Genomic DNA, 144,179 nt, shown 5'->3' with positions numbered 1-144,179 from the left:
AAAACTCACAGAGAAGAGAAGAGACGAGGAGGGTCTCTTAATGAGTGTTTTGTCTATTGTCATAAACCCCTTCTATCCACGTAGATAAGTGGAGACTATTCTTGTAAATCTGCAGATTTGCTGTACTATTTGTTTTAGAGGCAAGAGGGTATAGGCACAAGTAGAGAAGAGAGAAGACTGGCCAGTCATTATGGGCATTAAATTAATTAAGGGAATGAAGGGAGAGAGGCCTTCAGAAAATGCCCAGCGCAAGATGAGCGCTAGAGAATATATGAACCGAAGGTGCGGTTCTGCCTATACTGAGCCCCTAGATAAATGGGTAGAATGGACAAAGGGAACAGCTAAACCTTTAAAATCTGAAGGGACTTTTGATTTAAAAGTATGGCAAACTTTTCTGCACGATTATGGCCCACTACTGTGCAGTGAAGGAACGTGGAGAATAGCTTGCACATGGGAGACAGAAGCTAAAGTAGCAAATCAAACTGGCTTGACGGAGATATTTAATAAAAGTACTGCCCAAATTTACTACGTTTGGCCAGAAGACTCTGTAGAGGAGGACCCCCCACCTTATGTGGCTGCCAGTTTGGCTTTAAGGGGACCACGCACAAAAGCAAAAGAATTAGATTACATGGAACACACAAAAGATGAGCTATGCAATATAGTAGAGAGCAGAGGTTTAACAGCCCCATATCAACCTACAAAGAGGGATTTGGCTCGTATCCTAGAAACAGATGATTGGCATAAATCAAAAGGCACATATGCAAACCTGGATCTCTCTGAACTTAAGGCTTTGGCCAGAGAAAGAGAGATAGAGTCTGAACTTCCAGAGCAAACCATAATTTCCAAATTGTGGCAGCAAGATGAAGAGAGAAGGAAGGGAGATGCCAGCCCTTCTGCCCCTGGCATAGAGAAATCTGTTGCAGTTTATCCTGTCAGAACCCAATTAGTTTTTGAAGGTGATGCTGTTGACAGTAAGTCTCAAATTAAATGGCATGTACCTTTTAGTCCCCAAGATATGAGAGCCATATTAGAAGGATTGGGAGATCCTAGAAAGAATCCAATTGGGTTTGCAAACAAACTTAGCGCTGCACAGGAAGCATATGAGGCTTCTGCTACTGACATTCATCAGCTTCTTATTAAAGCAGTGGGAAGCAACATGTCTGGCTATATACTTAAAGAATGTGGTGTAGACGTCAAAAATCTAGGTAAGATGGTTAGTGGACGGGAGGTTTGTGAGAAATTGAAGGAAAAATTGCCCCAAATATATGGACAAACCAGACATGCTGAATTTATGAATGCTAAGCAAGGGAAAGAGGAAGCAGCAGGGGCTTATTGGAGGCGGTTAAGTGAGATGGCTGAGGAAGCAGGCATTAAAATAGAGGAAGAGAAGGCGGGAGAAACTGCAAGTCCATCTACACAACTGGTGAAACAAAGGTTTCTTGATGGTTTAATACCCCAGTTGAAAGAAAAGTTGTTCACAGCAAGGCCTGAGGCAGGCAATATGTCTATTCGAGACGTCCTGCCTATCCTGTTGTCCATAGAAAACAGGATTAACCAAAAAGACAGCAAACCCAAGGTAATGTACATGGGGAAGCAGAGAGGAAAAGGAAGAGGAAGAGGCAAAGGCAATTTCAGAAATCATGGCAATCGGGGACCAATTATATGCTACAATTGTGATGGGGAAGGACACATAGCCAAATTCTGCCATCTTCCTGACCGTAGACTAGAAAAGAGCTTAGAGGCCCCTCATGCTGATCCCAGTTCTCTGCCAAAAGCAGTGGATCAGGCATAGGAAAATGGCATGCCAGTATCAATCATGTTAAATAGGGGAGACAATGGTCCCGAGGCCAGAGTAAAAGTATTTTTACAAGAACTCCCCTATCCTGGAGGAGAAACAGAATTAACCTGTTTAATTGATACTGGTGCAAGCCGAAGTGTTTTTAATATAGAGGACTTACCTCCAGGATTATTATCTACAAATGTTATCTCTGGTGTTGGCCTAACCGGGACCTCTACTGATTTGGTTGAGTCCAAGCCACTTAAACTTAGGCTAGGACAGCAAACAGAAATTGTCACTAAAGTGTTAGTTTCAGACACAGTTCCTACCAATCTTTTGGGAGCTGACATTTTGAACCAAATTCTAGCAAACATGGACTACACTCCTACAGGAGTCCAAGTGGTCAGTAGTCTATCAGGAGAAGTTTTAAATTCTGCCTGTGGAGTATTTTTAATCCAAGACTCCACTCTGCCATTTCCACCAGAATTGAAAGTGATTCCCACTGAATTATGGGCCACCAGCAAATATGATGTAGGTCTGCTGGATTGCACCCCAGTCATGATAAAAATTAAACCAGGAGCCCATCTCCCACAGATTAAACAGTACCCACTGAGTATTGCTCAGACTGAGGGGATAAAGGATCAAATCACTCAACTGAAAGCAGCAGGGGTTGTTGTACCAATTAAGTCCCAGGTCAATACACCCCTGTTCCCAATTGCAAAGAAGCCAGACAAGAAGGGTGGGCAGGTGACATATCGCATGGTGCATGATTTGAGAGCCATTAACAATATAATAGAGGCAGATACCCCGATCGTGCCCAACCCCCGCACTTTACTAAGTGGAATACCTGCCTCCAGCACCTGCTTTACAGTGATTGATCTTGCAAATGCTTTCTTTTGGTGCCCCTGCACCCAGATTGCTGGCACCTTTTTTCATTTACCCGTGATGTCCAAAAGTTAGTAAAGATAAGCTACAATACTGCCAAGAGAAAGTGATCTTCCTGGGTCACTGCATTTCACATGGAATCCGTCACCTAACCCCAGATCGAGTTAAAACTCTACAAAACTTTGAAAAGCCAAAAAATGTACGGCAACTACGTGCCTTCCTGGGGTTAGTGGGATATTGTAGGGGCTGGATTCCAAATGCATCAGAACTTATGGCTCCTCTATATGAGGCTACCACTAGAAACCCTTTCAAACTCACATGGGACAATGAATTGCAGATGAAGGAGCTTATTAAAATTTTGTCTGAAGCTCCCGCCATTGGACTTCCTGACTATACTAAGACTTTCTCGTTGTTCTGTCATGAAGTCAATGGATTTGCTGCAGGTGTACTCACCCAGCTACATGGAGACAAACAGAGGCCTGTGATGTATGTATCAGCCTCATTAGACCCTGTCATCAAAGGCTCCCCCAGTTGTATGCGAGCCATAGCAGCCTGCATTTTGCTGCTAGACAAAGTAACGGAGCTTGTACTAGATTCTGCTCTGATCCTGTATGTGCCACATGCAGTACAGGAAATCATGAATCAAGTAAATACTAGACATGTGTCTGCCAGTAGATTTGACAAGTACCAGTCTGCTCTTTTTGCTCCATCGAATTTAACAATCAAACGATGTGTTACTTTAAATCCGGCTACTCTTCTTCCTATAATTGATGAGGAAGATGCAACAAATGGTACTGATGTAGAACCTGAGAGTTTTTCTCATGATTTTATGGCTCTTATGGAGGTAGAAAGGGCCTCTGTCACACCAGCAAAAGATGAGCCCTTATCAGATTGTGACACACACTTATTCGTAGATGGTTCCAGATTTTGCACTGATGATGGTCAGCCACACACAGGGTTTGCTGTAACCACTACAGACACCATTTTACATCAGGAAGCACTGAAACCCCAGATGTCAGCACAGGAAGCGGAGTTGTATGCTGTAGTCAAAGCATGTCATCTCCTAGAGAATCAATGGGGAAATGTTTACACTGACAGCAGATATGCATTTGGAATAGCCCACGATTTTGGGCCTATCTGGAAAGCACGGCACTTTCTGACTAGTGCAGGGAAGCCAGTGAGACATGCAAAACTCATAGAGCGGCTATTTGAGGCCTTTCAGAAACCAGCAGAAGTTGCCATCTTGAAGGTAAAAGGGCATGCAAGGGGAAGTGACATGACAGCCAGAGGAAATGCCTTAGCGGACCAAGCGGCAAAGGATGCTGCCCTTATGGCATTTGGAGTCACATCCACTGTAGGGGTCGCCCAGGTAGCGGGGACAGATTCCCCTCATCAAGAGCAGTGGGATGTAGAAACTCTAATTCAGTTGCAGAACCAGGCCCCTGATGAAGAGAAGGATAAGTGGATCAAATGTAATGCTACCCAAAATCAGCAGGGCCTGTGGAGCGCTGACAACAGGTGGTGTCTACCCAGGAGTTTGTACCCAGTTTTAGCACAGCTGGCACATGGCGTCAGTCATCTTGCTAAGGGCGCGATGGTGGCACTTACTGACTGCTATTGGATAGCACCTGGATTTAGTGCATTTGCAGCCAGGTTTTGTGCTTCATGTCTCACTTGTGCTCTGTACAATGAAGGGAGGCCTGTTCATGTTCCCCAAAGGCATTCTCCAAAGCCAGATTTCCCTTTCCAAAGAATTCAAATAGACTACATTCAAATGCCCAGAATAGGCACCTATGAGTTTGCTTTAGTGTGTGTTGACATGTTTTCAGGTTGGCCCGAGAGCTGGCCAGTAGCCAAAGCAAATGCAAAAACAACAGCAAAGAAAATTTTGAATGAAATAGTTTGTAGATATGGAGTTCCTGAAACTATTGAGAGTGACAGAGGAACCCATTTTACTGGGGAAGTAATGAAAGAGGTAATGGAAGCACTTCACATACAGCAAGCTTTCCATACACCTTATCATCCACAAAGTAGTGGTAAAGTTGAGAGACTTAATGGAATTTTGAAAAACAGATGTGCAAAAATTAAAGCAGATACAGGAAAAGGATGGGTGGAAGCTTTGCCATTAGCCCTATATTCTGTAAGAACTACCCCTAAACAACCACATGGGCTGTCCCCCTATGAGATTTTATTTGGAGGGCCACCCAAAACAGGGCTATATTTTCCCCAACAGTTGCAGGCTTCTCACTCTAATCTGTTAGAATATGTTCAGATTTTGCAAAGAACATTGAATAAAATACATGAAGGTGTTTATAAATCTATCCCCGACCCAGATTCTGTTTCAGGTATTCACAGAATCCAACCAGGTGACTGGGTGGTGGTCAAGCGACACGTCAGAAAGCCACTAGAACCAAAATTTGACGGACCACATTTGGTGCTTTTGACAACCGGTTCTGCTGTCAAGTTGGAAGGAAAGCCCACCTGGATTCACGCCAGTCACTGCAAGAAAATCCTGAAGTGATGATATCCTTTGAAAAAAAGATAATGTTTCTTTTCTTTTTGTTGTTTGTGAGAACTGAGACATGGAAAAATAACCCTTTCATCCAAATGTTAAAATTGTATGCAACCCATAGCAACGCTAGTAACTGCTGGGTGTGTTCTCATTTACATCCCCAAACAGGAACAATACCCATGATAGCAATGCCTCTCAATTTCACTGATCTAAACAGGACCAGAATAAATGGCTCAGCTTAAAAAAGTAGTATTAGAGCACAGATTAACGCTAAATTATCTCACTGCAGCTCAAGGTGGGATGTGTAAGATATTTCACACTGACTGTTGTATATACATTTCTGATAATGAGGACATTATTAAAGGGCATCTTGCGAAGATAAGAGAACTACAGAATAAGGCCAGAGATATTGCTAAAGATGGATGGAACCCCTTTCAGGGTTTAGGAGGTTTTGGTGATTTTTTATATGGCATAGCAACATGGTTACAGAAACTAGGCGCTTACATTGTGATGTTTCTATTTCTCATGTTTGTTATTTACTTCCTCATCAGGCTATGCCTCTGTGTGACTACCCGCTGTACCAACAAATGTACCACCAGCCCTGATGAACCCATTATTGTGAGAAAGCTAGGAGAGAGCTGAACAGGACGCCGTCTCTCTGCGCCAATGTAACAGGAGTTACCAGCAATCGGCTGAACGTAACGCGGAGAAGAATGGTGTCAAATAAACAAAAGGGGGGAAATGACATGGACATTCATTGTACTGTTCATTTAAGCACAAGAGAATACATTTTGTTCTCACTGTTGAAATGTGTTCTGTAACCTTCACCTAACACACAGACACTTCTCCTACTAAACGCTCTCTACTCCCCCCTCCCTTTTCAAGGTTTAACTTTTGCAATTGTTCTATTCGCTAGTTTTTAATAATATATTTCTATTTGTTAGCTTTTAATAACATATTGCTATTTGTTACTTTTTAATAACATCTCACACCACCCCTTTCTTATCTATGTATAAAATAACATGTAATAATAAATTTTTCACTGAACGGACATTTTAAACACAGTGATTGAGTCCTGTGAATCTGTTCCTGCAGCTGCAGTATTAACTTTGTTTTAGAGTCCCAATCAGAAATCAGTCATATCACCCCTTAATGACTGATGAAATAGGTACTGCTATTCAGTCCTTTGCCAGTAATAAGATGCCAGGGTTAGACGGATTTACCATAGAATGGTATATGCAGTATAGAGAGCTACTGATTCCACATCTACTCGGGGTATACAACTATGCCCTAAAGACAGGACAGCTACCGCTCTCTATGTCTGAGGCACTAATTGTTCTTATCCCCAAACCTCATAAGGACCATCTTCTCTGCAAATCCTACCGACCGATCTCCCTAATTAACTCGGATATAAAAATTTTAGCCCAAAGATTGAATACGGTTATCACTACTATCATTGGTGCGGATCAGACAGGATTTATCCCTGGAAGATCTACTTCAATTAATCTGCGACAACTCTTTACCAACATGCAGGCCACTCATGACTCTATGGGCTCCAGGGCTGCCCATAAGGCCTTTGATTCCATCGAATGGCCATACCTACAGGAAGTCTTAACAAAATTTGGTTTTGGTAACACATTTATTAAGTGGATTAAATTATTATACCACAAACCTACAGCTAGATTGAGAGTAAACACAACTATCTCTGACCCATTCCCGATACACAGAGGCACCAGACAGGGGCGCTCTCTGTTGCCACTACTATTTGCGCTGGCGATAGAGCCACTGGCAGCGCTGATCAGGTCTAGTGGGGCAGTAGTGGGATTGACGGTTGGGGGCCTGGAAGAAAAGGTGTCCTTATATGCGGATGACATGCTGATATATTTGGCGGACCCCCAATCATCACTCCCTACTCTGCTAGATCTTATTAGGCGCTTTGGGCACTTTTCTGGCTTCCAGGTAAACTAGGACAAATCCCTATTGTTTATGCTAGACCAGTTTACTCCCATTACACTACCACCTTCATGCCCATTGTGGATTGTTTATACCTTTCGCTACCTAGGTATTGAGATACAGCGGCCTATCTCCTCATACCTCAAAATTAATTTAGATCCACTCATCAGTAGAAGTAACTCCCCAACTCCCCACTCATCAGTAGAAGTAACTCCCTCAAAATTAATTTAGATCCACTCATCAGTAGAGTAACTCCCCAATGTACATTCCCAAAAGCAAATTCAAAGAAATTGACACGATTCTGACTAAATTCATTTGGGGGGGAGGAGTACCCAGGATAGCAAAAGACACGCCACAACTACCAATCTTGGAGGGGGGACTGGCACTCCCCTGCTTCCAAACCTATTATGTAGCCTCACAATTGGCCCATGCCCACTGGTGGTTCTACCCCGAGGAAAGCAAGGCAGCTACAGCATTGGAAGCAGCCATCCTCACCTCCTATGAATCTCTCCAGAATCTAGTATACCACCTATCCACTAGGAGATGGGAGGGTACAAAGGTTCTATCTATGACCCTATGGATATTCAAGCTTTCAAAACTACTATCGTCCACTACACACACTACATATTTACCCAACGCTCCCCTATGGGGCAACCCGGGCCTACCAGAATTTTTCCGCAGAACGGATGGTGGGTTCTGGTTCAAGAGAGGGGTTAGATTGATTTCCCATTTATTTATAGTAAATAATTTTCCATCCTTTGTTGACTTTTGCAGGGATTATGGCCTTCCTCCTACGGCCTATTTCCAATATTTACAGATACACCATACTGTTGCGACACAATTTGGCTTTCGAAACATCGATATCCAACCCTCCCCGCTCGAAAGTCTATTAACTGACCCGCGTTACGCTAAACTTGTTTCCACATATTACAAAACTCTTCTTCACACCACGACAACTAGGATTAGCACCACTGAAACTAAATGGCGTTCTGACATACCGGAGCTAACGAAAGACATTTGACAGGAAGTGCTCCCCCTCCAGGTATCGTCAGTCTTATCCTCCCGAGATAAATTCATCCAAACTAAAATACTATACAGGTCCTACTTTACTCCTTGTCTACTTTATAGGTTAAAGAGATTACCCTCTGCAACATGTTTCTGATGTGGCATGGCATGGCACTTTTTTCCATTAAATGTGGAAATGCCCACAGATTAGGAAATTCTGCTCAGGGGTTACGGCACTTATCAGCTCCCTCACTCAATTGGCTAACATCTGTAACCCCTTGAGATGCCTATTAGGATATATAGATGATGAAGAGATATATAAGAATGTACAAACCTTTCTATGAATTGTCCTGTTTTATGCAAGGAAAACGATAACTATGCATTGAAAATCCCAATTCTCACCTACTATAGCCTTTTGGCTCAATATCGTCAATCAAGCTATACCTCTATACAAACTAACATAGGAGGCCAGAGGATGCCGAAAAAAATTTCATAAGATTTGGAATCCTTGGGCTAGCTCTGATCGCATGATACCACCTGCCCCTTGAGTTCTCAAAAAATAATAATCTCTGTTGTCATACAGGAATTTAGAAGGTAACAATGAAGATCCTTTATTGATCTATACTTACTAACTGGATACCATATAAATGTATTTTATTGATGATTGAGCAATGTTTGCTCCAATAAAGCAACATATGTGTTGATGTATTTGTTTGTATGTAAACAATAAAAAAATGATACCCCTTTAAAAAAAAAAAATTATTGGACGGATCAAACAGACAATACTATACAATCGGTCATTCATTTAAAGGAAGAAAAGCTTTAACTGGTTGGGAATATTGTCCATAGTGCTGGCCCTATGTGTTCCTGGGGCCTCTTTCTCTCTTTCTTTCTTTCTTTCTTTCTTTCTTTCTTTCTTTCTTTCTTTCTTTCTTTCTTTCTTTCTTTCTTTCTTTCTTTCTTTCTTTCTTTTTCTTTTTTTTAACTTAACCACTTCAAGACGAAGCCTATTTTTGAAACTTGTTGCTTACAAGTTAAAATCAGTATTTGTTGCTAGAAAATTACTTACTTACTTACATTACCCCTAAATGTTATATATATTGTTTTTGGCAGAGACTCTGGAGAATAAAATGGTGATTGCTGCAATATTTTGAGTCATACTGTATTTGCGCAGCAGTCTTTCAAACGCAATTTAAAAAAAAAAAATACACTTCACTGAATGAATTAAAAAAGAACTAAACGGTAAAGTTAGCCCAATTTTTTTTGTATGTTGTATAAGATGATATTACGCAGAGTAAGTACATACCTAACGTTACGCTTTTTAAATTGCATGCACTAGTGGAATGGCGACAAACGACGGTACTTGAGAACCTCTATAGGCGACGTTTTAAAAAATTTTAGCGGTTATCTGTTTAGAGCTATAGAGGAGGCTTTTTGTTAGAATTATTGCTCTTGCTCTAATGATCGCAGCGATACCTCACATGTGTGATTTAAACACTGTTTACATTTGCAGGCGTGACTTATGCACGCAGGGACGGGATCGCTTTAAATAATTTTTTTTTTCTTATTTATTTCCTTTTTTTTCAGTTTTACACTGTCCCTTTAAAAACAAAAAAATTCTGATCACTTTTATTGTTGTCACAAGCAATGTAAACCTCCCTTGTGACAATAATGGAGTTTAAAAGACCCCAAACCCCTCCTCTGTACTTCAAAATATTCAAAACTCCAAAATCCGCATTTTTAAATACTTTTGATTTCTTTTTAAATCGGCCCTGTTACTACATCAGAGACCCGATCAAAGCCGATTCCGGCTTTGTTCGGGTCTCCAGCGGATGTTTCGGCTGGAGACCCGGGCGGAGCAGCGGAAGGTGACAGGAGGACAGGGGGGGGGGGGGGCATCCCCTCCTGCTGCATGTGATAATGGCCGAGCAGTCATTAGTCACATCAGTTGTTATCACATGGAAGCCGACCATCCGTTATACCGTACCGGAGTGATGCCTTTAGCTGCAGGCATCACTCTGGTACAACCACTTTCTCAAAATGACATATATGTACATGATTTGGTGGCAAATGTGCCCTCTCTCCAAAGATTCCAGTCCTACAGACTGGCCTCTCCATAAAAAATCGCATCAAATAAAGATTTTAGTTTAGACAGTTTTGGTGAAATACTAGGTGCATATTTGAGAATGAGTGCACGGACAGAGATTTTAGAAAACACAGACCAATCATTCATTAAAGCTGGAGGCAAAACAGAGGTTGAAAAAAGGGCAATGGTTTGCTAGAGATGAATATAAAGAGATGATTTCTTTAGGGTTATAGTGGTTGATGTCTCGCTGGAGATGAATATAAAGGAATGATTTCTTTAGGGTTGAAGTGATTAATGCATGCATATAAAGAGAAAATACCAGATGAGAGGGAGAGGATGAAGCTTTCAGTAAGGAAAAAGATTTATCACTATATCATGATATGACTTAATAACATGAGAAATATTATGGATTTTTTTCTTTGGAGAACATTTTAATCGTTGCCATTCTTAAAGTATTGTGAGAAGCTAAAAACGAAAAAATCCTGAATAGTAAGTATGTTTCCCACAGACTTTCTGCAACATGTTGTGCAGTCCCGAGGAGACAGTAAATATTCTGGACAGCTCTACTGGGACTCAGACAACCAGGTGTCCTGAAATGGTTAAGGTGAAGCACTGCTGGCTTCCATCATCCAATCATGTGCAAGCAAAAACGCAGTTTTTTTTTTTATTTTCTTTGCACATGATTTGGTATTCTTTGCAAAGTGAAGTTTCACCATGTTCACTAAGCTCTGGGGAAAATTCCTTTGCAGAGTGCAACTTCAATTGCAAGGTGAACAATGCATTTGCCTTTGTTAAGCTGATTATAACTGTACAAACAGGGGCTCACAAGAGCAATGTTACTGCAACCTAATAAGGACACTAGGTAGTAGTGCAGCACAGTCTCTATAGGGTTCTGTAGCTACAGAGGCTCAGGTCTTCCATAGAAGTTGCACACTATTGGGCCCCTACCTTGCTGTCTGCATGCCATAACTGTGAAGCAATGTACTCTTGACTGCAGATCACATACCCAGCCACCTCTGCCTCATCTGGTGTGGGCTCTCAGAGCTGCAATGAGTGGGAAAATGATATTCCCTGAACACGTTCAGGATAACAGGGGCTTTCAGGAACCAAAAGGATTGTGGAAAACCAAGGGTTTGTGGGAAGAGGAAGAAGCCCACACCTTAGGTAAGCATGGTGAGTCAGGAGACACTCTGCTACAACTTAATCAGGCGCCACAAGTCAAGAAATTAGCTGAATTGGTAACAGTTCATAATATAGGTTGTCACCTCTCAAGCACTGCCGAAGCATACTAAACAGCATCTAGCAGAGAAAGTAACACTCTGTGTTTAGAGAACGCCCTTGAAAAGCCACAAATAGGCTCACTTCAGCCCACTGCTTCCTACAAATCACCTAAAATGTAAAAAGGAAATTTGCAAATGTCTAAATCACTAGCACCAGCCTGTAAAAATAGGAAGTAAACGCTTATCTTTCTGGCAGTCAGTGTCCCAAAATGTCACTGTTTTGTAGGTCTGTGGCTGCCACTGATATTCAACACTTCTGCATATTTATCAAGTACAGTGGCGGCTGGTGTTTTTTTTGCAGGGGGCGGCAAATAACCCCCCCCCCCGAGCAGCTGGCGGCACCTTTCCCACCCGCTGTCTGCCGGTCGGTCCGGCACTTACCTCATCTAGGTGGCGGGCATCGACAGCTGGAAGCGCCACTCTTTTCCATCTCGACAGCTTCCACCCTGCGTCTCCTCCCCTTTCTAGGCATCCAATACGATCACCTGTCCTTTCAGGCAATCAGGTGATGGATCTCAAGACCCGCTTTCTGATTGGCTGGGAGGAGGTTCAGTGTTACAAATATTCATTAGCTATTGTAACACACCTGGGTGGGCTCGTTCGCATTCTCTGTGCCCGAGCCCACCCTATTTTGAAGCCTGTTAGAGCCTCTGGCTCTTATTAGATGCTTCAAAAAAACACTCCCCCTGTTGGAAATCATGCATGCGGTGTCCTTCATAGGGACCGGACACATGGATAGGGGAATGATGCCCATGCACCCTTAATGAACAGGTCACCCCTCATAAAATACCACCTGTAAGAGGGATGGGACAGGCGTAACTGGTAATGGTAGTGGTAAACCATGCACAGGACAGGGACAGCCAGGAATAACCCAAGCATGTCCTGCAATTTTATTAAGCAAGGCAACAAACAGAGTTTTAATGCAGGAGGGCTTTGTACAGCGAGTTCATTACATAAAACAAACAAAACATCTGCTGGCCTGGGCCACTAACCAAACTCATGTCAGTTCCTCACTAATATGATGGGTTATTCAAAATAAACAGGCAGATCTTGTGCCTTTTTAATGTTCCTTCTGCAGTCAGCCTTTTCACCCAGCAGCAGGTACACACAGCAGCAAGAGAGAGAAAGAGCCCTAAACCTAAAGTCAGGTACACACGTACTGAATATCCTGAAAATTCCTGTTGAACCAGCCAACTTTGGGTGTGTGTATTTCTCTCTGTTCAACAGAAGCTGGTCTAACAATGTGCTTTTGTCAAACAGTCCTCCTGGAAATACAGTATTCTATCAGCACTTGCAGCCAATAGCTGTATTGCTGATTTATGTATTCTGGTGGTGGGAGGGCTGCTGTCAGAATACAATAGCACAGCAAGGAAGATCTCTGCATCCACATTGCTTATACGGATGTGGTGATCTGTCAATTGTAGGTGAACCTAAGTGACACATATACACTGTTCACAATCCTGGCAGTCAGTTTCTTCCTTTTTAGATTGTAAGCTCTAATGAGCAGGGCCCTCTGATTCCTCTTATACCAAATTGCAATGTAACTGTAATGTCTGCCTTTATTTTGTTAAGCGCTGTGCAAACTGTTGGCACTATATAAAACCTGTATAATAATAATAATAATATATACATATACCAAAACCCACATAATACAAGCATGTTTCTGAAGCAAACAAAAGAGGAGATAAGAACTCTTTTCTAAAGCTGACCCTTTCTAATCTTTAAAAATCTTGATAGGTGAATCCTGGTTTGCAGTTGTGGCAAAGGAGCCCACCCTCACACTCCCAGAAATCCAAATTCTAAAGATCCAAATCCAGGATCTAAACTCATTTTCCCTTGACCTCTATCGCTGAGCAAATTGCTAAACATTTGAGGCAAATACAGTTCATCCAATTCCAACCTCTGGGCCCGCTGCTTGTCATTATATAAATTATATACAGAGTCATAGTTAAAGCTTATAGACGCCGATGCAAAAGTTGACCTGGGGCCCCACCACTACCACCTGCTGTTTCCACCACACGCCAAAATACTAATTGACTAAGGAGTTATTTTAGACCTTAATTTACATGTTGAGAGGGCAATTCAAAAGATTTTGGAGAAACTGTCCACATTTTGATATACCTCTCCAATTGTTTTGAATACGCAGGATCAGGGGTTGGCACCCTTTGAGAGGTGGAGATCTCCCTGAACAACATCAAAGAGATCAAAGATTACTGGGGTTTGGCACACTTTTTGTTTTTAAGTACTTAACTAGCAAGGCCTTACTAAATAGTAAGGAAACTTACGCTTTACTACTAGTGTCAGTGTAAAAATATAAACTTAGCCTACATTAAAAGTGGACAGTGTCAGTCAGTAGAGCAGTAGAGCAGTAAGCAAAAGATTGCTGCTCCAATCTCTCAAATCCGTATCAAGACACCCGCCCTAATGGAACTCACAGGTGCTGGCTCTGCACAAGCTTGAGGAAAGAAAAAAATCCTGGACGGCCGCACACCATAGAAGGCATCTTTTTTGATATGAAGAAATAAAATCCAAATGCAGTCACCTCATGTACAGGGAGGAACAGGAAAGATAGCTAACATGTTTCACGCCCCATCATGGCGCTTATTCATAGCTATGAATAAGTGCCATGATGGGGCGTGAAACATGTTAGCTATCTTTCCTGTTCCTCCCTGTACATGAGGTGACTGCATTTGGATTTTATTTCTTCATATCAAAAAAGATGCCTTCTATGGTGTGCAGCCGTCAAGGATTTTTTTCTTTCCTCAGTAGAGCAGTAGATAGTGTCAGTAAAGCAGTGGACATGTCAGTAGAGTGGTGGACAGTGTCAGTATGGCAGTGGACTTTGTCAGTAGGGCAGCAGACGGGCTCAATAGAGCAGTGGATAGTGTTAGTAGGGCAGTGCCTGGTGTCAGTAGTTTTTCATTTTTGTTATTCTATTTTTTACAATTTTATTCTTTTTTTTTACAATTAAATTGAAATTTGAAATATTTTAGCAGCCCTGTTGGGTGGCTTTGATGAATTATCAAGGGTCCAAACAGAGCCCTGATGTCTCACTTTTGAGATAGAGAAAAGAAATTGAGGCCACAACGCTCAATCTCCATCTCTGCAGCTTCAACTGCACAGAATAAATGTACAGGAATAGCTCTGTACAGAGCTTTCCGTTCATTCACAAACTGTAGCAAAGGAAACACAGTTACAGTGTGAATTAACACAGTTAGTGATCAGTACCGATCACTTAGTTTTCTTTCAGCAGAAAACAACAAAAAAAGTCTGGTGCCAGGAAGCACTTTTTTGTGGATTGCCATTGACTGTTTTCTTCCAGCAGAGGACGGGGCCTGCTAAAAAAATTTTTACCTTTCCTCCCCTGCTCTCCATTCATGAAACATCCTTTACAGAAGCTGGCAGGAGAGGAGGGGGTGCCAGTAACGCTGTGGCAGGAGGGGGGGGGGGGTCAGGGGAGCAAACAGGGGGCCCAGCAAGCAGAGATGAGTAACCTGGACAGGAAGGGTGGCATATACAGGAACAGATCTCCTCCATTTTGCAGCCCCTGAATGCTGGCAGGAGGGAGAGAAGCAATTGCAGGAGGAAGATGGAGGGGATCGGTTTCTGTATGTGCCACCCCCGCCGCCTCTCTTGTCTAGGTTGAAAACAAATGTGGCAGGGAGACAGCACAGGCCCCCTGGAGTATGGGGCCGGGTCGCAATTACAACCCTTGATGCAATTCCAGTGATTACATATATATAAAAATATATATATAATATATATATTATAATTCCTATTATTTATACTATATTCCTTCTCCTCCTAGAAATGTGATCACTGTCGAGCTCCGCAGCAACACAGCTAAACAGGATTGCAGCTGCAAATCACCTGGGACACTCCACCTCTTCTCCAGTATGGCGAGTAGGAACTTGATACTGTGGGGTTGGTTTACTAAAGGCAAATGGACTGCGCACTTTGCAAAATGCAGTTGCACACTGTGAGAGCAGTTGCTCCAGAGCTAAGTAAATGAGCAGGAACGCTGCTGACTTCCACCATCCAATAACCTTCCAGCAAAAATGCTGTTTTTTTTATTTTCCTTGCATGTGATTGGGTATTCTTTGCAAAGTGAAGCTTTATCTCCTTTACTAAGCTCTGGAGCAACTGCACTTGCAAAGTGCACAGTCTATTTGCCTTTAGTAAATCAACCCCACAGTCACAGAATTTAAAACAAAAATTAAACCATTATAGTTTAACTCTGATTTATTTAAACTGAACATACCCCCTTACATTACATTACTATACAGTGCAATTACATTACAGTATGCAAGACTAATGCATATCTAATAAACACTAATAACTAATAAAACTTAAAACCTTGTAAAGTATACATTATACATGATCTCACATAAATTAAAATATGATAAATCATATGGATATTTCATGCCTCATATATTGCACTCTAACTGACACTTAGGGGTTGATTTACTAAAGGCAAAAAGACTGCACTTTGGAAAGTGCAGTTGCACACTGCAAGAGCAGTTGCTCCAGAGCTTAGTAAATGAGCAGAAGCTCTGCTGCCTTTTATCAACCAATCATGTGCAAGCAAAAATGCTGTTTTTTTTATTTTCCTTGCACGTGATTGGGTATTCTTTGGAAAGAGAAGCTTTACCTCATTTACTAAGCTCTGGAGCAGCTGCACTTGCAGAGTACAATTGCACTTGCCTCTATTGGCCTTTAGTAAATCAACCCCTTAGTATTTCCAGGTGGTGTTCCATCCAAACACCGACCAGGTCTAAACTTGTTTAGCCTCTAAAATCAAACAGAATCTAAATTTACTTTCCAAATGTTTCTAATGCAACGTGCACACGGTCAGACTTTTTGACCGGACTGGTCCGACGGACTTTCTGACGGACTTTTGACAGACTTCCGTCTGACTTTTTTTACGAATGGACTTGCCTACACACGACCAGACTACGGACGGCTTTGCCTACACACAACCGGACTTTCCGGCGGACCTATTTACCGGCGGAGTTGCCCTCAACATGGGGGGGTGGTTGCTTTGGGGGAGGGGGGAGCCCTGCGGGCCCCCCACCCCAAAGACCCTTGTCCCCATGTTGATGAGGACAAAGGCCTCTTTCTGACAACCCTGGCCGTTGTTTGTTGGGGTCTGTGGGCGGGGGGGGCTTATCGAAATCCGGGAGCCCCCTTTTAATAAGGGGGCCCCCAGATCCCGGCTCCCCACCCTATGTGAATGAGTATGGGGTACATCGTACACCTACCCATTCACCTAGGGAAAAAGTGTCAATAAAAAAAACACACTAGACAGGTTTTTAAAGCAATTTATTAGATAGCTCCGGGGGTCTTCTTCCGACTTCGGGGGTCTCTCCGGCCTCTTGTCCCGATGTCCGGCAGGCTTCAAATCTAAAGTCCGTCGGATTTCCGACCGAAACGGTTCGTCGGAAGTCCGATGCAGACCACACACGGTCGGATTGTCCGCCGGATTCGGTCCATCGGACCAGTCAGGTCGGAAAGTCCGCCCGTGTGTACATGGCATTAGTGTTCTGAATAAAACCATTCAAGTCTATATCTATATTCATCCCATACAGTTCCAGTGTATTTAATCTGTAAATCCAGAATTTTTCCCTTCTTGACACTTCCCTCTTCAATTTTTTTTCAACCACTATATTTTCATTTCATATTTTTATCCTTTAGGGTCTGCAGTCTGACTAATTTTTAATAGCAACAAAATATGATTCTATTTTTTTGTTTTTCAATATTACAGATGTGTTCATTGATTCAACCTCTCAATCTACGAGTAATGCACCCAAAATAAATTTGTCCACACAGCCACTCTAAAGCATGTATCACATACAATATCTATTTTCACATGCAATTAATTGTTTAGTTTTTACTTTTCTTCTGTTTTTGAATCCTACTAATGTAGTTTTTCTTAAATATATCTTCCGCTTACATCCTTTACATTGGTTACATCTGTAAAAAACTTTTATATTCTTCTTAGCTCCTTTAGGTTCTTCAGGTTATTTAATAACCCCCAAAGAAATAATACCTGTGAAATTGGGGACCCTTGCAAAGGTAAACACAGGGAAATTAGATATACAGTATGCTTCTCTAAAACAGTGTCTATCCTTAGTACATTCCATTGTCTCTGAAATAAATGTTTTATTTGTCTATGCAACATACCAAAACTTGTAATAAAAGCATATTTTATGCTGTTATTTTGTCTTACACTTTTCTCAACTTTCTTTAATATTTCCTCCCTATCTGTTTTCATCATTGTACTGTATGTTTTATTTCTTCAATATCCTGTTTTTTGTAAGTTTTTGTTTTAACATTTACAATTGTTTATAACACTCCTCAATTTCTGTGCAGTTCCATCTGATTCTAAGCATCTGTCTTTTCGGAATATTTGCTAACCACTTCGGGTGATGTCCATTACTCATGGGTATATGAACTTTTCTATCTGTCTCCTTACAGTAATCCCTCATGCAAGTACTGTACAATCTCTTCTCTTGTATGATTCGAGGTCCAAAAATTGTATGCATTGTTTAAGTGCTCCATAAACTAAACTAAATAAGTTTCCTTTCCATAACTGAAAGTAATTGTCTATGATTCTAACCCAAACTGTTAGACATCTATGCATATAAGAAAAATATACTCCCTCTCCCATTATGCCATAAATAAATTTGCCATGCTTAGTGACATTTTTGCATTTATGGCACTTCAATTTTTCTGTTAAAAAAGTGACCAGAAATAGCTATGATTGAGAGAAAAATAAATAAACAATAAATCCTAATAATAACAATAATAAACAATCCAAAATAAATTGTATGTGTTTAGTGGATAACTGATTCTTTCCTTAAAAAAAAAGACTCTACTACTTACCCTTACTGTGTGGAATAATAGTGTACAGTGAAGTGACATCCTCTGTGAATAAACATCCTACACTCATCTCCAAGCCTCTTTTCACTAAAAGCTGCTGTAGTTATTTTTTGTACTTCAAAGTGGATTCAGAGAATAATATCCTCCATACTGATTTTTCCTCATATTAACTACTCCCCCCCCCCTTCCTTTACCAGCTGGTCTAATGTCAAAATTATATTGATTTATATTTATATTAATGCCTTTGTATGTATTTTGTTTATTATTCAGTAAAGTGATGCAAAAATCACAGGAAGCAGATTTTACCTAACAAGTCAACTTAACGTTAGTTGAATTCTTATTAGTTAGTATGTGTTACTGCACTTTATTAAAGTCACACTGTCATTGCAATCTTATACAGTAGTGAAGTAGGAGTTAGTGAATGAAACAACAGTGGGTACCAGGCATCTGATACACCCAGAAGCTGAAGGTCGATGTCAGATGCTAAAGATCCTCAGTCAATATAACTTTTCAAGGCAGTGAAGATATGCATTATATCTAGGAGAGAATTGCTTTACATCATAAAATAGACCCATGCTTAAAGTGCTATTAGCAAATAGCATATATATATCATATATAACCCCTCCCACTCCCATCATGCTTCCCCTTTATTTCCAAGTGTCCAATGAGGCTGGATGTTTTTTCTCTTTGGAAAATACATTTTTTCTTTGTCCTTTTATCAAGAAGTGATTTCTTCAATAAGATTTATCATTATGCTGCTAAGCTGGGCTTGCTTCAATGCTATGTAAGATACACTAATATTTGATGCTGACTTGGAGGCCATACATGGACCTCAGCAGACCAAAGATTGCAGGGCCAGCCTGTAACATGACCTTCAGGCACTGGGCTCTGCTTGCAGTGCTCCCCAGACACCTTATGTACTGGTTTGCTAGCCGCAGAGCACTTAACAGGTCCAAATCACATCACAGCCTCTGGTGTGTACCAGTCTCTGAAGGCTTACTCTGTGAGTATGCCCACGTATGGGGAAAACATCTTCTGGAATATGACTTTCAAACACTGGGCTCTGCATGTATCTCAGTGCTGTGCTTGTCAGCAGCAGTGCACTCTCCAGGTACACCATTGAGGTAAGTGTCTAAGGACCTTGTCCTTTATTTTTTGAGTGCAGCCTACTATTCAGTGCCACTATTTTTTTCCTTCTTCCATTGGTTTTCGAGGAAAGGCTTAGCACACCACTGGATTTTAAGTGCTGTGTCACTAACACCTGTGTTGCATGTAGGATCTACACTCCCTGTTAACTGCAAAGGGCTCTTCCCTTCCAGATCTCTGTACTCTTCAATGCTGAGTGAACCTCTAAATGCTGTTATAACCTATACAAAGTAACACATAGAGGGGCGGAGAGACGCAAAGAAACAACACGGTTGCCATGGCAATGCATTTCAGAGGCGTGGAGGCCATGCCTACAAAAAATGTTGTTGTGGCAAGCGCAACATGTCTCTGCATCTCTCCGCCCCCTCTGTGTTATGGTCTTCTGGCTACGGAGTGCGGCACCAGCTGGACCAAGCACATGCACAGTGGCTTCCGTAGCTTGTAGCTGTCAGCAGGCTCCATTGGGAATTTTCAGTTTACCAGGACCTTGTAGCGGCCATCGAGGAGAGTTGTGGTTGATGGAGACATGCTCATTATCATTTGGAACTATGTGAGTGCATTCTTAATAGGTTTTTTAACATTGATTCTAATAAATTGGATTACACTAGGATGGTTGTGATCTCCTCTCTTTTTTATGTTACTATTCAACTTTAGAGCTTTAGAACAACATGATGCAAGTGTGATCCAATCACGGTCTTATTCATTTATGGTAAGAATGGCAGGTTGCAGCAAAGGGAACATTTTATTTGAAATTTCCTACAGTGTCACACATGCACAATCCTTATCCCTTCTCAGCCTTTAGCTCACAACAAAGTATTTTTCCACTGCTAACTCTGATTGATACGCTTGTGGATTCTCCAGTCTCCTAATTCTGCCTGCCTTTAATGTTCTGGTCACCTCCACCTGCCTTGATTTGTGAGGATGCAAAGCTTGCCTCTCTTGGGTCTGTTGCTTTATGCGTTATCTGGTGCAACATACTGTATTACTTAAACAATCCTGCTGCAGCGGGAAACGTTGTCCCATAAGTCTCCTACTGTTTCAGGGAACAGATCATTGGTATCCTTGGAAGGATGTGATGCCTGTATTTTAGGTCCTGTGCCTTTTTTCCCATAGGGCTGTCCTCATAGCAACTTCTATAGCTCTGCTGTCAGTGTCTAAAACCTACACTGTATCTAACAGGTTTTTTATAGCCACTGTAGATTTTTGTTCTCATCATTGTCTATAATTCTGATTGAGAGCATTTGTAGTATGCTTCTACTGAGACTTCTACTGAGTTTTTTTATGCGATACAGAATGCCTCTGACATACACACATGTGTTCCTATTTTAATGCCCGTTTGGATCCCTTGGAAAATTATTCATTTTTGGTTTTGAATGCTCAGCCTTCTCAGTGTAACTCCTACTCTAGACCCTACAATTGTGTATCTTGTTCAGTTGCCCTTCCCTTTCTGGTGTCACTGCATCTCATTGTGCTTAGTCCTGGATTGTTTAGGTTCCCCACACCCTGGGACCCTGGGACCCTTGTTTTCCATGTTCATAGAAACTTGTTTTCGAGAATACAAGCATTAAAGAAACAGAAAAGCTTCTATACATACTACGGATGATGGCAATGATAAATCTCCCCCTTTCTTATTTATTATATAAGGGGTGTGTTATTTTGGAAGATTATAGCACATCTTGCAATTCTTAATTATCCTCTGCTCTGTCTCTTTCTCAATCTCTCGATCTACAAGGCCAACAACACTCAGTTCCTGCTATTTCCTTCCTAAATGAGAAATTGAGTACACTGAGCCATCAAGAAGCTCTGGACTATTCTATGACACTGACTATTATATCCACCCTTCTTCAGCTTTTTTATCTGGTTTCATCTATGTGGAACTCTTTGCAGACCTTCTTTAAGTCAGCCAATTCCTACATATGTGCACTTCATGGGAGATGAGGATCCTGTCCTCTGCAACTTGACTCTTGCCTCCTAAAGTATTTCTCCTTATTTATTTGGTCTACTGACTCTCTTATCAGAAGTATCCTTGAGTTTAATTCCTTATATGGCTTCCTGAGTCAATGGGAAGTTCCTTATGGTTGTTGTTTTGATCTGAGCTCCTCTACACTGCGTGCCATTCTCACCAAGAATGTTTGACTCCCTTTGCTACAATGGGTGAAATTCTTCCCCAGTTGATAGCCCTTCTGTATGACCTTGAGGGTTTTCTTACGTGTGTCCCCCTTCTTCCTAATGAGAAAGCATACTTCTAGAGTCCATTGGTCATTTTATTTTGTTACCCTACTATGGTTCCCTATGGAGATAGGGCAATCTCAAAGGCCCCTTGTGGGACCTGTGTAGAGTTTTTTTTCTTCCAATATTTTAGCTGTAATCCTTTGAGGAAGATTCCCTAGTTTTCCCTACACATATGCTCCTCAGAAGAAGACCTCATCTCTTTTGGGTATCTCCTGAAAGATTCTGAAATCACACTGTTATTCCTGCCTAACTCCTTTTTACATGAGAGTTGTTGATTTTCCCTACCCTCCCCCTATGAAAATCTCCTGGGTAGTACTATTGAAAGTTTTTCTTCCTTGTTTAGGATTATCCTAATAAGCCCTGGCAGCGCTCTACCTGAACATTGTCTGTCTAAACATCCCTGTTCTGTCCTATCTTCCTTTACTTAATGTCAAGGTGTAGGCTTGCTAGGCTTACCTTGGTGGTTTACAAATGATAATGTACTATTGGACAAATTTTCTAGTTTCATTTTTTGACCACCTTGCTTTTTGGTCGATTTATCCCACCTTTCAGGTGTTGTACTGTTCCACCTTTTCTTTTTGGTGCACTGTTTTTTTTTGTTTGAGGTCCATAGTTCTTAAATGCAGTTTCCCTCTTTGAAGTATTTCCTGACCTGATCTGTAGCTCCAAGTTTCCTATTGAAAATCCTGTTTTGAACCTGTTTCGATCTGCCAGAAATGCACTCAGTCGTATTCTGGGCTGACAAAGCACAGCATTTTTGTGGATCATGTGTAGTCAGCTCTCCCAATGTCTTTTGAGAAAATACTGTCACTCTCAGATCTCTACAACCTAAAGGCTAACCATTCTGTAGTCAAGGATAAGCGCTAGAAGGGTTATTTGGGATAACTCAGGAAGTGTGTCGAGAACACAAGGCAGCTCTGAATTTTTGACAAGATTAACACTTATGCCACGTACAGATGATCAGACATTCCGACAACAAAATCCTGGATTTATTTCCGATGGATGTTGGCTCACACTTGTCTTGCATACACATGGTCGCACAAATGTCAGAAATTCAGATCACCAAGAACGCGCTGACGTACAACAAGTACAACAGGACTAGAAAAAGGAACTTTAATACCAAGTGCGCCACCCTTTGTGCTCCTTCTGCTAATCTCGTGTTAGTAGAAGTTTGGTGAGAGACGATTCGCACTTTTCAGCCTCATGCTTTTCAGTCCGTTACTGCTCTTCAGTTTGTGCTTGTGGGTTCGTATCTGTTTTTCAGTGCGTGTAGTCAGTTTTTATCTGGTTTTCAGTGCATTCTTGTTGACTCGTTTCTGATTTTCAGCTCGCTCTTCTCAGGCCTTTCTGATTTTCAGTGCGTTCTGTTAGTTCGTTCTGACCAGCCAAATGTTTTGAAGCCATGTTGCGGGTACGTACTCATCGTAGAGTTTGTGCTATGCGGGGGCTTGGTGTTGGGGTTCTTACTTTGACCCAAGCCCAGTCCATGAACAGGGGGAGGAGGAGATCATGGACCAAAAATTGGTTGCTCCAGCGTGACTTATTCTCACACATGTCTTTGTTGCGCGAGATCCAGGAGAATAATCCTGATGGTTTCAGGAATTATCTCCAGATGACGGACCCCGTGTTTCACCATTTGCAGGCTTTGCTGTCCCTTTATATTACAAAGCAGGACACCTGCATGCGGCAAGCCATCACTCCTGAACAGAGGCTAGTTGCCACGTTGCGGTACTTGGCGATGGGGAGAAGTCTGCAGGACATCAAGTTCTCGACTGGGATCTCCCCCCAGGCTCTGGGAATCATTATTCCAGAGACCTGTTTCTGCTATCATTCAGGTCCTGCAGAAGGACTATATTATGGTAAGTTTTATCCTTTAACATCACATTGTATGTATTTAATGTTTGCTAATCTATTGTATTTATTTCATCATTCCATTCCATAATTACCATGGTTGTAATATGCTGTGAATGTCCTCTTTGTCCTCATGCATGCTGGAAGCTTTTACTGCTCATTTTTGTGTCCTTCATGCATATTTGCCTTCACTAACCTCCCCAGCATGCTATCCTGGGCCCATACACACCTAGCCTAGTCACTTAAGAATGTACTTTGTCAGCTCCATTGTAGTGCTTACCCTAAAAACCCCCTAAAATGTGCACAAATGTTATTGTTGTCCTTAAATTCAGGCATAGTGCCAGAGACTCATTTGGAACCCTCCCTCCCTCCAACCGCTAAGTCAACCGATACCAATCCTCTATCTGCTGACTTTGCAAAACCCATACACACTATACCTACCTCTTTTGTGGTCCGATTTATGGATGAATTCACCAAAGCATGAAAGGGCCTGCCTGAATACTTTCAAATGGTACTGTTTAAAGTTTTCTTCTCCTATTATCTTGATAGGTAATTGCAGAATGTAAAAATGTTCTTCAATTTGTACTGTGTGTATTCATATTTTTGTATTATGACACTTCTTACCTGTCCAGTGGGCTGCCAATAGTGTAAGTAAGGAGGGGCTGGCCAAAGTAATACACATTGAGGGTTATTTACGAAAGGCAAATCCACTTTGCACTGCAAGTGCACTTGAAAGTGCAGTCGCTCTAAATCTAAGAGGTAGATCTGAAATGAGTGGAAGCTCTGCTGATTTTATCATACAATCATGTGCAAGCTAAAATGCTGTTTTTTATTTTCCTTGCATGTCCCCCTTGGATCTAGAGTGACTTTTCTTCCAAGTGCACTTGAAGTTCAAAGTGGATTTTCCTTTTGTAAATAACTCCCATTATGCATGCATTCAGCTCTCAATGAAGTGGAGACAGTTACCTGTCCAAAACATACTCCCCCCTAAAATTTTTACAATGGTCCATCAGAGGGAGTGAGGAATATGATAAGTGGACCTTATATTTTTGAATTTAAATACTCCTTAAAATCAATGTTATACTGATGTTAGCCAAGAATGTGTGTGTCTAATCTGCTTGCAATGTTATGTGCAAAAGTACAAATTTTTTCTTCTTGTTTCACTCCACAGTTTCCTTCAACGTCACAGGAATGGCAGACTGTGGCTTCCCAATTTGCCCAGTGGTGGGACTTTCCCAACTGCGGAGGGGCAAGGGGCACATCGACCACCCCCCAACTCGGGGTCATACTATTATAATTACAAGGGGTTTAATAGTATAGTGATGTTGGCGGTGGTGTCGGCGACATACGAGTTTTTGTATGTGGACGTGGGGAAGAATGGCCGGATGTCGGATGGTTGAGTCATCGCCCAGACCGAGTTCTACGGACAGCTCCAGAGTGGTGGCTTGGCCACCTCCGGAAGACAACGTGGCTGGTCTACCGTTAGTCTTTTTGTCGCTGATGAAGCGTTTGGGCTTGGTGAACACCCGATGCAGCCATTCCCCATGAGGACCCTCACCCCGGACCAGAGGGTTTTTAACTGCCGGCTGGCCAGAGCCAGAAGAGTGGTGGAGAATGCTTTTGGGATAAAGGCCAGCCGGTTCCGCCTATTCCTGATGCCAATCAACATGGCGGAATATAAACTAAACCATATAATACTTGCATGCTGTATTCTACCCAACTTTCTAAGGAGAAATGCTATGACTTATGTGGCCTCAGTTGGGCCCGAGGCCAGATTTCAAGAACAAACAACCCTGATGGCACTTGAAGCTGGCCGTCCTGGCTTGCCCCCCCAAAGCACCCCCTAGGTCCATCAAAAATATATGGAATACTTTGCAGGTAGGGGGGCCATTGATATGCCAGCAAATGCTTGAGAAACATTTTTAAAATACATTTTTATTTTAAACTGAAATAATATTTCATTTGATTTACTGTGTGTGTTTCTTTTAGCTGTCTCCGGTTCTCCAATGGGCTTTTCTTTTGGACATTTTCTTCAATAGTGCAAACGTAATTTATTTGATACGTGAGGTGACAATCTCTTCTTCAGCTAACTATTATGTTGTGGGTCTGCTACACACACACCTTGTTTTTGTTTTAATGTATGTAATTCTCAGCACCATGTAATTTTCAGCACCATGAATTATTAATTTTTTTGAGTTCCAAAAATGGCCTAATTGGGGCAAATTTTAGAGCACTGTGGGGGTTATTTACTAAAGGCAAATCCACTTTGCACTACAGGTGCACTGCAAGTGCACTTGAAAGTGCACTGAAACTGCACTGAAAGTGCACTTGTAGTGAAAAGTGGATTTGCCTTTAGTAAATAACCCCCATTGTCACTGTAAACACCAACTTACTCCAAAAACTGGTATTGAGCATTGAAAGAAGAAGCCACACATTGTTGAGTAGAAAACATTTTACTCAAAGCACATTCACATGTGCGTTAGAAAAGGGTTTTTGAACAAACCAACATATGTGTTGTATAACATTTTTAGGTTTGACAGTACAAATAACCTTTTTTGGGTTAATAAACAGGCATGTTTAAAACCATAAAACATACACAATTCAGGAACTTGCAAAGTTCAACTTTGACAAAGTGAAGGCAATATCACACATTAGTATGTCCAAACTGTGTTGATATCGGCTTCATCAGATGGGGTGATGTCACCCCTGTAAAAGCCAAATTTTGAAGATGCACACAAATTGGGAGTCAAAATGTGGATTTCCCTCCTGATCCCATGCCTAATGTCAACATATGCTAGCTCCCATCATGGGGGATCAATGGACGTGTTTTGGGGGTGCAACCCCTTCCTCTCATCTACTTTAGTTGTGTGAAGGGGTTGCACCCACAAAACGCGTACATTGATATCTCGTGATGGCAGATCACATGTTGACACACTGTGTGCATCTTCAAAATTTGGCTTTTAAAATACTTTAAAACTTGAATTAAAAGAAAAATTTACACAATTTTTCTAAATCAAGATTGCACACCATGATCTCCCTGATGAGGACGTGTGAACTTGCACTGGTGAAATGAGATTCTTCTTCCACAACATCCACATCACCTAAAAATAAAAAAACACATCATGTATTATAAATATGCAGGCATACATCTATTACCTGAAGCTTTGGTCTCAGACACTCACCTGTTGTTGTCACTATTTCGCCCACTTCCTAAACCTCTCCTTCCTCCACATCCTGAGGTTGTGGTGTGGTGACTTCCCCTTCTTTATGAGGTTGGGGGCCCCTGGTGTCCTCTGATGTCCCGAGTCTTTTCTCCCCTATGTGAATTAAAAAATAGGTATACTTAGCACAAAGATATTTGAGGAAAGAATTAGGAATATGAAACATTGCTTGAAGTGTCGTACAATTGTCTGTTTTGGCAGAGTTTCAAGCTGACATTTTTTTTTCTTTCTAAAGCTAGAATACTTACCTGTTTTGTGCAAGTTTCACACATGGAGACACCCGTAGTATCCACTGGAGCACCTGTGTGGGACACCCTAAAAAGGGTGTTCTGGTGTCCCACACTAGTGCTCCTGCGTCCACATGTGTAAACAGCTGCTGAATGTCCTCTCCTTACACTGAATCAAGTTTGCATTTCATTCCAGTTAAAAACCCATCTAGACAACAAACTTCTTTTAAGACAAATAGGCATGAACAAATGTAGTTAATCTACATCTGCCAAAAACATTGTATTAGTGAGCGAACGAATGATGTTTACTAGGAACAATTACTCTGCCCACGAACCTGAAACTTGCCATTTTAAGCGCCATTTTAAACTGTACAACAGTAATGAAAAGCACATGGAGCAGCACGAATGTAATAATAATAATAGGAACACACGACAAAATACTTACTTTTTTTGCAGCACTCTCTTGATTCTTCTGTACCGATCCTGCTCCCTCAATTTGAGGTCTGACCATCGTTTCCTCAGTTGATCCTTGGATCGCCGTACCCCAAAATTCTTCTGCAGACTTTTCACAACTTTAGCCATGATCTTGGCCTTTCTCATGTTTGGATTTGGGTAAGGTCTATGCTTCCCATCATAGTCGGCCCTCTTCAAGATGTTCACCATCTCTACAAAGGACATATTTGAGGCCTTAAATCTCCTCCGGGATCAGGACGTTTGTGACTTTCATCGTCCTCCTTGTTGCTGCTCTCCTCTGCATGCACCTGCTCTTTCTTCACCATGTGCTCTCCCACTGCACCGAAAGAGAAGGGGCGGGGAATATACTAGAAAGAAGGTCAGGGGCCGGCGGAGTTTCACGCATGCGCAGTGTATATAAAGCGTAACACGTGTGCGTCATACATACGATCTGTGAGAAGAGGACGGAGTAGCGGAAGAGCTGATCGTGCTAACGAAGGTATCATTTTAACTTGGGGCATTAGTGGCCTATACTGCTTATAGATTGAGGCCTATATTGGGACAAGATTAGGAGAGTTTAGCCTGACCTTAAGGTTTGTCTAGTGTTGTGTCTTGCAGATAAAATGGATCAATTCAACGATCACGACTTCCTCCCCCAATTCATTGATATGTACAGAGATCTGCCCTGTCTGTGGCAGACAAAACACCCCCTTTATATTAATAGAATAAAGAGGCAGGCAGCTTTGGATCAACTGTTGGAATTTGTGAAGCCGCAGATCCCCAAGGCAAACATCAACTGTTTGAAGTGCAAAATTGGTGGCCTGAGGAGCACATATAATAGGGAGCGCAAGAAGGTCCAGGATTCAGGAGCAGCAGCAGATGACATTTATGTCCCCAGGCTGTGGTACTATGACAGACTGCGATTTCTGTCAGACCAGGCTGAAACCAGGCCATCACTCTCAACCCTTCCTTCCACTCTTCCTTCCATGCTTCCTTACACCCCAGCTGAGGCTTCTGACGTCCAACCTGGGCCTTCCACCGAGGAAGAAGTGGAGGAGCCCAGCTTGAGTCAGGTATAGCATTGTTCAACATATTTCTCAAAATTGTGTGTGATTGATGAACAATAAACTAAAACTATGTCCCATTTTCATACACAGGAAAGCCTCAGCCAGGAGGAGGCTGTGGAAAGTGCCAGCCAGGAGGTGGCGGGGGAAAGTGGCAGCCAGGAGGTGGCCTGGCCCAGTAGCCTGACCGAATCGCAGGTTCCTCCCCTCCGCCTTCCAACAAAAAGGACCAGGAACGGGAGGAATGTGCAGGAGTCAGCGCTTTCTTTGATTCGGGAGGCTACTGCGGCCCTCAGAACCACCCCTAATATTCAAGAGGCCTATGCCTGCATGGCTGCCAGCAAAATGCAGGTAATGGAGGTGGGCCAATGCCTCATTTGTGAGGAAGTGATGTATCTGGCCCTAAATAAGGAGTTGAGGGGCAAACTCACAAGCAGATCCCACCTGTGTGAGTTGGACCATCCTCCTCCACCTCCTGCCACAACTCCAACACCAGAACCACAGCCTGGAAGCAAGCATGGAAGGAAGACAAGAGTGTGATGGCCTGAGTTCAGTCTGGTCTGACAAAAGACGCAGGCTGTTGTATGATCACAGCCTGGGGACATATATGTCATCTTCTGCTGTTCCCGATGTCTCAGAGTCCTGGACCGGATTATGCTCCCTATTAAATGGACTCCTCAAGCTACCAATTTTGCCTGTCAAATAATTGATGTGTGCCGTGGGGTACAAAGGCTTTGCCAATTTCACCAGTTTATCCAGCGTTGCCTTCCTCTTTATTTTGTTATGACCCCTAATAAATGTCTATTTATTTATCACAAATACTTGGCTATGTGTTTTAGTTCAAAAAGAACATTGGTGTTGTGGTAACCTGACACACAAAACGAAAAAAAATATTATGGAGATCACTATAAAATAAATAAATAAATAAATAAAAATCAGGAGATCTATAATATATATATATATATATATATATATATATATATATATATATATATATATATATATATATATATATATATATATATATAAATATAAACATTCTGGAGATCTGGCAAAAAAAATAATAAAGATTATTCATGAGATCACGAGATATAATAAAGAAATCAGTTTGTCAGCACTCTGTGTGAATATCAGCAGCAAAACAAGTTCATTATTCTAGCATTATAAAGAAGAAGAGAATGCCCTGCATTAAAAGATTAAAAACTTTGCAGCGTGACGAATGTGCTATCTCCATTATGAACGCTAGTTTTACCAGACCGAGCGCTTCCGTCTCGTACTTGATTCAGAGCATGCGTGGAATTTTGTGCGTCCGAATTGTCTACACATGCTCGAAATTTACGACAACGGATTTTGTTGTTGGAAAATTTGAGAACCAGCTCTCATATTTTGTTTGTAGGAAATTCCGACAAAAAATGTCCGATGGAGCCTACTCATGGTCGGAATTTCCGACAACAAGCTCACATAGAACATTTGTTGTCGGAAATTCCGACCGTGTGTATGCGGCATTATTAAACAGATATAACAAAATGTTTCCAATGGTATATTTAATGGTTAAGGTTAATATAGCATAGTGTACAATCGTATATTGTATGCAGGAAAAAAATATGTGAGCCAATAACTTAACATACTAAACAGAAAGTTGTTTTAGAAATACATCTAGTGTAGTGGATTTATATATTTAAAAAATGAACTGCTATGACATTTACTTAAAGTTCTGAAGACTGATTTTGCATCATACATAGGAAACAAAACTTTACCCAATGATTATATATCCCGCTAAGGACATATTTCCATAATGTTTAAGCAATATTATAGTTTTGGAGAGAGGATAAGATTAAAATATTTAATAAAAGAAGATTATTGTATATTAGTTTTTGGAATGAAGCTGTATTATGAGAACGTTAAGAATTAATGCACAACTGTTGCATAATTTAGGGCAGTTTTGATTAAACATAGATGTAAATTGGATAGATGCAAGTACATGGATTTGACGTTACTGGGATTACTCATGAATTGAAATGAATGAATAAAAACAAAAAAGGACAGATAGCTAGTGTAAACAGGTAACTAAAATAAGAAGTAAAACATAATTGTTACTTGCGTAAAGGGAGACTACAGCTTTGTTAACCCTCAAACCTCCATCTATTTCCTAGGTCCACTATATACAGTATACTGTACTGTATACTGCAAGGGATCCAAGATTCTGTTCTGAAACTACAGATACTCTTTAGGGTATGCAGATTTTCTTAGATATATAGCATAAAGAGAGTGCTGAGCATTGCAAACCTTCCACAATCTGCTTCCTTGACAATGATTTAACTACCTAGCATAGGCAGGCGGAAGAGACGTGTTTACTGAGATCTCTGTAACTTTTGTTAGTAGACGGTTTCCAACATACTGATAAGCACATTGAGGAGAATGTATTAAAATGGAGCAACCAAGCTGTTAGGGATGCTTGCGATAATTACTTAGCCTTTAATGCTCCTTAATCATCTTGGGCTATGGCACACCAAGTGGCTTCTTTTTTCCTCTTTCCCTGAGGTCTGGTACCGTATCTCTTTTGTGTCTGTCCTTCAATGCTCTTGCAATATTTTTTCTCTCTTACGTACCGTGTTACTGCATTGTATTGATATCATGCTTTACAGGGTTTTTCTTTTTTCTTTTGGTTTTTGTCTTAGTGTTGCATGTTTTAGTATGGGTTAGCTCGCTTTAGGCTTCCTGTTGTGGCTTCAGAGTGGGTCACCCCAATTACTATTTTCATTACGCGAGAGGTATGCCCTGTACACACAGTCGGACATTGATCAGACATTCCAACAACAAAATCCATGGATTTTTTCCAGCGGATGTTGGCTTAAACTTGTCTTGCATACACACGGTCGCACAAAGTTGTCAAAATTGCTGAATACCAAGAACGCGGTGACGTACACCACGTACGACGAGACTATAAAAGGGCAGTTCAGAACCAAGCGCGGCACCCTTTGGGCTCCTTTTGCTAATCTTGTGTTAGTAAAAGTTTGGTGAGAGACGATTCGTGTTTTTTCAGACTTGTGGTTTTCAGATCGTATTTCTGCTGTTCAGTTTGTGCTTGTGGGTTTGTATCTGGTCTTCAGTGCGTGCAGCGAGTTACCATTGACTTGTCATTGTGTTCTTGTCCATTCGTTACTGATTTTCAGGTCGCTCTTCACAGGCCTTGCTGTTCTTCAGTGCATTCTGTTACTTCGTTCTGAGCGTCCGACCGTTTTCTAGCCATGTTGCGTGTACGTACTCATCGTAGAGTTCGTGCTGTGCGGGGGCTTGGTGTTGGGGTTCTTACTTTGACACAAGTCCAGTCCATGAACAGGGTGGGGAGGAGTTCATGGACCAAGAATTGGTTGCTCCAGCGTGACCGATTCTGTCACATGCCTTTGCTCCGTGCGATCCGTGAGAATAATCCTGACGATTTCAGGGAGGGAAAATGGCTAATTGGGCCCAAGTTGGACATTATCACTTAGAGGTGTACTCACTTTTGTTGCCAATGGTTTAGACATTAATGGCTGTGTGTTGAGTTATTTTGAGGGGACAACAAATTTACACTGTTATACAAGCTGTACACTCACTACTTTACATTGTAGCAAAGTGTAATTTCTTCAGTGTTGTCACATGAAACGATAGAATAAAATATTTACAAAAATGTGAGGGGTGTACTCAGTATTCTGAGATACTGTGGGGGTCATTTACTATAGAGCTGCGGCGCTAATTAGCGCTAATTAGCGCTAAAACGGTATTCACTATAGCGCTGGTGAGAAAATACTCCCAAAATCGAATTTACTATAGTTCCCTGAAACCAAATAGCGCCCAAACCCTTACTCTGCTAAAGCCTGGAGTAGTGCACATGGAAATAATGTTTAGAGCATGATATAATTGCCTAAATGGTACTGAAATATGCGGTATATTATTTAAAGATAATCTGCTTTTAAACTGTGTGGAAAAGTGATTTATACACTGAAATATCTTTAAAAGTCTGAGAAGTGAAAAATTCCTCGTTTTGGACAGTTAAGTGCCAACACAACTGAGCATGCTCAGACCTGAAAATAACTCTCATTTTAACTCAAGTGTCTTTTTTAGCCGGCGCTATAGTAAATACCAAAATGAGAGCTAATTAGAGAGCATTTTTTTTTTAAATGAAAATCTGCTCTATTCTAGTCCAAATCAAGTATTAGCCATTAATTCTAATGGAACAATTCTAACTTTCACAAAAAAACCTTTTAATGTGGAGATGAAATGTATCTTTCTGTGAAATAAATTTTCCTTTGCAACATTGTTGCTTCTACTTATACCCGCCTATAGTAAAATGACGTCCTCTAATTTAAGGGGGGATATCTGAATGATGCCTGCAGCTAGATGCATCATTCAGATATCATTCTTTTCAGCCGGCGATTCTGTGCACGATAAGAACAATCATAGTGGCAGTTCAGTGGCTTGATCGTTCTTATAGGCGATGGGAGGAGATGTCCCCCCCTCCTGCCGCCATCCGGTGCTTCTCCGGGCTCTCCCGTGCCATCGGGAGCCCGGAGAATGAATCGGCCGGCGCCGGATGTTGACGATAGAGATGACTGGTGACCAGATGGTCACCAGTCATCTCTATGACCATCGGAGGCCTGGGCGCGATGTTATGATGTCGCGCCCGGGATCCCGGAAATAAACGAAGCCGCGATCGCCGCTGTCAGCATGAGATCGGTGAATTTTTTTTTCTGATCTCATGCTTTCCAGCCTAGAGGAGAGATGTGGGGTCTTATTGACCCCACATCTCTCCATAAAGAGGACCTGTCACATAGATTCAAATTACAAGGGATCTTTACATTCCTTGTAATAGGAATAAAAGTAATTAAAAAAAAAGTTAAGTAAAAAAATAAATAAAATAATAATAAAAAAAATTAAAACGCCCCTGTCCCCGGTAGCTCGTGCTCAGAAACGAACGCACACGTAAGTCCCGCCCACATATATAAACGCTGCTCACACCACACATGTGAGGTATCGCCGCGTGCGTTAGGGTGTGTGCAACAATTCTAGCACTAGACCTCCTCTGTAACTCTAAACTGGTAACCTGTAAAAAAATTTTAAAGCGTCGCCGATGGAGATTTTTAAGTAATGAAGTTTGGCGCCATTCCATGATTGTGCACAATTTTAAAGCGTGACATGTTAGGTATCTATTTACTCGGCGTAACATCCTCTTTCACATTATACAAAAAAATTGGGCTAACTTTACTGTTTTGTTATTTTTTCATGAAACCGTTTTTTCTTAAAAAAAAGGCGTTTGAAAAATGATTGCGCAAATACCATGTGAGATAAAAAGTTGCAATGACTGCCATTTTATTCCCTAGGGTGTCAGCTAAAAAAACATATATAATGTTTGATGGTTCTGAGTAGTTTTTCTAGCAAAAAAATGATGATTTTTACATGTAGGAGAGAAGTGCCAGAATAGGCCCGGTATTGAAGCAGTTAAAATATTTTGATTTTAACCACTTGAGCCCCGGACCATTATGCTGCCTAAGGACCAGAGGTCTTTTTCCAATTTGGCACTGCGTCGCTTTAACTTTTAATTGCGCGGTCATGCAATGCTGTACCCAAACAAAATTTGCGTCCTTTTCTTCCCACAAATAGAGCTTTCTTTTGATGGCATTTGATCACCTCTGCGGTTTTTATTTTTTGCGCTATAAACGGAAAAAGACCGAAAATTTTGAAAAAAAATGATATTTTCTACTTTTTGTTAAAAAATCCAATAAACTCAATTTTAGTCATACATTTAGGCCAAAATTTATTCGGCCACATGTCTTTGGTAAAAAAAATGTCAATAAGCGTATATTTATTGGTTTGCGCAAAAGTTATAGCGTCTACAAACTAGGGTACATTTTCTGGAATTTACACAGCTTTTAGTTTATGACTGCCTATGTCATTTCTTGAGGTGCTAAAATGGCAGGGCAGTACAACCCCCCCCCAAATAACCCCATTTTGGAAAGTAGACACCCCAAGGAAATTGCTGAGAGGCATGTTGAACTCATTGAATATTTATTTTTTTTGTCTCAAGTGATTGAATAATGACAAAAAAAAAAAAAAATATTTACAAAAAGTTGTCACTAAATGATATATTGCTCACACAGGCCATGGGCCTATGTGGAATTGCACCCCAAAATACATTCAGCTGGTTCTCCTGAGTATGGGGATACCACATGTGTGGGACTTTTTGGGAGCCTAGCCGCGTACGGGGCCCCGAAAACCAATCACCGCCTTCAGGATTTCTAAGGGCATAAATTTTTGATTTCACTCCTCACTACCTATCACAGTTTTGAAGCCCATAAAATGCCCAGATGGCACAAAACCCCCCCAAATGACCCCATTTTGGAAAGTAGACACCCCAAGCTATTTGCTGAGAGGCATGTTGAGTCCATGGAATACTTTCTTTTTTGACACAAGTTGCGGGAAAGTGACAATTTTTTTTTTTTTTGCACAAAGTTGTCACTAAATGATATATTTCTCACACAGGCCATGGGCATATGTGGAATTGCACCCCAAAATACATTTAGCTGCTTCTCCTGAGTATGGGGATACCACATGTGTGGGACTTTTTGGGAGCCTAGCCGCATACGGGGCCCCGAAAACCAAGCACCGCGTTCAGGATTTCTAAGGGCGTAATGTTGTGATTTCACTCCTCACTACCTATCACAGTTTTGAAGGCCATAAAATGCCAAGATGGCACAAAACCCCCCCAAATGACCCCATTTTGGAAAGTAGACACCCCAAACTATTTGCTGAGAGGCATGTTAAGTCCATGGAATATTTTATATTTTGACACAAGTTGCGGGAAAGTAACACTTTTTTTTTTTTGCACAAAGTTGTCACTAAATGATATATTGCTTAAACATGCCATGGGCATATGTGGAATTACACCCCAAAATACATTCTGCTGCTTCTCCTGAGTACGGGGATACCACATGTTTAGGACTTTTTGGGAGCCTAGCCGCGTACGGGGCCCCGAAAACCAAGCACCGCCTTCAGGATTTCTAAGGGCATAAATTTTTGATTTCACTCCTCACTTCCTATCACAGTTTTGAAGGCCATAAAATGCCAAGATGGCACAAAACCCCCCCAAATGACCCCATTTTGGAAAGTAGACACCCCAAGCTATTTGCTGAGAGGCATGTTGAGTCCATGGAATATTTTATTTTTTGACACAAGTTGCGGGAAAGTGACAATTTTTTTTTTTTTTTTTTGCACAAAGTTGTCACTAAATGATATATTGCTCAAACATGCCATGGGCATATGTGGAATTACACCCCAAAATATATTCTGCTGCTTCTCCTGAGTACGGGGATACCACATGTGTGGGACTTTATGGGAGCCTAGCCGCATACGGGGCCCCGAAAACCAAGCACCGGCTTCAGGATTTCTAAGGGCGTTAAGTTGTGATTCCACTCCTCACTATCTATCACAGTTTTGAAGGCCATAAAATGCCAAGATGGCACAAAACCCCCCCAAATGACCCCATTTTGGAAAGTAGACACCCCAAGCTATTTGCTGAGAGGCATGGTGAGTATTTTGCAGCTCTCATTTGTTTTTGAAAATGAAGAAAGACAAGAAAAATGTATTTTTTTTTTCTTTTTTCAATTTTCGAAAGTTTGTGACAAAAAGTGAGGTCTGCAAAATACTCACTATACCTCTCAGCAAATAGCTTGGGGTGTCTATTTTCCAAAATGGGGTCATTTGGGGGGGGTTGTGCCATCTGGGCATTCCATGGCCTCCGAAACTGTCCTAGGCAGTGAAGAGTGAAATCAAAAATTTACGCCCTTAGAAAGCCTGAAGGCGGTGCTTGGTTTTCGGGGTCCCGTGTGCGGCTAGGCTCCCAAAAAGTCCCACACATGTGGTATCCCCATACTTAGGAGAAGCAACAGAATGTATTTTGGGGTGTAATTTCACATATTCCCATGGCATGTTTGAGCAATATATCATTTAGTGACAACTTTGTGCAAAAAAAAAAAAAAAAAAAAAAAAGATATGTCTCTTTCCCGCAACTTGTGTCACAATATAAAATATTCCATGGACTCGACATGCCTCTCAGCAAATAGCTTGGGGTGTCTACTTTCCAAAATGGGGTCATTTGGGGGGGGGTTTGAACTGTCCTGGCATTTTATGCACAACATTTAGAAGCTTATGTCACACATCACCCACTCTTCTAACCACTTGAAGACAAAGCCCTTTCTGACACTTTTTGATTACATGAAAAAATAATTTTTTTTTGCAAGAAAATTACTTTAAACCCCCAAACATTATATATTTTTTTAAAGCAAATGCCCTACAGATTGAAATGGTGGGTGTTTCATATTTTTTTTTCACACAGTATTTGCGCAGCGATTTTTCAAACGCATTTTTTGGGGAAAAAACACACTTTTTTAAATTTTAATGCACTAAAACACACTATATTGCCCAAATGTTTGATGAAATAAAAAAGATGATCTTAGGCCGAGTACATGGATACCAAAAATGACATGCTTTAAAATTGCGCACAAACGCGCAGCGGCGACAAAATAAATACATTTTTAAAAGCCTTTAAAAGCCTTTACAGGTTACCACTTTAGATTTACAGAGGAGGTCTACTGCTAAAATTACTGCCCTCATTCTGTCCTTCGCGGTGATACCTCACATGCATGGTGCAATTGCTGTTTACATTTGACGCCAGACCGACGCTTGCGTTCGCCTTTGCGCGAGAGCAGGGGGGGACAGGGGTGCTTTTTTTTTTTTTTTTTTTTTCTTTATTATTTTTTTACTTTTTTATCTTATTTTTAAACTGTTCCTTTCATTTTTTTTTTATTAATTTTATTGTTATCTCAGGGAATGTAAATATCCCCTATGATAGCAATAGGTAGTGACAGGTACTCTTTTTTTAAAAAATTGGGCTCTATTAGACCCTAGATCTCTCCTCTGCCCTCAAAGCATCTGACCACACCAAGATCGGTGTGATAAAATGCTTTCCCAATTTCCCAATGGCGCTGTTTACATTCGGCGAAATCTAAGTCATGAAATGCTCATAGCTTCCGGTTTCTTAGGCCATAGAGATGTTTGGAGCCATTCTGGTCTCTGATCAGCTCTATGGTCAGCTGGCTGAATCACCGGCTGCATTTTTAGGTTCCCAGTTGGGACAGGAAAGCCAGAGAAAAACATGGAAGACGTGGGGGGGCATTCCCTCCCACTGCTTGCAAAAGCAGTTTAGAGGCTAATTAGCTGCTAGGATTGCTTTTACATGAAAGCCGACCGCTGGCTGAAAAGAATGATACCAAGATGATACCTAAACCTGCAGGCATCATTCTGGTATAACCACTCAAAGTCCAGCAACATACCAGTACGTTGCTGGTCCTTGTTAGGCATATATTGTAAACTTTTTTTTCATGCAGCCTGTGGGGTGAACGAAAAAAAGATATTGATCGGTGGGTATGCCCACCATTAGAATACCTCCCTTCATCCACCCACTTCTAATGATGGGCATACATGCACCATTTATATATGCCGAAGCATGGGGGCATCCTCCCGCAAAAGGCAGGAGCAAATTGCTCCTCCACCCACTGCTGCCCCCACGCTTCGGCATATATGCTGAAGTATGTAACTGTGGTGGTGAAATCACCTCCGACAGCGCTGGAGTCACGGCTTTATATATCGTGGGAGCAAACGCTGTTGCTGTCAAGATAAATAAATCCGCGCTGCAACTGAATGGCGTACCTGCTAAGCAAATGATGGTTAACAATAAAACAAAGTAACATTACAGTATAACAGTAAGACTTACCATACCTGCAAAGCAAATACAAAAAAAAAAAAACATAGTAAAAAATAAAACATTTAACGCAACCTGTGCCTAAAATATATATATACCGAAGCATGGGGGCATCCTCCCGCAAAAGGCAGGAGCAAATTGCTCCTCCACCCACTGCTGCCCCCACGCTTCGGCATATATGCTGAAGTATGTAACTGTGGTGGTGAAATCACCTCCGACAGCGCTGGAGTCACGGCTTTATATATCGTGGGAGCAAACGCTGTTGCTGTCAAGATAAATAAATCCGCGCTGCAACTGAATGACATACCTGAAAACAATAAAATGGTTACCAACAAAACACAGTAAACGGTAAAGTATAAAAAATCTGAAAAGCAAACATGGTAAAACATAATAACAATAAAACATTGCAGAATAGAATAGAGTAAAAAAGAGCAGAACAATAGAGAGAGAATAGAGAGAGAGAGAACAATAAAACAACAACTATTTTTGGTTTTTTTATTTTATATTTTTTTTTGTGTTTTTATTTTTTTTTTATTTTTTTTTTTACACTTTTTCGTTCCAGGTTTGGGTCTCTCAAAATGCAATGGCATCTTGGGAGACCCTGTGTTAGTGTGCCTAGTCTGTGCAGTGCTGAACCCTACGCTAATACTCAACTAATGTATGGTAGCGTTCAAAGCATTCACCCATGCAAAGACCAGGATTGCCAGGACAGGAGGGACAATAAGACCGGGTGTCACGCCTAAATCCGCGCTTGCTGCAGACACAAAATCTTTTTTGGGGGGCTTTTTGGGTAGGGGTACTCGGGATGGCATAAAGAAAATGCCGCTCATGCAGCCGGCTTACTGCATTTGGTTGGGGAAGGTGAGGTAGAGCACCGTCTGGAAACAGAAGGGCTCTGACGATCTCTTCCTGGAATTTAAGGAAGGATCCAGTCTGTCCTGAAGCTCTGTATAGCACATGAGCGTTCAGCAAAGCCAATTGAAATAAATAAACAGACACTTTTTTGTACCAGCGTCTGGCCTTACGGGCAACTAGGTACGGCGCCAACAACTGGTCGTTGAGGTCCACCCCTCCCATATTAAGGTTGTATTCGTGGACACAGAGGGGTTTCTCCACAACACCAGTCGCCGTAGGAATTTGGGTCGTCGTGTCTGCATGAAGGGAGGTGAGAACGAAAACATTCTTCTTATCCCTCCACTTCATAGCGAGCAAATTATTATACTTCAAGCAGGCTCATGGGTCAGTGGACCAATATGACCGCAACTTACTCTTTTTATTCAACCCCATGAGGAGGGAAAGGCCCAGAAAGGTCTTAAATTTGGAGACCGTAATTGGTCTCCAATCTCTGGCAAGGGAGGACTGGGGATTAGCGGCGATGTATTGACCAGCGTATAAATTGCTTTGGTCCACAATAGATCTATAGAGATCTTCGGTGAAAAACAGTGAATAAAAATCCAGTGGCGTAAAGTCAACTGTTTCCACCTGAATTCCGGGTTGGCCAGTGAAAGGGGGAAGTACGGGTGCTGCAGAAGTGGTGGGTTCCCAATTCGGATTGGCCAATGCAGCAGGAAGGGCACTATGGGCACGACGGGCCTGTCTTTGTCTTCTTGGTGGCAGCGGGACACTACTAGTGCTTGCCACCTCGCCAGCTTGAACTGCACTTATGGGACTCGCCACGTCACCACGTGATACTGCAGTGCTGGATGTACGACCAGGGTGTACTAGGCCGCTGGTGCTTGCCAGTTCACCAGAAGGAATAGCGGCGCTAGTACTTCTCTGCTCCATACGAGAGCCCTGCGGTTCTTGCACTTCAAGGACAGAAGAAGATTGGGGTCTGGTACGCCTGACCTTAGCAGGGACCACAACTCTGTCGTCAGAGCTATCTGTCATGGAGCCGCTGTCCTCTACAGGTTCGTATTCTGAGCCTGAACTTGACAGATGAGTGACTTCCTCTTCACTATCTGTCATGCTCAGAAACGTGTAGGCCTCTTCACTAGTGTACCTTCGATTTGCCATTTTGGGCTCTAAATTTAGGGGTACACTAGTGAGACTCACAGGCAAAAAAGCTCCTGACTGTCAGCGACTGTATCAAAACGCTACCAAAAAACTGTTAGCGATCGCAGGGATCAGGCCTGACTCTGCGAACGCTGCAGTTATGTGTGCTTAGTGTTTTGTAAGTGTCAGTTATCGATCGATACTGCACTTGGGTGGGCTGGGCAGGGCTGGGCCGAGGAGCAAAACGCAGGTGCTAGCAGGTATCTGGGCTGATCCCGCTAACACTGCGTTTCAGGGAACCCTAAACTGCTGGGGAGTATAGATCTGATCGGATCAGGGAGGTGTATGCTGCGTGCGTGGGTTTTAGCGGTACTGGCGCTAACCTGACGCTGCCTGGGGCGACGCAGACCTAAGCTGACCCTAAAAATGTAATTTATATCACCGCCGGGCAATTAGGGGGTTAAACCTTTATAGGGTAATAAACGGCGGGTGCCCTAAAACTATAATAAACTGTAATAAACTGTAATAAACTACAAAAAACAAACTAGCTAACCAGCGTCACCCGTAACACTTATACGGTGATAGCTGGTGAAAGGGTTAACTAGGGGGCAATCAGGGGGTTAAAACCTTTAGCAGGTAGTATATGGGGGTCCCTGTCGCTATAAAACACTGACAGCGAACCTATATACTTACCTCCCTAACTAGCGTCACCTGTGTCACTAATACAGCGATCAGAAAAACGATCGCTTAGCGACACTGGTGACGGGGGGTAATCAAGGGGTTAACTTTTATTAGGGGAGGTTAGGGGGGTACCCTGGACCTAAGGGGGGGTACCCTAGACCTAAAGGGGGCTAACCTAACTGCCCTAACACTTGTAACTGACACAAACTGACACCAATGCAAAAAAAAAAAAAAAAATGCTATTGGTGTCAGAGTGACAGGGGGTACAGGGGGGTGATCGGGGGGTGATCGGGGGGTGATGGGGGGTGACAAGTGTGCCTGGCGTGTTCTACTGTTAGTGTAGTGTTGTGCAGACTTACTTGATGTCTTCTCTCCTCGGCGCTGGATCAAAAAGACCGACTCGAGGAGGGATGACATCACTTCCTTTCCCTCTGTTTACCTTACAGAGGGAAAGGAAGCATTCTCATTCGCCGGGAGCGATCGGGAGGGGGTGGCCAACAATGGATGGCCTCCCCCTCACCTCTCATCGCCCGGGAAGAAATGGAGACCGCCTCGGGCACCGGGGGGGGGACCGATCGGACCCCCCACCCGCGGAAGGCAAATCACGTATATATACGTGATTTTGCCTGTCCGTGCCACCTTGCCGACGTAAATCGGCGTGAGGCGGTCGTCAAGTGGTTAAGAATACGAGAATGTGGAATGTTTTGATGTTTTGGTAAAATATATTTTTCTCTGTCACTTTCACTTGTTACTCTCCATCTCACAACAATCTTTACCCAAACTCACACAGGTGTCTTTATAATCCACAAACAATACCATTGCTGATGCAAATTTAAAATGAATAACAATTTTTGTGCTTTTTATTATTTCCAAATATTCATAATTTGAGCCCAAAAAATGTGATATGTGTACCAACATCAAGCAAAATGTAATTCCCAAAAATTTGAGGGTAATATTCTACTCTCACCCACAAAAAAACACCAAATATCACAGAATAAATCAAGAAGAATAACTCTTGAGTAATGTAATTCCATCACTTGTATGGCCAAAGAAATGCAGTATTTATGTGTTTTTATGTGTATTGTGTAGTTATGTGTAGGAGGATCTCACACATGGCAACACTGTGGCTTAGAGGTTATAACTTCTGCTTAGTATCTCTGAGGGTCTGGGTTCAAATCCCAACCATCTTGCTTCATGTAGAGAAGTTGTCTCATCTCCCAGGTGCTATAACTATGTCTAAATGTAGTATTTATGTGTAGGAGGGTTCCACCTCCATTTTTAAGTCTTTTCCATATACACTATTTAGCCAAAAGTATTGGGACGCCTGCCTTTACACACACATGAACTTTAATGGCAACCCAGTCTTAGTCCGTAGGGTTAAAATTTGATTTGGCCCAACCTTTACAGCTTCTGGGAAGGTTGTCCACAAGGTTTAGTGTGCCTATGGGAATGTTTGATCATTCTTCCAGAAGTGCATTTGTGAGGCCAGGCACTGATGTTGGATGAGAAGGCCTGTCTCTACTCTAATTCAGCCAAAGGGTGTTCTATCGGGTTGAGGCCAGGACTCTGTGCAGGCCAGTCAAGTTTCTCCACCCCAAACGCCCTCATCCATGTCTTTATGGACCTTGCTTTGTGCACTGGTGTGCAGTCATGTTGGAACAGGAAGGGGCTTTCCCCAAACTGTTCCCACAAAGTTGGGAGCATGAAATTGTCCAAAATGTCTTGGTATGCTGACGCCTTAAGAGTTCCCTTAGCTGGAACTAAGAGGCCAAGCCCAACCCCTGAAAAACAACCCCACATCATAATCCCCTCTCCACCAAATCATTTGGACCAGTGCACAAAGCAAGGTCCATAAAGACATGGATGAGGGAGTTTGGGGTGGAGGAACTTGACTGGCCTGGACAGTCCTGACCTCAACACAACAGAACACCTTGGGGATGAATTAGAGAGGAGACTGTAGGTCAGGCCTTCTTGTCCAACATCAGTGCCTGACCTCACAAATGCACTTGGAAGAATGGTCAAACATTCCCATAGACACACTCCTAAACCTTGTGGACAAGAAGAGTTGAAGCTGTTATAGCTGCAAAGGGTGGGCCAAATGAGTTTTGAACCCAGTACTAATACTGGGATGCCATTACAGTTCATGTTCATTTAAAGGCAGGCGTCCCAATACTTAGGCCAAAATATTGTATATTGCTTGTGACACTGAGCATGGCTATGGACTTAGGGCTGGTTCACACCACAGAGATGCAGAGAACATGTGTGGGGCTGCCTGGTGGCTAAGTGGGTAGCAGTTCTATCTGGCAGCATCTGGGATGTTGGTTCAATTCCCCAACATGCTAATCCTTGTGTTGAAGTTTATATGTTCTCCCTATGTGGGTTTCTCACCACAATCCAAAGACATGCTGGCATTTTATTTGTCTCCTGTCGAAATAGGTTCTAATGTAAGAAAATTAATTTTGGACTTTAGATTGAAAGCTCATTGCAGCCAGGGACTGATGTAAATGTTTGTTAGCACTAATCATGCCCAGGGACTTGGACATTTCAAATTTTAGGGTTTACACTGCACGGGTACATATGCTTAGAAAACTGTTGCTTTGTTTAAGTGGATGCAAATGGACTTTGATCTTTGGCCTGTATTTGGAAATTTGATGCACATAGCCAAGGGCTAACACAGTTGCGAATACTATTATGTGTTCCTGCTCATCAAGTGCAATCACTTTAGACATACATGAAGAGACAGATTGAAAGATACTGGTGGGCGTGTACTTCTATTGGGTGTGTCAGTGTGCTAACAATACAACCTCTCTTATATAAAGGCCTGCAGAAGGGGGGTTCATTTGGCCTGAAAAGGTCAGGTTTTTTGCTGTGATTTGTGGGGGAGAAGGAATGATATTGGGAGATTTGATGAAATTCTTGTGCATTTTTTCAATCAAAAGTGGGTTTATGTGGCCATGCTGTGAATGTTGTGCGTGTATTGTTCCTGTCTGATCATGCAAACATCGTTTGGAAGCATCTGCTGACCTACTCTTTTTGATCTCGTTTAATCGTGTATATCGAAATGCAGCTTCCAGCAGAACATGGTCACCAATGTATGTATGTGTGGATTGTGGGCTGGTGGTGGGTGTTTTGAATAAGTCTTTTGTAATATTATGTTGGAATGCTTTGTAAGAATGACTGGTAAGTATGTTTCTATAATCTTGCAGATAAAAATGTGATGTGTTGCCCGTTATACACTGAAATTAAAGCTGTGTCCACTCTAAGGTTTTGTCAAATTTTAGATTGTAAGCTCCTATGAACAGGGCCCTTAACATCCCATTCCTAAATGTAGTACCATATATCCTGTCCAAATTTTTTTGAAGCTAGTAAATGAATGTAAATTTTTTTTTTTTGTGTTTTTTTTTCTACTTTTCTTTTTTGTGGGTGGTGGTTTTGGGAAAGTGCAATATCACTTATATTTTATTTCAATATGTCTTTGTGCACCAAAAAACTAATCTCTTTGCCCTGGTTCACTTTGATGCTACTTTGAAATCACTCTACTTCCCTTGAAGTAACACGATTTCAAAGTAGCAAGGTCAGCGTGGCTTCAGGTGCGACTTGATAGACATCCATGTGGCTTCATACACATGTCTATTGAAGTCGCACCTGAAATCGGCAAAAGTAGTGCAGGAACTACTTTAGCAAATTGGTGTGGCGCCACAAAAAAATGTTGCATTGATTGGAACAGTGCCAGTGCTGCCAATAGTCATGTGATTTGATCTCTCAAATCCCATGACAAATTGCTCCAATGTAAACCTAGGCTCCTGCACACCTGCAAGTAAATGATAAAGGTGGAATCTTTATATATAACAGCTGTGGAGAATTGCAGGTAATAAATTCAGCTGGTGGATAGGCAGTGTTGGATGTGTCAGCTTTAGTTCACATTGGTGCGATTTGACATGTCAAAGTGGTGACAATTGCACTGTTTTAATTGGTGCGACTTTGGGGTGCAATTTGTATTGATATCAGTGCAGAAACCTGCAGTTGGGACTGACATGCGGGAATGAAAGTGTGTGATTTCAGCTGAACGATTTCCTCCCTCTCAGTGTGTACCAGGGCTCAAACTGGGCCTTTTGTTTTTGTCATTCACCTGCTGCTAACCCAGGGACACCATTTCTTATCGAACGCCTTTAAATATCATAAGTAGAAATACAAATTTTCATATCTGTAAATAAACAAAAATAAAAAAATTCTAATCGTGGTTGCGATCAAATATTCGCAGCAGCGATCAAAAGAGTGTGGTTTCGCCTTCTGACCCAGAAATAAGTCATTGTAATCACCCGGAAGTTCCTGTGCTGGACAGGATCTCCATCTAGGTGGACATGGCGAGGTTCCTCTTTAGCAAAGAGGAGGTGCTGCTCATTTTCCGGATAAGGGTATGATATGTATTTGTGCTTAATCAATGCAGGGGTGGATGTGGTAGTTAGATTTGGTGTGGGTGGGGTTCATTGATTTGTTTGGCATCCCCACACATTTGCTTCTGGCCCATGTGCACACATCACTTCCTGCATTTGTTCTGCTGATGTAAATGCAAGTATAAATGAGAGCTCCTTTCTATTAAAATATATATGACTTGTTTCACAGTTGGGCGACTTTGGACCTCTGAGTTGCTTGACAAGTTGTACCCCATGATTCTCAATGATAACTAGGGATGGGCCAAACATCCGCCCTGTTCGGTTCACAGCAGAACATGCGAACAGACAAAAGTGCTAATTTTAAAGGTTAATATGCAAGTTATTTTCATAAAGTGTTTGGGGACCTGGGTCGTGCCCCAGGGGACATGTATCAATGCAAAAAAGTTTTAAAAAGGCTGTTTTTTCAGGAGCAGTGATTTTAATAATGCTTAAAGTGAAACAACAAAAGTGTAATATTCCTTTAAATTTCATACCGGGGGTGTCTCTATAGTATGCCTGTAAAGGGGCGCATGTTTCCCGTGTTTAGAACAGTCTGACAGCAAAATGACATTTCGAAGGAAAAAAGCCATTTAACCGGTTCAATACAGGGCATTTTCACCCCCTTCCTTCCCAGACCAATTTTTAGTTTTCAGCCCTGTCGCACTTTAAATGACAATTGCGCGGTCGTGCGACGTTGTACCCAAACAAAATTGACGTCCTTTTTTTCCCCCACAAATAGAGCTTTCTTTTGGTGGTATTTGATCACCTCTGCGGTTTTTATTTTTTGCGCTATAAACAAAAGAAGAGCGACAATTTTGAAAAAAACACAATATTTTTTACTTTTTGCTATAATAAATATCCCAATTTTTTAAAATTACATTTCAAAGGAAAAAAAGTCATTTAAAACTACTCGCCGGTCCGACAATACACATAAAAGTTCATTGATAAAAACGGCATGGGAATTCCCCACAGGGGAACCCCGAACCAAAATTAAAAAAAAAAAAATGGTGTGGGGGTCCCCCTTAATTCTATACCAGGCCCTTCAGGTCTGGTATGGATATTAAGGGGAACCCCGGCCAAAATTAAAAAAAAAGGCGTGGGGTCCCCCCAAAAATCCATACCAGACCCTTATCTAAGCACGCAACCTGGCAGGCCGCAGGAAAAGAGGGCGGGCGAGAGCGGCACCCCCCTCCTGAACCGTACCAGGCCGCATGCCCTCAACATTGGGAGGGTGCTTTGGGGTAGCCCCCCAAAACACTTTGTCCCCATGTTGATGGGGACAAGGGTCTCATCCCCACAACCCTTGCCCAGTGGTTGTGGGGGTCTGCAGGTGGGGGGCTTATCAGAATCTGGAAGCCCCCTTTAACAAGGGGACCCCCAGATCCTGGCCCTCCCCCCTGTGTGAAATGGTAAGGGCCTACCATTTCACAAAAAAGTGTCAAAAATTTTAAAAATGACGAGACAGTTTTTGACAATTCCTTTATTTAAATGCTTCTTCTTTCTTCTATCTCCTATCTTCTATCTTCCTTCGGTTTCTTCCTCCATCTTCTTCTTCTTCTGGTTCTTCCTCCGGTGTTCTCGTCCGGCATCTTCCTCCGTGCCGTCTTCTTCCCTTCTTCTCCTCGGACCGCTCCCCATCCATGATGGCATGGAGGGAGGCTCCCGCTGTGTGATGCTTCTCCTCTTCTGATGGTTCTTAAATAACGGGGGATGGGGCCACCCGGTGACTTCGCCCCCTCTGACGCACGGGGACTTGACGGGGACTTCCCTGTGGCATTCCCCGTGATGTCAGAGGGGGACGGGGTTATGTAATGGGTGACCCCGCCCCCTCTGACATCACAGGGAATGCCACATCATGGATGCGGAGCGGCCTGAGGAGAAGGGAAGAAGACGGCGCGGAGGGAGATGCCAATATATATATAGTGGGGTTTCCGATTAATTTTCTAGCCATAAAATTATGATCTTTACATGTAGGAGAGAATTGTCAGAATTGGCCTGGGTGGCAAGGGGTTAATTACCATAAGTAATATACAAATAATTGTTATATATTGTTTTTAAGGTAATTTACTATATTTTCAAAAACTGTACTCAAGCAGGTGGCTTAACGGACAAATTACTGAAGCTTGAAGTTATAACTTCCAACCAATAATTTCACAGTAAATAGATAAATGATATATTATTATGTTATAACATAGCATATAAATATATGTTTTAGCTTGATTAAAACAGTACATTCTCAACAGCAGCAAATTCTAATTCTCCCTATTAACTGTGTATGAAAAACATGGGATTGTGGGTAAATCTTATATATATGTTTTTTCCTCGTAGTTAAAAGGGCTGGGCTGGAAGGGAGAATGTGTCTTTTAGACACATGCCCCTTCTATGACACTTCAGTGAGAGGCGTGCCTCCACTGCAGCATTTTTATTGGACAGCTTGGAGCAATGGTACATTACCATTGGTCCAAGACTCCGAGCCGTCCATTGAGCTCAGTGCCTCTGACAAGAAGCAAGGAGAGGCACTTATGAGCTCATCCTCTTTCTGAGTTTGCCAGCTTGTATTTAAACTGGCCGCTCTGTATGTAGGTTCTGACAGGCTGTCCAAGGAGCCCCGTATCTCCAGAACCATAGGTTGAAGGAGTCCCAGTGGCGAGGTAGGACTTCAGCTACCTACCCCCAAATTTGGGGTCTCTGTGACCCCAGGTCGCCAAGGGTCGCCCTGCCCCTGTTGAAGACTTGTTAGTTGAAACGATTGGGCCAGCGCCTCCTGCTTCCCACATTGCCATTTTTATAACTTTGTGATCACTTTTTATATTTTTATACTGCATGGTATTTTACCTCAATAAACCTATTTTGGTTGGCCTGCGCCATGTAGAGCCCCCCTTTTTTTCTTGTTTCCTCATGCATGAGTATTGATGACCATCCTTGGACCATTTTCCCTTTGGTACGGTTTGGCGGCCAACAGCTTTGGAATTTTCATTTGGAACTATCCCCCAACCTCATGTAGATTGGAGTCTGTGGCCTGCAGGATATCATTCAAGCCTTGGCATCACCTCACCATTGGGGATCCAGTATCCCAAAGCCCTTTAGACGCACTGTATGGTATGTGCCTCCAACAGATCCCATAAGAGTACCCATCTTTCTAATTGAATGTTTTTCCTGCCTTTTGGTTCATTGTCTTCTTTGGTTGAAGATTGAAGCGAAAGCTCCCCAACCATTGGACACTTTACATGTGGACTTTTGGTCTTTTTTATTGTCATTACTGCATAACTTTTTGGGGTTTATTTTTGCTGTCACATATTCACTTTTTACATTGTTTTGCATTTTGCACTTGAGGTGTTCTGGATGTGTATATATATATATATATATATATATAATATATAAAAATATTGTCATTAATTTATTCTGCCACTATTATTTAGCGCTACACTTATTTTTTGTTTAGTGTGGGCAAGTGTGGCGCTAGAAAAAAGATACTCTATATGTACGTTATTGGGCAAAGCCCCACAGAATGTCCATCTGAAAAGCGATATGCGCAATAAAGTGTGTTAATGAAACACAAAAATAATTGTGTTAGGACTGTTAGCTGACACTAGCAGAGGTAAGTATTGTGAAGTGATTATGAAGAAATAATAAAAAGGATAAAACAAAATGGATCCTACAGTAACTAACTACAAATCCCAGAGTGGGGAGGAGTAGTTATATATAAACCGTGAATCAATAATAATATGAAATTACACAACTTCATACAAAAAGTGCTAAGACACAAATAAGTGATGATAACATAAGGTGAATGGGTAGAACTAAAAATAGTGATTATGATATTGGTAATGTTAACTAAAAATACAGCACATCGCCACATAGATTACTGGTATAACTGAAAGTCCGAAATGAACTTGTAAATTACTGACGTAACCAAAAGTCCAACATGAATATGTCGGTAAGCATCTAGGAATGTGACTGGAACAAACGTCAACAACCGGGATTGGTAATGAGGGGCCCTTGAAACCGGGAATGGTGTCAACAAGATGAGGTATCCAACTTTAGTGTAGAAAGGATAGGCAAAAATACCCTTACCAGCAGTGATGGACTCCCAGCCAGCGGCTTGGGAGTCAAACAGGCTTGAGATAGAGCAGGGAAGGCAGCCCTTTATCCACAGTAGCTGGAGATGGTGGAAACCTGCAGCACTCACCAACCGAACCTTTCTGGTCTCACCGACTTCCGGCGTCCAAAGTATAGGAACAGGACTGTGCATCAGAGGTACGGTTCCATGTGGTAGGTATGGGTCCTCAAACGAATAAGGATCAAAAAGAAAAACCTCCCCATAGTGTAAATCAGCTTTTTTGAAAGCTTTATTAAAAAATATTACGATAAAACATACACTGGCTCATGAAATAAAGTCAGGTATAACAGGATATAAAAAAGCACTTCAATCCAATAGTGGCAAGACAGGCAAAACAACCCGACACGTTTCGTCCGATAGGACTTCGACTTATTTTTTGTTATTTCTCATCAGGACTTGGTTTGTTTGTGTGTTAGTAGCTGTTTTGTTTTAAGATTGTTTGGGTTTAGTGCAGTATTTTCAACCCTTTTTCGCCAAGCTACGACCCTCAAAGTTTGATCATATTTTTTGGGGGTTTTTTTTATGTTAATGGCAGGTGAGGCTCTGCCTCACCTGCCTCCCCTGACTGCACGTCCCTGGTTTCTAACATCTTAGAAACATCTGCTGCCGTCTGTTAAAGGGCTGGCAGGCTGCCAAGATTCTGCTGCAATATAAAGTAGTAAGAAAAAGAGCAAAGATTTCATTGTCTCAGCTGTGGAATTTAAGTATGAGTTTCTCTGCAATGCCTAAACAGTGGTACCTTGGGTTACGAGCATAATTTGTTCCAGAAGAATGCTTGTAACCCAAAGCACTCATATGTCAAAGCGAGTTTCCCTATAGAAGTCAATGGAAACTCAGATAATTCGTTCCACAGTGACTTCTATTGTATGCAGTACCACATGTGGCCAGAGGTGGGGGGTGCTGGAGACTCTTAGAAACACTCGGAAATCGATCAGAGCCACTCGGATGCACTCGGAAACAGTTGGAGGGGCTCGGAAACTGAGTGTTTCCGAGTGGCTCCGAGTGCATCCGAGCTGCTCCGTGGCACTGGCGCCCCCGCACCTCTGGCCAAATGCAGTATTGCACACAGCAGAGGCTTGAATCATGCTCGTTTTGCAATACAACGCTCACAAACCGAGTCAGGATTTTTAAAACTGCGTTACTCACAATCTGAGGTATTACATAGTTACATAGTTAGTAAGGTTGAATAAAGACATCCATCCAGTTCAACCTGAGTGAGTGTGGGTGCATGTCTACAATTATCCCTATTTATTTAAGGTACCCATATAGCGCCATCAATTTACGCAGCACTCCACACATGCATCGCACACTCACATCGGTCCCTACCCTCAAGGAGCCCACAATCCAAGGTCCCCAACTCACATTCATATACTAGGGCCAATTTTGGACAGAAGCCAATTAACCTAGCAGCATGTCTTTGGAGTATTACTGTAGAGGCGAATGACTTTCTAAATTGCTTTTACAATTTGTTTAGAATATGTTAATGCTTTGTGTGCATAGTCTGGGAAAATATTCACTGAATTTTAGAATATATACCAATATATGTTATAGGGTATGTTCCCTAAAAGTCTGACAGTGTTGGCCTTACAATCCTGTGTGCACAAGAGAAACTGTGTAAGCAAATGACATGCAGTAGTTTCACATATACACTGTATGCTCTGTGTCATCATATGAGAATATAATGTTCAAGCATGTGTAAATGTAGAAGTATTACAATCAGACAGCCGTCATGACTGCTGAGGTGCAATGAGCCCAGGTACCATTAACTATAACATCTCTGTATGCCAACTTTTATTCCTTGCCCCTTCATCCCACCAAATAAAACACTTACAACCATTAAGTTGGAAAGGGCAAGGCCACAGCTTTATTAAATCCAACACATAACATATGAATATTTTCAAACAGTGCCGGTCACAGTTGTACTGTGAGCACACAATTCCACAAGGGGAGGGAGATGAAGGAGGGGCCTGTCCTTACCATAAGTGCTGGACAGGCCGTCTACTTCCCAATTACCATCAAGGGCATATCCCATTACAGCCATTTTATGCTGGCAAGGTCAAGAAAACTGCCACCCGTCTGTCAGTAAACAACTGACGGGCGCCCCACCGCAGCCAGCACTTGTTCCACACCCCGTTGAAGGCTAAGAATAAAGATATCTAGTCCAATATCATTGAGGTGGATGCCATCCCTTCTCAGTAGATCATCATTGGCGCCTTCTAAATCCTTGTGTCGGATCACGAACCCCACGATCTGCTGAACAAACTTGGCGACTTGAGCATTGACTTTCCGACGAAAGCGTTCCAGGCGGAGGCCAGAGATCTCCTACGCCCATAACGAGCGAGGCACAATTTCGGACCAAATGAGAATCAAATTGGTGAAGACAGCATAACACTGGGCAATGTCTCGCTTGATAGCGGAAATTAAGTCAACCAAGATGATGGAACCAGAAACATGAGCGCGAAGTTGCTGACATTCCAGAAGGACCTGAGACCAACGTAACCCGTGTAGCCCGAGCCAGCGGATTCTGGCAAGATCATAGGTGAAGCCCAAGTTCCTCCCATAGGTTCGAACTTCCGCACGACGAGCGGCCCAGTAGATGAAAGAATCACAAAGTATCCATATCAGAGCCGGGCGACAATCTCTGAATTTAAGACAGCAGATGTGGGCGGACGTACAATGAAAAACGAGATGATTCCCATCTACCCAGTCGCTGAAGTTCCTTATCGGAGAAACCCATACCAGAAGTGGCGGTCGCAGCTCCGATGTGGAACGAGTGGGTTGAGAAATTGCGCAAAGGGAGGCCCATAACCTTGAGGCAATGACGGAAAACCCGTAAAAATTGAAATCTACTCAAGGAGGAGGAGTCGGCGTGAACGAAAAATGTGGGGGACGGGGGGTGCGCGTACACAAAAGGAGAGGTCAGCTACACAGGACAAAATGGGCCACCACAAGGGTACAGGACTACCCTTCGGCCCCTGCCGAAACTATCGCTCTTTGATGTCCGCAACAAAACCGTCACGCAGCGCTCACAGAAAGAAACATCCTCCATCAGAATGCCACCTGATGATGATGTGGATTTGGAAACCAATTCGTCAATGCGAAAAGCACCGAAGAACGCCCAAGAAAAGGCCACCCGAAAAAGAAGGGTCTCAAACGCTGAGGAGCACACGGACGGCAACAGAGAAAGGATACCTGAGAGGATCCGGAGGGAGATCTGGCTCCTTGAATCAGGGGGATGGGTAACCCGTTTGCAACCCCGCAGTACCTGTCGAACCGGAAATGCTTTGGTGAGATCCTCCCACCCAAGAAGTTGGAACAGGGCCGATCCTAGGGTCACCGGCGCCTGGGTGCAGAAATATTTCTGGCGCCCCCACATGGGCGTGGTCATCTTACCAACTCCTCCCCTTTACAAACGATTCTATGGCAACGACTCAAATACAGAGCTGCTCCTCTAAGAAGTCTTCGTTACCTTGAAATCCTCCCATGATCTCTTAACAATAAAGAAAATACAGGAAGAGAGAACACTAATGAGACCTGGAGGGGAGTCTCTCTGATGCACACAGAGAGGGCTTCTGTTAGAAAGAGTCCCAAGACATAATACAGGATACGGTCAAAGACTGCAGACATGATACAAGAGATGGTCAGAGACTGCAGACATAGTACAGGAGATGATCAGAGACTGCAGACATAATACAGGAGATGATCAGAGACTGCAGACATAGTACAGGAGATGATCAGAGACTGCAGACATAGTACAGGAGATGGTCAGAGACTGCATACATAGTACAGGAGATGGTCAGAGACTGTAGACATGATACAAGAGACAGTCAGAGACTGCAGACATGGTACAGGAGATGATCAGAGACTGCAGACATGGTACAGGAGATGATCAGAGACTGCAGACATGGTACAGGAGATGGTCAGAGACTGCAGACATAGTACAGGAGGTGGTCAGAGACTGCAGACATGGTGCAGGAGATGATCAGAGACTGCAGACATAGTACAGGAGATGGTCAGAGACTGTAGACATGATACAAGAGACAGTCAGAGACTGCAGACATAGTACAGGAGATGGTCAGAGACTGCAGACATAATACAGGAGATGATCAGAGACTGCAGACATAATACAGGAGATTATCAGAGCTCCAGACATAGTACAGGAGATGATCAGAGACTGCAGACATGGTACAGGAGATGATCAGAGACTGCAGACATGGTACAGGAGATGATCAGAGACTGCAGACATGGTACAGGAGATGATCAGAGACTGCAGACATGGTACAGGAGATGATCAGAGACTGCAGACATAGTACAGGAGATGGTCAGAGACTGTAGACATGATACAAGAGACAGTCAGAGACTGCAGACATAGTACAGGAGATGATCAGAGACTGTAGACATGATACAAGAGACAGTCAGAGACTGCAGACATAGTACAGGAGGTGGTCAGAGACTGCAGACATGGTGCAGGAGATGATCAGAGACTGCAGACATAGTACAGGAGATGGTCAGAGACTGTAGACATGATACAAGAGACAGTCAGAGACTGCAGACATAGTACAGGAGATGGTCAGAGACTGCAGACATGATACAAGAGATGGTCAGAGACTGCAGACATAATACAGGAGATGGTCAGAGACTACAGACAAGATAGAATAGATGGTCAGAGACTGTAAACATGGTACAGGAGATGATCAGAGACTGCAGACATGGTACAGGAGATGATCAGAGACTGTAGACATGGTACAGGAGATGATCAGAGACTGCAGACATAGTACAGGAGATGATCAGAGACTGCAGACATAGTACAGGAGATGATCAGAGACTGCAGACATAGTACAGGAGATGATCAGAGACTGCAGACATAATACAGGAGATGGTCAGAGACTACAGACATAGTACAGGAGATGGTCAGAGACTGCAGACATGATACAAGAGATGGTCAGAGACTGCAGACATAATACAGGAGATGGTCAGAGACTACAGACAAGATAGAATAGATGGTCAGAGACTGTAAACATGGTACAGGAGATGATCAGAGACTGCAGACATGGTACAGGAGATGATCAGAGACTGTAGACAAGAGACAGTCAGAGACTGCAGACATAGTACAGGAGATGGTCAGAGACTGCAGACATGATACAAGAGATGGTCAGAGACTGCAGACATAATACAGGAGATGGTCAGAGACTACAGACAAGATAGAATAGATGGTCAGAGACTGTAAACATGGTACAGGAGATGATCAGAGACTGCAGACATGGTACAGGAGATGATCAGAGACTGTAGACATGGTACAGGAGATGATCAGAGACTGCAGACATAGTACAGGAGATGATCAGAGACTGCAGACATAGTACAGGAGATGATCAGAGACTGCAGACATAATACAGGAGATGGTCAGAGACTACAGACATAGTACAGGAGATGATCAGAGACTTCAGACATGGTACAGGAGATGATCAGAGACTGCAGTCATAGTACAGGAGATGATCAGAGACTGCAGTCATAGTACAGGAGATGATCAGAGACTGCAGACATAGTACAGGAGATGGTCAGAGACTGCAGACATGATACAAGAGATGGTCAGAGACTGCAGACATAGTACAGGAGATGATCAGAGACTGCAGACATGGTACAGGAGATGATCAGAGACTGCAGACATGGTACAGGAGATGTTCAGAGACTGCAGACATGGTACAGGAGATGTTCAGAGACTGCAGACATAGTACAGGAGATGGTCAGAGACTGTAGACATGATACAAGAGACAGTCAGAGACTGCAGACATAGTACAGGAGGTGGTCAGAGACTGTAGACATGATACAAGAGACAGTCAGAGACTGCAGTCATAGTACAGGAGATGATCAGAGACTGCAGACATAGTACAGGAGATGATCAGAGACTGCAGACATGGTACAGGAGATGATCAGAGACTGTAGACATGGTACAGGAGATGATCAGAGACTGCAGACATAGTACAGGAGATGATCAGAGACTGCAGACATGGTACAGGAGATGATCAGAGACTGCAGACATAGTACAGGAGATGGTCAGAGACTGTAGACATGATACAAGAGTCACTCAGAGACTGCAGACATAGTACAGGAGGTGGTCAGAGACTGCAGACATGGTGCAGGAGATGATCAGAGACTGCAGACATAGTACAGGAGATGGTCAGAGACTGTAGACATGATACAAGAGACAGTCAGAGACTGCAGACATAGTACAGGAGATGGTCAGAGACTGCAGACATGATACGGGAGATGGTCAGAGACTGCAGTCATAATACAGGAGATGGTCAGAGACTACAGACAAGATAGAATAGATGGTCAGAGACTGTAGACATGGTACAGGAGATGATCAGAAACTGCAGACATGGTACAGGAGATGATCAGAGACTGTAGACATGGTACAGGAGATGATCAGAGACTGCAGACATAGTACAGGAGATGATCAGAGACTGCAGACATGGTACAGGAGATGATCAGAGACTGCAGACATGGTACAGGAGATGATCAGAGACTGCAGACATGGTACAGGAGATGATCAGAGACTGCAGACATGGTACAGGAGATGATCAGAGACTGCAGACATAGTACAGGAGATGGTCAGAGACTGCAGACATGATACAGGAGATGGTCAGAGACTGCAGACATGATACAAGAGATGGTCAGAGACTGCAGACATGATACAAGAGAAGGTCAGAGACTGCAGACATGATACAGGAGATGGTCAGAGACTGCAGACATGATACAAGAGAAGGTCAGAGACTGAAGACATGATACAAGAGAAGGTCAGAGACTGAAGACATAATATGACACAGGAGATGGTCAGAGACTGCAGTTCCTATGGACGTTAGTAGATAATGGCCGATCGGCCCTCTCACCTGACCCAGCGATGGTTCCTCTGATCAGGAGTCAGCTCACTCTGAATTGCCCATGGTGACTCCGCTGGGTAGAACCCAGATCTGTATTCTGGCAATGACTCCATTCCTTTCTCTGCCAGGGATGGCACCAGGCTGTGTGTCTTTCACTCTGGTGGCGTAGGGCAGTGGGGTTTCCTCTCTGATGGTGTTCCCTCAGCACTGCCCTCTCCCTCTGGAGTCCTGGGTGTACTTCCCTGAAAGCTTTCCCAGGCTCCTGTATCTCTCTCTCTCTCTCCCATTCAGCTATGCCTGCTGTGTGGGCTGCAGTTTCCGTGTTACAGTGGGGCTGCCAGTCCTCGGGACTACATGTCCCACAATCCTCTTCTCCTTTTTCTATTCTATTTTTCCCTAGCTGATATAAAGGCGGGGGAAGAAACGTAGTGGGAGGCTGTGCTGGCCAGTGCCGCTCACTAGTATAGCAGTGCACGTGCGGAGGAGAGGGAGAGGGAGGGGAAGGGGCGAAAGGAGAGCCCGCAGCTGCAGTGACGGCACTAGGGTTGGTGTCACCAGGTGCGGTATAGCATGGTGTCACCCTCCTTCCACCAACTTTAGTCCCCCCTTCGTCAGTGCAGACCCCCCACTAAGTATAAACCCCTCTCTCAGTACAGACCCCCCTTCATCAGTATGGACCCCCCCAGGACAAACCACCCCCCTCCATTAGTAGACCCCCACCAGGACAACCCCCCTCCATTAGTACAGATCCCCCCAGGACAAAGCCCCCCTTCATTAGTACAGACCCCCCAGGACAAAGCCCCCCTTCATTAGTACAGACCCCCCAGGACAAACCCCCTCCATTAGTACAGACCCCCCAGGAGAACCCCCCTCCACTAGTACAGACCCCCACAGGACAAATCCCCCCTTCATTAGTACAGACCCCCGGGACAAACCCTCCTCCATTAGTACAGTCCCCCCCAGGACAAACCCCCACCATTACTACAGACCCCCCAGGAAAACCCCCCCTCCACTAGTACAGACCCCCACAGGACAAATCCCCCCTTCATTAGTACAGACCCCCCAGGACAAACCCCCCTCCTCTAGTACAGATCGCCCACCAGGACAAACCCCCCTCCTCTAGTACAGACCGCCCACCAGGACAAACCCCCCTCCAATAGTACAGACCCCCCAAGAGGACAAACCCCCCTCCATTAGTACAAACCCCCCCCAGGACATCCCCCCCTCCATTAGTACAGACCCTCCCGGACAAACACCCCCTCCATTAGTACAGACTCCCCCAGAACAACCCCCCTCCATTAGTACAGACCCCCCCAGGACAACCCCCCACCATTAGTACAGACCCCCAGGACAAACACCCCCCTCCATTAGTACAGACCCCCAGGACAAACACCCCCCTCCATTAGTACAGACCCCCAGGACAAATCCCTCCATTAGTACAAACCCCCCAGGACAAATCCCCCCCTTCATTAGTACAGACCCCCCCAGGTCAACCCCCCTTCATTAGTACAGACCCCCCAAGACAACTCCCCCTCCATTAGTACAGACCCCCCAGGACAACCCCCCCATTAGTACAGACCCCCAGGACAACCCCCCATTAGTACAGACCCCCAGGACAACCCCCCCATTAGTACAGACCCCCAGGACAACCCCCCATTAGTACAGACCCCCAGGACAACCCCCCCATTAGTACAGACCCCCCAGGACAACCCCCCATTAGTACAGACCCCCCAGGACAACCCCCCCGTTAGTACAGACCCCCCAGGACAACCCCCCATTAGTACAGACCCCCCCGGACAACCCCCCCATTAGTACAGACCCCCAGGACAACCCCCCATTAGTACAGACCCCCCAGGACAACCCCCCCATTAGTACAGACCCCCCAGGACAACCCCCCATTAGTACAGACCCCCCAGGACAACCCCCCATTAGTACAGACCCCCCAGGACAACCCCCCATTAGTACAGACCCCCAGGACAACCCCCCATTAGTACAGACCCCCCAGGACAACCCCCCCATTAGTACAGACCCCCCAGGACAGCCCCCCCATTAGTACAGACCCCCCAGGACAGCCCCCCCATTAGTACAGACCCCCCAGGACAGCCCCCCCATTAGTACAGACCCCCAGGAAACCCCCCATTAGTACAGACCCCCCAGGACAGCCCCCCCATTAGTACAGACCCCCAGGACAGCCCCCCCATTAGTACAGACCCCCAGGACAACCCCCCATTAGTACAGACCCCCAGGACAACCCCCCATTAGTACAGACCCCCCAGGACAACCCCCCATTAGTACAGACCCCCAGGACAACCCCCCATTAGTACAGACCCCCCAGGACAACCCCCCCATTAGTACAGACCCCCCAGGACAGCCCCCCATTAGTACAGACGCCCAGGGCAACCCCCCATTAGTACAGACCCCCAGGACAACCCCCCATTAGTACAGACCCCCCAGGACAACCCCCCCATTAGTACAGACCCCCAGGACAACCCCCCATTAGTACAGACCCCCCAGGACAACCCCCCATTAGTACAGACCGCCCCAGGGACAAACCTCCCTCTATCAGTACAGACACATAACACCCGTGCGGCAGCTAGATAGGACAGTGTGAAGCCGCGCCCTGCCCGGGTGAAGAACAGATCGAGACAGCCAGGCAGCAGCTTAGGCGGGAGTGAGAGACAGAGGAGAGAACCTGTGTCAGGCTGCAGGCACGGGCCCGTCGGGCCGCCCCCCCCTCCTCCCCCCAGCGAAGTCACTGCGCGGCCGCGGCTGGTCTCTCTCAACACAGAGACCAGCTGCTCCGATCTCCGGTGGCTGCTCTCCTCTGACAGGAGGAGGAGGGAGGGGGGACGGGCTCTACCAGTGAAAAGCACAGCGGCCGCTCCACGGCGGTGACCTGCGGACAGAGCTATCCAGAAGTGTCCAGAAGCACGGAGGGGAGAATGAGGAGGGAGGGGAGCACTCTGGCGCTTCAGCGCCCCCACCTCTCTGGCGCCTGGGTGCACTGCACCCCGTGCACCCGCCTGCGACCGGCCCTGAGTTGGAATCAAAAGGACAGCGTCGACATGGTGGAGGAAACAGTGGAACCCAAAACGCCTGAAAACTCACCACCCGACACTTGTATCCACTCGTGCCACACCCGACAGTACGACGCCCACATCTGCGGGGAAAGCGACGTCCAAAGGAGCTCAGTAAGCACCGGAAACGAGGTTCCATAAGTGGGCCAGACAGGGGAGGCCCTCCAGGGAAGCCGACGGAGCCAGGGAGCGGAAATGAATGGGTTGTTGACGGGAGAGAGCATCAGCGATATCATTAGCGGCTATGGGAACATGCCTAGCCCTAACACAAATGTTAAAATGTAAGCATTTTAAAACCAAAAACCGCATTAACGAGACGACTGGAGGAGAACTGGCTGACTGCTTGTTCACTACCTGCACAACGCTCATGTTATTGGACTAGAAGACTACTTGATGATTGCGCAACTGTTCACCCCAAAGTTCAATGGCAACAATGATCAGAAAGAGCTCCAGAAGGGTGAGGTTGTGCAACAAATCCATGCGGGCCCATTAGGCCGGCCAACACTCGGCAGACCACTCCCCTTGAAAGAAGGCGCCGAAGCCACAGGAGCCTGCTGCATCGGTGTATAGCTCCAGCTGTGGGTTCGGCACTTCCTCTCGCAGCCAACAAGACTGCCCATTGTAGGACTGAAGGAAGGATAACCAAATCCCCAAGTCGTCACGCATGGGCTTAGTGACCTGGACATAGTAGTGAGGGGCAGTTACCCCTTTCATGGCCCACGCCAGGCGCCTGCAAAAGGCTCTTCCCATGCATATGACTCTGCAGGCAAAGACCAAGTGACCTAGCAAAGATTGAAGTTGTTTTGACTGTAATTTCTTGGCCCCCTTTGCCAAGCAGACCAATGAGAGGAGCCTGGCTAGCATGTCGTTAGGCAGCCGAAAAAACATTGCTACCATGTCTATTTCTATGGCTAGGGATGCCAAAACCGTAACGGGACCTTCGGTCTTGTCAGCGGACAGTGGAACGGCGAACTGCCGGCAGGTGTCCTGAAAAACAGAGAGGAGACGCTGGAACCGACCACTGCCTGCTGGGCCAACGAAGAGGAAATCGTCTAGGTAATGCAGTAGGGACTGGTGACCAGCCTCCTGGGCGACCACCCATTCAAGGAAGCTGCTGAATAGCTCAAAGAAATAACACGAAATGACACAACCCATGGGAAGGCACATGTCGAAAAAGTAGCTTCCCTGAAAGTAGCAGCCCAGGAGGTGGAAACAGTCCGGGTGGACCGGGAGGAGGCGAAAGGCGGACTCGATGTCCGCCTTTGCCAGCAAAGACGACTGCCCGGCCGCCCTAACTAGGTGAAGCGCCTTATTGAAAGAGGTGTAATGGACCCTGGATTCCTCCTTGTCGATGCCGTCGTTGACCGAGGAGCCAGAAAGGTAGAATAAATGGTGAATAAGGCGGAATTTACCCTCCGCCTTTTTTGGGACCACACTGAGGGGGGACATCCTCAGGTTGTGGTAAGGGGGAAGATCAAACGGACCTGCCATACGTCCCAATTCCAGTTCCTTTTGAACCTTCTCGGCCACGATGGATTCAAATTCAACTGCGGATTTTAAATTGGGTGCCATGGTAGGTGTATCCGACGGGGAGAAGAGGATTCAAAAACCACGGTCCAGGCCCTCTCTCAGGATCAAGGCTTCCCTATGAGGGGGGTACCGGTCTAGCCAAGGAAGCATCTCTAAGATGTTCACTGGCGTCCTCCAGTTTAGAAAGGTCAGGCTTGGCTCCTGGCCTGGGAAGTGGTTGTTTTCCCCTCTGGAAGCACCGGATGACCGGGTGTGCTCCCCCGCAACTAGAGCACTCTTACTTGAAGCGTCAGGCGGTGTACCATTTACAGTGGCTCTCGTTAAAAAGCCAGCAGATACCCTTTTTCGTAGTGGCTGACGCTCCGGGGAAGCGCCAGCCGTGGACTGAAAAGGACGAAGGCTTGTGGGGGTACATAAGCAACAACCAAAGGCTACCGTCCTGACAATCAAAACGAAACTCCTTACGAGCCGCCATTTTTTTTGGCGAAACTGGGTGTGAAACCAACACTGTCCCCCGTAAACCTTGTATGCACCCCAAATAAGGTCTAAGTAACAAAATAGAGGGGGGACCAACTCCGGGAACCGCTCACAGAGCACTCCCGCATAAGTGCAGAACCCTTGCAGCCAGTTCCCGAATGTCCTAGGAAGCTGCTTTGGCTTGTCACCCTGTGCCGATACATCGATCCGACGGGATTTGTCGATCGTCTCCCTGTTCGGCGGCACAAGAGCGAGGAAGTTAACGAATTTGCATCACCATATCTTACCCTTTACTTCCTCCGTCAAATGCGTACCAGTCGGCAAAACCGCCCACAAAGCACCACCGGAGACGAGGAGAGGGGTAGACGCCGGGCCTGATACCCCCATACTGGACAAAACTGATTTGACGACCGAAGCTATGCATTCCTCTGGCGGACCCGATACGGAAGTGCCAGCTGACCTACCCCAAATAAAATCACAGTCATACTCACTTAGGCGCGGAGGGGGAGCCGAAGAAGGGCGACCAGCTGCAGAACCCGGCGGAGCATCCGATTCAGGATCGGCCATGGAAGGCCAAGGCAACCATCACCTGGAGCAACGGTGGTGCCCGATGCGGCAGGACTGTGATGGCTGGCGGAGAGATCCAGGGGAGAGGGTCCGACCACTGACCCTGAGGAGTCCAACTGGCCAAGGACAGCGGCTGAGCAACGACAAGAGCACCTGCTGACTCCAGGCGGATGGCCCGGGGCGTGTGCAGCCGCCAGCCCGGGCCTGGAGTAGGAGTCTCCCACCCTGCAGGGCACAGGGAGACGAGGCTGGATTGCGGTGGCAGGCGGCACCCGTGGACCTCCTGCCTGGCCGGGCGCATGGAGGTGCGTGTGCCCCGGTGAGGGGATGGAGGTCGGAGCAGCGTGACCATCACCCGCACCTGCTGGGCGCAGGATGGTGTTGGTGGGCACGCTGCAAATGATGCGGGTGGATTGTAGCCGCGGACAAAAAGTCGCCCGCCCTGCCGGGCACAGGGAGACCATGTCCTGCAAAGGGTGATAAGACAACATGAACAATCTGGGGAAAATACCGATCCCCCACCTGTCCAGGTGCAGGGGGATTCTGTATCAGCAAACCTGGCTGATGGGAGGTCAGTCGAGTAATCAGATCTCATGCCCAGCTGGGCGCAGGGAGAGTCTGTACGGGCATAGTGTATAGGGCTGAGCTGCAAGGCACACTTGTATCTCCTGCCCTGGGCGCAGGGTGATGCTGTTTCATCTATTAACTCGGCTCAGGCGGTAATGTTAAGTTTATATCTCTTGCCTGGACGGGCACAGGGAGAGAAGGATCCACTGGGGGCAGCAGAGTCGGCGCCAAATCCCCAGCGGAACGGCCAACGGGGAGGCTAGGGCGGGCGGCAATTGAGGAAGCAGATGACATGTTCTTGTGGAGCTTCCTCCGCCGCCCCAACTTAGAAGAGGACACACGGACAGCGGATTGTGGGCACCCACCGACCGACACCCCCCGCCTGCCGAGGGAGCGGGGGCGAGCTCAGGTATTGCCGAGACACTAGCAAGCGGCGCAGAGCCAGGGAGCACTTCGGCTTCAGCCCGGCCAGGTCCATCACTGCAGTCAGGGGAAGGGGAAGCGTGCGGAGTGGCCCAAGCGGAGCTCGGCGAGGCCCAAGGGCTCCGCGAGCGGGGACAGCGTGAAGGGACCCGGGCCGCAGTCTGTGTGAGTGGGGAGGAGGCCCACTAAATGAGGCCCCGATGATGGCGGGCGGAGGTGCCACACTTCCCATCTGAGGAAGCTCTGACACCTGCTTGGGCGGAGTGTACAGTGGAGCAGGGAGGGGAGGAATTTCTGTAGGAGGCCCTTGAAGGACTGAGGCTCAGGCGGGAAGGCGGGCGGGCCCGTCTTCGGGCCCTTCATGAGGTTCCGCAGGAGGAGGGATAGGTGAAGGTGTCTCTGGGGACAGGAGGGTGAAGAGCCAGTCAGCCTGATCTTAAAGAGCCAGTTCGCAGACCTTGGCCAACAGGAGCTCGGTGTCCATGGCTGGAGGGACAGGGTCGGTTCCAGCTCTTCCAACCACGCTTCCAGAAAGACCCAGAATCTCCTGGGGCATCACTTTTACCGAGCTCAGGCCCAGCCCGTCCCCCCTAACAACCAATCCTCAGAGGCCTTCATTGGCATTTCATTTTGAACAATATCCAGTATATCTATTGCATTTGCTATATTATATTTATTGGAAATTGCATTTTTTTTTTTTTTTTTTTGCGAAAAAAGGAAAAAACGAATCATGGTATCATACTGTAATTATTTTTTCACACATTTATTAATGTCAGCTATCCTGCACACAGGAAATTTCCTTTAAGTAAATTGCTAGTAAAAGCCTTTAGCTGTGATATTATTAAATTGCCTTGTTGACATTGAAGACCTTTTCAATGTGTAAATTGGGAGATAGCAGCAGATAAGAGAGAGCTGGAACTTGAACAAAGAACAGTGAATGTACTGACACTTCAGCAAAGGATTACATACTGAACTAACACTTTGACTGTTTGTAGTTAGATTAACTAACGACAAGGGAGGACCTACATTGCCATCCCTGTTTGCTCTATTGTAATGCCATGTTTAAAAGAGATATATTATTTATAGGTAGTATAAAGTTTCAATCCCGATTTACCTTTAAATGTAATATTTTACATAGATATAGATAAAAAATATAAATGTTTAAAGAGTAACGCCGCTTTCATGGGAAAAAAAAAATAGCAAATAAAAAAAATTAAAATATAGCAGGTACAATTGCGACACAAGTCATATTGTAATTGAATGATTATAAAAGTTACCTTTCCTTTTCAATCTGCAGCTCTGTAATTTTCTATAAAGTGCAAAGCAATATGGCTACCTAGAGCTGTTCTGTACACAGAATGTCTCTGTGTATACAGAACGGCCCCCAGAAACCTAATTTCCTGCTTGTGTGATTGGCTCACTGATTTTCCCAGAAGTCTAAGATACAAGTCAGATTTTTGGCATCCTGTGCATCAAAAATTTAATTTTTGGTAAGATACTCCCAATAGGAAATAATGTCTAAAGTGATGCAGCTTTCCTCATTAGAGCCCTGATTCTGCAGCAGCTGGTTGATAATTATGAAACCACTCCCATTAGACTCACTCAGCACAGGGGGCAGAGGAACAGACAGTGATTTCTTCAGACTAACAAAAAGTAGGAATCTGCAACAAAGTTTGTTAAAATCCTTACAATGTACATAGATCACCCAGAGGGGAATGTTTTTTTTCTCAACATGCACATGTGGGTGCATGTTATCACCCATCACCCCTTATCACCCAACTAGCTGAAGAAGAAAGCAGCAAAGGAGGGGACAGAGGCTTAGGGACCCCCCAAGACAAAGAGGAAATGGACACTTCACTCAGAAAAACAAATGGAGTTTCTGTAGTTTTATACACACTATATTGTCAAAAGTATTGTGACACCTGCCTATACACGCACATTAATTTTATTTTTAAATATGTTTATTTATTTTCAATAATTCTCATACAAAACATTAAAAGAAGAAAAAGCATTTTCCAAGAATAATTTTATACACAACCCGTCCCTCGCCCTCTCCCACCCCATTACCCACCAACTCTCCTCGCTATTTCCCTCTTTTTTTTTTTTTTCTATTCTTTCTACCCCATTATCTCAACTCCCATAATTTCAGCGTATTTCCTTGTTCTTTTAAATTCGATCCACCATTTCCAAACCTCCCCTAATCTTCCACTCTCATCCCATTCACTACATCGCAGTTGTTCCATTTTATATCTATATTCAACTTCTCTCATCCATTCTCCTATTGTAGGGTACTCTTGTTCCTGCCAATGTTGTGGAATTAAGCTTTTAGCTGCGTTCATTAAATGTGGTATCAAAGTATTTCTATAATGTTCTATTGGGGTCTCTGTACCATGGAATAGACATACCCGCCGACTTTCTGGTATTTCTATATTTATAATGTATGTAAACAGTAAAAAAGGGAGGACAGACCATATTGGCCCCATAAAGAATGAGGAAGGACCTCTGGTTACAAAGGATGGGGAGATGGCAAAGGTATTGAATTTATTCTTCTCCTCAGTCTTCACGAGAGAATTTGGGGGCTTCAGTATCCAAAACTGCAGTGTTTATCCTCATGACACATTACAGGAAGCACCTCCATGGTTAACAGAGGACAGTATTAAAATTAGACTTGAGAAACTTAACATTAATAAATCACTGGGACCAGATGGCTTGCACCCGAGGGTACTTAGGGAACTCAGTCAAGTGATTGCCAGACCATTGTTCCTAATTTTTACAGACAGTCTACTGACTGGAATGGTACCAGCTGATTGGAGAAAAGCCAATGTAGCACCAATATTTAAAAAGGGCCCAAAATACATCCCTGGGAATTACAGACCAGTTAGCCTAACATCAATAGTATGTAAACTCTTGGAGGGGATGATAAGGGACTATATACAATATTTTAGTAATGAGAACGGTATCATTAGCAGTAATCAGCATGGATTCATGAAGAATCTTTCTTGCCAAACCAATCTACTAACCTTCTATGAGGAGGTGAGTTGCCAGCTAGATAAGGGAAGGCCCATAGACGTGGTGTATCTGGATTTTGCAAAAGCATTTGACACCGTTCCCCATAAACGTTTACTGTACAAAATAAGGTCCATTGGCATGGACCATAGGGGGAGTACATGGATTGAAAACCGGCTACAAGGGCGAGTTCAGAGGGTGGTGATAAATGGGGAGTACTCGGAATGGTCAGGGGTGGGTAGTGGGGTCCCCCAGGGTTCTGTGCTGGGACCAATCCTGTTTAATTTGATCATAAACGATCTGGTGGATGGGGTAAACAGTTCAATCTCTGTATTTGGAGATGATACTAAGCTAAGCAGGGCAATAACTTCTCCACAGGATGTGGAAACCTTGCAAAAAGATCTGAACAAATTAATGGGGTGGGCAACTACATGGCAAATGAGGTTCAATGTAGATAAATGTAAAATAATGCATTTGGGTGGCAAAAATATGAATGCAATCTATACACTGGGGGAGAACCTCTGGGGGAATCTAGGATGGAAAAGGACCTGGGGGTCCTAGTAGATGATAGTCTCAGCAATGGCATGCAATGCCAAGCTGCTGCTAACAAAGCAAACAGAATATTGGCATGCATTAAAATAGGGGATCAACTCCAGAGATAAAACGATAATTCTCCCACTCTACAATACTCTGGTCCGGCCGCACCTAGAGTATACTGTCCAGTTCTGGGCACCAGTCCTCAGGAAGGATGTACTGGAATTGGAGCGAGTACAAAGAAGGGCAACAAAGCTAACAAAGGGTCTGGAGGATATTAGTTATGAGGAAAGGTTGCGAGCACTGAACTTATTCTCTCTGGAGAAGAGACGCTTGAGAGGGGATATGATTTCAATACACACATACCGTACTGGTGACCCCACAATAGGAATAAAACTTTTTCTCAGAAGAGAGTTTAACAAGACTCGTGGCCACTCATTAAAATTAGAAGAAAAGAGGTTTAACCTTAAATTACGTAGAGGGTTCTTTACTGTAAGAGAAACTATTAGATAAGCACCTGAATGACCACAACATACAGCGATATACAATGTAATACTGACATATAATCACACACGTAGGTTGAACTTGATGGACTTGTGTCTTTTTTCAACCTCACCTACTATGTAACTATAATCTCCTTGATCAGTGATAACACTTCTTTCCAATATTTTTAAATTTTTTAATTCCTACCAAATGTGGGCCATATTTCCTAGAGTATCACAACCTCGCAGCAGTTTGGTGATTTTCCTATTTGATACCTATGAACCTTATCTGGGGTTATATACCATCTAGATAGGTATTTATAGGTAATTTCTCTGATATTTATATCTACTGCAGAATTATGTACAATTTTTATAATTTTTCTGAATTGAAACTCATTCACACGTGCTCCCAATTCCATTTTTCGATGTATGGCAGTTTTTCCGTTCCTGCTAACATCAACAATATTTATTTATTTGTTTAACAATATTTTATCAATTCGGTAGATACCATGTCTAGTATTTTTAGATGTACACAACTGTTCTTCAGATCTTATTGGTTGCGGTAACGATGCTATGAAATGCCTCAACTGAAAATACCACCATTCATTGATCACCACCAATTCTTTTTTCTGCTTTAAATCGTGTGATGCGAATATTTCCCCATTTTCCATTATATCTTTCAACTGACGCACATGAACTTTAATGGTATCCCAGTCTAAGTTCGCAGGGTTCAATATTGAGTTGGCCCACTCTTTGCAGCTATAACAGCTTCAACTCTTCTGGGAAGGCTGTCAACAAGGTTTAGGAGTGTGTCTATGGGAATGATTGACTATTCTTCCAGAAACGCATTTGTGAGGACAGGCAATGCTGTTGGACGAGAAGGTCTAGCTCGCATTCTCCGCTCTCATCCCAAAGGTGTTCTATTGGGTTGAGGTCAGGACCTTGCTTTGTGCACTGGTGCGCAGTCATGTTGGAACAGGAAGGGGCCATCCCCAAACTGTTCCCACAAAGTTGGGAGCATGAAATAGTCCAAAATGTCTTGGTATGCTGACGCCTTAATCACTAAAACCCCAAAAGGATTTACCCCCTTCCTGACCAGGCCATTTTTTGCGATAGGGCACTGCGTCGCTTTAACTGACAATTGCACGGTCGTGAGACGCTGTACACAAACAAAGTTGACGACCTTTTTTCCCACAAATAGAGCTTTCTTTTGGTGGTATTTGATCACCTCTGCCGTTTTTATTTTTTCCACTACAAACAAAAAAAGAGCGACAATTTTGAACAAAATAACTATTTTTTACTTTCTGCTATAATAAATATCCCCAATTTTTTTTTTAACTAATTTATTCATCAGTTTAGGCCAATATGTATTCTTCTACATATTTCTGGTAAAAATTGCAACAAGTGTATATTGGTTGGTTTGCGCAAAAGTTATTGTGTCCACAAAATAGGGGATAGATTTATGTAATTTTTATTATTTATTTTTTACCTGTAATGTCAGCGATCTGGGATTTTTAGTGGGACTTTGCGACATTGCGGCGGACAGAGCGGACACTTTTGACACTTTTTTGGGACCATTGGCATTTATACAGCGATCAGTACTATAAAAGGGGGCGATCAAGGGGTTAAATATGTTCCCTCGTGTGTGTTTCTAACTGTGGGGGCAGTGGAGGAGGAGACATAATTAACTAATTACTAGGAACAGACGATCTGTCTCTCCTCTCCTGTCAGAATGGGGATTTGTGTGTTTATACACACAAATCCCCATTCTGGCTCTCGTGCCCGTGACCGTGGGTTGCCAGCGGACATCGCGCCCGCTGGCTACGCGCATCAGGTCCCCCCACCGTGCAGCAGCCGTGCGCACGCCTGCTATGGCTTTTAAAGGAGCCAACGTACAGGTACGTTGAATTGCGCAGGGGAGTCAACCTGCCACTGTAAATGTATGTGAGCCGGTCGGGAAGTGGTTAAGAGTTCCCTTCACTGGAACTAAGGGGCCAAGCCCAACCCCTGAAAAACAATCCCACACCATAATCCCCCCCCCCCCAAGTAAATTGGACCAATGCACCGAGCAAGGTCCTTAAAGACATGGATGAGCAAGTTTGGGGTGGAAGAACTTGACTGGCCTGCACAGAGTCCTGACCTCAACCAGATAGCACACCTTTGGAATGAATTAGAGTGGAGACTGCGAGCCAGGCCTTCTCATCCAACATCAGTGCCTGACCTCACAAATGCGCTTCTGGAAGAAGGGTGAAACATTTCCATAGACACACTCCTAAACCTTGTGGACAGCCTTTCCAGAAAAGTTGAAGCTGTTATAGGTGCAAAGGATGGGCCAACTCAATATTGAATCCTATGGACTAAGACTGCCATTAAAGTTCATATGAGTGTAAAGGCATATATATATATATATATATATATATATATACAGTATCTCACAAAATGGAGTACAGCCCTCACATTTTTGTAAATATTTGCTGTGCCCTCAAAATAACTCAACACACAGCCATTCATGTCTAAACTGCTGGCAACAAAAGTGAGTACACCCCTAAGTCCAAATTGGGCCCAACGTGTCAATATTTTGTGTGGCCACCATTATTTTCCAGCACTGCCTTAACCCTCTTGGGCATGAAGTTCACCAGAGCTTCACAGGTTGCCACTGGAGTCCTCTTCCACTCCTCCATGATGACATCACAGAGATGGTGGATGTTGGAGACCTTGTGCTCCTCTACCTTCTGTTTGAGGATGCCCCACAGATGCTCAATAGGGTTTAGGTCTGGAGACCTGGTTCCCTCAATGAACTGTAGCTCCCCAGTCCAGCAGCACTCATGCAGCCCCAGACCATGACACTCCCACCACCATGCTTGACTGTAGGCAAGACACACTTGTCTTTGTACTCCTCACCTGATTGCCACCACACAAGCTTGACACCATCTGTACCAAATAAGTTTATCTTGGTCTCATCAGACCACAGGACATGGTTCCAGTAATCCATGTCCTTAGTCTGCTCGTATTCAGAGAACACTTTGCAGGCTTTCTTGTGCATCACCTTCTGGGATGACAGCCATGCAGACCAATTTGATGCAGTGTATGGTCTGAGCACTGACAGGCTGACCCCCCCAACCCTTCAACCTCTGTAGAAATAGCACTCATATGGCTATTTCCCAAAGACAACCTCTGGATATGACCCTGAGCACGTGCACTCAACTTCTTTGGTCGACCATGGCGAGGCCTGTTCTGAGTGGAACCTGTACTGTTAAACCGCTGTATGGTCTTGGCCACCGTGCTGCAGCTCAGTTTCAGGGTCTCGGCAATTTTCTTATAGCTTAGGTCATCTTTAGGTAGAGCAGCAATTCCTTTTTTCAGATTCTCAGACAGTTCTTTGCCATGAAGTGCCATGTTGAACTTCCAGTGACCAGTATGAGAGAGTGAGAGCAATAACACCAAATTTAACACACCTGCTCCCCATTCACACCCGAGAGAGACCTTGTAACACTAATGAGTCACATGACACCGGGAAGGAAAAATGGCTAATTGGGCCCAATTTGGACATTTTCATTTAGGGGTGTACTCACTTTTGTTGCCAGCGGTTTAGACATTAATGGCTGTGTGTTGAGTTATTTTGAGGAAATCGCAAACTAACACTGTTATACAATCTGTACACTCACTACTTTACATTGTAGCAAAGTTGTCACATGAAAAGATATAATAAAATATTTACAAAAATGTGAGGGGTGTACTCATTTTTGCGAGATACTGCATATACAGCATGTGTGTATATATGTGTGTGTGTATATATATATATATATATATATATATATATATATATATATATATATATATATATACACACACTATATATTTATTCTTCATCTAGAAAAAAAATTGTTTCATGGAGTTATCAGATTTGATTTTGTTCACATGTCAAGTAGTCTGGAATTTGGTTTGTCTCATCAACACAGTAGAAATGATATTTTAAATACATTTGTTGATAAGGCCACATTTATTATATATTGTCAGTGTTCATTTGACTTTCAATGCAGAGAGTTATTTTCCCTGTTAAACATGTATTATTTGTCAAATAATGTACCGGTATTTCTTTTAAGATAATACGTACAACCGTGTTAACACTACTGAAATCTTTTGAAGATATAAATTCACCATTGTCCCCTCTGGTAACTTAAAGATTTGAAAAGCGTTGAGTACAGAGACACGTTGAAAGTCTATAGCACATCAGAGGAAGAAAAACATTCTCACAGCAGTTTTGCTCCTAGCTCTTTTCTTACTGAAAAACACTCCTCTCATAGGACACTATCAAACATGCTCTCACTGCTAAAATAGCTGGCTGAATCATGGGAACAAGCCGCAAAATTCTTTAAAAGAAATCACTATAAATTATACACAGTTTTTAAAAACAGAACATAAAGCAATGAATTCCAATGTGCTTTGTAACTTAATTATTGCAAAGGTATGGTCAGTCTTTTGAGGACATTATGAACTGGATATATGCATGCAGTTATCCGACCATGGCCTTTTTCTGCAATCTGATTTTTTTCTTTTTAAAAAGGTCCTCTGTATAAAACAGCGCAAATATAATTTATGAATTATTATTCAAAGTGTTTGTAAATGATCACCTTGTAAAACAACCCATTCAGTTTAAGGCTCCATTCACATCTTGGCATTCCAAATTGCGAGGGGAATCGCCGCGACTCTGCCCGCGATTCGAAATAGCGGCAAATCGTGGGTTGCTTGTGTGTTCCCTGTCACTTCCAATGGCACCCCATTGGCAAACTATTTGCGCAATTTTATTATTTATATCTGACAAAACACTGCAAAATCGCGCCACCATTGGGGTGTCATTGGAAATGACAGAGAATGCACGAGCATCCTGCAATTTGCCACTATTTCAAATCACAGGTGAATCACAGGTGATTCCGCCCGCAATTCGGAACGCCGAGATTTGAACGGAGCATAAAATAGATGTAGCACCCTCTACCTAGATAGGTGCTATAGTCAGGATTTTTTGTGAGTGCGGGTAAATTTAGGCAGGCTTAGCTGGAAGCTAGGCCTGTTTGTTTTGATCTGTGTGGGCTGGGAGTGGCTCAGAGTAGCAGCTGTGACTCACAGGCATCATCACTCCACTGTCACCTCCCTCTTGCTTCTACAGGATTCTAGAAGAAGAGGAGGGGAAGAGAGGTGGAGCTGTCTGGGGTGTCTCAGAGAGCCCTGACCAATCCCCAACTAGGGTTGGCAGGGGGCAAGCCTACTTGAAATATCCAGAGTCAGCCCAGCTGGGGAGGAGTTGTCGGGTGGAACAAATGAGGATGGAGTACTAGGCTGTCAGGGCCTTTGAGGGAGCTCCCCAGTCTGGGGGGGGGTGACCTTGGGCCTGGGACTTGGGTGCAGGGCGGATCCCTTCAAGTGCTTGTGAAGGATCTGAACAGGAGGTGCAGCGACTAGTCAAAGAGGATAGCAAGAGCTAGTGCTGCCAGGCAAGTCTTCAGGAGGGAACCACCGATTTGCAGCCAGGAGGGCTGGTGAGTAGGGATGAGCTTCATGTTTGAGTCGAACCCATGTTCGACTCGAACATTGTGTGTTCGGTCGTTCGCCGAATTACAAACGATATGGGCCGTTCGCGCCAAATTCGAGTGGCATGTCACGGCCCATAATTCATGGCGGCATCGCAGTGCATTGCTGGCTGATGTTTGGCCCAGCATGCACTATGACCCGCATGCTTGACCAATCACAGCGCCGTCTGAACAGAGAGCCGTAATTGGCCAAGTCCAAGGAGGCTTTGGCCAATTATGGCTCAGGGGGTTTAGTACACGCCCCACACTATATAAGGCCGCCTGCACGGCGGCCCTGTGTAGTGTGTTCCGGCGTTCAGATAGAGAGAGAGCGAGAGACAGACAGTGTCATTTGATTTAAGTTAGATAGAGTAGGCAGGTCGAGTCGGCTAGCTGCAGTTACAGTGTATTGTGGATATATATGCATCCCAGGTGTTGTGTGTGTGTGTGTGTGTGTGTGTGTATATATATATATATATATATATATATATACACACACACACTGTATTCGGTTTAGCTAGATCCTGTTCTTCTCTTCCTAATATACTGGCAGGCAGGTGTTTTTACAGTATTTACAGCTACTGCACTGTGTACCCTGCAGTCTCACCTACAGTATTGCAACCTGCAGCCAGGTGCTTGTGTAGGCTCATTTAAGTATTTCCAGCTACTGTACTGTGTACCCTGCACAGTCTCACCTACAGTATAGCAACCTGCAGCCAGGTGCTTGTGTAGGCTCTTTGAAGTATTTCCAGCTACTGTACTGTGTACCCCGCACAGTCTCACCTACAGTATAGCTACCTGCAGCCAGGTGCTTGTATAGGCTCATTGAAGTATTTCCAGCTACTGTACTGTGTACCCCGCACAGTCTCACCTACAGTATAGCAACCTGCAGCCAGGTGCTTATGTAGGCTCATTGAAGTATTTCCAGCTGCTGTACTGTGTACCCTGCACAGTCTCACCTACAGTATAGCAACCTGCAGCCAGGTGCTTGTGTAGGCTCATTGAAGTATTTCCAGCTACTGTACTGTGTACCCCGCACAGTCTCACCTACAGTAAAGCTACCTGCAGCCAGGTGCTTGTGTAGGCTCTTGACGTATTTCCAGTTACTGTACTGTGTACCCTGCAGAGTTGCACCTACAGTATAGCTACCTTAAGACAAGTGCAGGTGTTATCATACTAATAATACTACAGGCAGGCAGTTGATTCTGCTAGCTGCAGTATAATTGGTGTGTATATATATATATATATATATATATATATATATATCTCAGTTTTGTGCAGCTCACTGCAGGCCAATAATATGTCTGGAAGGCCAACAAGGAGAGGCAGACAGTCAGAAGCCAATAAAAGAGGGCAAGCAGGCTCTGTGTCTAGAGGCAACAGTGCTGGTCGTGGACACGGTGCATCCTCATCAGCACATGGCCATGGGACACTCTTGGCCTTTTTTTCGGCAGCTGGCCGTGTTGAGCCGCAACATGCAGAAGACTTGGTCGAGTGGATGACCAAGCCGTCCTCATCCTCCTCATCCTCTCTCACCCAGGCTCAGGGTACTTTGGCAAAGCAGCTGCCAATGCAGCCTCTTCCCTCGGCTCAATGGCATCAGTGACTTCTTCCCTAGCCCCACCATGCTCTCCTGAGGAGTCCCTCGAACTGTTTGACCACAGTGTTGGGTACATGCTCCAGGAGGATGCCCAGCGTTTTGAAGGCTCTGATGATGATACTGAGCTAGATGAAGGCAGTAACGTGAGCACGGACAGAGGGGGTGCCCAAGAAGGACAGCAATCTGGCAGTCATGTTCCTCCTGCTGCAGCATACTGCCAGGTTTGCTCCAGTGATGAGGAGGGAGGGGACGATGAGGTCACTGACTCAACGTGGGTGCCTGATAGGAGAGAGGAGGAGGAGGAGGCACATCACCAACGAGGCAGGATGCCCTCCAGGGGCCAGCCTAAGGGCAGCACACTGACTGCATCACACCGCAGAGCTCCGCATGTGCAGGGCGCTGCTGTCTCTGCGCGTTATTCCAAAAGTTCTTTGGTGTGGGCCTTTTTTGAGACGAGTGCATCAGATCGCACCGCTGCTATTTGCAACATATGTCTCAAGCGTATCTCGTGTGGCCAAAACATCTCCTACTTGGGCACCACATGCTTGACCAGACATATGTTGACCTGCCATGCAGTTCGTTGGCAAGCGTACCTAAAAGACCCACACCAAAGAACAAAGAGGACCTCTCCTTGCTCCTCATCAGCTGAGATCTCCAACCCCACTATACCTTCAGTCCTCTCTGAGACCTGCACTGAGAGGAATGAAGGTGTAGAATTAGGTGTGTTACAGCCAAGTACTTGCGGGCAATCTGCTATCGGTACACCAACGTCAGATTGTACCAGGCGAATTTCCCTGCCCCAGCTGCTGCACTGCAGAAAGAAGTTCGCTCCCAGCCATCCACATGCCCAGCGGTTGAATGCTAGCTTGGCAAAATTGCTAGCACTTCAACTGCTACCTTTTCAGTTGGTAGACTCTGCCCCCTTCCGTAAGTGTGTGGAATGTGCGGTTCCTCAGTGGCAGGTTCCCAAACACCACTTTTTATCACGGAAGGCGATTCTGGCTCTCTACCGGCATGTGGAAGGCAATGTCTTGGCCTCGCTGGACAGGGCGGTCAGCGGTAAGGTGCATATTACTGCTGATTCATGGTCCAGCAGGCATGGACAGGGACGTTACCTAAGTTTCACGGTGCATTGGGTGACTCCGCTGGCAGCTGGGAAGGATGCAGGACAAGTTGCAGTAGTGTTGGAGGTTGTTCCGCCACCACGCCTCCAAAATGCCACTACTCGTGATTCTGACACGCCTCTCTCCTCCACCCCCTCCTCTTCTTCTTCCTCCATGGCCTCTTCCTGTGCTTTGTCCTCGGAACCAGCGGTGCTCTGTAGGCGTTCAAGGGGCTACGCAAGTACACAGGCCAAAAGATGCCATTCGGTGCTTGAGCTGGTGTGCTTGGGGGACAGGAGCCACACTGGGGCAGAGGTTCTATCAGCTCTGCAGGGGCAGGTTCAGAGGTGGTTGACGGCATGCCAACTTAAGGCAGGAATGGTGGTTTGCGACAATGGCACCAACTCCTCTCCGCCCTCTGACAGGGTCAAATGACCCATGTGCCCTGTTTGGCTCACGTCCTTAACTTGGTGGTGCAGCGGTTCTTGGGCAGGTACCCGGGCTTACAGGATGTCCTGAGGCAGGCCAGGAAAGTCTGTGTGCATTTCCGCCGGTCATATAATGCCAGTGCTCGGCTGGCAGACCTCCAAAAGGAATTTAACCTGCCCGAGAACCGCCTAATCTGTGACATGCCCACCAGGTGGAACTCAACGTTGGCCATGCTGCAGCGGCTGCACACGCAGCAGAGGGCCATCAATGAGTACCTGTGCGACTATGGCACCAGGACAGGGTCAGGGGAGCTTGGTTTTTTTTTCCCCCACACCAGTGGGCCATGATCAGGGATGCATGCACTGTCCTGTCACCATTTGAGGAGGCCACAAGGATGGTGAGCAGTGACAGTGCATGCATCAGTGACACTGTCCCTCTTGTCCACCTGTTGGAGCACACGCTGCGTGGAATAATGGACAGGGCACTTGAGGCAGAACAGAGGCAGAAAGAGGAGGACTTCCTTAGCTCTCAAGGCCCCCTTTATCCAGACAGTGTTCCTGCGTGCCCGTCGGTCACACAGGAAGAGGAGGAGGATTGTGTCAGCATGGAGGTGGAGCCAGGCACTCAGCATCAGCAGCCGTCTTTAAGGGATCATTTACAGTCCCAAGAAACCCATGGACTTGTACGTGGCTGGGAGGAGGTGGCTGCGGATCATGTCGTCCTTAGTGACCCAGAGGACTCCGGACCCAATGTCTCAGCAAACCTACACTGCATGGCCTCCCTGATTCTGCAAAGCCTGCGGAAGGATCCTCGTATTCGTGGTATCAAGGAGAAGGAACAATACTGGCTGGCAACCCTCCTTGATCCACGTTACAAGGGTAAGGTTTCGGACCTTATCTTGCTGTCGCAGAGGGAGCAGAGGATGAAACATCTTCAGGAGGCCTTGCAGAAAGGTCTATGCAACGCGTTCCCAGAGACTGGGAGGTTACAAACTCCTGTTCCTGGACAACGTGTTGCTGAGGCTTCAGTCAGTCAAAGAAGGAGCGTTGGAGAAGGTGGCCGTCTGACCGATGCGTTCAGACAATTTTTTAGTCCGCAGCCCCAAGGTATGATCGGTTCCAGCAACCATCGCCAGTGTCTGTTTTACATGGTGCAGGAATACCTAGGGGCAAGATCTAACTTGGACACCTTTCCCACCGAAAATCCTCTGAGTTACTGAGTCTTGAGGATGGATCACTGGCCAGAGCTTGCACAGTATGCAATTGAGCTACTGGCCTGTCCTGCACCCAGCGTTCTTTCAGAACTCACATTCAGTGCTGCTGGAGGCTTTGTAACCGATCACAGGGTGCGTCTGTCCACTGACTCGGTCGATCGACTAACCTTCATAAAAATGAATCAGTCTTGGATCACCACCAGCTACCAGGCACCTGATGCTGATGTAACCGAATATTTTTTTTTTAAATGTCAGATCCCTTCAAAGACTGCCTATGCTGATGCTGAGTGACTATCCTGTTATGCTGAGTAATTATCCTGTTCCTCCTCAATGATCATGCTGATAGCTTGTAAGAACATTTTTGGTTCTGGGCGCCGCCACCAGTGCCTAAGGCTCAATTTTCAAGCCCCTGTTTAACAGGGGCGTGTAATTACAATTTTTGATGCAATTCTTTGCAGCAGGGCTCATTCCTGCGCTCCAACTAGAGTATCTGTGAGGGGTTGCAGTGTTGTGGCACCAGTGCCTAAGGCCCCATTTTTCTGCCCCTGTTCAACAGGGGCATGTAATTACAATTCTTGATATAAAATTTCACAGCAGGGCCCGTTCCAGCGCCCACCAAGAGTAACTGTGAGGACTTACAGTGTTGTGTCACCAGCACCACCACCACCATCACCAAAGGCCCAATTTTTCTGCCCCTGTTCAACAGGAGCATGTAGTTACAATTCTTGATCCAATATTTCACAGCAGGGCCCATTGATGGCTTACAGTGTTGTGGCAACACCAACACCTAAGGCCCAAATTTCTGCAGAGTATATAGGGCAGGACCCTACTTTCAAACATCCAACTTACAAATGACTCCTACTTGCAAACGGAAGGAGACAACAGGAAGTGAGAAATCTACCCATAGGAAGGGAAATTCTCTCCTGTAAGAGTTAATATGGGAAAAATGTTTCTCCTTTCCACTGATGCTTTATCACCAATCCTTGTTTCACTAAAAATCCCAAATTTTCAAAAAACATTTGTCATTGGGACAAAAAGTGAAGTGAAATCTTCTGAAGAGGAGCACAGACAGCAAAACAAATGTCACAGGGGTGATAACCCTTTCCTACATTTTCCAATAAGCTTAAAATAGATTTTTTTGGCTGGAGCTAAACACGTTAAAAATGTACCAGTTCAAAATTACAAACAGATTCTACTTAACAACAAACCTACAGTCCTTGTCTTGTTTGCACCGCCTGTATACTGCTGTTCAGAGTATATAGGGCCTGGTGGCCCCACACCTTTCGTTTTTTTAATTTGGGTGCGGGGTTCCCCTTAATATCCATATAAGACCCAAAGGGCCTGGTAATGGACTGGGGGATACCCATACCGTTTGTCTCACTGATTTTCATTCATATTGCCAGGACCCGACATTACATTAAAGCCGCAAGCAGTTTTAAATGACTTTTATTCCTTTAAAAATGTCATTTTGTGCAGGGACTGTTCTAAGCACAGGAAACACGCACCACTTTACAGGCATACTATAGACACCCCCCAGGTACGATATTTAAAGGAATATTTCACTTTTTTTTTTACTTTAAGCATCATTAAAATCACTGCTCCTGAAAAAACGGCTGTTTTTAAAACTTTTTTTTGCATTGATATATGTCCCCTGGGGCAGGACCCGGGTCCCCAAACCCTTTTTAGGACAATACCATGCAAATTAGCCTTTAAAATTAGCACTTTTGATTTTGAACGTTCGAGTCCCATAGACGTCAATGGGGTTCCAATGTTCGTGCAAATTTTCGGTCCGTTCGCAGGTTCTGGTGCGAACTGAACCGGGGGGTGTTTGGCTCATCCCTACTGGTGAGTGACATGTACTATCAGGAGGACTGGAGAGGCATGCTATAGAGGACTGAGAGAAAACAGTCAGAGCTGGGTGTGGAGCCCCAGTGAGGTCAGGCAGCTGCAGCCAGGAGGGCTGGCAGGGCCCGAAGAGGGCTTACTGGGAGCAGTAGTCCACTTATGACAGCTAGCACTAAAGACTTCCTATTTCTATTTTTGCTACATTAAAAGGGCCCGCGGTCCCTGCCTGCAAAAGGCGGTTGCTAAGGCCTTGCTGAGCCAGTGTCAGGCCTAAACATGTGCTAGCTGTGCCTGAGAAGTAAGAGATGTGCTGGAGAGAGAGAGAGGGAGAAGGTAACAGTCTGCAAGCAGGAGATGTGCTGGAGGAGACTGGAATAAGTGTGTGTGTATGTAATCGTCCCAATTTATTGCTATACAATCAGTCAATTGTGTGTTCCACTGGGCAACCCATACATTTCCTTACCCATCCAAGTTCTATTCCCTCAATAAAACAACAAAAACAAGCATCTGGACTGTTCATTGTCTCCAAGGTGATTGGGAAGTGAATGCCAGGCTGGGCAGGGTGACAGGTGGGCCACAACTTTCAGCAGCCCCTACGGGAGGTACCGCTACATGGAAGTGAAATGCAGGGGCACGGATCGAGCGTGGACGCTGCTTACCCACCTCTAAAAGCTTCGGAACACCCCAGGCTGCTGATGGGTATTTACCGCTCTGCTAAAAACAAGCCCAAGCACCGGCAGCCTAACAAGCCCTCCCCAGCTTCAGGCAAGGGCAAAAGCAAGATGGCGCCTGAACCTCCGGAGCCAGACGACACTACCCAGCTCTATGCAGCAGATCCAGCGTCGCCTGTTGCCAGCCTCCATCAATTCCCCATGGACCTGGTGAGTCCCCTGGCTGTAGATTCAGACAATATGCTGGCCAAATTCCGCAATATTGTACGAGATGAGATTACTGTGGCTTCCCGCAAACTTTCCTCAGATTTGGTGTGGGGCCTTAACCACTTCAGCCCCGGAAGGATTTACCCCCTTCCTGACCAGAGCACTTTTTACAATTTGGCACTGCGTCGCTTTAACTGCTAATTGCGCGGTCATGCAATGCTGTAACCAAACGAAATTTGCGTCCTTTTCTTCCCACAAATAGAGCTTTCTTTTGATGGTATTTGATCACCTCTGCCGTTTTTATTTTTTGCGCTATACACGGAAAAAGACCGAAAATTTTGAAAAAAAATGATATTTTCTACTTTTTGTTCTAAAAAAAATCCAATAAACTCAATTTTAGTCATACATTTAGGCCAAAATGTATTTGGCCACATGTCTTTGGTAAAAAAAATGTCAATAAGTGTATATTTATTGGTTTGCGCAAAAGTTATAGCGCCTACAATCTAGGGTACATTTTCTGGAATTTACACAGCCTTTAATTTATGACTGCCTATGTCGTTTCTTGAGGTGCTAAAATGGCAGGGCAGTACAAAACCCCCACAAATGACCCCATTTTGGAAAGTAGACACCCCAAGGAAATTGCTGAGAGGCATGTTGAGCCCATTGAATATTCATTTTTTTTGTCCCAAGTGATTGAATAATGACAAAAAAAAAAAAAAAAATTACAAAAAGTTGTCACTAAATGATATATTGCTCACACAGGCCATGGGCATATGTGGAATTGCACCCCAAAATACATTTAGCTGCTTCTCCTGAGTATGGGGATACCACATGTGTGGGACTTTTTGGGAGCCTAGCCGCATACGGGACCCCGAAAACCAATCACTGCCTTCAGGATTTCTAAGGGCGTACATTTTTGATTTTACTCCTCACTACCTATCACAGTTTTGAAGGCCATAAAATGCCCAGATGACACAAACCCCCCCCAAATGACCCCATTTTGGAAAGTAGACACCCCAAGCTATTTGCTGAGAGGCATGTTGAGTCCATGGAATATTTTATATTTTGACACAAGTTGCGGGAAAGTGACAATTTATTTATTTTTTTTTTTTTTTGCATAAAGTTGTCACTAAATGATATATTGCTCACACAGGTCATGGGCATATGTGGAATTGCACCCCAAAATACATTCTGCTGCTTCTCTTGAGTACGGGGATACCACATGTGTGGGACTTTTTAGGAGCCTAGCCGCGTACGGGACCCCGAAAACCAATCACCGCCTTCAGGATTTCTAAGGGTGTACATTTTTTATTTCACTCTTCACTGCCTATCACAGTTTCGGAGGTCATGGAATGCCCAGGTGGCACAAACCCCCCCCAAATGACCCCATTTTGGAAAGTAGACACCCCAAGCTATTTGCTGAGAGGCATGGTGAGTATTTTGCAGCTCTCATTTGTTTTTGAAAATGAAGAAAGACAAAAAAAAAAATTTTTTTTTTTTTTTTTAATTTTCAAAACTTTGTGACAAAAAGTGAGGTCTGCAAAATACTCACTATACCGCTCAGCAAATAACTTTGGGTGTCTACTTTCCAAAATGGGGTCATTTGGGGGGGTTTGTGCCACCTGGGCATTCCATGGCCTCCGAGACTGTGATAGGCAGTGAAGAGTGAAATCAAAAATTTACGCCCTTAGAAAGCCTGAAGGCGGTGCTTGGTTTTCGGGGTCCCATACGCGGCTAGGCTCCCAAAAAGTCTCACACATGTGGTATCCCCATACTCAGGAGAAGCAACAGAATGTATTTTGGGGTGTAATTTCACATATTCCCATGGCATGTTTGAGCAATATATAATTTAGTGACAACTTTGTGCAAAAAAAAAAAAAAAAAAAAAAAATTTGTCTCTTTCCCGCAACTTGTGTCACAATATAAAATATTCCATGGACTCGACATGCCTCTCAGCAAATAGCTTGGGGTGTCTACTTTCCAAAATGGGGTCATTTGGGGGGGGGTTTGAACTGTCCTGGCATTTTATGCACAACATTTAAAAGCTTATGTCACACATCACCCACTCTTCTAACCACTTGAAGACAAAGCCCTTTCTGACACTTTTTGATTACATGAAAAAATTATTTTTTTTTGCAAGAAAATTACTTTGAACCCCCACACATTATATATTTTTTTAAAGCAAATGCCCTACAGATTAAAATGGTGGGTGTTTAATTTTTTTTTTTCACACAGTATTTGCGCAGCGATTTTTCAAACCCCTTTCTTTTGGGGAAAAAACATACTTTTTTACATTTTAATGCACTAAAACACACTATATTGCCCAAATGTTTGATGAAATAAAAAAGATGATCTTAGGCCGAGTACATGGATACCAAACATGACATGCTTTACAATTGCGCACAAACGTGCAGTGCCAACAAAATAAATACATTTTTAAAAGCCTTTAAAAGCCTTTACAGGTTACCACTTTAGATTTACAGAGGAGGTCTACTGCTAAAATTACTGCCCTCGATCTGACCGTCGCGGTGATACCTCACATGCATGGTGCAATTGCTGTTTACATTTGACGCCAGACCGACGCTTGCGTTCGCCTTAGCGCGAGAGCAGGGGGGACAGGGGTGCTTTTTTTTTTTTTTTTTTTTTTTTTTTCTCTATTATTTTTTTGCTTTTTTATCTTATTTTAAAACTGTTCCTTTCATTTTTTTTTTTTTTTTTAATCATTTTTACTGTTATCTCAGAGAATGTAAATATCCCCTATGATAGCAATAGGTAGTGACAGGTACTCTTTTTTGAAAAAATTGGGGTCTATTAGACCCTAGATTTCTCCTCTGCCCTCAAAGCATCTGACCACACCAAGATCGGTGTGATAAAATGCTTCCCCAATTTCCCAATGGCGCTATTTACATCCGGCGAAATCTAAGTCATAAAATGCTCGTAGCTTCCGGTTTCTTAGGCCATAGAGATGTTTGGAGCCACTCTGGTCTCTGATCAGCTCTATGGTCAGCTGGCTGAATCACCGGCTGCATTCTCAGGTTCCCTGTTGAGACAGGAGAGCCAGAGAAAAACACGGAAGACAATGGGGGGGGGGGCATTCTCTCCCACTGCTTGTAAAAGCAGTCTAGAGGCTAATTAGCTGCTAGGATTGCTTTTACATGAAAGCCGACCGCTGGCTGAAAAGAATGATACCAAGATGATACCTAAACCTGCAAGCATCATTCTGGTATAACCACTCAAAGTCGTGAATGCTGTACCTGAAGACAAAAAAATGGTTAACAATAAAGCACAGTAAACGGAAAAGTATAAAAAATTGCATACCTGAAAAGCAAACATGATAAAACATAATAACAATAAAACATTGCAGAATAGAATACAGTAAAAAAGAGCAGAACAATAGAGAGAATAGAGAGAGAGAGAATAGAGAGAGAACAATAAAACGACAACTATTATTTTTTATTTTATATTTTTGTTTGTGTTTTTTTTTTTTTTTTTTACACTTTTTTTGTAACTGTAACTTTTATAACTGTAACCGGTTCCAGGTTCGGGTCTCTCAAAATGCGATGGCATCTTGGGAGACCCTGTGAAAGTGTGTCCTAGTCTGTGCAATGCTGTACCCTACGCTAATACTCAGCTAGTGAATGGTAGCGTTCAAAACATTCACCAATGCAAAGACCAGGATTGTCAGGACAGGAGGGACAATAATAGCGGGTGTCACGCCTATATCCGCGCTTGCTGCAGACACAACATCTTTTTTGGGGGGGTTCGTTGGGTAGGTGTACTCGGGAGGACATAAAGAAAATGCCTCTCATGCAGCCGACTGCATTTGGTTGGGGATGTGAATGGGGGAAGTACGGGCGCTGCAGAAGTGGTGGGTTCCCAATTAGGATTGGCGAATGCAGCAGGAAGGGCATTATGGGCACGACGGGCCTGTGTTTGTCTTCTTGGTGGCAGCGGGACACTACTTGTGCTTGCCACCTCACCAGCTTGAACTGCACTTATGGGACTCGCCACGTCACCAAGTGTTACTGCAGTGCTGGTTTGACTACGACCGGGGTGTACTAGGCCGCTGGCGCTTGCCAGTTCACCAAAACGCTACCAAAAAAACTGTTAACGATCGCAGGGATCAGGCCTGAATCTGCGAACGCTGCAGTAATGCGTTTAGTGTTTTGTAAGTGACAGTGATCGATCGATACTGCACTTGGGTGGGCTGGGCTGGGCCGGGCGGAGGGGCAAAACGCAGGTGCTAGCAGGTATCTGGGCTGATCCCACTAACACTGCGTTTTTGGGAACCCTAAACTGCTGGGGACGCCAGTATAGATCTGATCGGATCAGATCAGATATTGATCAGTTCAGATACTATACCACTAAGGGAGGTGTACGGTGCGTGCGTGGGTGTTAGCGCTACTGGCACTAACCTGACGCTGCCTGGGGCTGGTGCTTGCCAGTTCACCAAAACGCTACCAAAAAAACTGTTAGCGATCGCAGGGATCAGGCCTGACTCTGCGAACGCTGCAGTTATGCGTTTAGTGTTTTGTAAGTGACAGTGATCAATCGATACTGCACTTGGGTGGGCTGGGCTGGGCCGGGCGGAGGGGCAAAATGCAGGTGCTAGCAGGTATCTGGGCTGATCCCGCTAACACTGCGTTTTTGGGAATCCTAAACTGCTGGGGACGCTAGTATAGATCTGATCGGATCAGATATTGATGCGTTCAGATACTATACCACTAAGGGAGGTGTACGGTGCGTGGGTGTTAGCGCTACTGGCACTAACCTGACGCTGCCTGGGGCTGGTGCTTGCCATTTCACCAAAACGCTACCAAAAAAACTGTTAGCGATCGCAGGGATCAGGCCTGACTCTGCGAACGCTGCAGTTATGCGTTTAGTGTTTTGTAAGTGACAGTGATCGATCGATACTGCACTTGGGTGGGCTGGGCCGAGCCGGGCGGAGGGGCAAAACGCAGGTGCTAGCAGGTATCTGGGCTGATCCCGCTAACACTGTGTTTTTGGGAACCCTAAACTGCTGGGGACGCCAGTATAGATCTGATCGGATCAGATATTGATCCGTACAGATACTATACCACTAAGGGAGGCGTATGCTGCGTGCGTGGGTGTTAGCAGTACTGGCGCTAATCTGACGCTGCCTGGGGCGACGCATATCACCGCCGGGCGATCAGGGGGCTAAATCTTTATTCGGTAATAAACGGCGGGTGCCCTGACACTATAAAAAATAAACAAACTAACCAGCGTCACCCGTAACGGTTATACAGTGATCAGTGGTGAAAGGGTTAACTAGGGGGCAATCAAGGGGTTAAAACCATTTATTAGGTAGTATATGGGGGTCCCTGTCGCTATAAAACGCTGACGGCGAACCTAAATATTTACCTCACTAACTAGCGTCACCAGCGACACTAATACAGCGATCAGAAAAATGATCGCTTAGCGACACTGGTGACGGGGGGTGATCAAGGGGTTAAAACTTTATTAGGGGGGGTTAGGGGGGTATCCTAGACCTAAAGGGGGCCTAACACTCACTGCCCTAACACTGTAACTGTCACAAACTGACACCAATACAGTAATCAGAAAAAAAAAAAAAAAAAAAACCTGCTTGGTGTCAGTTTGTGACGGGGGGGGGTGATTGGGGGGGGGATCGGGGGCGATCGGGGGGGGGATCGGGGTGTTTTGTGTGCCTGGCATGTTCTACTGTGTGTGTGTGTGTTGTGCACTCACATTACAGTCTTCTCTCCTCGGCCCGGAACGGAAAATACAGAGCCGAGGAGAGATGACATCATTTCCTCTGCCTCTGTGTACAATACAGAGGCAGGGAAATGATCCCATTGGCTGGGAGCGATCGCGAGGGGGGGGCCACGAATGGATGGCCTCCCCCTCACCACCGATCGCCGGGGGAGATTTGCCGACCGCCGCAGGCACCGGGGGGGGTCCGATCGGACCCCCCACCCGCGGGCAGGCAAGGACGTACCTGTAAGTCCTTTTGCCTGCCCGTGCCGCTCTGTCGACGTATATAGTCGTGCGGCGGTCGGCAAGTGGTTAAAGAGACCACTGCACTAATCAACTAGAACAACGCATGGACTTGGCCACCACTGTGCTAGAGGGCCACAAGGAGGAGGTAGACAAAATGTCTGCTGAGCTGGAGGCCCTGAGAGACAAATTGGAGGAAGCAGAAAATAGGGTACGCAGGGACAACCTTCGCATTCGTGGTATCCCCGAAGTTATCACTGACCTGCTGGGAACAGCTACCACTTTTTTCCAGGAACTGGCCCCTGAGATCTCAGTGGACAGGTTGGAATTTGACCGTATCCACAGGTCCCTGGCTCCTAAACCCTTTGATGGCCCCCCGAGGGATGTCATCATTAAATTTCACTATTATTGTACCAAAGAGAAACTCTTACAGTCTGAAAGGGAACAGCAAGACCTCTCCTTTCACGGTAACTCCCTCCAGCTGTTCGCTGACCTCTCGCCGGTCACCATTGCCAAACATTGGGGCCTCAAACCCTATCTTCAAATTCTACAAACCCAGGGGATCAAGTACAGATGGGGGTTCACATTTAAGCTCTCTTTCTCCCACCTGGGCCGCCAGTTCCATGCCACCTCTTCGTCCGAACTGAGACGCCACTTCCTGGAACTACAGCTGGGCCTGCCTTCGTCTCAACCAGATGCACTGCCCCCGTCCCCCAGACCTAGACCCTCTCGACCTCCTCGTCAGCCCTCCCAAGCTTCCCAACTATCTCAATCCGGATCCCAGACGATGCGGGACCTACAGGCCCAACGTTTCCACAAGTCCAATAATGGCTGAGGGTGCCTAATCCATATCCTTGAGTAGCCTAGTATTCCTTACCACCTGACCCTGTGCGGCTCCTGACGGATCTTGTCCAACTGCTAGCTTTACATGCGAATCAGTGTGGCGTGTTTTGGAACATGGCCCCTGCCATACTTGCACTCTGCCTTGAACCTTGCTGTAGAGCCGGAGGTGGTCACCCTGCTATAGGCTGCCCCACCTGCAAGATGGCGGTCCGGGGTTTTGACTACCTTCCCCATGTTTTCATGCAGGGTTTCTGACTTCAAATTGCCTCCTAACCCTTCCTTACACTGCTGCACCTATGATAGCCAGAGTCTGTTTCCAGGGCTGTTTTTGTCTTATTCTCTTTAGCTGACTCCTGGAATACTGCAGGGTGGGAGGGTAAAGCATTTCTCCCAGGGGTAACCTTCCACTGTTTACCAAGTTGGTTGTGGTTTCTGTTTCCACACCACAGTTTTCCACTCCTGCCTTATGGTTTGGCGGAACCAAGGGTGAGGAAATGCTATACTGGTCCGCTCAGCCACCCGGAGTCGACAGGACTATGGCTGTTGTCTCTGGGTGCTTGGGGGACCTTGGCATCTATATCTTCATATGTCTTATATGTACTAAGTTTCCCCTATTGTTTTTGTTTGCTCCCTTTGACCATGTTATCAGAAGTTTGTTAGATTTTGTGCTAATGATATTTAAGTTGACTGTATTATTTCACAGCAGGCTGGTGGTTCCAACGGACCACTGCTCCCCCCATGAGTTGGCACTTGGCTAAGACGGCTGTCTTGGCCAATGTCCCACCTCACTGTGGGCCTTACAGCCCACAAAGTGATGCATCAAAGTTCTCAATGCTTACTCTATTCTGAGTTCTCCTCTGTACCCTTATGTCCTATGTCTTGCTCCCCCCCCCCCCCCCCCCCTTCTGTCTCTTCTCCTTTCCTCCCTTTTCTCCCTCCCTTTCAGTCCCCGGGGTGTGTGGACAGAGCAATTTATAGCCATACATTCTTGATTCCATGACCCTCCATTGGTTGTCCCTGAATGTCCAGGGCAGAAATTCACCCCAAAAACAGGTCAAGGTTTTTAAATACCTCAAACAACAAAATATAGATGTAGCATGTTTGCAGGAAACCCATTTCTCTTCCTCTTCCTGTCCCAAATATTTTGCTGCAAGTTACCCCCAAGTCTATTTGGCTAATGGCCCTACTAAACAGAGAGGAGTCCTTATTGCTATGCGCAAGTCGGTCCCATTTATTTGCAGTAAACAAATAGCAGACCCAAACGGCAGATACCTTATTTTGCAAGGTACCGTTCAGGACAATGAGGTGACCATCATGATCTACTACGCCCCGAATAATAATCCAGGGCCTTTCCTAAACCCACATCTGCTCACTGTTAATGTCCCATCAGAAAGTCACGCTTCTGTTGGCGGGTGACTCTAACATGACACTGAACCCTTCTCTTGATAACTACCCATCGGATCATAAACTCCCCTCCCCTGCTGTGAAAAAATTCTCACATTCCTTGCAAAGCCATGACCTAGTGGATATCTGGCGGGAGCTTCACCCCCTGGGCAGGGATTATACTCACTATTCCCACCCTCATCACTCTCACTGCAGGATCGATCATATGTTTGTATTACGGAAACACCTCCCTTTAATTGATTCTGTGTCTATCTTAGCTGCCCCATGGTCAGACCACGACCCTATCCTGACTGTTTGTAACTCCCTGCTTAGCAAACCGCAACACTCCCCCTGGGTGATGAATGACTCTCTTTTGTATTTCAAAACGATTCTTAGTGACCTCCACAAAGCTTCCGTGGAATACATCAGACTCAATGCAGGGACAGTTTCATCCCCAGTGACGTTATGGGAAGCGTATAAGGCTGTCCTTCGGGGCCACGTCATCTGCCTAGCGTTGAAATGCAAGAAAGAGCAAGTCCAGGCTCTCTGCAATTTGGAGCAGTGCCTGGAGGCCCTGTCAATAGCCTTCAAGCAATCTCCAACCCCTGCCAATCGCAGGCTCTTAGACAAGGCCCGCACGGATCTAGAATTATGCTTAACCGATGAAGCAGAACTTACCCTACGCTGGGCCCACCAGAAATGATATGCCAAGGCGAATAAACCTAATGCGATGCTGGCCAATAGATTGCACACCTTCACCGCAAAATTTAGTCCCATTGCTTTGGGCACACGCCACAACATCCTCACTGGCAATCCCCAATGGGTCTTGGACGAATTCCGACATCGCCTTACTAAGCTTTATTCTGCCCCCAATCATTCTTCCACCCAGGGCCTTGACGCCTTCTTGACAGACTTGTCTTTACCCTCTCTATCCAAAACCCACACGTCCCTAATGGACCGAGACATAGAGGTCTCCGGAAGTTCTCCAGTGCATTAAAGAGTTTGAAGGTAGGTAAAAGGCCGGGCCCAGATGGCTTCACGGCACTATACTATTGGAAGTTAGCAGATGTCATTGCCCCATACCTAATGGCTATGCATAATTCAGTAAAGGAGGGTCATTCATTCACACCAAATCTTCTGACCGCCAATATTGTAATGATCCCTAAACCAGACAGGGACCGTTCTTCTTGGTCTAATTTCAAGCCAATCTCCCTAATTAACATAGACATGAAAATTTTGACGAAGATCTTGGCCAATTGTCTGAATTACTTTCTCCCACGCCTGATAAAGAAGGACCAGGTGGGTTTTGTCCCACGGAGACAGGCGGGTGACGCCACTAGAAGGCTCCTTCAAATCCAACACATAGTTTATAGTAGGTCCTTAGAAACAATGTTTTTGTCATTAGATGTTAATAAGGCCTTTGAAACCCTGTCATGGCCTTACTTAACACAGGTGCTTCACCACTATGGTTTCGGCACCTCCTTTTTGAGCTGGGTTTCAGCTATTTATGACTCCCCCCAGGCCAAATTAAAATACTATGGTTTTGAGTTGCCTACCTTCCCTATTAAAAGGGGAACCCGCCAAGGATGCCCACTTTCCCCACTTCTTTTTATCCTAGCACTGGAACCCTTGGTGGAGGCCATCCGATCCCATCCAGACATATCAGGGTTGGAAATAGCGGGTACTTCTCACAAATTGTCGCTGTTTGCGGACGATATTCTACTGACTTACTAAACCTAGAATTGCCCTCCCTAACCTGCTTTCTCTCTTAAATACTTTTGCTATGTTCTCGGGCCTATCAGTCAACCCCACTAAATCTAAAGCAATGTCGATCAACCTTCTGCCCTCAGAGCTGGAATTCCTACAAACTGCATTTTCCTTCCAGTGGTTAACCTCATTACCCTACCTGGGGATCAGGCTTACCCCAAAGTAATCTGGACTATACCAAGCCAACTTCCCTTCACACTTTGGGAAGTTAGCGGCTATGCTTTCTGCCTGGTCCACTCTTCCTTTGTCCTGGTTCGGTAGAATTGCGATTGTGCGTATGACTTATCTCCCAAAACTGCTTTATTTTTTCCGAGTCTTGCCAGTCCAGGTTCCGTCTCACATTTTGCATATACATCGGCGCAAAATCATGCAGTTTGTCTAGGGTTTCTACGAGACCCAGGATCAAGAAACAGGTTCTATACGCCCGCAAAATCAATGGTGGCCTCTCGGTTCCCAACTTACACGCTTATTACACTACAGCAGGCCCCATTGTCTCATCTTCATGAGAAGCACCAAATGCCATTGTGAGCCACCATTGACTTAATGGATTCTCACCCAACACCACTAGCCTCCCTCCCTTGGCTCCCTCGAGCCCATCGCCCTAATACTATAGATCCATGTCTGGCCCATTCCCTTCGGTTGTGGGACAAGGTCAAATACTTAGCGGGCCTGATTTCCCCCCATCTTCCTCTACTCTGCCTCCTTCATTGCCCATTATTCCCACCGGGATGTGTCAATCCAATGCAGTTCTCATGGTGGACCGAGAACAGCTTTGTGGATATTTCCACCCATGTTCACCCCCACTAAGATTATCCCATTTGTACGTTCCTCTAATGACATCCCCCTTAGGAAACACTATAGTTATCAGCAACTCCGACATTTTCTCTAACAACTCGTAAAATCTCAACACACCACTTATACTTTGACCCCTTTCGAAAGCCTTTGTAGATCAAGTTCCCAATTCTCTGGTCTAATTTCTTTGATCTATGCAGCCATAATTGGTTCCAAAAAATCACCACTGAGACCTTACCACCTTCAGGGGGAAGCGGAGCTTGGAAAACAGCTTGACCCGGAAGACTGGCAGATTATAACTATTGCACTGTCCAAATGCTCGAAGAATGTCCTCTTTTTGGGAAACCGCTTATAAAGTGTTCTACAGATGGTATTACACCCCGGCCAGATTGGTGAGTTTTATCCCATCCTATTCCCCCTTACGTTTCCGTGGGTGTTCCCAAGAGGGTACAATGGCACGCATCTGGTGGACGTGCCCCAGGGTTTGCAGACTGTGGGTCAGGGTCTATACACTCCTTCACAGCCTTTTCAACACCAACCTAAAGAGGGACCCTTTTGTGGCCCTTCTGTGGAAACCGATCACAGAAGGCCAATTGACATCGCATATTTTTATTGCAACGAAATTGACCATAGCAAAGGCCTGGAAGACTCCGGCCCTCAGTTTCGAAGCAGTTAAAAACTGTGTGAATGACATTATGGTAAACGAGAAACTGACAGCCGTGTTATCAGATACTCATGACAAATTCCTCCGGGTATGGCAACCCTGGGTGGCTCATAACCACCCTTCACGATTTAACCCAGCACTTCTCTCTCTCTAATACGCCTCTGTTCCCCCCACCCTGTGGACTCCCCTCTTCCCTTACCCGCTTTTTTTTCTTTCCCTTTTTCTCTGCCTGGCACCCCTATCCTATTCTTTTTCTGGTCTTCCTCCTCCTCACTGCTTCTTCCTATCTTTTTTTTATGTCTTTCTGGCCCACAGGCCTGGTCCTGCTGGGATTCGACACATGGTGAGAAAATGCTTCTCTTGAATAATGGTATATACTACCTTTCTTTATGTATTTTTTTTTTTTAGTTTTTCTCTTTTTGAAATGTTATGTTTTGTATTTCCCTCTCGACACATGTTTTACATATGGCTCTGCAAGATCACCAGCATGTAAACCTAGTCTAGCGTACTACCACCTTATCAGGACTTACGAGTGGATGATAACCTCTTGCTGACCAAACGTGATCGCCCTTGGTTTTCCAAGGGCTTGCTTAAATTTCTGTGTCTCGGACTAACCTTCTTGATACCTGAAGTTTTTACAACTATTTCTCCATGATGTGTCCACCACTGTTTCTGTATTATCCTGTTGACCTGTATTTTCAATAAAAACCTCTGTACAAGAAATGAAATGCAAAACATTTTTGTATACTGTCGATATAAAAAACATAAATATCTTTTTTCCCTTTTTAAAAGTGATCACATTCCATCTGTTCTCAGTTGCATAAGAGCTGGGGGAGGAGACGCAGGAGCACACCAAGCTCCCCAGTGAATGGCTATGCAGCGGGGGGGGGTGTCAGGACAAGTTGGATCATTGGAGGAGAGCATACTGAGTTCCCAGCATAGCTAGAGAACTGACCACGATGTGTTCTCCTGCTTCGTGTGGTCAGTTTTTAATAGGAAAGCAGATTGACTGGCAGCCAGGAACACCAGGGATTTCACACAAAGGAAGCAATAAAAAGAGAACAGGATACTTTCTCATACAAGTCCATGGTACAGCAGGCACATATAAGGAATATGAAGTGTTGGGGTAACAAATGCTTTAAGTATCATGACTATACATTAGCTACAGTATATTCTCTAATGGACAAATTATCTTTCTTCTCAATTTGCAATTATTTTATTATTTTTTAGCTTATAAAAATGGAAAGCAGTTTTGAAAAAAGGGGAAAAATGGGGATAGAATTATTAGAAGTATAACCTGGACTGTAGTTAATAACTGCTGTGGAACTTCTTCCTTTGTTGCAACTGTATTATCCTTTAGCAGTGTGGACAGGGTTTAACTGAATATTCATTAATGCAGAAGTGCAGAAGCCATATTTATTCTTTGCAATGCACGCCTGTGTCTGTAGTACAGGGGGCATCCAGCCTGGCTGGGTCTGGGTATATCTTGGAAGGATGGTGATTGGTTGCTGCAACAAAGCAAGGAGAGGAGGTTCTGCAGGCTGCTAGGAGGATAAGAGAGGACAGCCTGAAAGGAAATGGAGTGAGAAAAAGAGAGTGGACTTCTGGCTGAATGAAACCCTGCCATCGCTGACCACAATTGGGTGGGACCTCATAGAGACTGCTCATTGCACAGGACCTTACCTCAGAGATGGAAACCCTCTCTGGGAGGGTGTAATTTGAATGCCTGGTGAGATCAGACTGTACTACAGAGGATTTCCGCCACTTGTAAGGAAGGAAAAGAGGCACTCAGGGCCGATCCTAGGGTCACAGGCATCTGGCTGCAGAAATATTTCTGGCGCCCCCACATGGGCGTGGTCATTTTAGTAACTCCTCCCCTTTACAAATATTTCTATGGCAACGACTCAACCACAGAGATGCTCCACCACGAAGTCTTCATTACCCTGGGATCCTTACAGGTACAATAAACAAGATACAGGAAGAGAAGCAAGAGTACTTTATTGGGACCTGGAGGGGGGCCTCTCTGATGGAGACAGAGAGCGCTTCTGTTAGAGATTCTGTTAGAAAGAGCCCCCAGAAATACTACAGACATGATATAGGAGATGATCAGAGACTGCAGACATGGTACAGGAGACGGTCAGAGACTGCAATCATAGTACAGGAGATGGTCAGAGACTGTAGTTATGAAACAAGAGACAGTCAAAGACTGCAATCATAGAACAGGAGATGGTCAGAGACTGCAATCATAGAATAGGAGATGGTCAGAGACTGCAGATATAATACAGGAGATGGTCAGAGACCGCAGACATAGTACACGAGATGGTCAGAGACCGCAATCATAGAACAGGAGATGGACAGAGGCTGCAATCATAGAATAGGAGATGGTCAGAGACTGCAGATATAATACAGGAGATGGTCAGAGACTGCAGACATGGTACAGGAGATGGTCAGAGACTGCAGACATAGTACAGGAGATGCCCAGAGACTGCAGACATAGTACAGGAGATGGTCAGAGACTGCAGACATAGTACAGGAGATGGTCAGAGACTGCGAACATAGTACAGGAGATGGTCAGAGACTGTAGTTATGATACAAGAGACAGTCAGAGACTGCAATCATAGAACAGGAGAGGGTCAGAGACTGCAATCATAGAATAGGAGATGGTCAGAGACTGCAGAGATAATACAGGAGATGGTCAGAGACCGCAGACATGGTACACGAGATGGTCAGAGACCGCAATCATAGAACAGGAGATGGTCAGAGACTGCAATCATAGAATAGGAGATGGTCAGAGACTGCAGATATAATACAGGAGATGGTCAGAGACTGCAGACATAGTACAGGAGATGCCCAGAGACTGCAGACATAGTACAGGTTCGGTAGAATTGCGACTGTGCGTATGACTTATCTCCCAAAACTGCGTTATTTTTTCCGAATCTTGCCAGTCCAGGTTCCTTCTCACATTTTGCGTATACATCGGCGCAAAATCATGCAGTTTGTCTGGGGTTCTACGAGACCCAGGATCAAGAAACAAGTTCTATACGCCCGCAAAATCAATGGTGGCCTCTCGGTTCCCAACTTACACGCTTATTACACTGCAGCAGGCATCGCCCCATTGTCTCATCTTCATGAGAAGCACCAAATGCCATTGGGAGCCACCATTGACTTAATGGATTCTCACCCAACACCACTAGCCTCCCTCCCTTGGCTCCCTCGAGCCCATCGCCCTAATACTATAGGTCCATGTCTGGCCCATTCCCTTCGGTTGTGGGACAAGGTCAAATACTTAGCGGGCCTGATTTCCCCCCATCTTCCTCTACTTCATTCTACTTCTTCTTCATTATTCCCACCGGGATGCGTCAATCCAATGCAGTTCTCATGGTGGACCGAGAACAGCTTTGTGGATATTTCCGCCCATGTTCACCCCCACTAAGATTATCCCATTTGTACGTTCCTCTCATGACATCCCCCTTAGGGAGCACTATAGTTATCTGCAACTCCAACATTTTCTCAAACAGCTCATAAAATCTCAACACACCACTTATACTTTGACCCCTTTCGAAAGCCTTTGTAGATCACGTCCCCAATTCTCTGGTCTAATTTCTTTGATCTATGCAGCCATAATTGGCTCCAAAAAATCACCACTGAGACCTTACCACCTCCAGGGGGAGGCGGAGCTTGGGAAACAGCTTGACCCGGAAGACTGGCAGATTATAACTATTGCACTGTCCAAATGCTTGAAGAATGTCCTCTTTTTGGGAAACCGCTTATAAAGTGTTCTACAGATGGTATTTATCCTATCCTATTCCCCCTTACGTTTCCGTGAGTGTTCCCAAGAGGGTACAATGGCACACATCTGGTGGACGTTCCCCAGGGTTTGCAGACTGTGGGTCAGGGTCTATATGCTCCTTCGCAGCCTTTTCAACACCAACCTAAAGAGGGACCCTTTTGTGGCCCTTCTGTGGAAACTGATCACAGAACTACAGGAGATGGTCAGAGACTGCAGACATGGTACAGGAGATGGTCAGAGACTGCAGACATAGTACAGGAGATGCCCAGAGACTGCAATCATAGAATAGGAGATGGTCAGAGACTGCAGATATAATACAGGAGATGGTCAGGGACTGCATACATGGTACAGGAGATAGTCAGAGACTGCAGACATGGTACAGGAGCTTGTCAGAGACTGCAGATATAGTACAGTAGTACACAAAGATGGCCCATAGGCAAAACCTCAGCATCTCTCAGTGCGGGGTCCCAAGGTGGTGTGAGACGCTGTGGGCGATGTTAACAGGCAGTCCGTGGTGTGTAGTCCTCTGCTGGTGGGGGCTTTGGTATGGGGGGAGCGGAGTACCCACGGTGTCAGCAAGGTCAGACCGGCATCTCCTCAGGACCGGAAAACGGAAGTCGGAGCGAGGTGAAACCAGCCTGGAAAGCACCATTCACTGGAGTGGGAGCTGCGGAAATGACGTCTGGACGTGTCAGATGACGCGTTTCAATGCTTCCACATTTTCTTCAGATCTGCAGAGACTGCAGACATAGTACAGGAGATGATCAGAGATTGCAGACATAGTACAGGAGATGTCAGAGACTGCAGACATAGTACAGGAGATGGTCAGAGACTGCAGACATAGTACAGGAGATGATGAGAGACTGAAGACATAGTAGAAGAGATGGTCAGAGACTGCAGACATAGTACAGGAGATGGTCAGAGACTGTAGACATAGTACAGGAGATGATCAGAGACTGCAGACATAGTACAGGAGATGGTAAGAGACTGCAGACAACGTACAGGAGATGGTCAGAGACTGCAGACATGGTACAGGAGATAGTCAGAGACTGCAGACATGGTACAGGAGATGGTCAGAGACTGCAGACATGGTACAGGAGATGGTCAGAGACTGCAGACATGGTACAGGAGCTGGTCAGAGACTACAGACTTAGTACAGGAGATGGTCAGAGACTGCAAAAATAGTACAGGAGATGGTTAGAGACTACAGACATAGTACAGGAGATGGTCAGAGACTGCAGACATGATATAGGAGACGATTAGAGACTTCAGACATAGTACAGGAGAGGGTCAGAGACTGCAGACATAATACAGCAGATGATCAGAGACTGCAGACATACTACAGGAGATGATCAGAGACTGCAGACATAGCACAGGAGATGGTCCGAGACTGCAGACTAAGGATGAGCTCCGGCGTGTTCGCAAGCTGCACGTGCAGAGCCCGCCAGGAAGTCGGAAATGCACTGCGCTAATTGCAGGCAGTGAGACATTTCCCGATCTCTGCAGCCGCACATCGGGAAATGTCTCACTGCTTGTGATTAGTGCTGTGCAGTGCCGAGTTCCTGGCGGGCTCTGCATGTGCATCTTGCGAACACGCCGGAGCTCATCCTTACTGCAGATATAGTACAGGAGATGGTCCACTAGACCTCTTTGACACTGGAGGTGCTTTAGTGTTAAAAATAGCACCTGGAAGAAGCCTTATCTGCAATCCCAGTGTGAGAGCCCGTATGCTTTCCCACTGGAGCAGAGCACTGGCATGATGTCCAAAAAATTCCTGCAAGTAGCTTCTTTGAGGTGCTTTAGGAGTGGTGTATACACCGCTCCTAAAGCGCCCTTGCCTATTGGAATCAATGGGAAGTGCCTGCAAAGCGCCTCCACAGTTGCGCCTTTGAACCCTTTAGTGGGGGTTAAATGTACCTCTAAAGCGACGGTAAAGCACCACTAAAAGTAGCGGTGCATTACCGCCGACGCCCCCGCACTGTCAGTGTGAAAGGGCTCTTAGTACATCTCATTATACATCACATCTGTAGATGGACTACTGAGGTGCAGGAAGAGACAGGGGCTGTGTATCCTAAGTAATCTATCATGCCACAAAACATCTCCTAACAGGGGCAGCCCAGAGCACATATAAAGGTGTGCTGGGAATGCCAACCTCAGCACACAGCACACTGAACACTGACTCACCTTGGTTCTCTCTCCGTGCAGCCCGAGATAGAGATGGGAGGGGGTGGCATTCCAACTGGAGTTGGTAGAGACAGTGCGGGATCCCAGTGTGAGGAATTAATTCCCGCACAACAGCACTCAGCAGCCACTGACTAGAACGCTCGTGTCAGGAAGAGGAGCGCCCCTACCCCCCAGCACTGCCAGGCTGGACGGGCTGCCCTACGCTCACACTGGTGTTCTGGACGGACACTCACAAGGAGAGAGGGTAGAACTCTGGCTATTTGGCGCCCCCACCTCTGCAGGCGCCCGGGTGCAAAGCACCCTGCGCACCCCGGGTAGGATCAGCCCTGGAGGGACTGCTTCAGCAGGATTTAAATCAGTGCTCCTTATTTCTGTCTGAGGACTTGAACTTAGAGTACATGTTTGGAGACCCAGAAGAGAGCATCCCAGGTCTGGTAGAGGACTATAAAATATATAAAAAGTGCGCTTACAATGTACGCTACTTCCTGAAGGTAGTAGAGAGAAGACATTGCTGGAAGTGGCAGCAGACGAGAGAACCCTCTCTCCCCCCTCTCCAGGCGCATTACTTGGACTGGCCCGGATCGGAGGCATCATTCCTGTCAGCTGATACGGAGATCATTTCAACACGGTCCCTGCAGAGGGCAAAGTCTGCATGCTCGATAGACCCTGCCAGTGAGAGGGTCCAACGCGGAGGGTAAGGGTCCATCTTTACTTTATTTCTACCCGTTGGAGTCACTGCCAGTGGAGTCTGTGTCACCTTGCATATCCCTTCTCCCTGTTGATCCATCTATAGGGATATTGATTGTTGCAAAGTGGATGAAAGCGCTTTTCACTGATGAACTCCATATGATTTAATTCATGGACTGGGATTTTTTAGTTCTCACGTTTTCATCCAATCACATTTTAATTCATTTTTATGTGCACACTTTCACAGGTCCCATTTTGCTTTCACTTCACATTTTGATTTTTTTCACGTTTTTCCTGTACACATCATTTAATATATTGAGTTATCAGCTTGTTTTCTATACATTTTGTGTTGCATATTTGATTATTTGCATCCATATATGTTTCCCCACATTGTAAGTGTACTTTTTATATATTTTATACTTCTTATGCTGTACACAGATATTGGTGTGTTTTAAAGTGCAGCTATCAATTTGTTCTTTCCTATATTCTGCTCTGTAGCGCGGTTTCTCTTCCTTCTTATTTCCATTTCTGGTAGAGGACTACCCTGCACAAGTTAATCTATTGTCTGTTGTGCATTCATCAAGGGATCCAACTCCACTGGCCAATATTTTTTTTCCTTCTTTTTATCATTCACTGGGCAGTGGGATAAACCGAGGACCGTTATACCAAGTTGGGACAGTCTTTATATACTGTTAGGTAAACGTATTTCAGTTGTGTTAATTACTGATAGTCAGAATACTCAGATGTTTAACCAAATCCCTCAGAGTAATGCTGTTTTATTGATTAGTGCACTTGCTAATCCTTTCTTCATTTAGGCTATGCTTAGCCTAATAAATTATTTGAAATACCTCAGGGTGTATAGGTAAGTGTAGGGTGAGCAAGGTGTGTCATCTTCAGTTGTGCAGAGAAATCACAAAACTCATTCAGCGCCTTCAGGGGTAGCACTACATTAGGAAAAAAAATGCAAAAAATTGCAACATTCAAAAAAACAAATTAAAATCACTTGCAATTCCATACAGTTTAGAATTACACTGTTCCTAAAAAGAAAAAAAAAAAAACATAAAAAAAACTTGTGTAGCCAATTGGACAACCTGGACAACCAAAACATGGAAGAGGAGACATTTCACTCTTTACAATCAGTTTACCTTCACTTTCTGCTGTTATGCTGATTGTTGTGTTGCACTATCCCCTCCAGTCAGCAAAGGGAGAACTATAGGCAGAAAAGCCTATGGAATCTGATGCAGAACGCTGAGGATCATGGGATTTGAAGTTCAGGGCACCAGCTATAGAATGGAACTCATGGACCCTTTACACTACAATTCCCAATAGAACACTAAGGCAGAGGGGGAGTGGTGGAATAGTATTTAACAATCTGCTCTAAGAACTTCTCCTCTGGGAGCACCTGACTGCTGATAGGCCAGAGCAGCGGAGACACCCAAGGCAACGCAGCACAGACTGCAGCAATCATATCTGCACCATTGCTGCAGGGTAACCAAAGCATCCTCTCACCCCCACCTTCTGCTTCCCACCGCTGAATCTCCGGAGGTATTATGTTGAGACTGAGGGTCCCCCCTTTCTACTGTGAGAGTTCACAGCCACACCACAGGGAGTAGTGAGAAGCCACTGCCCATTGTTCATGCTGCTAGCAGGGACTGAGTTACTGGAGGCAGGAAGTATGGAGACTGGAAGTATACTGCACCTATACTGCATCATTACAGTAACTGTACCGCATGCTGGTTTACTAAAACTGTCATTAAGGGCACTAATACTTCTTAAAGTGCCACAACAATAGCTGTCAGAAGAACAACACAAAGGACTGCCACTCTTGTAAAACCATCCCTTCTCTCTTTTCCTTCATATTTATGGACATTGCACAGCCAGTCGGTCTAGGTCCAGTATAGTTGCCATTAATGCATTTTGGCAGTACAGCTCCTGTGTTTGGTAGATCAAACTTTATTACTACTCACTGCTTGTCAGGGCTGGGCTCAGCCCTTCCTTCTCAAAGCTGGCTGCTCAGCTGTCGGGTAATTGCCAGCTCCTATCTCTCCACAGTTACTCACCTGTTGATGATAACCTGCTCGTCAGTCCTGCCTGCTTTATCCGTCCAGTCCAGATGATCTCTGCCTTCACCTTGATCACATCTCTAGATACACTCTCCTGTGTTCCTGTTAAAGAGTTGCTTGGCTGACATTCCTTCTGGTTCCAGATCCTGCTTGCTGTTCTACTATGCTCATCTCCGGTTCCTGAACTCTGGCTATGTTTTGACTAAGTTTACTGTTTACCTTTTTTTATTATTATTAAACAAGTGTGATTTAACTGTACTTCTGTCTCAGTCTGATTCATGGTTTCTGACAGTAGGCAAAGGCCATGAATTCAGAAGATGCAGTGAATCCACTTGTTGGTAAGATTTTTTCCATATTGGATGGCACGGCTCATCTGGAATCTCCCACTGTGGCTGCTCCGATACAACCGATACAACCTGTGTTTCAGGCAGTCCCCGCTGCTGCTCCAGTCTTTGTGCAGGCACACACCCCGAGTATTAACTTTATAAGAGGTATGTCTGGTTCCGCTCCGCTTCCCCAGAGATTTGGGGGTGATCCAGTCCAATGTAGAGGGTTTCTCAACCAGGTTGAGATATACTTTGAGGAGGGCAGGAGGTGGAGCCTAGCAGAGCAGACATGCATTGTTAGAGCTCCACACCGCTGAGGAGAGAAGAGAAGGACAAAGCGGAGCCTGCAGGCTCAAAAGGTATCCATTTGAACCTTTTTGCCCCAGGGAACAAACTGTGAAAGTTTGGGCAGGAAATATGGTACTGGGAGGAAACCGTGGCAGAAATAAAAATCACCTCACAAAGAGCTCACAGGCACTCACTGCAGCTGAAGCAGCTCCAGTCACCTCACAAGATACAGCATCAGGGCGCTCTCACAGACAGAAAATGTCACAGCAAGACTCTCCATTTGAGTCAGATACAGAACAAATCCTCTCACAAACTTCTCCACAAGCCTCCTCAGTATCCCCAGTAATATTATTACAATTTGAAAAGATGCTTCATAAGGCTTTAAAACAAACCTCAGACCAAATAACAAAAAGCCTAACCAAAGAAATAAGAGAGCTGGGAAACCGCACCGCAGCCTTAGAAATAAAAATGGATGAAATTGAAATTACAACCCAAGAAAATATAACAGAATTGGAACAGAGAATTTAATACTTCAAACTAAGCTCGAAGATTACGAAAATAGAGCCAGACGTTCAAACTTGCGCATAAGGGGAATACCTGAAACTGTGACAGACCTGCAATCTACTATTACTGCTCTATTACAAGAACTAAAGCCAGATATCCCTATGGAACGTTTAGACCTGGACAGAGTACACAGAGCCCTCACAGCCAAAAAGAAAGATGGACCCCCACGTGATATAATCACAAAATTTCATTATTACAGAACGAAAGAACAAATACTAATTGCTGCAAGAGAAAAAAAGGAACTTAATTTTCAAGGACACAATTATCAAATTTTTGCTGACCTATCCCAACTTACTATTACTAAAAGACGATCCATGAAACCCCAACTAATGGAACTGCAACGCCACAACATTATGTATCAATGGGGCTTCCCCTTTTCAGTCAGATTTAACTACCAAGGTGCAATTTACAGAAGCAGATCAGCAGATGAACTACAACAAACCCTTTTAAAATTAAATCTGACAGAACCCACAAGCAGCAACACTCCCACACGCAGAAGAATAGCGTCATCTTCACCTTCAGGCAGCACCCAGAAAATTTCAGAACAAAATGGGAATCATCATTCTCACAAAAGAGGCCGTTATGCCACATCATCCATGGACCAAGAAGATTCAATGGACTGACATCCTAATTCCTGATATCTCTTCATTTATTATACTAAGAGATGGTTCTCTATAAAAAACCTATATTTATAACTGAATGTAACTGCATTCTGATAGTCACACACTGTGTGGGATCATGTTACATTCCAGTTATATTTCTTATTACTTCTGATTCATATAGCCTTAGAATATATAAGTGAAATAAGGAAATTCTTGTTCAGTTATATTTTATCAGGTAATAACAATAGATTTATTACTTTTTAGGACAAATATGTTCAATAATCCAGAAGTAATGGAAGCTTTTTCTTTCTTTTCTTAAAACAAATATATTATTACCTAACTAGTTCCTAGAATTATGTTTTTGTTTATTCTAATCTGAAGCAATACAACCTCAATTTTATGAGTTAACATATCTAAACAGTTACATATGAATAAAATATGTAATTGTTTACTCTAAAAGGGTTAAAATCCCAAAATAATTCAAACTATCTTCATCAATACCAAAGTTATTAACAGTACCTTTCTAACTGAATTATTTAGCCTAGGGCAAGACTAACCATATACAACCACCCTGGAATAAATAATTTCAACAAAAACTATATTCTGCACTCCAATTAATGAAACATCATTTTGATGTCTTTTGACATAGCACTTCTCTCCTGTAAGCGGAAGATCCGTGTAGCCCTCCTCATTCTCCCAACCATATTATGTGGGAGTGTGACGAAGGCACTTATTCCCCTGAGAGAGATATTTATTCTCTTTCACGGGTAAATTGTGATTACTTGCAAAAAATAATTTATACAATGTATCATCTAATCTCATATGTTTTTTGTTTACTCTTTACTCCAGAATTCACTGGTTTCTTTTCTATCTATTCATCTCTTCAGTCCACACAGGTTGATCTGCGCAGTCAGCTCTGCATAACAAAAAGTAAGTCAAAACTATTTGATCTATTGCCATGGCACCACTGAATATACTTTCCCTGAATGTTCAGGGAATAAATGTCCCTCAAAAAAGGACCAAAGCCTTCCGTACTTTCCATAACAAGAAGGCTCACATAGTATGCCTCCAAGAAACACACTTCACCAAAGATTCTACTCCAAAATATATTTCTCCTTTTTATCAACAAATTTACACGGCTTCTGCCTGTACCAAGCAAAGGGGAACTCTAATTGCATTTCACCGATCCACACCATTCACCTTATCATCAGAAATTAAAGACCCAGAAGGTAGATACCTGATACTCATGGGTTATATAATGGATACAGCAATTACGGTGATTTCCTACTACGCTCCTAACAAACAACCTACACCATTCCTCTCACATATATTACAAGTGATTAATACACACAAAATAGGAACAGTGATAATGTGTGGGGATTCGAACCAGGTCCTCCTCCCATTTCTAGATAAATCACCTTTTACACCATCCAAAATAACCTCTAGATTACCTTTTTCTCAACTTCTTTCCAAATACAATTTGGTAGATTCATGGAGAGAAAGTAACCCAATGAAAAAGAAATTCACTTATTTCTCGCACCCTCATCAAACCTTCACCAGAATAGATCATATTTTTCTAACAATAGGAATGATACCAGAAATTATTGCATCAGATATAATTCCGATTCCGTGGTCTGACCATAATGCAGTATACACTACTATAGCAAAACCAAAAGCGCATGACCCAACGTGGTACTTACCGGACATAATGCTCAAACACCCACTACATCAGATGGCCATTGAACAAGCTTTAAAGGAATACATATCAATTAATAATACAACAGACATCTCCCCAATAACACTGTGGGAAGCTCATAAGCCTGTCTTGCGTGGTACAATACAAAGACAAATGGCACTATTTAAACGGGAACGCAAAAATCTAGCAAAAAAACTAGAACTCAATTTTAATGCAGCCTACATATCATTTCAAGATAATCCATCTCAGAGTACAAAATCTCATCTGGAAAAATCTAGATTGGAATACGATCTATTTCTCACTGAGTCAGTTGATAAATCCCTCAAATGCTCCAAACACAATTTCTACATGAATACAAACAAACCAGGTACATATTTGGCTCGGGCATTAAATTCAACGAACAAATCTTTCAAACCAATACGTTTGAAATTATCAAAAAATGTTTACACTTGTAATCCAGTTAAAATAGTCCATAAATTTCACTCACATCTCGCAACTTTATACAAGACAAACAATGAATTTAATCCTACAGAAGCTGAATCCTTCTTCTCAAAAATAACCTTACCTGAGTTATCTCAGAATCAAAAAAGCAGTTTGGATGAGCCTATAACTATAGATGAAGTTGCTAACGCCATAAAAGACCTAAAACTTAACAAAAGACCAGGCCCAGACGGCTACTCGGCTTTATACTATAAAACATTCTCAGAAATACTCTCTCCCATTCTCACTGAAACTTTTAACAAACTTCTAGATGGACATTCTTTTCGGCAAGAAACACTAATGGCAATTGTTTGTATGATCCCAAAACCCCTTTCTGATGATACTTCCTGTGTGAATTATCGGCCTATCTCTCTGTTAAACCTCGATATTAAATTATTAGCAAAAATAATAGCAAAACGCCTCAATAGCATTATAGGAAAATTAATACATAGAGATCAAGTAGGCTTCATGCCAAATAGACAGGCAGGCGATAATATACGCAGGGCAGTGTTATTGGCACATATTGCTAAAAAACGGAAAATCCCTTTATGTTTTCTATCTCTCGATATTAAGAGGGCATTTGACACAGTATCCTGGCAATATATACAATATTCATTACAAAAGTGGGGTTTTGGACCCCACTTTTTAACATGGATCAAAGCATTATATAATAAACCCAAAGCCTATATAAAATATGCTGGATACAAATCTGAAGCCTTTAATATCGAAAGAGGTACCCGACAGGGTTGCCCATTATCTCCCTTATTATTTGCCCTTATACTCGAACCCATGGCCCAATACATTAGAACAAACCAAACTATAACTGGCATTGAAGTAGGAGGTATTACACACAAATTATGTATATTTGCAGACGATATATTACTTTTTCTATCATCACCACAGGTCTCTGGTCCTAACTTAATACCAGCTCTTGATGGATTTGCAGCCCTATCCGGCCTTATGATTAATCCTAAGAAATGCCTAGTGCTTAATATTTCACTCACAAACATGGAATTGATCCCAGCTAGGGCTGCACTCCCATTCACATGGGCAGAAAAATCAATCCCATATCTTGGAATTCATTTAACAGCATCTCATTCTGACTTATTCTCAACCAATTATCCTCCTGTATTAAGACAGATCACAAATCTAATAAAACAATGGTCGCAACTTCCTTTATCCTGGATAGGGAAGATTAATGCAATCAAAATGACTATTCTACCCAAATTGCTTTATCTATTCAGAGTCCTCCCTATTCCAATTCCTTCCTATTTTTTGAGAATAGTACAAAAAAGAGCAACTTCGTTTATATGGGGATCTTCTAAACCACGTATACCTATACACACACTACATCTTCCCAAAAATAAAGGAGGCCTGGGATACCCTAATTTTACTAACTACTACAGAGCAGCACATTTGGCCAGTCTGTCCAAATACCATGCAAAACAGGAAATCCCATTATGGGTATTTATAGAGGCTTCAGAAAATGACCCTCTATTAATATCAAATTTATTATGGCTTGATCCTAAAGACCGCTTTAAAATTCATAATCCCATAACTAAACACTTCTTATCTCTCTGGGATAAACTAAAAACCAAATATCAATTACAATCTCCACACAATCCTCTCCTTTCTTTTATCAGAAATCCGGCCTTTTATCCGGCATGGATCTACCCAAATTCTTTTAAGGCTTGGACAACATCAGGCATTCAGACACTAAATGACTTCATAGCATCTAAATCATTCCTTTCATTCCCATCGCTTAGAGAAAAATATGATCTACCAAACTCTGAGATATTTAGATATCTCCAAATCAAAAATTTCTATACACCATTCCTAAAGGGGGATACACCATTATCCCAATTATCCATTTTTGAATCAATCTGTACAAAAGATCCATTTGCTAAAGGTACAATTTCATCACTTTATAATCAATTATATGGAGTAGCAAATCTTAATAGACCCTCTTACGTTCAGAGGTGGGAGGAGGACCTGGGACGAACTTTAGAAGACACGGACTGGTCTAATATATGGCTCACATCTAAGTCATCTTCACCCAACATCTTGGCACTGGAGACAAATTATAAAGTCCTAACTCGCTGGTACCTTGTACCCGCTAGAGTGGCAAAATATTCACCTAATCACCTCAGCTCTTTGTTTTCGAGGATGCCCAGAAATAGGCACATATTTACACATATGGTGGACGTGCCCAGTAATCCAAACCTTCTGGAAGGAAGTCTTCGTGATTGCATCTAAAATATTTTAAAAAATAATACAACCAGATCCATATTTAACTTTACTTAATCTAAAACCGGAATGGTTAACACTCTCTCAATTCAAACTTATGATCCAACTAATAACGGCTGCAAAACAAACAGTGGCCAAGGCATGGAAATCTCCTTCATTGGTACTAGCAGAAACAATTCACAGAATGAATAATACAATGTCCCATGCTAAGATGGTAGCCATCGATCAAAATCAAATTCCAAAATTTGAAAAACTTTGGCATCCTTGGATAAAACAACAGTTCCTGTCAAATTTCAATGACTCTGTCCTGTTGCCATGGTAACAGATTAAATGACTTACAGAGACACCCATTCTAAGGCTTCAAAGAGAACTAAAAAGAATAATAAACTGACGAGCGGGACAACCTTGTGGACCATACCTCTACCTTTCAACCCTTTTTCTTCTTTCTCTTTCCTTTTCTCCACCTTATGATTAAAGCTCATTATCAGAATTTATTTGACCTATATACACTCTACTTGTAAACAATATGTATAGTAGGTATAAATCATTTAAATACCTACAAAAGTAACTAAGGAAATGATATATATCTTTAATTTAGGTTTACGTGAACCCAATGTTTAATATTTGAAATTTCATGATATTTACCTATATAAACCCTACTGTAAAACAATGAGCTTACTTTATAGATCCTTGTAAACTTACTTTATGTATCTTTATGTATCTTTATAACATTGTATACTCAATAAACTTCTTTTGACAAGGAGATATACTTTGAGATGCTGCCCCAGGCATTTCTCACGGAGAGAAGCAAAGTAGGTTTCATGATATCTTTGCTTTCTGAGAGAGCCTTGGTATGGGCAAACCCTCTATGGGAGACGCAAAAACCTGTAGTCTTGAGTTACCCTGAGATTGTGACTTCTTTTAAAAGGGTATTTTACGTACCTGCACGCTCTGCTTCTCCTGCCAAGTGCCTCATGTCCATCGAACAGAGTACGAGAACTGTTGCCGATTGCGCCATTGAATTCCGTACTCTGGCAGCAGAGGTTTCTTGGAACAATGAGGCTCTTGTGGCTGCTTTTTCTCATCGTCTCTCGGGCACCATCAAGGATGAGATAGCAGCTCGAGATATACCCACTGAGCTGGAGAGGTTGATCATGTTTGCCATCCTCATTGACTCCAGACCCAGAGAAAGGAGACCCTTTTAAGGAGCGCTTGCGGAAGCCTCCTGTTCATTTGTCTCCAAACTTCGCAGTCCCACCCTTTCCTCCCTCACCTTCCATGCCTCCTGGTACCGAGTCGGTCTGTGAAGATGAACCCATGCACTTGGGCTTCACGCATCTCTCTGCGGATGAGAGAACCCTTAGAAGGAGGGAGAGATTGTGCCTTTATTGTGGCCAGGCAGGTCACTTTTTGAAGTCTTGTCCTACCCGTCCAGGGAACACCCGAACCTTGAGGTTCTGTCACGGACAGACCTTAGGTGGCGTTGTTTCGTCCCCAGTTATCCAGAAGGATAAGTCCCTGGTTTCAGTTACCCTTTTTTGGGCTAAATCGTCCGGCGAGATACAGGCTCTATGACTCATTGATGCTGCCTTTGTATCGAAGCACTCGATTCCACTGCAGCTGCGTGACACTTCACTTGCCATTGAGGCTCTTGACGGAAGACATCTACAGCCTGCCCATGTGACTCATGAGACTGTTCCATTGTCCATGGCCGTAGGGGCTCTTCACCATGAGATAATCCAATTCCAAGTTATTTCCTCACCTAAGTTTGCCTTGGGTTTTGGTTATCCTTGGTTACAGAGGCACAACCCCTCTTTTGATTGGCTCTGTGCTGAGGTTCTCTCCTGGTTGCCACAATGTAGTAACACATTCTTCCAGAAGGTAGCCAAGGTCCTGTGCAACTCTTTACTTTCCTGCTGCCGGAGGAGTACCGCGATTTTAGCACTGTCTTTCACAAAGGTCAAGCCAGTAGTTTGCCTCCACACCGGTCATATGATTGCGCAATTGACCTTCAACCTGGTGCCATACCCCCTCGTAGCTGGGTTTACCCTTTGTCGGTCTTGGAGGATAAGGCCATGGAGGAGTATTTTGCAGACGCACTTTCTCGAAGTTTCATCCGCAAATCCTTGTCTCCTGCTGGTGCTGGTTTCTTCTTTGTGAAGAAAAAAGTGGTGAACTGAGACCTCATATTGATTATAGGGGTCTTGATCGTTTCATGAACAAGAATGCCATCCGATTCTGTTGATTACAGAGTTATTTGACTGCCTCAAGGGAGCAACGGTTTTCACAAAGCTTTATTTGAGAGGGGCATACAATCTTGTGAAGATTAAGGAGGGCAACGAGTGGAAAACTGCGTTTAATATCAGAACAGGCCATTATGAGTACCTTGTAATGCTTTTTGGCCTTTGTAACGCCCCGGCAGTTTTCCAGGAATTTATTAACAATGTCCTCCGAGATTTGTTGCAGTTATGTGTGGTGGTTTATCTCGACGATATCCTCATATTTTCCAAGTCCCTGGAAAGCCACCACACAGATGTCTGTCGTGTGCTTCAGAAACTAAGAGAGAACAATCTCTATTGTAAATTGGAGAAGTGCGAATTTCATCATGAACAGGTTAAATTCCTGGGTTATGTCTTTTCCACTGCTGGTTTTTCGATGGACCCAGAGAAACTTTCAGCAGTCCTACAGTGGCTGCACGACTGCGCAATTGTCAGTTAAAGCGGCACAGTGCCATATCGCAAAAAGTGCTCTGGTCAGGGAGGGGGTAAATCCTTCCGGGGCTGAAGTGGTTAAGCCATCCAGTCCAGATGATCTCTGCCTTCGCCTTGGTCACATCTCTAGAGATGCTCTCCTGGTTCCAGATCCTGCTTGCTGTTGTATCACGCTCATCTCTGGCTCCCTAATGTTTTGGCTTGTCTGACTATCCATTCTGGTTCCTGAACTCTGGCTATGTTTGGACTACGTTTACTCTGTTTACCATTTTTTATTATTATTAAACAAGTGTGATAGGCCCCTTTCACACTTATATGACTTGTCATTCTCCATGATTTTCAATGACTACCATTTATATTGGCATGACTATAAGTCGTGCCGACTTCAAAGTATTCCCTGCACTACTTTGGTCCAACTTCCATGCAAGTTGTACTCCATAAACCTCAATGTTAAACCATCAAGTAGCATGCAAATCGTACCTGAATAATATAGACACAATTTCAGTATGACTTTGTAAGCACAAGCTGTAAGCACAAGCCTCACACCATGTATGTTTTCATTTGTTAATGCCAAAGTTGTGGCAAAGTCATACAAAGTAGTACTGCTCCCAAATCGCTGCAAAATAGCGGCCGCGAAATTGCGGTAAAATCGTGCGTCTTTGAAGTCGTATAAGTGTGAAAGGGGCTGTCTCAGTCTGATTCATGGTTTCGGACACTGCTGCACTTTAGGTGACCTTGCTACTGTTTATGCTGTTCTAGATGCCAAGTGTCATCTTATGCCTAGCATTTATTACTAATCACTAATCACTGTATGCTAATTTTGTGGTATTACCATTGTTAATCCACTTCTATGCTTGCTCCGTTACCAACCATATCAGGTGATAATATATTGAGTTTGTCTTTATGAACTGGTTTAGTGCCTGTTTTCTTTGATATAGTACTACTACTGGGTACAAAGTATTACTTTTAGTGATTTTCTGCGAAATGGCATGCCTTGTACACTCAACCTAATGTGTCAGAGAGGCTGAAGCTCTTAAAGAGGTTGAGGCAAAAAACAATGGCTCATCCTAACCAGTGGCTCCTACGGGGGTAGCACTACATAAGCAGAGACTGCCATCTCTGTAGGATCACTGTCTTGCAGAGCTACAATCACTACTAGAATCTTTGCCATTTGACATTTCCGGATGCATCGGAGGCCTACAACTGCAGTAGGCATCGCCCACCCCTTCTTCCAGCTGCTACATCACTAGTGTGGCACTTCAGAGCTGCAAAAGTTTGGGTGAGCCACAGAATGCAGCTTTAAAGATGCAGACATCAGACAAATCCAGAAGTGTCAGAACATTCCAGTGGTAGCTGTAGATTGAATTCACCAGAGTCAGTACTGGTATTATAAAGATGCTTTAAAAGTCTGTCTTTTTTCAATAAAAATTTTTTTTTTTAAATATTTTAGTTTCTCATTAATGACCTAAAACTCCCATAGCTTGCTTTAGGCAATGTGGTTGCCTTGAGAGATTTAAGAAGAGTACAAACATGCCTGAAAGCCTGAGATATGGGCGATGTATTATTCATTTGGGTTTCTCTGGAACTATAACATTAATATCAGTGTTTGGTCTGTAAACATAGATAATCGCTAAGCATAATTGCATATTTGTATTACATAACTCTGCACATCTACTAAGCCTAAACATGCCTATGGAAATGTGCTTAGCATGTACTCAACAGTCCTTTACATCTGATTGAAGAGAAGTGGAGGCCAGTGACTTGATTTGATCCCAGACAGTATATAGTCAGATGCCTGAAATTAAATGAGCATCCATACTCTTGATGTTCCCCTAATGCCTAGCAGTATGTTTTTTCTCATAGGTCCTGGAGCAGAGATATAATGTATAGCCCTCATATACCAGAACAGTGTGTACATTTCCTTTATGGGCCTAAACTTTGTTAAAGCTTATGATACCAAAGTAATACATGTATATTTTTTTCTTTGACAATATTGTCTTGCAAAGTGAAAACATTTTTTTTTCTTTTGTTTGAAGAGTGTTACTGTAGAAAAAAGAAATGAACGATAAACATGAACAGCTTGAATATTTTTAATGTATTGCAACTGAACAAAAATTCAATGAAAAGCAAAAATTTTATATATGAATGGTAAAAAAAATAAATAAATAAAATAAGCAGCACTATGCTAGCAGCTCTGACATTGTGATCTCATACAGGTTAGCGACTTAATTGTTTAAGGCCCGGTTAAGGCCCGGTTCACACTGGTGTAACATGGGATCTGACTTGTGAGAGCACAAATTGCATGACATGTCAAATTAAATGTCAAATTAAATGTTTCCCTATCAGAGCTGTCTTAACTGATCTGACACAAGTCGCTCTGACTTTAGAAAGGGCTCCTGTACTACTTGGGTCCGACTTTGATACGACTTTAATGCCATAGAGTGTAAAAAGTCACATTAAGTCGCATCAAAGTCAGACTTAAAGCATTTGTTAACCCAAAAAAAATTCTGCTCCTGTCCCTTTAATGTGCAAGCTGCAGCATGGTGATTTTGCTTTTTTCATTACTTCTCTGTATCTCCTAAAATACCTGTTTGATCCTACCAGGTCCTGGCTCCCTCCCTGAGAACTGACCACGATTATCATGGCTGCTGAGCCAAGATATCGTGGTCAGAATGTGTGTTTGCGTCATCTGCAGGTCTCCTCTCTCCTCTGTGCCTGTCTTCATCTCCCCCCTCCTCCCCCTCCCTCTCTCTGTCAGCACCATGTAAATATGCCTTGTAATAGAAATAAGGGATGACAGGTCCTCTTTATGGAGAGATCTGGGGTCAATAAGAGCCCAAATCTCTATTCTACCTTTAAAAGCAAAAGATAAAAAGAAAAAAACTTGATCTTTTACTTAAAAAAAAACAAAAAAAAACTTGCGTCTCTCTAGTCCTCCAAGACCATAGAGGTGAACAGAGACAATCTGGTTTCTGGTCACCTCTATGACCAGCCGTGCAAACCATCGGATCATTTCTCAGATGCGCGCTGTAAGAGTGGTAAGCCCGAGAAACGCTGGTGACTGGTAGGAGGAGGGGGACGACCCTTCTTGTTGCTTCTGAAAGCGATCCAGTGGATAATTAGCCATTCGGACCACTTTTATGAGAAAGCCAATCGCCGGCTGAAAAAAAAATAACAGATTATGGCTGATAGCTTCAGCCATAACCCCAGTAAACCACTTACATGCCGCAACGTATATACAGTATGCACATTGCGGTCAGCAAGTATTTAATATCACTTCAAGCTTTACATGCGCTGTTTGCTGCTTACATATACAGTGGGTAAAATAAGTATTCAACACGCCACCATTTTTCTAGGTAAATATACATCTTAAGGTGCTATTTACATGAAATTTTTACCACATGTCGGTAACAACCCATGCAATCCATACATACAAAGAAACCAAAACAAATAAGTTCAGAAATTAAAGTGATTGTAAAGTCTTGTTTTTTTTTTTTTTTTTTAATAACAAACATGTTATACTTACCTCCTCTATGCAGTGGATTTGCACAGAGCAGCCACGATCCTCCTCTTCTCGGGTCCCTGTTCACTGCTCCTGGCCCCTCCCTCCTGTCGAGTGCCCCCACAACAAACAACTTGCTATGGGGATATTTGAGCCGAGCTGCAGCTCCGGGTGTCCATTCAGACATGGAGCTGCGGTTCGGCCCTGCCCCTTCTCTCTTCTGATTGACTAACTGACTTTGATTCACAGCAGTGGGAGCCAATGGTGCCACTGCTGTGTCTCAGCCAATCAGGAGGGAGAGTCCCGGATGGCCGAGAGAATCATGGACATCGCTTGATAGAGATGGGGCTCAGATAAGTATTAAGGGGGTTGAGGGGGCTTCTGCACACAGAAGGCTTTTTATCTTAATGCATAAAAAAACCTTCTGCCATTACAATCACTTTAAGTTATGTGTTAACTGAAATTTATTTAATGCTTCGTACAAAATCCTTTGTTGGTAATAACAGCTTCAAGACCCTCCTTTATGGAGAAACTAGTCGCATGCATTGCTCGGGTGTGATTTTGGCCCATTCTTCCACAAAAATAGTCTTCAAATCTTGAAGGTTCCGTGAGCCTCTTCTATGAACTCTGATCTTTAGTCCTTTCCATAGTTTTTTTATTGGATTCAAGTCAGGTGATTGGCTGGGCCATTCTAGCAGCTTTATTTTCTTTCTTTGAAACCAAATGAGATGGTACATGGTCCCAATGAGAATAGCTGCGTATGTTCCAGGAGCCTCTTCTTCTTGCTTTCGTGGATGTGGGATGGAAGGCACAGTATTACATACATGGTGGTCTTGCCCCAAGCTGAAACGCTTTTGGATCCGTATCTATAATTTCATTTATTCACTTACTCAGTTAAACTTACGTAAAGCTCCACAGCAAGCTCTTTTGGGACGACTGGTAGATGGAACTCCAAGACAGGCAGGGAAACTCATAGCCTTCATCTTTATGGCAGCTAGGATAGCGATTGCCAGATCATGGAGAACACCCACAATTCCATTTAATTTAGGATATCCAAGCTCTCTTGGATCATGATAAATGAACGCTTCTCAGCGATTCTGTTAGACAAGCAAGCTAGGTTTGAAACAATCTGGGAACCCTGGATCAAATATCTGTCTGACCCTTTGTGAATAGCAAGGGTTCAGTTAATTCCACAATATAGAGTGCACTTTCTTCTCTAGTATTTTACCCTCTTTTCTTATCCTTTTCTTCCTCCTTTTCTCTGACTAATTTCTTCCTCTGTACTCTCCTGGTCTCCGGTGGGGAGAGAGATGCTACAAATTGTGATGCAATGAATGCATCATATAATGGGAAGGTTTTCATATATGGTATAACAGTACTTCCAGAATGTTCAGTTTTCATAGAGTACGGGACAGTCGACACCGACCTCACGGTGGTGCCACCATGGTATTTCCCCTCCCCTCTCCCCCTTTGAGGGGGAGGGCGATGGGAAGGTCCTGAGCTTCCTATAGTTGCTCTTAGGGGGCAGTATAGTTTCTTCGGGATATTTTATTTGTTTGTTTTCGTTCTTGACCTGTTTTATGCTCTTGTTTCGGGGTAACCTGTGTTCCTGGTTGTGTAGGTCAAACAATGTTAATATTCTTCCCAAAAAGTTTTCTGTACTGTGTTACAGCTGTCTGTTACAATGTCATATTTTCTAACCTTCCAACTGTCTAGAAAAATTTCAATAAAATAATTGAAACTAAAAAAAAAGAAGAAGAAAGGAAAAGAGAGTTCCCTTGGCTTTGTGTTTGGGATCATTGTCTTGCTGAAATGTTCACCCTCATCTCATCTTCATCATCCTGGTAGATGGCTGCAGATTTTTATAGAGAATGCCTTGGTACATTTTTCCATTCATCCTTCCTTCAATAACATGAAGTTCGCCAGCCCCACACCATGATGTTCCCATCTCCAAACTTCACTGTTGGTATGGTGTTTTTGGGGTGACGTGCGGTGCCATTTGACCTCCAAACATGATGTATTTTATGACATCCAAAGAGTACAATTTTGGTTTCATTTGACCAGACTATATTCTCCCAGTATTTCACAGACTTGCCTAAATGTTGTGCAGCAAACTTTAAACGAGCTTCAACATGCTTTTTCTTCAGTAATGGAGTCTTGCATGGTGAGCGTGCATAAAAGCCATGGCTGTTGAGTGGATTGCTTATTGTCTTCTTTGAAACAATTGTACCTGCTAATTCCAGGTCTTTCTAAAGCTCTCCACAAGTGGTCTTTGGCTCTTGGACAATTCTTTTCACACCTCTGTCAGAAATCTTGTGAGAAGCACCTGGTCGTGGCCGGCTTATGGTAAAATTATGTTCTTTCCACTTCCAGATTATTGCCCCAACAGTGCTCACTGTAACATTTAGAAGTTTAGAAATCCTTCTGTAACTAATGCCATCAGTATGTTTTGCGACAATAAGGTTGCGAAGGTCTTGAGAGAGCTCTTTGCTTTTACCCCATCATGAGATGTTACCTGTGTGGCACCTTGGTAATGAGACACCTTTTTATAGGCCATCAGTTGATACTGAATCAGCCGATATTAATTTGCACTGACAAGGGGCTGGATTGCTTTCTAATCACTGTTAGATTTCAGGTGGTGTCTTGACTTTCCATGCCTTTTTGCACCTCCCTTTCTTCATGTGTTCAATACTTTTTCCCTGTGCCCTTCCATTTTATTACACATAACTTGATTTCTGAATGTATTTGTTCTGGTTTCTTTGCATGTATTGCGTGGATTGCGTGGTTTGTTACCGACAAGTGGTGAAAATTTCATGTCAATAGCACCTTTAGAAATATATTTATCTAGAAAAAAAGTGATGTGTTCAATCCTTATTTTACCCTCTGTATGCAGCTTGAGAGCTGGGGAGTGTGCATTGATGGTGGCTGGATAATACAGTGGTGTCATTGTTCTCTATTTGGTGGAAAAGAGACACAGACACATGGATTTAATCAGTGGACTTTTTTATAATATTATATATTCACTTGCATTTTTGATGAAATAATTGTTTTTGTGATTTCTTTTATTTTCACTTGTTGGTTTGTTTTATATTATAGTTTGGCACTGCACCCTATATAAATACACTGCTCAAAAAAATGAAAGGAGCACTTTTTAATCAGAGTATAGCATCAAGTCAATTAAACTCCTGGGACATTGATCTGGTCAGTTAAGTAGCAGAGGGGGTTAAAAATATTTCAAAAAGCAGATAGATCAGAAAAAACACCACATCCCAATATGTATATAATGAAATAAAGGGGAAAAAGGGGTAACAAGCCCTGGGACTTTTAACGGTGTTTAAGGTGAAGATAAGGTAAAGACGAGATAACATCAATAAAATTAAATATTTTATTATACAAAAAATAAAAAACATGAGGACAATTGACCATCCATAACAAGGTTATAGGTTTCACTTTGCGGCATAACAATCAAAACCACACAACATGTTTCGCTCATAAAACTTCTTCAGGAGTTACTGGTAAGTAGTAAATTATGCTTGGGATAACAAAGAAACAATGGTGAGTTCTCATGTTCATTGTTTGATCCAAATAGACAAACAAAAATTTAATTAGAATAGCTACATTTGGCAAAATTGTCAATACGCACAAAATACATTAAAAATATATATATAAACATGGGAGTACCGGAATAATAGAGTGGTAGTGAAAAATGTATGATGAGTCTCACCTGGGCTGTCAAAAAGCTGAATATAAGCCTAATTAGGAAAATAGACAAATTGTGCATCCCATATGAGTTCAGAGGGCCCTATTTAAATGTCCTATTCAAAGGTGGTCGTAGGAGGATAAGAATTTATGTATCCCTAAAAAGGGGAGAATAGGACATGAATAAGAATAATGCAATTAAACATAGTTTGATAACGGCCAGATATGTCATATGAGACATCCTATTCCCTGTATAACTAAAGGAATAGTAGCATAATTTGTTACCTGGGGAAATATCAAAGGTAGAATCAATGGATAACCAGCTAGGTTTGAAGATAAATCCGACAAAGGGCTGGACACAAAAGGACCCACAATCCTGCTTGAATATACAGGAATAAGCAGGACTGGAATTGGCTTGATTTTTATTAAAAGTTGATAAATTCAAGGTGGGCACCAGCAAGGAACAAAATCTACAAAAATGCAAAGATAAAGCCAAAGAAAGACCCAAATCAGTATGCAGTAATCCAGTGAAGCTGATCATGTTGCAGCAACAATAGCCAACAAAGGACTTACCACAATCCAAAAGAGCATCAGGAGTACAGAGAGCGATAGGAGACACGCTTACTCTCCCTCTCTGCAGCGACCTCTGACAGAGGATCGCAGAAAATCGCCGCCTTCTAATAGTCCTCCCAACCCAGCAGCGTCTGACGCCACTGCCTGGAAGCGGACGCATGGTGAGGATGCCAGTGCGCAGGTGCATAGACTCAGGAGGGCGCAGATTGTGTGGCATCGGTCGCGTCAACAACAACAATGCACAACTGCCAGAAGGAAAGTGGTGCGCATGAATATGACGCAGAGGACGTCACAGCTAGCCGCGCCATCTTGGTTAGGGGAAGCCTTGATTTCAAAATTAATTTGATCCTGTCAGGATAACAAGCACTGCACATATTGAATAGAGTGGCTGCTCAAACAGCCTCAATAAATCAATGTGCAGCATGATGGATAGAGTATGTATTAAAGGGACTAAAAGCAACTGGTGATTGGACTTACTGCTCTAGGGCTCAAGTATGCCAAATGATTGATTTAATCAAAATGAGGCTATGCTTGTGCCCGGGGCGTCCGTACGGCCACTGAAGAAACAGACTGAAGAGATGGGGTTAACTGAATGGGAACATATATGAAAAACTTAAATAGGTTCAGTCTGAAAATATATAGTAATGGGAATCTATATGAAAAACAGCACTTGAACTGCAGCCCAAGGGAGACTCGTAATCACCCGCACATTACTAAAGAGGGGAGATGGCAAGAAAGTTGTATACATATATATATATATATATATACATATACAACACAAAAATCATGTTAATGATTATTCAAAATTTGAATAACAATAATGTGATGTAGCATTTAATCATTCAAAAATCAAAAATATATAGAAAAGATACAAAAGAGGAAAGAGTACTGAGAAAAAGCATAATTGATCAAAAAAAAAAGCATTTTATTGTAATCACCACCTCGGTCTCCTGGAGGGATATGCTCTAAGACAAAAAAGTGCATTTTTGAGCAATCAAAGTTGTGGAACATTGCCATATGACGATTTATTGGCGTTTCCATTAGTTTTTTTAAACCAAAGAAACGTGGTCCCTGATGCGATGAAAGAATGGTCGTTTGGTTTTACCCACGTAAAAGGCACTCACAAAGCATCAAATAGACGATTCCAATCGACTGCCATGTAGCCATAAACTTGGGTTTGTGTATACGCCCATTTGGAAGGGTGATACTACGTGCGGCATAAATATACCGACAAAAATTACATTTGTGGCAGGGTTTGGTGCCTTTTGTATCCCTAGAAACGTACATTTGAGGAGTGTAGTGACTGTGTACAAATCTGCCATGAATAGATTGCGATCTCCTAAAGGTAATTTCAGGGTGTGGTTTAAGATGTTTAGAAACACTGTCATCTCCCATCAAGAGATCCCAATGTTTTTGCAGAATGTTCCGCACCTGGCGATGCTGGCCAGAGAAGCGAGTGATCATAAAACAATGTTAGTGCGGCGCAAATGATTAAAAACAGTCCTTATAGACAAAGATGAAGGATTTCTTGTGGTAAAAGGGAAGCTAGTCCTTCTCCATGAAACACCAATAATCTCCACCCCAGACTCATGAATGCGCTTACCAGAAAAGGTGGACCTCTTAATTACAGGAGGCCATACGGGCATGGGTTCCATAGGAGCTGGATGGATGCTGTACAGCCTCTCTGTATATCCTCTGTGGTCACCGAAAATCAGCTCTCCAGTATAGAAGTGAAGCAAATGAACCTCCGGTGCGGTAAGGCATGCAGCAATCCCAAGGATAAAAGGAAAACTTCTAAGTGTATTCCGTTTTATAAACCGTTTATTTGATAAAATAAAGCACGCACTAAACAGCACAAGTGAGTAGATAAGAATTCAAGCTAAAACAGCCTGTTCGCGTCCGGGAGCGGTCCCTACGAGATCCACTAGTTTCAGAATAAGAGGAAGGGGTAATCCCCCTAGGAGGGGTACAGATAGGGCAAATTACTATCAGCACCCACCTCTCTATGACCAGAGCCATAGAGGTGAAAATTGGAGGCCTCCACGCCCCCCCAGAGGTAGGAATCTGAGTAATATGTCTAATAGAGGTCGTTATCCATACTCTGAACTGAACTCATACTATGGTGATTTTGATCATCAGTATGAAAGGATCCCTATCTCTTTAAATAACAGATTTGCCCCTTTGTCTAAAGATGATGCTTACTATCAAAATCATTTTTTAGGGAACCCCCAGCCCCAATGGCCAGACACAGGGGATTGTACTCCGACAGGAAACAGACAGGGGGGAAAAAGAAGACAAAGAGAGGGAGAAGAGCAGGACAGAAAACAAAAAAGACAAAAGTCCCATTAGGCATGGGCATTTTTAACATTAGTGGTGTAGACCTTTCGGACGACGAATTAAGAGTCTTAGACAAAGGCTTGAAATTCGCTCCGGCATGTAACCTTAGAAAATTTAAGGCCTATATCAGTCTGCAGAAATTTGTAAGGACTTTGAATATAAAGAGATATTTCCTCTCCAAACCTGGAGAAAGGTCGGCCCTTGCTAGTTCTTCAGCTCCCATAGGTACACATTCCAACTTGGCTAATAAGTCGGTCTTCATCCCTCCAAAGAATGACCACAGACACGTAGAGGTCTTTAAAAATATGGTCATTAGTGACTTAGAGGAAATGAAAGTGAGAAGAGTAGGTGACCCTTCTTATTTTAAAAAAGGAATTAGCGCATTGGAAAAAAACGAGGATGTAGTTATCCGGCCCACCGATAAGGGGGGTGGGTTAGTAATCATGAGAAAATCATATTACCAAGGGGAAATGGATCGGTTATTGTCAGATAGGAAGACATATCAAGTACTAAGTAAGGATCCTGTCATTCAGTTCAAGGATGAGTTGGAAGCTTTGATCTCCCTGGGGAAAACAAGAGCAGTGTTGAATAAAAAGGAAGCATCCTATTTAAACCCTAGTGCTTGTAGAAGACTGATTATATACTTCTTACCCAAGATCCATAAGGATCCCCAGGCACCCCCAGGAAAGCCCCATCGTAAACGGCATTGACTCCATTTCAGCACGACTGGGCCAATACATAGATCATTTTTTGAAACCTTTGGTATCTGCTACCACAGCATTCTTAAAAGATACCAAACATATCATACAAATAGTGGAAAGTATACCCTGCAAAGATAATAGTTTACTGGTGACAGCCGACGTTAGCTCATTGTACACAATAATTGGACATTCTGATGCCGTTAGTTCTGTACAATGGGCTCTGGATAAGTCGGATTTATCCCCTCATTTGAAGGCCTTCATCCTAAAAGCTCTTGAATTTGGGCTTGCCAGGAATTATTTCTGGTACGGCGGTATATTCTTTCTACAGACGCTCGGTGTTGCCATGGGCGCTCTGTTCGCGCCGAGCGTCACAAACATTTTTATGGCACTCTGGGAGGAGTAGTGTGTCTTTGGTAGCAGACCGGCGCAGCTGGTCTGCTACCAAAGATATATAGATGATCTATTCATGATCTGGGAGGGGGACTTGATCAGCCTCCAATTATTTATGTCCCGGCTTAATGGCAATACTAAGAACATCCGTCTTTCATGGAATGCTGATGCTTCAAGCATAGCCTTTCTTGATTTGGAAATTTTCAAACACGAAGGTGCTTATAGAACCAAAAATTATTTTAAACCAACAGACAGGAATGGTTACATTCCCCTAGACAGCTGTCATCATAAATTCATGGTTGCTTAATATCCCCAGAGGGCAGTTTATTCGCCTTCGGCGCAACTGCTCTCTTGATAATGATTATTTTTCACAAGCCAATGTCATGGCAGAGAGGTTTCTACAAAAGGGATATACTAAGGCACTTATCACAGAGGAGGTGGAAAGGGTGGGCAATATGGATCGATCCACTTTGGTAGTAGATTCTAATAAGAATAAGAACGCCAAGCAGGATGACTTTCAGTATAGGATAATCCTAGACTATAATATCCAACACAAGAAAGTGGAAAAAATAATTCTGAGACACTGGGATATCTTAAAAAAGTATAATATCCTAGGCCAAACTCTTCCTGCCCGCCATAGATTCATCTATTGGAGCCCACCGACCCTGAGGGATATTATAGCCCCTAGTGTGGTGGATCCCCCTGTGATTAAAGATAATAGAATTTTCAACTTTTTTGTCAGGGTTCTATGCATGCGGAAAATGCCCAGCATGCAGACAATGTAAATTCAACGTCAAGAAAAAGAAAGAATTTCTAGCCACTGCCACTGATAGAACTAATCAGATTAAAAATTTGATTACTTGTGATACTGTAGGAGTAGTATACATGCTACAGTGCGAGTGCGGACTCCAATACGTGGGGAGAACCTCCAGACCCATTGGAGTCCGCATAGCAGAACATGTTAATAACAGTAAAAGAGGCCTCAAGACACATTATGTATCAAAGCATTTTAGGATTTGCCACAACAGGGACCCTAAAAAATTGCAGTTTTGGGGCATAGAAAAAGTTATGAAACACTGGAGGGGGGGCAACTTTATTAGGCAGCTCAGCCGCCGAGAGTCCCTATGGGCTCATGAAACCCGGGTGGCAGTCTCTAGAGGGTTAAACTTAGAGTTTGACCTCAATTGTTTTATTTGTGACAAATAATTATCATAATTAGGCTTTTGCTATGTCTGTCATATGCCGTTTTTTTATATATATGCATTTTATGTGTATTCTATGGTTTATTTAATGTACGAGATGGCCGCGGGTGTTATTATGTGTATATATATATATATATATATATATATATATATATATATACATCTATACCTGTTAATTGTATGCATATGCTTCATGGTATTTATATATTAGATCCCGGTTACTGCTAAACCATGTGGATTTTTCTATTTTTTTATTTGCATATGTATTGTAATTTGTTTTAGGTTTTACTAATAGCCATGTCTCCAGTTGGTGTCTCTATTAAAGAATCATGCCGATTCCTTAAGTGGTTTCCGCTTCCGGTTACTGCACACACCCTGCAGACAGTCGGCGTGTATATTAGGCTCCAGGGTGACAATGAAGCTCCCCCCTCACTAACGAAGTCCCAGTGGACGTAACGCCACATACGGGGGGCGGAGCTTAGCTTCTGACGTCACCTGCTGCCATCTCACAGCTGTTCAGATGCGAACAGGCTGTTTTAGCTTGTATTCTTATCTACTCACATGCGCTGTTTAGCGCGTGCTTTATTTTATCAAATAAACTGTTTATAAAACGGAATACACTTAGAAGTTTTCCTTTTATCTTTGGGATTGCTGCATGCCTTACCGCACCGGAGGTTCATTTGCTTCACTTCTGTACTGGAGAGCTGATTTTTGGTGACCACAGAGGATATACAGAGAGACTGTACAGCATCCATGCCCGTATGACCCTCTGTAATTAAGAGGTCCACCTTTTCTGGTAAGCGCATTCATGTGTCTGGGGTGGAGATTATCGGTGTTTCATGGAGAAGGACTAGCTTCCCTTTTACCATGAGGAATCCTTCATCTTTGTCTATAAGGACTGTTTTTAATCATTTGCGCTGCATTAACATTGTTTTATAGTTTGATACATAGGTTCGGTGAATCCCTATAGTGCTCAGCTTGCACCCATTTTGTATTCTTTAGTTTGCGCTGATTGTTCCTAGTTTACAATAAGCGAGTGATCATCCTGACCCCTGAATTCATGTATTAGGGAAATTCGATTTTTTCTTTTTGTTCTGAAGTAGGCCTTCTTAAGATATTTGTTACTGTATCCGCGTTGTTTTAAACACAGCTGTAGCTTTTTTGCTTATTTTTCAAAAAGGTGATCTTCACTGCAATTGCGCCTCAATCTTAAGTATTGCCCATAGGGCACACTAGCTATGAAAGAGGCAGAATGGGAGCTTGCTTGAAGCAAAGAGTTTCCTGCGGAAGATTTACAGAAAAGAGTTGTCTGAATGCTTCCATCCTCATTGATCAATATTTGGATGTCTAAAAATGTCAAACTTTGCTGATTTAATTCAAAAGTAAATTTTAAATTATAATGGTTGATTTTAAGGCTGTCCAGGAAGATCATGAGATGATCCCTGGTCCCTGTCCAGACAAAAATAATGTCATCAATAAAGCGCTTCCAGACTGGTATCAGCTCAAAAAATGATTGCATATCGTCTCTGAAAAAAGGATTGCGCTCCCACCCCCCCCCGATACAGGTTGGCATAGGAAGGGGCACATTTGGTCCCCATAGCCACTCCCTGCATCAGGAGGTAGTGAGAGCCCTTTAATTTAAAAGATGTTGTTAGTTAAATGGTAATTCCATCCAGGCTCCTGAGGAGGTCACTGGTGTCCTGGAGATAGGACAACAGGCCTTCCACATGGGGTCTCAAAAAGTCATCAACGAGTTGACTGGCTGTTTCGGTGAGGCATCCGTTGCCTGAAACGATGGGTCGCCCAGACCGATTGAGGAGATTTTTATGAATCTTAGGAAGCGCATACAGAGTTGGCGTTCGCGGTGATGATACATTCAAGAATTCCCAGGTTTTCTTATTGATTAGGCCCTGGTGATAGGCCGAACTAATAAGTGCTGGTATCGAGTTGTAATTAATTTCACATGGCTTTCCGAGACTTTACAGTACCATTCCCAATTTTGCAGGATAACCATAACCATATTGGTGGTTATCCATTACCACCAAATTGCCCCCCTTATCAGAAGATTTTATGGTCACTTCTTTGTTTTGTTGTAATGAAAGCAAAGCATTTTTGTGAGTTGGGGTTAAGTTTGATTGGGATAAATCTTTCCACTTAGTTTGACAAACTTCTTTGGTGACTTGATTGGTTAAAGCCCAAACACTTGGGTTTCCCTGAAGTGTTGGAAAGACTCTAGATTTGGGTTTATAATCCCTGGGAGTAGAAATTATTGGAGGTGGAGGGGGGTATATATGTAAATCATCATAATCCGACCAAACGCGTTCAGCCTCCTAATCTTCAGTCTCATCTATGTTGCCCTCCTCCCACGATTCCTTCAGTTCCTCCATAGCTTTAATGTCACTGATGGTCATTTGGTTCCAGAAAGGGTTGTCTAAAGTTTGAGTTTGAATCAATGGTTTAGGCTTATCGTGCAGAATCTTGAACATGAGTTTACGGGAAAAAAGATTGAGATCCTTAATTGATTCGAATTGATCCACCCTCTGTGTAGGACAGAAAGTTAGGCCAAGACTTAAAACAGAAATTTGATCATTTGTAAGTGGAAAAGAGGATAAATTAATCACCTCAAATTTGTTTTTAATGATTCCAGATTTGGAGCTTCCGCATTCCCTATTTTCTTTTGGTCGGGCACCGGCTGGGAAAAAATTGGTGCCGTTTAAAAATCTGACTGAGGCATAGTGAAGGTAGCATTGCTTACCTGGGGATTAGAGGAGGGTGTTTGTGAGGAACTTTAAAGTACCAGTGCTAAGTGTCAAATCAGTTTGACCCGGTGCGTTAACCGATGAAGAGGAGGTTTTGGCTGTAGTGGCCCACATGCTCATGGGTGATTTTGTGCCTGGAGCGCGTTTCGTGGTACCAGATGATTTGGGGTGATTTGCTGTGTTTGAAAGAACTCAATGTTCTAAAAGTACGAGAGTGATCCTGTGCCTGTGAGGAGGAAGCGGAAGAAACAGAATCATTTAGTTCATTGGTGGATTCTTTTGTATTGCGCATTTTATTATTGCGCGTTCTGTCTTTTGTCTGAGCCCAGTTGTAGGCTACATTGTTGCCATAAGACAATTTGTCCCTGACAAACTTTTTTTCTTTAGTCTTAAGTATTTCAGCAACGTAAGTTTCAAGATTAGCCTTCAATGTGCTCTCCCGAGAAGGGAAGAGCTCGCTGGAGGTAATCAATTTGTTTTCCTCGTAGAGTTTTTAAATTTCCTTATCAAGGGATATCAGTTCCATGGCATAATGTTTGCAGAGTAAATCCATCTTCTTGATGGAACATGATTGGAGGTTGTTTTCCCATTCTAATTTAAAATCGGGATCAAGTTTACTTATTGTGGGAAAGATTTGTATCCTAAGACCCCATGGTCCTCCATATACTTTGCAAAATACCACTTATTCCAGTATAACCTTGATTTTTTTCTCCAACATATGTTGAAGCCTCAAGAAAAACCTGTCCATAGTGAGCCCACCACTGGCTACATTCTGTGAGTTATGGATTTTCTCCATGAGTCCATCAAAGGCGTTTCCTGAATATACAGGAATAAGCAGGACTGGAATACTTGTATATTCAAGCAGGATTGTGGGTCCTTTTGTGTCCAGCCCTTTGCCGGATTTATCTTCGAACCTAGCTGGTTATCCATTGATTCTACCTTTGATATTTCCCCAGGTAACAAAATATGCTACTATTCCTTTAGTTATACGGGGCTTAGGATGTCTCATATGACATATCTGGCCGTTATCAAACTATGTTTAAGTGCATTATTTTTATTCATGTCCTATTCTCTCCTTTTTAGAGATACATAAATTCTTATCCTCCTACGACCACCTTTGAATAGGACGTTTGAATGGGGCCCTCTGAACTCATATGGGATGCACAATTTGTCTATTTTCCTAATTAGGCTTATATTCAGCTTTTTGACAGCCCAGGTGAGACTCATCATACATGTTTCACTCCCACTCTATTATTCCGGTACTCCCATGTTTATATATATATATTTTTCCTTGTCAAAAGAAGTTTATTGAGTATACAATGTTATAAAGATACATAAAGTAAGTTTACAAGGATCTATAAAGTAAGCTCATTGTTTTACAGTAGGGTTTATATAGGTAAATATCATGAAATTTCAAATATTAAACATTGGGTTCACGTAAACCTAAATTAAAGATATATATCATTTCCTTAGTTACTTTTGTAGGTATTTAAATGATTTATACCTACTATACATATTGTTTACAAGTAGAGTGTATATAGGTCAAATAAATTCTGATAATGAGCTTTAATCGTAAGGTGGAGAAAAGGAAAGAGAAAGAAGAAAAAGGGTTGAAAGGTAGAGGTATGGTCCACAAGGTTGTCCCACTCGTCAGTTTATTATTCTTTTTAGTTCTCTTTGAAGCCTTAGAATGGGTGTCTCTGTAAGTCATTTAATCTGTTACCATGGCAACAGGACAGAGTCATTGAAGTTTGACAGGAACTGTTGTTTTATCCAAGGATGCCAAAGTTTTTCAAATTTTGGAATTTGATTTTGATCGATGGCTACCATCTTAGCATGGGACATTGTATTATTCATTCTGTGAATTGTTTCTGCTAGTACCAATGTAGGAGATTTCCATGCCTTGGCCACTGTTTGTTTTGCAGCCGTTATTAGTTGGATCATAAGTTTGAATTGAGAGAGTGTTAACCATTCCGGTTTTAGATTAAGTAAAGTTAAATATGGATCTGGTTGTATTATTTTTTTAAATATTTTAGATGCAATCACGAAGACTTCCTTCCAGAAGGTTTGGATTACTGGGCACGTCCACCATATGTGTAAATATGTGCCTATTTCTGGGCATCCTCGAAAACAAAGAGTTGAGGTATTAGGTGAATATTTTGCCACTCTAGCGGGTACAAGGTACCAGCGAGTTAGGACTTTATAATTTGTCTCCAGTGCTAAGATGTTGGGTGAAGATGACTTAGATGTGAGCCATATGTTAGACCAGTCCGTGTCTTCTAAAGTTCGTCCCAGGTCCTCCTCCCACCTCTGAACTTAAGAGGGTCTATTAAGATTTGCTACTCCATATAATTGATTATAAAGTGATGAAATTGTACCTTTAGCAAATGGATCTTTTGTACAGATTGATTCAAAAATGGATAATTGGGATAATGGTGTATCCCCCTTTAGGAATGGTGTATAGAAATTTTTGATTTGGAGATATCTAAATATCTCAGAGTTTGGTAGATCATATTTTTCTCTAAGTGATGGGAATGAAAGGAATGATTTAGATGCTATGAAGTCATTTAGTGTCTGAATGCCTGAGGTTGTCCAAGCTTTAAAAGAATTTGGGTAGATCCATGCCGGATAAAAGGCCGGATTTCTGATAAAAGAAAGGAGAGGATTGTGTGGAGATTGTAACTGATATTTGGTTTTTAGTTTATCCCAGAGAGATAAGAAGTGTTTAGTTATGGGATTATGAATTTTAAAGCGGTCTTTAGGATCAAGCCATAATAAATTTGATATTAATAGAGGGTCATTTTCTGAAGCCTCTATAAATACCCATAATGGGATTTCCTGTTTTGCATGGTATTTGGACAGACTGGCCAAATGTGCTGCTCTGTAGTAGTTAGTAAAATTAGGGTATCCCAGGCCTCCTTTATTTTTGGGAAGATGTAGTGTGTGTATAGGTATACGTGGTTTAGAAGAGCCCCATATAAACGAAGTTGCTCTTTTTTGTACTATTCTCAAAAAATAGGAAGGAATTGGAATAGGGAGGACTCTGAATAGATAAAGCAATTTGGGTAGAATAGTCATTTTGATTGCATTAATCTTCCCTATCCAGGATAAAGGAAGTTGCGACCATTGTTTTATTAGATTTGTGATCTGCCTTAATACAGGAGGATAATTGGTTGAGAATAAGTCAGAATGAGATGCTGTTAAATGAATTCCAAGATATGGGATTGATTTTTCTGCCCATGTGAATGGGAGTGCAGCCCTAGCCGGGATCAATTCCATGTTTGTGAGTGAAATATTAAGCACTAGGCATTTCTTAGGATTAATCATAAGGCCGGATAGGGCTGCAAATCCATCAAGAGCTGGTATTAAGTTAGGACCAGAGACCTGTGGTGATGATAGAAAAAGTAATATATCGTCTGCAAATATACATAATTTGTGTGTAATACCTCCTACTTCAATGCCAGTTATAGTTTGGTTTGTTCTGATGTATTGGGCCATGGGTTTGAGTATAAGGGCAAATAATAAGGGAGATAATGGGCAACCCTGTCGGGTACCTCTTTCGATATTAAAGGCTTCAGATTTGTATCCAGCATATTTTATATAGGCTTTGGGTTTATTATATAATGCTTTGATCCATGTTAAAAAGTGGGGTCCAAAACCCCATTTTTGTAATAAATATTGCATATATTGCCAGGATACTGTGTCAAATGCCCTCTTAATATCGAGAGATAGAAAACATAAAGGGATTTTCAGTTTTTTAGCAATATGTGCCAATAACACTGCCCTGCGTATATTATCGCCTGCCTGTCTATTTGGCATGAAGCCTACTTGATCTCTATGTATTAATTTTCCTATAATGCTATTGAGGCGTTTTGCTATTATTTTTGCTAATAATTTAATATCGAGGTTTAACAGAGAGATAGGCCGATAATTCACACAGGAAGTATCATCAGAAAGGGGTTTTGGGATCATACAAACAATTGCCATTAGTGTTTCTTGCCGAAAAGAATGTCCATCTAGAAGTTTGTTAAAAGTTTCAGTGAGAATGGGAGAGAGTATTTCTGAGAATGTTTTATAGTATAAAGCCGAGTAGCCGTCTGGGCCTGGTCTTTTGTTAAGTTTTAGGTCTTTTATGGCGTTAGCAACTTCATCTATAGTTATAGGCTCATCCAAACTGCTTTTTTGATTCTGAGATAACTCAGGTAAGGTTATTTTTGAGAAGAAGGATTCAGCTTCTGTAGGATTAAATTCATTGTTTGTCTTGTATAAAGTTGCGAGATGTGAGTGAAAATTTATGGACTATTTTAACTGGATTACAAGTGTAAACATTTTTTGATAATTTCAAACGTATTGGTTTGAAAGATTTGTTAGTTGAATTTAATGCCCGAGCCAAATATGTACCTGGTTTGTTTGTATTCATGTAGAAATTGTGTTTGGAGCGTTTGAGGGATTTATCAACTGACTCAGTGAGAAATAGATCGTATTCCAATCTAGATTTTTCCAGATGAGATTTTGTACTCTGAGATGGATTATCTTGAAATGATATGTAGGCTGCATTAAAATTGAGTTCTAGTTTTTTTGCTAGATTTTTGCGTTCCCGTTTAAATAGTGCCATTTGTCTTTGTATTGTACCACGCATGACAGGCTTATGAGCTTCCCACAGTGTTATTGGGGAGATGTCTGTTGTATTATTAATTGATATGTATTCCTTTAAAGCTTGTTCAATGGCCATCTGATGTAGTGGGTGTTTGAGCATTATGTCCGGTAAGTACCACGTTGGGTCATGCGCTTTTGGTATGGCTGAGGCTATAGTAGTGTATACTGCATTATGGTCAGACCACGGAATCGGAATTATATCTGATGCAATAATTTCTGGTATCATTCCTATTGTTAGAAAAATATGATCTATTCTGGTGAAGGTTTGATGAGGGTGCGAGAAATAAGTGAATTTCTTTTTCATTGGGTTACTTTCTCTCCATGAATCTACCAGATTGTATTTGGAAAGAAGTTGAGAAAAAGGTAATCTAGAGGTTATTTTGGATGGTGTAAAAGGTGATTTATCTAGAAATGGGAGGAGGACCTGGTTCGAATCCCCACACATTATCACTGTTCCTATTTTGTGTGTATGAGGCTGGGTTCACACTGGTGCGACACGACAGCCGTCCTACTTTGGATCCGACTTTGCCCTGCGACATGAAGCCGGCATGTGTCCGACTTTCAATGAACGGGGATCCGACTTGGATCCCCGCCAATGCCCGGCACTGTGTTTGGTATGAATCTTTAGGGGGAACTCCGCGCCAAATTTTAAATAAAAAACCGGCATGGGTTCCCCCTCCAGGAGCATGCCAGGCCCTTGGGTCTGGTATGGACCTTGAGGGGAACCCCCTACGCCGATAAAGACGGCGTGGGGGTCCCCCCCAATCCATACCAGACCCTTATCCGAGCACGCAGCCCGGCCGGACAGGAATGGGGGTGGGGACGAGCGAGCGCCCCCCCCCTCCTGAACCGTACCAGGCCGCATGCCCTCAACATGGGGGGGTTGGTGCCTTGGGGGAGGGGGCACGCTGCGGCCCCCCACCCCAAAGCACCTTGTCCCCATGTTGATGAGGACAAGGGCCTCTTCCCGACAACCCTGGCCATTGGTTGTCGGGGTCTGCGGGCGGAGGGCTTATCGGAATCCAGGAGCCCCCTTTAATAAGGGGGCCCCCAGATCCCGGCCCCCCACCCTATGTGAATGAGTATGGGGTACATGGTACCCCTACCCATTCACCTAGGGAAGTGTCAATAAAAAAAACCACAGTACACAGGTTTCAAAATTAATTTATTGGGCAGCTCCGGTATCTTCTTCCAACTTCTCCCGGTGTTCCGCCTCTTCTCCCGGGCCCCGCCGCTATCTTCTTCCAGCTCTATTGCCAGCGAGGGGCCCGGTCTGCTGCCGCTGTCTTGTCGCCGCTGTCTCGCCGCTTCTTCTCTTCATCTCTTCTTCCAATGTTGACACGACGCTCTCCCCGGCTGGAATGCTCTCTGTGCGCTCTGCTCTGACTTATATAGGCGGTGACCCCGCCCCCTTATGCCGTCACAGTCTCTGGGCATGCTGGGACTGTGACGGCATAAGGGGGCGTGGTCATCATGACCATGTCCATGGATGATGTGGCATAACGGCCTCTTTTGTGAGAATGATGATTCCCATTTTGTTCTGAAATTTTCTGGGTGCTGCCTGAAGGTGAAGATGACGCCATTCTTCTGCGTGTGGGAGTGTTGCTGCTTGTGGGTTCTGTCAGATTTAGTTTTAAAAGGGTTTGTTGTAGTTCATCTGCTGATCTGCTTCTGTAAATTGTACCTTGGTGGTTAAATCTGACTGAAAAGGGGAAGCCCCATTGATACATAATGTTGTGGCTTTGCAGTTCCATTAGTTGGGGTTTCATGGATCGTCTTTTAGTAATAGTAAGTTGGGATAGGTCAGCAAAAATTTGATAATTGTGTCCTTGAAAATTAAGTTCCTTTTTTTCTCTTGCAGCAATTAGTATTTGTTCTTTCGTTCTGTAATAATGAAATTTTGTGATTATATCACGTGGGGGTCCATCTTTCTTTTTGGCTGTGAGGGCTCTGTGTACTCTGTCCAGTTCTAAACGTTCAATAGGGATATCTGGCTTTAGTTCTTGTAATAGAGCAGTAATAGTAGATTGCAGGTCTGTCACAGTTTCAGGTATTCCCCTTATGCGCAAGTTTGAACGTCTGGCTCTATTTTCGTAATCTTCGAGCTTAGTTTGAAGTATTAAATTCTCTTTTTTTAATTGTTCCAATTCTGTTATATTTTCTTGGGTTGTAATTTCAATTTCATCCATTTTTATTTCTAAGGCTGCGGTGTGGTTTCCCAGCTCTCTTATTTCTTTGGTTAGGCTGTTTGTTATTTGGTCTGAGGTTTGTTTTAAAGCCTTATGAAGCATCTTTTCAAATTGTAATAATATTACTGGGGATACTGAGGAGGCTTGTGGAGAAGTTTGTGAGAGGATTTGTTCTGTATCTGACTCAAATGGAGAGTCTTGCTGTGACATTTTCTGTCTGTGAGAGCGCCCTGATGCTGTATCTTGTGAGGTGACTGGAGCTGCTTCAGCTGCAGTGAGTGCCTGTGAGCTCTTTGTGAGGTGATTTTTATTTCTGCCACGGTTTCCTCCCAGTACCATATTTCCTGCCCAAACTTTCACAGTTTGTTCCCTGGGGCAAAAAGGTTCAAATGGATACCTTTTGAGCCTGCAGGCTCCGCTTTGTCCTTCTCTTCTCTCCTCAGCGGTGTGGAGCTCTAACAATGCATGTCTGCTCCGCTAGGCTCCGCCTCCTGCCCCCCTATATATATATTTTTAATGTATTTTGTGCGTATTGACAATTTTGCCAAATGTACCTATTCTAATTTAATTTTTGTTTGTCTATTTGAATCAAACAATGAACACTCACCCTTGTTTCTTTGTTATCCCTAGCATAATTTACTACTTACCAGTAACTCCTGAAGAAGCTTTATGAGCGAAACATGTTGAGTGGTTTTGGTTGTTATGCCAAAAGTGGAACCTATAACCTTGTTATGGATGGTCAATTGTCCTCATGTTTTTTTTATTTTTTGTATAATAAAATATTTAATTTTATTGATGTTATCTTGTCTTTACCTTATCTTCACCTTAAATACCGTTAAAAGTCCAGGGGCGTGTTACCCCCTTTTTCCCCTTTATTTCATTACATAGCAGAGGGGGTTGTTAATCAGTTTTAGCTGCTTTGGTGTTAATTAAATTAACAAAAGATGCACAAGATGGGCAACAATGAGACCATCTCCAAGACAGGAATGGTTTTACAGGAGGCCACTGACATTTTTTTCCCCTACTCCTCTTTTCTGACAGTTTTTCACTAGTTTTGCATTTGGCTAGGGTCAGTGTCACTGCTGGTAGCATGAGGCGATACCTGGACCCTATAGAGGTTGCACAGGCAGTATAACTCCTCCAGGATGGCACATCAATACATGCTTTTTCCAGGAGGTTTGCTATGTCTCCCAGCACAGTGTCAAGAGCATAAAGGAGAGATTCCAGGAGACAGGCGGTTACTCTAGGAGAGCTGGACAGTGCCATAGAAGGTCCTTAACCCATCAGCAGGACTGGTATCTGCTCCTTTGTGCAAGGAGGAACAGGATGAGCACTACCAGAGCCCTACAAAATGACCTCCAGCAGGCCACTGGTGTGAATGTCTCTGACCAAACAATCAGAAACAGGACTTCATGAGGGTGGCCTGAGGGTCCAACGTCCTCTAGTGGGCCCTGTGCTCACTGCCTGGCACCATGGAGCTTGATTGGCATTTGCCATTGAACACCAGAATTTACAAGTCTGCCACTGGCACCCTGTGCTTTTCACAGATGAGAGCAGGACCACCCTGAGCACATGTGAGAAGCATGAAAGGGTCTGGAGAAGCCATGGAGAATGGTATGCTGCCCGTAACATTGTTCAGCATGACTGGTTTGGTGGTGGGTCAGTGATGGTCTGGGGAGGCATATCCATGGAGGGACGCTCAGCCCTCTACAGGCTAGACAATGATACCCTGACTGCCATTAGGTATCAGGATGAAATCCTTGGACCCATTGTCAGATCCTACGCTGGTGCAGTGGGTCCTGGGTTCCTCCTGGTCCACGACAATGCCCGGCCTCATGTGGCAAGAGTATGTAGTCAGTTCCTGGAGGATCAAGGAATTGATACCATTAAATGGCCCCCACACTCACCTGAATTAAATCCAATAGAACATCTCTGGGACATTATGTTTCGGCCCATCCGATGCCGCCAGGTTGCACCTCAGTCTGTTCAGGAGCTCAGTGATGCCCTGGTACAGATCTGGAAGGAAATACCCCAGGACACCATCCATTGTCTCACTTTGTCTCACATTGTCTCATTGCCCCTTACATTGTCAGGCATGCATATGAGCACGTGGGGGGCAATACAAACTACCATTTTGAGTTGCTCCAATGAAATTTCAACACAATGGACTAGCCTGCTGCATCATTTTTTCACTTTGATTTTCAGGGTGTCTTTGAATTCAGCCTTCTGTAGGTTGATAATTTTCATTTCCATCAAACGGTGTGGCATCCTTTTATTCCTAACACATTATCTAGTCCATATCAGTATAGATATCCAGCATGATATTTTTCCCCATTGAGATCTGATGTGTTTTGAAAGTGTTCCTTTTTTTGAGCAGTGTATATCTTTTTGGAGGTTCATGTATATTGACCTGCATTGTTGGTTGCAAGCGTTATTCACTCGAGTGCTGACTGTTACTCTGCATACTGTTGCCCTCTATTTGGTGGAAGAAATACACAGATATGTGAATATGATCAGTGCACTTTATAATATTTTAGGATAAAAGAACCCCACGCTAACAAAAGTGCAAAAAGAAGAAAAAAGAAAAACAAATTTTCAGAGCAGCTACCACAAAAAGTGCAATTACCACACTAATAAAATGTATATACCTAGGATAAGTGAAGTGCTCTGTAATTAAATGTTCTCCCTAGATTTTACAATCTAAACAAAATGGTATGTATTAAAAATCTAATCTGTGCAAAAATGTGCAAAACAACTTAGGGGTGTACTCACTTTTGTTGCCAGCGGTTTAGACATTAATGGCTGTGTGTTGAGTTATTTTGAGGGGAGAGCAAATTTACACTGTTATACAAGCTGTACACTCACTACTTTACATTGTAGCAAAGTGTAATTTCTTCAGCGTTGTCACATGACAAGATATAATAAAATATTTACAAAAATGTGAGGGGTGTACTCACTTTTGTGCGTTACTGTATTTTATTGGGACATTATGTGATAGATCAACACAAAGTGGCACATAATTGTGAAATGGAAGGAAAATGATAAATGGTTTGCAAAATTTTTTACAAAAAAAATCTGAAAAGTGTGGCGTGTATTTGTAATTAGTCCCCCTGAGTCAATACTTTGTAGAACCACCTTACACTGCAATTACAGCTGCAAGTCTTTTTAGGAATGTCCCGACCAGCTTGGCACATCTAGAGAGTAACATTTTTGCCCATTCTTCTTTGCAAAATAGCTCAAGCTCTGTCAGATTGGATGGAGAGCGTCTGTGAACAGCAATTTTCAAGTCTTGCCACATATTCTCAATTGGATTTAGGTCTGGACTCTGACTGTGCCATTCTAACACATGAATATGCTTTGATCTAAACCATTCAATTGTAGCTCTGGCTGTATGTTTAGGGTTGTTGTCCTGCTGGAAGGTGAACCGCCCCAGTCTCAAGTCTCTAACAGGTTTTCTTCTAAGCTTGCCCTGTATTTGGCTCCACCCATCTTCCTATCAACTCTGAAGAGCTCCCTGTCCCTGCTGAAGAAAAGCATCGCCACAACATGATGCTGTCACCACCATGTTTCATGGTGGGGATGGTGTGCTCAGGGTGATGTACAGTGTTAGTTTTCAGCCACACATAGCGTTTTGCTTTCATGCCAAGAAGTTCAATTTCAATTTTGGTCCCATCTGACAAGAGCACCATCTTCCACCTGTTTGCTGTGTCCCCTATATTTCTCACAAACTGCAAACGGGACTTCTTATGGCTTTCTTTCAACAATGGCTTTCTTCTTGCCACTCTTCCATAAAGGTCAGATCTGTGCAGTGCACAACTAATAGTTGTCCTGTGGACAGATTCTCTCACCTGAGCTGTGGATCTCTGCAGTTCCTCCAGAGTTACCATGGATCTCTTGGCTGTTTCTCTGATGAATGCTCTCCTTGCCTGGCCTGTCAGTTTAGGTGGACGGCCAAGTCTTGGTAGGTTTGCAGCTATGCCATACTCTTTCCATTTCCTGATGATAGATTGAACAGTGCTCTGTGAAATGTTCAAAGCTTGGGATATTTTTTTTATAACCTAACCCTGCTTTAAACAACTTTTTCCCTGACTTGTCTGAGGTGTTCCTTGGCCTTCATGATGTTGTTTGTTCACTAAGGTTCTCTAACACACCTCTGAGGGCTTTACAGAACAGCTGTATTTATACTGAGATTAAATTATACACAGGTAGACTATTTACTAATTAGGTGACTTCTGAAGGCAATTGGTTCCACTAGATTTTAGTTAGGGGTATCAGAGTAAAGGGGACCAAATACAAATGCACACCACACTTTTCAGATATCTTTTGGAAAAAAAAATGAAAACCATTTATCATTTTGCTTCCACTTCACAATTATGTGCCACTTTGTGTTGGTCTATCACATAAAATCCCAATAAAATACATTTACATTTTTGGTTGTAACATGACAAAATGTGGAAAATTTTAAGGGGTATAAATACTGTTTCAAGGCACTGTAATAGTAAGAAACTGAGCAGTATATTCTCAGTAGCTGTGTTATAATATCAAAAGGGATAACCCCCCCCCATACCCAGTTGCCTACTTTGGGCATCTTACAAACATCCAGATCAGGATGTGTCCTGTACGCCCTGCACTTTCTTATCTTTTCTTATCTCCTTCTGCTCAGCTACTGTGCACAGCCTGAGATCCTATGACTGGGAGCTAGTCAGAAGCCTTCCTCGCTGAATGATCACTCTGAGTGACAATCTCAGTGAGAATTTAATGTAACATTTTAAGCCAAAACAACAACAAACAAGTAACATAGTAGCCATCTTATCTCCTGTGCTCCCTGTCAGACAGATTTGTGAGTGAGAGAGCTGCAGCTGACAGAGGAAAGTTTTTATTGTGTGCACAGACAATTAACTCTTAGACCCTTTTCACACTGAGGCAGTTTTCAGGCGTTTTAGAGCTAAAAATAGCACCTGTAAAGCTCCTGAAAAACCGCCTCCCATGCCTCCCCAGTGTGAGAGCCCAAGTGCTTTCACACTGGGGCGATGCGCTTGTGGGATGGGAAAAAAAGTCCTGCAAGCAGCATCTTTAGGGCGGTGTATACAGCGCCCCTAAACCACTTTCTCGTGATTCCTTCTGCTTCCTATGCTTATCTACTAGATTTTAACTGTAATGCCCTGTACACACGGTCATATTTTCCGACGGAAAATGTGCGATTGGAGCTTGTTGTCAGAAATTCCGACTGTGTGTGGGCTCCATCGGACTTTTTCCATCGGAATTTCCGACACACAAAGTTTGAGAGCAGGCTATAAAATTTTCCGACAACAAAATCCGATCGCGTCAATTCCGACCGTGTGTGGCCAATTCCGACACACAAAGTTCCACGCATGCTCAGAATAAATTCCGAGATGGACCTGCTTGGTCTGGTAAAATTAGCATTCGGAATGGATATAGCACTTTCGTCAGGCTGCAATGTTTTAAATTGTTTAATGCAGCGCACTCTGTTCTTCTTTATAATGCTAGAAGAATGAAGTTGTTTTGCTGCTCATATTCACACAGAGTTCTCACAAATTTATTTCTTTATTATTTATCGTGATTTCATCAATATATTTTGATTTGTCACATCTGACAAAAAAATTATCTTTTTTTTTTTTTGGTTTGTATTTTTTTCAAGCCTGATCTTCTTTATTTTTTTAATTTTTTTATTTTTACTCCAGAATATTTTTGGGTGTGTTTTGTGTGTCAAGTTACCACAACACCATTATTATCTTTTATTATTTAATCTCAAGGAGGTTGCTTGGTGTTGGTGTCTCTTGTTAATTTCACATTGTATTTTTGAAATGTACCTGACTCCTCACAAACAAACTGTCCTTTTTGAAGGAAAACACACATAGGCGAGTATAATAAATTAAAACAAAAATGTATTAAGGGCTCTTAACCAAACAAAGAGGGAGGCAACGGTGGAGAAACAGCAGAAATTGGTGAAGCCTTTGGCCCCCAGGGCACACATCAGTTATTTTACTGCAAAATTGGTGGCCTGAGGAGTCCTTATCTAAGTGAGTTCAATCTGGTCCAGAAGTCCAAGAGATCATGAAAAGCAGCAGATGACATGTATGTCCCCAGGCTGTGGTCATACAAGAGCCTGCATCTTTTGTCAGACCAGACTGAACCCAGGTCATCACTCTCTTGTCTTCCTTCCACGCTTCCTTCCACGCTGTGTCTGTGGTGGTGGAGTTGTGGCAGGAGGAGGAGGAGGATGGTCCAACTCACACAGGTGGGTATTGGGTGTGATTTCGCCCCTTAGTTAAGGTTTTATAAAGAATGTCCTCACACATGAGGCATTGACTCTCCTGCTTGTCCTTCAGTTTTGTGACAGCCATGCAGGCAAAGGCCTCTTCGTGAATGGGGAAGGCTCTGAGGGACGCAGCCTGAGTGCTGAATCCTGCATGTTACTCCCCTTCCTGGATCTTTTGTTTGGAAGGCGGAGGGGAGGGACCTGCAATTCTGTCAGGCTCCTACTGGGCCCGGCCTTCTCCTGGCTGCCACTTAGCCCCGCCTCCTCCTGGCTGCCACTAACCCCCCGCCTCCTCCTGGCTGCCACTAACCCCCCGCCTCCTCCTGGCTGCCACATTCCACAGCCTCCTCCTGTGTGCTACATTCCACAGCCTCCTCCTGGCTGAGGTCTTCCTGTGTATGAAAAAGGGACATCGTTTTAGTTTTTTCTTCATCAATCACACACAATTTTCATCTCATGACTGTTGCAAATTGAATGTTAACAAATATAACAGACGATCATTCTGAGCCCAGCATTTTTCATTCTTATCCCAATTATTTTTGCCCACTACTGTCTATTGATATGTAAAACACTTTATTAAATCAGCAATTAGTGATCAATAATAACATCTAGTAAACATCATGTATTTCTTGACCAGAAATCTGTAGAACAATGCTATACCTGGCTCCAGCTGGGCTCCTCCACTTCTTCCTGACTGGAAGTCCCTGGTTGGACATCGGAAGCCTCAGCTGGGGTGGAAGATAGGGTGGAAGGAAGAGTGGAAGGAAGGGTTGAGAGGGATTCCCTGACTTCAGTCTGGTCTGACAGAAATCGCAGTCTCTCATAGTACCAGAGCCTGGGGACATAAATATCATCTGCTGCAGCACGGGATCTCGGGGAATCCTGGACCTTCTTGCACTCCCTAAGATAAGTGCTCCTCAGGCCACCAATTTTGGCTTTTAAATAGGGGATGGTTGCTGTGGGGACCACCGGCTTCACCAACTCCAGCAGTTTCTCCAGCGCTGCCTGCCTCTTTTGTTTATGATTATAATGCGGGTGTTTGATCTGCCACAGACAGGGCAGCTCCCTGTATTTGTCTATGAACAGGGGGAGGCAATTGTGGTCATTGAAGCCATCCATTTTATCTGCAAGACACAACACAAGACAAACCCCAATGTCAGGCAAAACTCTCCTAATCTTGTCCCAATATAGGCCTCAATCTAGAAGCAGTATAGGCCCAAGTTTAAATCTTACCTTCGTTATCACGAGCGACACCTTCCGATACTCCTTCTGCTGCTCACAAATCGTACGTACTACGCACGCGTGTTACGCTTTATATACACTGCGCATGCGTGAAACTCCACCCGTCCCTGACGTTCTTTCTAGTCTATTCCCCGCCCCTTCTCATTTGGCACAGCGGGGAAGAGCACATGGCGGAGACAGAGCAGGTGCATGCTAATTACCGCAACAAGGAGGAGGAGGAAAGCCCGGAGCCAGAAACGTCACGATCCCAGAGGAGACGATTTAAGGCATCAAATATGTCCTTTGGGGAGATGTTGGAGATGGTCAACATCCTGAAGAGGGCCGACTATGATGGGAAGTATGGACCTTACCCCAACCCCAATGTCAGAAAGGCCAAGATCATGGCGAAAGTAGTCAAGAGTCTGCAGAAGAATTTTGGGGTACGACGATCCAAGGATCAACTGAGGAAGCGGTGATCGGACCTCAAATTAAGGGAGCACGAGCAGTACAGAAGGATCAGGAGAGTGCTGCAAAAAAGTAAGTAGTTGTGCTGTGTTCCTATTCTTTATTTTTATTAAGTTCGTGCTGCTCCATGTGCTTTTCTTAACTGTTGTACAGTTTAAAATGGCAACTTTCATGTTCATGGGCACATTATTCATTCGTTCGGCCTAGAAAACACCATGTTTTGTCCAGATGCAGTGCAAAACATTTTTTTCTGGCATACTTCTGTTAAATAAATTTTGTTGTCTAGATGGGTTTGGAACTAGAATGTAATGCAAACTAGATTCTGTGTAAGGAGAGGACACTCAGCGGCTGTTTACACATCTGGACACAGGAGCACTAGTGTGGGACACCAGAACACCCTTTTTATTAGGGGGTCCCAAACAGGTGCTCCAGTGTATACTATAGGGGTGTCTCCATCTGTGAAGCTTGTACAAAACAGGTAAGGATTCAAGCTTGACAAAGTGACAAAATATTTATTCATCTTGGAACTCTGCCAAAATAGACAATTGTAACCCACTTCCAAGCAATGTTTCATATTCCTATTTCTGCCATCAAATATCTGTGTGCTAAGTATACCTATTTTTTTTAACATAGGGGAGAAAAGGCTCGGAGGACACCACTCATCCGAGGAGACAACACACCCCCCACCTCATGAAGAAGTGGAAATCCCCCAAAGCCAACAGGAGGAGGAGGAGGGAGACGTGGTGGAAATTGTCACCACAACAGGTGAGTGTCTGCGACCACAGGCTCAGGTAAGATATGGATGTCGGCATATTTATAATACATGGTGTTTTTTTTTCTATATTTTTAGGTGATCGTGATGTTGTGGATCCAGGTCATTTCACCAGTGAAAGTGCCCAGATCCTGATCGGGGAGATCATGGGGTATAATAGGAACATAGAAAACATCAAGCAAAACATCAATGATGTTCAAAACAAAATGAAGAACATCACTGATGTTTTAAGGAGAGATTAAAACACCTCCAAATCCCTTACTTTGTTGTGCTTATTTGACAGACAACATTTTTCACATTTTTTGACATATTCGAGAAAAGCCAAATTTTGAAGATGCACACAGTGTGTCAACATGTGCTATCTGCCTTTACGGGAGATCAATGTATGCATTTTGGGGGTGCAACCCCTTCCTCAATAATAAAGTAGCTAAGAGGAAGGGGTTGCACCCCCAAAACACGTCCCTTGATCCCTCGTGATGGCAGCTAGCACATGTTGACATTCGGCAATTTGTGTGCATCTTCAAAATCTGGCTTTTCCAGGGGTGACTTCATCCCATCTGAATGCAATATCAAACACAGTTTATAAATACTCATGTCTGATATTGCCTTCAATTTATAACAAAGTTGAACTTTGTAAGATTTGTGTATTTCTTGTTGGTTTTAAACATGCCTGTTTTACCTTAAATGGACATTTCAACTTTTATTAATGTGACCCAAAAAATTGTTATACAACAAACATGTTGGTTTGTTTTAAAAACCTTTTATAAATGCACATGTGATTGTGCTGGTATTAAAAAGATTGATAATCAAGAATGTGTGGATTCTTCTTTCAATGCTCCAAAACTTTGGATGTGGTAAAATTGGTGTTTTCTTTGACAATGGGGGTGATTTACTAAGGGCAAATCCACTTTGCACTACAAGTGCAGTTTCAGTGCAGTCTCAAGTGCACTTGTAGTGCAAAGTGTCTTTGCCTTTAGTAAATAACACCCAACAGTGCTTTCTAATGTTACACAATCACGCCATTTTCAGGACTCCCCAAATTTATGTCAGGGTCAGCTAAAAGAAACACAAGCAGTAAATGTCAGCAAATATTTTAGTAGTTAAAATTTGTTTTTTATTTAAAAAATGTCTCAGACATTGTCTGGCATATTGATGGCCCCCCTACCCGCAAAGTATTCCATGTATCTTAGACGGACCTCGCGGGCACTCAGGGGGGCAAGCCAGGATGGCCAGCTTCAAGCGCCGTCAGGGATGGTTCATTTACATGAATTCCGGATTCAGGCCCAACTGAGCCAGCATAGTTCACAGAATTTCTCCTTAAAAAGTTGTGGAGAACACAGCAAGTCAGAATGATATGATTGAGTTTATACTCCGCCATATGTAAGGGTGTAAGAAATAGGCGGAACTGGCTGGCCATTATTCCAAACGTGTTCTCCACCACTCTTCTGGCTCTGGTCCGGAGTGAGGGTCCTCATAGGGAATGGCCGTATAAGATGGTCCCCCAGCGCAAACGCATCTGCAACGAAGACGAATGGGAGTCCTTCCACATTGTCTTCTGGAGGTGGCAAGTCCAAGCTGCCATTCTGGAGACACCTGTAGAACTCTGTGTGGGCGATGACTTCACCATCTGACATCCGGCCATTCTTCCCCACGTCCACATAAAGGAACTCGTAAGTAGCCGACACCACTGCCAACATCACAATACTATTGAACCCCTTGTAGTTGTAATAGTATGACCCTGAGTTGGGTGGTGGGACGATGTGGACATGTTTCCCATCAATTGCATCTCCACAGTTAGGAAAGTCCCACCGCTGGGCAAAGTGGGAGGCCACAGTCTGCCATTCCTGTGCATTGGAAGGAAACTGTGGAGTCAAACAAGAATAAAAAATTATTCATTTTGCACATAAACATGGAAAGCAGATTAGACACAAACATTCTTGACCAACATCAGTATAACATTTATTTTAGGGACTATTTAAAGACAAAGGTATAAGGTCCACCTATCAGATTCCCCCCCCCCCCCCCCCGCATGGGCCATTTGTAAAAATTTATGGGGGAGAGATGTTTTGGACAGGTAACCCTCTCCACTTCATTGCGAGATGAATGCCTAAATAATGTGTATTACTTTGGCCAGCCCCTCCTTACCTACACTATTGGCAGCCCACTGGACAGGTAAGAAGTGTCATAATACAAAGAGATAAATACACACTGTACACATTTTAGCACATTTTTACATTCTGCTATTTACCTATCAAGATAATAATAGGATACAAAAACTTAAAACAGTACCATTTAAAAGTATTCAGGCAGGACCTTGCACTACATGCTTTGGGGAATTCATCCATAAATATGACCACAAAAGAGGTGGGTATAGTGTGTATGGGTTTGGCAAAGTCAGCAGATAGAGGATTGTTATCAGCTGAGTTAGCAGTTGGGGAGGGAGGGTTCCAAATGATTTTGTGAACCCAAAAAAAACCTCTGGCGCTCTGCCTGAAATTAAAGCACACATCACAATTTTACACATTTTAGGGGGTGTTTAGGGTAAAGCACTACTATGGAGCTGACAAAATACATTGTCAAGTGACTACATGAGGTGAATATAGGCCCAGGAGAGCATGCTGGGGAGGTAAATGAAGGCAAATATGCATGAAGGACAAAAAAATTACATAAAAATCCAGCATGAATGAGGACAAAGGGGACATTCTCAGCATATTACAATCATGGTAATTAGGGATTGAGGAAAGAAATACAATATATTATCAAACATAATATACAATAAAATGTGATGTTAAAGGATATAAATCTTACCTTAATATACTCCTTCTGCAGGGCCTGGATGATGGCAAAAAAGGTCTCCGGTATAATGATCTCCAGAGCCTGGGGGGAGATGCCTGTCAAGAACTTGAGGTCCTGCAGGCTTCTCTCGTTGCCAAGTACCGCAAGGTGGCGACTAGCCTCTGCTCCGGAGTGATGGCTTGCCTCATGCAGGTATCCTGCTTGCTGATATAGGGAGTCAGCAAAGCCAACAAATGGTTAAATATGGGGCCCGTCATCCTGAGAAAGTTCCTGAAATCGTCAGGATTATTCTCACGGATCTCACGGAGCAAAGGCATGTGACAGAACTGGTCACGCTGGAGCAACCAATTCTTGGTCCATGAACTCCTCCCCAGCCTGTTCATGGACTGGGCTTGTGTCAAGGTAAGGACCCCAACGCCATGCCCCCGCACAGCACGAACTCTACGAGGAGTACGTATACGCAACATGGCTAGAAAACAGTCGGCTGCTCAGAACGAAGTAACAGAACGCACTGAAGAACAGCAAGGCCTGTGAAGAGCGACCTGAAAATCAGTAACGAACTAACAAGAACACGATGACAAGTCAAGGGTAACTCGCTGCACGCACTGAAGACCAGATACAAACTCACAAGCACAAACGGAACAACAGAAATACGATCTGAAAAACACGAGTCTGAAAAAGCGCGAATCGTCTCTCACCAAACTTTTACTAACACGAGATTAGCAAAAGGAGCCCAAAGAGTGCCGCGCTTGGTTCTAAACTGCCCTTTTATAGTCTCGTCGCATGTGGTGTATGTGACCGTGTTCTTGGCGATCTGAAATTCCGACAACTTCGTGCGACCGTGTGTAGACAAAACAAGTTTGAGCCAACATCCGTCGGAAAAAATCCATGGATTTTGTTGTCGTAATATCCGATCAATGTCCGATCGTGTGTACGGGGCATAAGTGTGCTATACATTTTTAATAAATCAGTAGTTTTTATTCTAACTTGGATCCCGCACTCCTTTATTTCTGTTGTTTGAGCTGCACTGGATCACCCGGGATCCTTTTGTGGAAGCTGCAGGATGCTATTCCATTATTCTTGGTTCCCTTGTAGCCTGGATGGAACTTTTCGGTGCTGTTGATTTTGGATACTGAAGCTGGGGTTTGTGGTGTGCTGTGGTGGTTTGTGTATTTTTTTCTTCTGCTGTCAGTATTCAGTATATGTTTGGCCAATAATTTTCTGTTCCTTTGATGTCAGGTGAGAATGTCAGGTGAAAGATAGCCGACAGGGCCACCCACTGAAAGAGTTTCATCTGGTTCAACAGAAGCCAGGCAAAATTTGCTCTACGTATTACCAGTTTATGAATGATTTTTCTTTCAATAAGTGTGACTTAATAGTGGTGTGGAGTCCTGATTGTTTCCTCTCCCAGCTAGCTGAAATATGCCTGAAATATAAGTGTATATAAACTCTAAAAATGAGCTTCAATCATCTGTATGCTTTAGATCGGTTAAATATACAATCGAAAGAGTTTTATTATACGTCATTAAATAGTGCTATAAAAATCCCCATTGACCTTTTCAGAATTTCTGAGCTGCCTTGTGTTATCTGTATGTGTTATCTCAAAGGGAAGGTTTAGCTCTACCTGTTCTTAGCTTGTACAACAAGTTATGGCCGGTGGTTGTGGGGGTCTGCGGGCGGGGGGCTTAACAAGGGGACCCCCAGATCCCGCCCCCCCTGTGTGAAATGGTAAGGGGGTACAAAAGTACCCCTACCATTTCACTAAAAAACTGTCAAAAATGTTAAAAATGACAAGAGACAGT

This window comes from Aquarana catesbeiana, linkage group LG06 (assembly GCF_042186555.1).
Source record: "Aquarana catesbeiana isolate 2022-GZ linkage group LG06, ASM4218655v1, whole genome shotgun sequence".
Taxonomy (NCBI): Eukaryota; Metazoa; Chordata; class Amphibia; order Anura; family Ranidae; genus Aquarana; species Aquarana catesbeiana.
This window is presented reverse-complemented; position numbering follows the sequence as displayed.